We start from the raw sequence: 103,466 nt of genomic DNA on the forward strand, positions 1-103,466 counted from the left end.
GAGCATACAGCTCCTAATAGGTCGAAACCACACACCTGTTTGTAGATATATGTTTTTCCAATGATTGAAATTAAGCCCAAACTGCATGAACATTGATGACCCAAAATGAAGCTTGAGAATGTACAGTAGAAGGGTTTGTGAGGTGCCAATAATTTCAAAACAATCATGTTATCTAGTCAATAACGAAAACAAATACATCCTTAATAATCAATATGTACATTCAGAAATGGTATACACTATAGAAATCAGTGAATTACAATACATACTGTATTTGGATACTGTTTTAAATCAAAAGTCCTTTTGAGTGTATTTGTACAATGAAAATCCGAAACAATTCTCACTATATAAAGTCATTACCTGAACTAAAACCTGACAACTGTAGTTAAGAAGTCAGAGAAAAGTTTCAGTCCTGAACTTCCTGTGTGATTGTTTCTTAGGTCCAGCTCTCTCAGATGTGAGAGATTTAACCTCAGAGCTGAAGCGAGAGCACCACAACCAATCTCTGTGACACTACAGTATGATAGAAAACACTATTGTTGCCATAGACACAAATCTAATGTAACAGCAAGCTAACTAACTTCATGTTTTGACAAAGAGGGGCTCTGTACAGGTGCATTTATGTTGTGATGACTTGAAAACCTACAATTCTACATAACTACATATTCGGTTTTAACACCACAAACCTACTGTATGTACGCAACTCAAAGTCAAATGACATTTTATTTGTCACATGCACCGATTACAACTGTGTAGACTTAACCAACATTTTTGCTTTACGAGCCATTCCCAACAATGCAGAGTTTCAAATAAAATAGAATCACTAGAGGAATAAAATAATACACAAGAATGGAGCTACAGTGCCTTCGGAAAGTATTCAGACCCCTTGACCTTTTTCCACAGTTTGTTACGTTACAGCCTTATTCTAAAATGGATCAAATACATTTTTATCCTCATCATATCTACACACAATACCTCATAATGACAAAGCGAAAACAGGTTTTTAGACTTTTTTGCAAATGTATTTATAATCGAAAACAGAAATACCATATTTACAGTGCCTTGCGAAAGTATTCGGCCCCCTTGAACTTTGCGAACTTTTGCCACATTTCAGGCTTCAAACATAAAGATATAAAACTGTATTTTTTTGTGAAGAATCAACAACAAGTGGGACACAATCATGAAGTGGAACGACATTTATTGGATATTTCAAACTTTTTTAACAAATCAAAAACTGAAAAATTGGGCGTGCAAAATTATTCAGCCCCCTTAAGTTAATACTTTGTAGCGCCACCTTTTGCTGCGATTACAGCTGTAAGTCACTTGGGGTATGTCTCTATCAGTTTTGCACATCGAGAGACTGAATTTTTTTCCCATTCCTCCTTGCAAAACAGCTCAAGCTCAGTGAGGTTGGATGGAGAGCATTTGTGAACAGCAGTTTTCAGTTCTTTCCACATATTCTCGATTGGATTCAGGTCTGGACTTTGACTTGGCCATTCTAACACCTGGATATGTTTATTTTTGAACCATTCCATTGTAGATTTTGCTTTATGTTTTGGATCATTGTCTTGTTGGAAGACAAATCTCCGTCCCAGTCTCAGGTCTTTTGCAGACTCCATCAGGTTTTCTTCCAGAATGGTCCTGTATTTGGCTCCATCCATCCTCCCATCAATTTTAACCATCTTCCCTGTCCCTGCTGAAGAAAAGCAGGCCCAAACCATGATGCTGCCACCACCATGTTTGACAGTGGGGATGGTGTGTTCAGCTGTGTTGCTTTTACGCCAAACATAACGTTTTGCATTGTTGCCAAAAAGTTAAATTTTGGTTTCATCTGACCAGAGCACCTTCTTCCACATGTTTGGTGTGTCTCCCAGGTGGCTTGTGGCAAACTTTAAACGACACTTTTTATGGATATCTTTAAGAAATGGCTTTCTTCTTGCCACTCTTCCATAAAGGCCGGATTTGTGCAATATACGACTGATTGTTGACCTATGGACAGAGTCTCCCACCTCAGCTGTAGATCTCTGCAGTTCATCCAGAGTGATCATGGGCCTCTTGGCTGCATCTCTGATCAGTCTTCTCCTTGTATGAGCTGAAAGTTTAGAGGGACGGCCAGGTCTTGTTAGATTTGCAGTGGTCTGATACTCCTTCCATTTCAATATTATCGCTTGCACAGTGCTCCTTGGGATGTTTAAAGCTTGGGAAATCGTTTTGTATCCAAATCCGGCTTTAAACTTCTTCACAACAGTATCTCGGACCTGCCTGGTGTGTTCCTTGTTCTTCATGATGCTCTCTGCGCTTTTAACGGAACTCTGAGACTATCACAGTGCAGGTGCATTTATACGGAGACTTGATTACACACAGGTGGATTGTATTTATCATCATTAGTATTTAGGTCAACATTGGATCATTCAGAGATCCTCACTGAACTTCTGGAGAGAGTTTGCTGCACTGAAAGTAAAGGGGCTGAATAATTTTGCACGCCTAATATTTCAGTTTTTGATTTGTTAAAAAAGTTTGAAATATCCAATAAATGTTGTTCCACTTCATGATTGTGTCCCACTTGTTGTTGATTCTTCACAAAAAATACAGTTTTATATCTTTATGTTTGAAGCCTGAAATGTGGCAAAAGGTCGCAAAGTTCAAGGGGGCCAAATAATTTCGCAAGGCACTGTACATATGTATTCAGAACCTTTGCTGTGAGACACTAAATTGAGCTCAGGTAAATCCTGTTCCAATTGATCATCCTTGAGATGTTTCTAAAAATTGATTGGAGCACCTGTGGTAAATTCAATTGACTGGACATGATTTGAAAGGCACACACCTGTCTATGTAAGGTTCCACAGTTGACAGTGCATGTCAGAGCAAAAACCAAGCAATGAGGCAGAAGGAATTGTCCGTAGAGCTTCGAGAAAGGATTGTGTCGAGGCACAGACCTGGGGAAAGGTACCAAAACATTTCTGCAGCATTGACGGTCCCCAAGAACACAGTGGCCTCCATCATTCTTAAATGGAGGAAGTTTGGAACAACCAATGCTCTTCCTAGAGCTGGCAGCCCGGCCAAACAGAGCAATCGGGGGAGAAGGGCCTTGGTCAGGGAGGTGACCAAGAACCCGATGGTCACTCTGACAGAGCTCCAGAGTTCCTCTGTGGAGATGGGAGAACCTTCCAGAAGGACAACCATCTCTGCAGCACTCCACCAATCAGGCCTTTATGGTAGAGTGGCCAGACGGAAGCCATTCCTCTGTAAAAGGCACATGACAGCTCTATATAATAATTTTAGCTGAAAAGTACGAAGTCTTGAATCTTGTGTCGTTTTATATATCAACTCACACACACTATACCATGGAATCGGTACATCAAAAATCTCTTCCCAACTATTTTGCAATCTGTATGGCACAGCTGTCAACATCCAGGTCCTCAAATGAAACTGGTATACCTTCCTATTTATGCTATTTTTATTCATCCAGTTTTGATCCTTTATATTGGGCAGACAGAGCAGTTCCCTACAGTACCTCCTCCCGCTGCCACCTGCAGCAAAATACCCAAACATCTTAACCATAAATACAGGTATTTTATCAACCAGCACATTTGAGTTCAGCCATAATATTTATTCTATATTTTCAGGGGTGTGAAATTATAGCCAGCTCTGCAATGCTTGTTTGAAAAAAATAGATACTTTGAAAAAAGTATAATTTTGTGGGAACAGCAGACTGGGATAAGGATTGATTGAATATGTCCGTAAACACACCAGCCAGCTGGTCTGCGCATGCTCTGAGGACACGGCTGGGGATGCCGTCTGGGCCTGCAGCCTTGCGAGGGTTAACACGTTTAAATGTTTTACTCAAGTCGGCTGCAGTGAAAGAGAGTCAGCAGGTTTTGGTTGCGGGCCATGTCAGTGGTACTGTATTGTCCTCAAAGCAGGCAAAAAAGTTATTTAGTCTGTCTGGGAGCAAGACATCCTGGTCCGTGACAGGGATGGTTTTCTTTTTTTAATCCGTAATTGGCTGTAGACCCTGCCACATACTTGTGTCTGAGCCGTTGAATTGTGATTCTACTTTGTCTCTATACTGACGCTTAGCTTGTTTGATTGCCTTGCGGAGGGAATAGCTACACTGTTTGTATTCGGTCAGGTTTCCGGTCACCTTGCCCTGGATAAAAGCAGTGGTTCCCGCTTTCAGTTTCATGCTAATCCACGGTTTCTGGTTTGGGAATGTTTTAATCGTTGCTATGGGAACGACATTGTCAATGCACTTTCTAATGAACTCGCTCACCGAATCAGCGTATTCGTCAATGTTGTTGTTGGAAGCAATGCGGAACATATCCCAATCCACGTGATGGAAGCAGTCTTGAAGCGTGGGAGCTTCTTGTTTTAGTTTCTGTCTGTAGGCAGGGAGCAACAAAATGGAGTCGTGGTCAGCTTTTCCGAAAGGAGGGCGGGGGAGGGCCTTATATGCTTCGCGGAAGTCAGAATAACAAATGATCCAGGGTTTTACCAGCCCTGGTTGCGCAATCGATATACTGATACAATTAATGGAGTCTTCAGTTTTCAGATTAGCCTTGTTAAAATCCCCAGCTACAATGAATGCAGCCTCAGGATATGTGGTTTCCAGTTTGCAAAGTCAAATAAAGTTAGTTCAGGGCCATCGACATGTCTGCTTGGGGGGGAATATATACGGCTGTGATTATAATCGAAGAGAATTCCCTTGGTAGATAATGCGGTCGACATTTGATTGTGAGGAATTCTAAGTCAGGTGAACAGAAGGACTTGAGTTCCTGTATGTTGTTATGATCACACCACGTCTCGTTAATCATAAGGCATACCCCCCCGCCCCTCTTCTTACCAGAAAGATGTTTGTTTCTGTCGGCGCGATGCGTGAAGAAACCAGCTGGCTGCACCGACTCCGTTAGTGTCTCTCGAGTGAGCCATGTTTCCGTGAAGCAAAGAACATTACAGTCTCTGTCTCTCTGGAATGCTACCCTTGCTCGAATTTCATCAACCTTGTTGTCAAGAGACTGGACATTGGCGAGTAGTATGCTAGGGAGTGGTGCGCGATGTGCCCGTCTCCGGAGCCTGACCAGAAGACTGCTTCGTTTGCCTCTATTACAACGTTGATGTTTTGGGTCGCCGGCTGGGATACATTCCGTTGTCCTGGGTGGAAGGCAGAACACAGGATCTGCTTCGCGAAAGTCATATTCCTGGTCGTAAGTTGACGTTGGTGAGGTGACGTTGCTCTTATATTCAGTAGTTCTTCCCGTCTGTATGTAATGAAACCTAAGATTACCTGGGGTACCAATGTAAGAAATAACACGTAAAAAAAACAAAATACTGCATAGTTTCCTAGGAACGCGAAGCGAGGCGGCCATCTCTGTCGGCGCCGGAAGTACCTGCAAGTTCCCGGACATTTCTGGGGGGAATGGCCCTAACCCTCACCCTCTGATCCAACAGGTCCCAGACGTGCTCAATGGGATTGAGATCTGGGTTCTTCGCTGGCCATGGCAGAACACTGACAGTCCTGTCTTGCAGGAAATCATGCACAGAACGAGCAGTATGGCTGGTTGCATTGTCATGCTGGAGGGTCATGTCAGGATGAGCCTGCAGGAAAGGTACCACATGAGGGAGGAGGATGTCTTCCTTGTAACGCAGAGCATTGAGATTGCCTGCGATGACAACAAGCTCAGTCCGATGATGCTGTGACACATTGCCCCAGACCATGACGGACCCTCCACGACCAAATCGATCCCGCTCCAGAGTACTGGCTACGGTGTAACGCTCATTCCTTCGACGATAAACGTGAATCCAACCATCACCCCTGGTGAGACAAAACAGTGACTCATCAGTGAAAAGTACTTTTTGCCAGTCCTGTCTGGTCCAGCAACGGTGGGTTTGTGCCCATAGGCGATGTTGTTGCCAGTGATGTCTGCTGAGGACCTGCCTTACAACAAGCCTACACGCCCACTGTCCAGCCTCTCTCAGCCTATTGGGGACAGTCTGAGCACTGATGGAGGGATTGTGTGTTCCTGGTGTAACTCGGGCAGTTGTTGTTGCCATCCTGTACCTGTCCCGCAGGTTTAATGTTCGGATGTACTGATCCTGTGCAGGTGTTACACATGGTCTGCCACTGCGAGGACGATCAGCTGTCCGTCCTGTCTCCCTGTAGCGCTGATTCCATATGTGTATTTCATATTTTTAATGTCTTCACTATTATTCTACAATGTAGAAAATAGTAAAAATTAAGAAACCATTGAATGAGTAGGTGTGTCCAAACTTTTGACTGGAACACATACATGTACAGTGGGGCAAAAAAGTATTTAGTCAGCCACCAATTGTGCAAGTTCTCCCACTTAAAAAGATGAGAGGCCTGTAATTTATCATAGGTAAACTTCAACTATGACAGACAAAATGAGAAAAAAAAATCCAGAAAATCACATTGTAGGATTTTTAATGAATTTATTTGCAAATTATGGTGGAAAATAAGTATTTGGTCCATAACAAAAGTTTATCTCAATACTTTGTTATATACCCTTTGTTGGCAATGACAGAGACCAAACCGTTTCTGTAAATCTTCACAAGGTTTTCACACACTGTTGCTGGTATTTTGGCCCATTCCTCCATGCAGATCTCCTCTAGAGCAGTGATGTTTTGGGGCTGTTGCTGGGCAACACTGACTTTCAACTCCCTCCAAAGATTTACTATGGGGTTGAGATCTGGAGACTGGCTAGGCCACTCCAAGACCTTGAAATGCTTCTTACGAAGCCACTCCTTCGTTGCCCGGGCGGTGTGTTAGGGATCATTGTCATGCTGAAAGACCCAGCCACATTTCATCTTCAATGCCCTTGCTGATGGAAGGAGGTTTTCACTCAAAATCTCACGATACATGGCCCCATTCATTCTTTCCTTTACACGGATCAGTCGTCCTGGTCCCTTTGCAGAAAAACAGCCCCAAAGCATGATGTTTCCACCCCCATGCTTCACAGTAGGTATGGTGTTCTTTGGATGCAACTCAGCATTCTTTGTCCTCCAAACACGACGAGTTGAGTTTTTACCAAAAAGTTATATTTTGGTTTCATCTGACCATATGGCATTCTCCCAATCTTCTTCTGGATCATCCAAATGTTCTCTAGCAAACTTCAGACGGGCCTGGACATGTACTGGCTTAAGCAGGGGGACACGTCTGGCACTGCAGGATTTGAGTCCCTGGCGGCGTAGTGTGTTACGGATGGTAGGCTTTGTTACTTTGGTCCCAGCTCTCTGCAGGTCATTCACCAGGTCCCCCCGTGTGGCTCTGGGATTTTTGCTCACCGTTCTTGTGATCATTTTGACCCCACAGGGTGAGATCTTGCGTGGAGCCCCAGATCGAGGGAGATTATCAGTGATCTTGTATGTCTTCCATTTCCTAATAATTTCTCCCACAGTTGATTTCTTCAAACCAAGCTGCTTACCTATTGCAGATTCAGTCTTCCCAGCCTGGTGCAGGTCTACAATTTTGTTTCTGGTGTCCTTTGACAGCTCTTTGGTCTTGGCCATAGTGGAGTTTGGAGTGTGACTGTTTGAGGTTGTGGACAGGTGTCTTTTATACTGATAACAAGTTCAAACACAGGTGCCATTAATACAGGTAACGAGTGGAGGACAGAGGAGCCTCTTAAAGAAGTTACAGGTCTGTGAGAGCCAGAAGTCTTGCTTGTTTGTAGGTGACCAAATACTTATTTTCCACCATAATTTGCAAATAAATTCATTACATATCATACAATGTGATTTTTCTGAATTTTTTTCTTCTCATTTTGTCTGTCATAGTTGAAGTGTACCTATGATGAAAATTACAGGCCTCTCATCTTTTTAAGTGGGAGAACTTGCACAATTGGTGGCTGACTAAATACTTTTTTGCCCCACCATGTATAAAATGAATAATTTTATGAGAAAACCCAAGGGTGTGCAACATTTCTCTCCGTGTTAGGAATAATGGAAAATTGAAATGAGGTTGCTAAATCAAGCAGTTGAGGTATTGACATTTTGAATATTGTGATCGGAATGTGTCAAATAAGACCTGTGCAATGTTGCACATCTTTTTTTCCCTTCATAGTCTCTTACCTGAGGTCGTTTGCGAGTTATTGAAGTTTGAAGGTCCGAATGTCTTTTTTATTTTAACATTTGCTGCCGAGTGGCGCAAAGGTCTAACATATTAATTTTGTCCAACCACACCAGATGCGATCAGGACATGCAGGTTGAAATATCAAAACTAACTCTGAACCAATTATATTAATTTGAGGACTGGTCGAAAAGCATTAAACATGTACGGCAATTTAGCTAGCTGTTAGCTAATTTGCCCTGGGATATAAATTTGGGTTGTTATTTTACCTGAAATGCCCAAGGATCTCTACTCCTACAATTAATCCACAGATTAACAGTCAACCAAATTTGTTTCTCGTAATCTCTCCTTCAGGTTTTTTCTTCTTTTGACATTTTATATAGCAGTTGGCAACCAACTTTAAAGGTGCATTACCACAACTGACTGGAGTATGAACCTCAATTCATCTTTCAATCACATGGGTATATGCTCCTAAAAACAAATGATATGGGAGAGGCAGGATTTGCAGTGCATTAAACTTCACAAATAGAACCAAATTCCATTTTAGCGCCTGGCCACGCAGACGTGCACGAACAACATTTGTTAACATGTGTAAATTTATCTGGCAACATTCACAGCAGTGCCTGGTCAGCACGTAAATATATGCAGCAATGCGTTGGTCTGTAGACAGACAAGTGTATAATAAACATTGGCTCTGCTGTTGGCCTCTGGAGTTTATAGATTAATCATTTTACAGCTGTATAGCGAACGCTTCTCATTTAATGATCTTCTTGTGCATTGGGAAATAAAGCTAGGGAACATTTGCAGTTATCTAAAAGTTCCATCAAAATGTATTCTCTAAATAATATTACTTCTCAAAGGAATGAAAATGGACTGACACCAAACACCCCCTGAATTTAGAAATATGTATTGCATTAATAAGAACAGTTTACCATTCACAGAGATGTATACTTTGACAGGTTTCAACTGCTGTTTTCTCATTCTTGAATTTAAAGCTTCTTTTTTCAAAGCTTTGCATAATAAAACTTACACATCATGGCTATTCTTACAAAGATATAGAACTAGCACACTGGAGAAAGACTAATCTTAGAAGGGATATTTACACGGCATGTTCGTTCATTTGAGTAACCTGTACACCCTAAAAAGAAAAAGCCAAAACAGTAAACAGTGGCAAAAATTGAGCCTCCAAATATACATGAACAGCTGGATCTCCATTGACAGGTATGTAGCGATTTCCACAGACGTGTAACCAACCAGTGGATACCAATCCTGATCCTGTAAGACTACAAAGTATACAGGTATGCTTTCCTTCCAACCCAACACTAGCGCACCTGATTCAACGTATTTTATGATCATTAAGACCATAGTCAATTGAATTAGGTGCTGTAGCACTAGGTTGGAACAAAAGCCTGCGCACCCCAGGACTCTAAGACAAGGCTTGGTAACCACAGGTGTAGACAGTCAGTGTACTACAGGGCATTGTACTCCACGCACTTTGAGGGGTCTGTGGAGAAGTGTTTCTGGCAGATAGTCATCAACCTTTTTAGTCCCTGTTGAAGAGAGAGCAGACGTTAAGATATTTTCGCAAGAAGGCTGAGCAGTCAGCTATCTTACTTATGATACTCTATTTGGGTTAACCCAGAGGTTAGGGGTCATCTTTGATCCAAGTTATATTCAGAGGTTAACCCGGAGAACTAACCTGGATGTATTTTCTCTGGGTCTCGTCGTTGAGGACGTGGGCCACGTGTTTGGAGAAGATCTTCTCTCGCCCCGTACGGGCGTGGATGCCCACCATGGTCACCCCGATGGGCCAGGGGGCATTACCAATGGCCATCTGCAGGTATGCATCGTTCGCCTGGGACAAGCACAGTTTAAGGACAACCACCCAATCTTAGTTTAGTTACATGACACACACTATTACCAATCATACTAAACACAAAACACCCAATATAAGTGATAAGTGACAACAGGTAGAAAACAAGTTCAATACCTTTACATATTCTCTCTGCAGCATGAATTTAATGATGTCTGTGATTGATTCTTTGATGTCTGCTGGCAAACTCTAAAAAACATAAAGAATGACAATAAAACAAGACCATATCCACCATACTCATTTCACAGAGGGCAGTTCTGAGGTGAACACACCTTCTTGCGTAGTTTCCGGAATAGAGGTTTGAGGTAGGACTCAGTCTGTTTCTGGGTGGCGCTGGCCAGCTTGCCCTGGACGCTGCGCTTCACGTGGTCCTCTCGACCGTTCAGGTCCTTCGCCCAGACTCCCAGCAGGAACTACAGACCACAACAAACTATATCCACAACTGCCAAGAAACTACTGACCATAACACAACCATGTTAAGCACACAAACATTATATATATATTTTTTATATCTCCATCGCAGCATTACAATAAATAATTACAACACTGGATAGAGATCACATCAGCAACTGTTGAATTAGCAAACAACTCTCCCTGAAATTCGGCTTGTCACCAAAAGCACTCACAAACTTCTACAGATGCACAATCGAGAGCATCCTGTCGGGCTGTATCACCCCCTGATACGGCAACTGCTCCGCCCACAACCGTAAGGCTCTCCAGAGGGTAGTGAGGTCTGCACAACGCATCACCGGGGGCAAACTACCTGTCCTCCAGGACACCTACACCACCCGATGTCACAGCAAGGCCATAAAGATCATCAAGGACAACAACCACCCGAGCCACTGCCTGTTCACCCCGCTATCATCCAGAAGGCGAGGTCAGTACAGGTGCATCAAAGCTGGGACCGAGAGACTGAAAAACAGCTTCTATCTCAAGGCCATCAGACTGTTAAACAGCCACCACTAACATTGAGTGGCTGCTGCCAACACACCGACTCAACTCCAGCCACTTTAATAATGGGAATTGATGGGAAATGATGTAAAATATATCACTAGCCACTTTAAACAATGCTACCTAATATAATGTTTACATACCCTACATTATTCATCTCATATGTATACGTATATACTGTACTCTATATCATCTACTGCATCTTTATGTAATACATGTATCACTAGCCACTTTAACTATGCCACTTTGTTTACATACTCATCTCATATGTATATACTGCACTCAATACCATCTACTGTATCTTGCCTGTGCCGCTCTGTACCATCACTCATTCATATATCTTTATGTACATATTCTTTATCCCCTTACACTTGTGTCTATAAGGTAGTAGTTTTGAATTGTTAGCTAGATTACTTGTTGGTTATTACTGCATTGTCGGAACTAGAAGCACAAGCATTTCGCTACACTCCCATTAACATCTGCTAACCATGTGTATGTGACAAATAAAATTTGATTGATTGAAGCAAAAAGCTGAGCATAACGCTCTCAGTCTCACCCTAAGGACTTTGTCGATGACATCCTGGTCCCCATTGTCATCTCCCGTTCCCAGAGATTTACCCAGGGCCTGTAGGACAACAAATACCAAACAAGAGGACAAAGGGAATACATTGTTCTTATGATGCATTGACACATAGGACTTTGTTTGAACTGTGGTAGAAGAGGGACATTCAGCACTTTTTATTTACAATTGTGGATTTAAATGTGGCCCTTAAACCCTGAGTTAAGAACAAATATAGTGGCTTTAGTGACTCTCCAGTCGCTGTGTACCTCCAGCTCCTCGATGGTTGTGTCTGCCTCGTGTACTCTTAGGTCGAATTGTGTGTCCACCTCACCCGGCTCCCCAGTGCCCCCTACGATCTCATTCAGGTACTGTGCATCAATCTTATCCATGGCTGCCTTCAGGTCGTTCCTCAAACCCTGCCCAGAGAATACACAGTAACACAGGTGATCATCTTTACATCACAGGTTGTCAGTGCCTGAAAAGTCACGTATAATGTTCTGGGCTAGCATGTACACAACACTACCAGGGACAATGAGAGGTGAGTGTTTAAAAGTGTGTCCAACTCTTCTTTAACCTTACAAAAACAATATAAAACCCACCACAAAAACAAAGAGCAAGTTCGCACCACCACCCTGCCTCATAACAGTGACAGGATGTTACCTTGTTGACTTCCGGAGCGAGAATCTCAATCTTCCTGAGCCTCTGGAAGGCCTCGTAGTCTGACTCTGCAAACAGACGCACCGGTTCCCCTCGCTCCCTCAGCCGCCGGATCACCTGGACAAACAAACAAGCACGTCTCCTCCCTGTTCATACCAACTGAACAGAACCCAGGAGGCTTGACACAATAAAAACCATCTCTGATTGGCTGACTCACCTCCTGCCGAGAGAGCGACATTGGCAGCTTCTCCTCAGTCAGCTCCAGCTCTAAAGTGCTATTGGACGAGGTGGAGGGATCTGCTTTCTCCTCTTTCTTCTCCATCTTTGAGATAACACAGAGGTAAAAGGGAGAGAGAGGGGCATGGGTTAGTTTCCTGCTTTCACTGCTATAGTGTACCACAGTATGAGTCATAATAACCAGCGTTCAAACAGGTTCCAATAATTTTTCCCAAAGGGGATTTTAGGAACACTTAAAATAAGGGCTGTTCATATAGGCTTAACCTGGCATGGAGTTTTGATAACCGTGTAAATCTTTTTTTGACAACGTGACTTATCTATTCGCCTGTATTTACCTCCAAAAATGCTAATTAGGCTAGCAAAAAGAGCTACAAATGCCATGATCTGGACGAGACTGCCAAATCAAGGCAAAGGTAAATTAAACCAAAGATTCTAATATTAGCTAAATGTAGTACTGAATAAATTGGCAAAATCTCTTACATTTACAATTTTATGAACTGTCTTGTGCAAGTTTTAAATTGACACAATACCTGTTAGCAAAAGGTGTCAGCTAGAGATGACATGCAGAAGCTTGCAAGGATGTTGTTTTGCATGTCTACTTTGATGCTAATTAACATTTTTAAATGAGTAAAGACTAATATTTTGATAAATAATTACATGGTTCTCAAAATGGATACACAAAACACAGGGTATTTTAGAATAACTTAAAATAAACTCTATGAGAAAAATGAATAGTGGAAAAACGATTGGAACCATTTCCCTGTTTGACCGCTAGGTTTTATAAGTATTATGACACCTCCCCTGTGGGGCTCTAGAGGCTAAACTCAGATGTCTCCATTACAATTGACTCTCACCAGAGATCTGTATATATAATGACATGGCGCTCATGTCGCCGTCCTAACAATAGGAGTTAGCAGGAAGGCATTCGACAAGCTTAGGTCCAAAATAAGCCCATAGAAACGCATTGGGCTTATTTGGGACATATTTTGGCGAGAGTGAAACCTCCCCTCTCTCAGCTGGTGAAGTTTTATCATAATCATCCTCAAACGGCGAAAATGCCAGCAGAAGCAGTAGAGCGTGCTCACTCCGTACTGTCATGCAGAGACATTATCTATTGCTGCTGACTCACCTGGGACCAGCAGTCTCTTCCAAAGCAAACCAATACTGTAAACAGAAAGACTGCTGGTATACAAATCCATCATACAATTTCAAAGCAGCATGAACAAAGGAAAAACACTGTTGCATGTAGACCATCTTCATGGCTGTTAAAAATCCTGTTTTAAATTATTAAACCACTGCATAGCAATTTCATCTTTCAAATATACGTCGGGTTGGGTTGCAAAGGGTCGGAAACTGTCCGGAAATTTTCCATGGGAAATTAAGCCCGGGAATTTTGCTTAGATTCATTAAAAAAAGTTAGCCTATTACAGTGAACCTTTGTGGAATACACAAGGCAATTCTAGGTCTTGTGGCATATTTTGGTTAAACTATCCCCAATTCAATGGAATTGCAACCCTCTGCATGCACAGTGCACTCTTCCATCACATGTTCAGGTGATTCTCAATATCTTGCACCCTAATGAGATGCTATTGAGCCCACACTACTATCGTCCGAGCCAAGGACTACATGCTTTTTGGTAGGTTTTGATTACAATACAGGGAGGAGTGAATATATTTTCTGACATGATTTTTGTTAACTAGTAAATAGTAGCCTACAGCAAAGTGTGTTTAAATCATTTCTAACTTGTTAATTTCTGCTGATTAGTTTTTGTTACCGTGTGGGTTTTAGCTTGCTTGAGCCTGCTAACTGAGGAGTGTTAATTCACATGTTTCCATATATGTTTCATTTTAAGACATCTTTAAAACACCTTACAAAAGGAGTTGTTTAATCTAACTGCTTAACTATTTATCTGTACATGGAATTGTATTTTGATTTTTTTTAAACTCTTTTCTAATCCTTACAGGAAAATGCCACGGGCACTATCTGATGTGGAGACATTTCACTACAGCTAATGTAGAATGAAAAGCTGTGTACATTTGCAAATACTGTGGCAAATATGTGAAGAATGCAACAAAGATGCAGAATCTGACCAAGTGCATAAAGTTCCCTCAGCGTTCACAACAAGCAACCTGACAAAAGTCTCTCTACTTCTATTCGAGGTGAAAATTATGAATCAGGCACCTTATCGGTAGCAACAGCTCATGGTTCTCCTGGAATTTGAAGTGTTTTTGACTCATTGGAGGAGCGTAGTCAGAAATGCTGATGAATGCCTTACATGCAACTAGTTCACCTCTGATGCTCACAGGCAATGTGTATTGGTAGAGATTTCTGAATGTTCTTCACCCAGGATCACTTGGTCTGACATGGAGGAGTCCTACCCCCACATCACACCCATTGGCTGTGCTGCTCATGCACTGAATCTGCTCCTCAAGGACATCATGATACTGAAAACAATGGATACACTACAAGAGAGCCAAGGAAATGGTTAGGTATGTGAAGGGTCATCAAGTTATAGCAGCAATCTACCTCATCAAGCAAAGAGAGAGAATAAGAACACCACATTGAAGTTGCCCAGCAACACCCGTTGGGGTGGTGTTGTCATCATGTTTGACAGTCTCCTGGAGGGGAAGGAGGCTCTCCAAGAAATGGCCATATCACAGTCTGCCGATATGGAGAGCCCCATCAAGAGAATCCTTCTGGATGATGTATTTTGGGAGAGAGTGGTAAGCAGCCCGAAACCTATAGCAGTAGCCATTGCACGGATTGAGGGAGACAATGCCATCATGTCTGATATTTAGACTCTGCTTGCATTTTTAAGAAGAAATCCATACTGCCCTGCCCACTTCACTGTTGCTCCAAGCAGAGGAAACTGCAGTTCTGAAAAATGTGAAGACTTCTGCCCGAAGCCCATACACGCCACAGTGTACATGTTGAACCCCAAGAATGCTGGCAAGAGTATCCTGTCTGGTGTAGAGATCAACAAGACCTATGTTGCCATCATTACAGTGTCGTCTCGCCACCTTGGCCTGGATGAGAGCAAGTTTCTTGGCAGTCTGGCCAAGGGCACTTCCAAGCAAGGGCTTTGGGATGGAGATGCAATATGGCAGCCGTGCCAACATGCAGTTGAAAGTCAGAAGTTTGCATACACCTTAGCCAAATACATTTAAACTCAGTGTTTCACAATTCCTGACATTTAATCCTAGTAACAATTCCCTGTCTTAGGTCAGTTAGGATCACCACTTTATTAAGAATGTGAAATGTCAGAATAGTAGAGAATTATTTATTTCAGCTTTTATTTCTATCATCACATTCCCAGTGGGTCAGAAGTTCACATACTCAATTAGTATTTGGTAACATTGCCTATAAATTGCTTAACTTGGGTCAAACGTTTTGGGTAGCCTTCCACAAGCTTCCCACAATAAGTTGGGTGAATTTTGGCCCATTCCTCCTGACAGAGCTGGTGTAACAGTCAGGTTTGTAGGCCTCCTTGCTCGCACACGCTTTTTCAGTTCTGCCCACAAATTTATATAGGATGGAGTTCAGGGCTTTGTGATGGCCACTCCAATACCGTGACTTTGTTGTCCTTAAGTAATTTTGCAACAATTTTGGAAGTATGCTTGGGGTCATTGTCCATTTGGAAGACCCATTTGCGACCAAGCTTTAACTTCCTGACTGATGTCTTGAAATGTTGCTTCAATATATCTACATAATTCTTCTTCTCATGATGGCATCTATTTTGTGAAGTGCACCTGTCCCTCCTGCAGCAAAGCACCCCCACAACATGATGCTGCCACCCCCGTGCTTCACGGTTGGGATGGTGTTCTTCGGCTTGCAAGCCTCCCCCTTTTTCCTCCAAACATAACGATGGTCATTATGGCCAAACGGTTCTATTTTTGTTTCATCAGACCAGAGGACATTTCTCCAAAAAGTATGATCTTTGTCCCCATGTGCAGTTGCAAACCGTAGTCTGGTTTTCTTATGGCAGTTTTGGAACAGTGTCTTCTTCCTTGTTGAGCGGCCTTTCAGGTTATGTCGATATATGACTCGTTTTACTGTGGATATAGATACTTTTGTACCGGTTTCCTCCAGCATCTTCACTAGGTCTTTTGCTGTTTTTCTGGGATTGATTGGCCCTTTTCGAACCAACGTACGTTCATCTCTAGGAGACAGAACACGTCTCCTTCCTGAGCGGTATGACGGCTGTGTGGTCCCATGGTGTTTATACTTACGTACTTGTTTGTACAGATGAATGTGGTACCTTCAGGCGTTTGGAAATTGCTCGCAAGGATGAACCAGAGTTGTGGAGGGCTAAAATGTTTTATCTGAGGTCTTGGCTGGTTTCTTTTGATTTCCCCATGATGTCAAGCAAAGAGGCACTGTGTTTGAAGGTAGGCCTTGAAATACATCCACAGGTACACCTCCAATTAACTCAAATGATGTCAATTAGTCAGAAGCTTCTAAAGCATGACATCATTTTATGTAATTTTCCAAGTTGTTTAAAAGGCAGTCAACTCAGTTTGTAAACTTCTGACCCACTGGAATTGTGATACAGTGAAATAGTCGGTCTGTTAACAATTATTGGAAAATGTACTTGTGTCATGCACAAAGTAGATGTCCTAACCGACTTGCCAAAACTATAGTTTGTTAACAAGAGTTTTAATGACTCCAAACTAAGTGTATGTAAACTTCCGACTTCAACTGTATCCTGTCAGCCACCTGGCGGAGGGACTGAGGCTCTTTCCCCTGTTGCCTCCATGATCCTCCAAATCCCACCAACTACAGCCGCAACTGGTCCTTGTTTGGGAAAACACACACACACACCAGGCTGACCAATACGAGGGTTGAAAAATTGGTGGCAACCTGGGCAAATTTGAGGCTTTTTTTTTTTGAGCCTGACAACAAGCCATTCCCAAGGTTGGAAAGTGACCGTGAAGATAAGGCCTCAGGGTCTGATGTTCAAGAGGTGGACATGAAGAGGTCCAGGGAGAAGACTGAAGCCTGAGAGGAAGATTATTTACAGTTGTATGTTGAAAATGTTTTTTTGGGTAGGTGCGATGGATCATTGGGGATCATTCAACATTCGCTTTTGTTGTTCAGTGAAATTACCCCATGTGAAGAGTCAACTCAATTAATTAAATTTCATGCGTAACTAATTGTTTTATTTCTATTGTTAGGATTTAATCATGTCTACATGATAAGATAGAAGGTTTATGTTCGTCTCCATATGATATGGTAAATATATTCAATGCATTAATGTTAATTCCCATATATTCCTGTTAATTCCCACGGAAAGTTTCCACCTCTGAATATTCCCCAAAATGTGCAACCCTACTGATGGGTCATGCTTTTAGAAGCACATGCATCTCTTCACCTTAAGATTGTGTTTCTAGGAAGAGCACAATCAAAATAATTTTAAAAAGTACAACACAAAAGCCCCCAAAATGCACAAAGAATTCAAGTCAGGTGCAGGTGCTGCATTTGTAAGCTAAACCCCACTTTATAGGCACATTTAGAGCTGTATTAGTCAGCTGAATTGAAATGCAGTTCTCCCCACACATGAGCAATTCTCAAAAGTAAGGTAAAACCTGCAAACACAAACGGGGGAAAAACAAAGTTGTTTCTGCTACAAAGGCCCATATCAAACTCATTTGAAATATAATAGGCAAAGCCTGATTAACCCAAAACTTAAAAAAGCAAAAGGATAAACTGACAACAGAGCCTAAACTCATGCTCAACATGGCTATGTCCCAACTCTCCATTCCTTGCCCCCTCTCCTTCCAGACAACTGATCAGTGAAGGGACTGAATTACAACCCACACATCCACCACTTAAATTGGACAGGTTTAAGCAACATGACAGAAGCTCTAAGCTTATTGGAAGGATGGGTGGAGCAATCATAATATATTTTTACACTGTGCTTACATTCAGGTAACATTGAAGCAGCCTGGAGGAAAGAACTAGGTAATGGGTTATTTTTGGACTGTATATAGCTAGCTTGCTGCTAGATACATTTCCTCCATATTTTGAACTCCTATCAAGTCCTTGCAGACAGGTACAATTGAAGGGAAGAAGCAGTGGAAAGGGGAGCTTTGCAAGATTTTTGGGACACACCACTGTCAATCATCCTCGAGACATGCTCCCTGCCTTTGCTGTGCCATCATCCCCTACCTGTCTCTCAGGTGCCTCTTTCTGAACCTGCAGGGCAGCGTTCACAAGGTGGGAAGAGAGCACAGTCAACACAGGCTATGCAACATCAGAAAAACACTACCACACAACCATGTAAGGGGGTCTAGTCGTAGGCTGCACTGTAACTCTGAAAACAAGTCACTGAGGGGATAAAACAAAGTGGAGATTGAACAGACAGTGCAGAGATAGGAAGGGAATGGAAGGTGGCGGACAGAGGGGAAAAGAGAATCTCGAAACAAGGAGTAAGATGAAGGGCACAAGGGAGAGAGAATAAGAGAGAACAGACAATGAGCCTTTGATCATAAATCGCAGTTCTATTACATTACACATAAGAGTCATTGGATGAAGGCGTCTTCTGTACAGGGGAGTTTTGTTAAGAGCCTCTGCGCTCGGTCTGAACATTACCACGCATCGCTTGCAGTATGGTTTTAGAATAATAAGGACCTTATCTTTCATATCAGTGAGACATATTCAAAAAACAAAACTGATACTTTTATAGGGTTAGGGTTCCCACACGGTCATATTTCCATGTTACAGCACTTGTTTACGGAAAACAGACAAGACAGAGGGACTACATCGGCGTTTCCGAACACCTGTGTGTAAACAGCAGGCGGCCACAAACGCGTTGTCACTGAAAAATACTGTCGGTTGCAACTGTTAAAACCGTCTCAAAACAGCACAGTAAGTGCATTTTGATGTGATATGAAAGTAGAGGGATTTGTATTCCTAGAACTGTACAAATTCACGTTTAGATTGAGAAAATGAATAACTAAGGAAGAATTTCACTTCTCTCATCGACTTAATCCAGCAGGATATCACCCTGCATACCAATGCTGGCTTTCCTCTGAAGCTAAGCAGGGTTGATCCTGGATGGGAGACCAGATGCTGCTGGAAGTGGTGTTGGGGGGCCAGTAGGAGGCACTCTTTCCTCTGATCTAAAAAAATTATAATGTCCCAACGCCCTAGGGCAGTGATCGGGGACATTGCCCTGTGTAGGGTGCAGTCTTTCGGATGGGACATTTAACAGGTGTCCTGACTCTCTATGGTCACTAAAGTTCCCATAGCATTTATCAGAGTAGGGGTGTTAACCCCGGTGTCCTGGCTAAATTCCCAATCTGGCCCTTACACCATCATGGCCACCTAATTATCCTCAGCTTCCAATCGGCTCATTCATTGATGTAAATGAGAATGTGTTCGCAGTCAACTTACCTGGTAAAGTATTTATTTATTTTACTTCAAATCCCAAACCCCGGAATTATCTACTAAAGGCATGCTTCAGTTCGGCTGGCGGCTAGATGATGTAAACTAGGTGAACCAAACAAGTGTGCTTGCATACTCCTTTAAGACCTTGTGCTTTACCTCCTCATTTTTCAAATACTACTGTTTGTCCATTTTGAGACACCGTAGCCAGTTAATCAGAATTAATTTTTAAAAAGTAAATTATTGACTAATCAAGTTTTTGCCAAAGAAAACCTTAGTCACACAATTGTACTTATAAGACATTTGGTGCACGATTTCTCAATGAAAACAATTGGCATGAAAATGTGTCCCTCATTGAATGACAAAGACATCCCTGAAGAATCCCTACTGTTGACCAATCACCGACGAAGTAGCGTAGACTTCGGGTTGAGTCAACAACAAAAAAAAAGTGTCCAAAGTCTAAAACGTCCCAAACTGTCGTCATAATATACAGTGGGGCAAAAATGTATTTAGTCAGCCACCAATTGTGCATGTTCTCCCACTTAAAAAGATGAGAGAGGCCTGTAATTTTCATCATAGGTACACTTCAACTTTGACAGACAAAATGAGAAAAGAAAATCCAGAAAATCACATTGTAGGATTTTTAATGAATTTATTTGCAAATTATGGTGGAAAATAAGTATTTGGCCACCTACAAACAAGCAAGATTTCTGGCTCTCACAGACCTGTAACTAATTCTTTAAGAGGCTCCTCTGTCCTCCATTCGTTACCTGTATTAATGGCACCTGTTTGAACTTGTTATCAGTATAAAAGACACCTGTCCACAACCTCAAACAGTCACACTCCAAACTCCACTATGGCCAAGACCAAAGAGCTGTCAAAGGACACCAGAAACAAAATTGTAGACCTGCACCAGGCTGGGAAGACTGAATCTGCAATAGGTAAGCTGCTTGGTTTGAAGAAATCAACTGTGGGAGCAATTATTAGGAAATGGAAGACATACAAGATCACTGATAATCTCCCTCGATCTGGGGCAAGATCTCACCCAGTGGGGTCAAAATGATCACAAGAACGGTGAGCAAAAATCCCAGAACCACATGGGGGGGCCTAGTGAATGACCTGCAGAGAGCTGGGACCAAAGTAACAAAGCCTACCATCAGTAACACACTACGCCGCCAGGGACTCAAATCCTGCAGTGCCAGACGTGTCCCCCTGCTTAAGCCAGTACATGTCCAGGCCCGTCTGAAGTTCGCTAGAGAGCAATGGATGATCCAGAAGAAGATTGGGAGAATGCCATATGGTCAGATGAAACCAAAAAATAACTTTTTGGTAAAAACTCAACTCGTCATGTTTGGAGGGCAAAGAATGCTAAGTTGCATCCAAAGAACACCATACCTACTGTGAAGCATGGGGGTGGAAACATCATGCTATGGGGCTGTTTTTCTGCAAAGGGACCAGGACGACTGATCCGTGTAAAGGAAAGAATGAATGGGGCCATGTATCGTGAGATTTTGAGTGAAAACCTCCTTCCATCAGCAAGGGCATTGAAGATGAAACGTGGCTGGGTCTTTCAGCATGACAATGATCCCAAACACACCGCCCGGGCAACGAAGGAGTGGCTTTGTAAGAAGCATTTCAAGGTCCTGGAGTGGCCTAGCCAGTCTCCAGATCTCAACCCCATAGAAAATCTTTGGAGGGAGTTGAAAGTCTGTGTTGCCCAGCAACAGCCCCAAAACATCACTGCTCTAGAGGAGATCTGCATGGAGGAATGGCCAAAATGCCAGCAACAGTGTGTGAAAACCTTGTGAAGACTTACAGAAAACGTTTGACATCTGTCATTGCCAACAAAGGGTATATAAAGTATTGAGAAACTTTTGTTATTGACCAAATACTTATTTTCCACCATAATTTGCAAATAAATTCATTAAAAATCCTACAATGTGATTTTCTGGATTTTTTTTATTCTCATTTTGTCTGTCATAGTTGAATTGTACCTATGATGATAATTACAGGCCTCTCATATTTTTAAGTTGGAGAACTTGCACAATTGGTGACTGACTAAATACTTTTTTGCCTCACTGTATGTACGAACTGTTTCGGCTGGGAAGCATGCATACGCCTTTCTTTAGTCTCCTTCGCAAGTTTTCCCGGAAGTCTCGCCTCTAGGTTTAGAAACGCTGTTAAACAAAATTAAATAAAAAAAAATAGAAACGCTGTGATATTACCTTGTAGCCACATCTTTCGAAATACTCATCTTCTTCTTTTCGGGCAAGATCGGCTCGTTTGAAGTATTTCTTTGAATCCTGTGAATAGATTCATTGACACCGCATGCCAACAATAAGATGCAACATTTTAAAATGTAAAAAATAATACTTAGCTAACTAACGTAGATGAGCTCTTGAAAATAAGCTAAGATAACTAGTTAGCTGGCGCAAGCATGCCGCTAACCTCAGAGCCCTATAGCTCTTAATTTTATCATGACGCAGGCTCACCCAACTTGTACTTTTAAGCTAACGTTGGCTAGCTAGCTACTATTTTGAGTAAAAATGCAATTAAACGTTCATGTACCTGCCCACACCAAGCAACCTAGCTAGTTATCCTAGCCTAGCTAACTTAATGCAACTCAATTTAGCTAGCTGACTAGTAAACATACTAGCTAACAGCTACTCACATCAATAAGATCTTTGTCTTCAATGAGTTTTCTCTTCCTCACGATTTCAGCTCTTAAGAAATCCATATTAATTATCAAATATGTCGTTATTTCATTAGTCTTTACAGTTCAAATATGTAGACCGGATCAGCTGTTTGGGAAAATGCTGGAAACAATCTGACCCGGACGTGAATAAGATTTCCTCCAACGTGAATTCACACGTCATGGCGTAGCAATGTTTACAGACAATTGTATAGCTCTACGTACTGTTAGGAATCCACAGATATGATTTTTGACTCGCTGAATAATGTTCACTCTATCAGTGATATAGCATCTAAACAGTGTGATGAACCCATCAAACTTGAAGAGATTATAGAGTCTATCAAACATCTAAAGAACAATAAATCATCAGGTTTTGATGGAATTACATCATAATTTTACAAATTATTTTCTGAAAAAGTAGTTCCCTTCCTATTTTAAGTATTTTTTAGAGAGTATTAAAAACAATGTTCTCCCTCCTACAATGAGTCAGGGGTTAATAACACTGATACCTAAGCCCAAGAAATAAGTGCTGCTCATCGATAACTGGCGTCCAATTTGTCTTCTTAATGACTATAAGATATGGGCCTTACTACTTGCAAAAAGTATTAAAGAAGTCCTGGATGCAATCATTGATGAAACACAGTCTGGCTTCATGAGGAACAGACATATTTTTAACAATGTCAGATTAGTATTAGACATACTTGACTACTCAGACCTAATAACCGAGGATAGCCTCATATTATTTTTTTGAGTTTTATAAAGCATTTGACACAGTAGAGCATCAGTTCCTCTTCCACTCACTTGAGAGACTTGGCTTTGGGGATTTTTTCTGTAAGGCTGTTAAGACCCTCTATACAAATGGTAACAGCTCTATCAAATGGAAATATGGCACCTCACCTAGATTTGAGTTAAAGAGAGGAATTAGGCAAGGCTGTCCTATCTCTCCATACCTGTTTTTATTAATCACCCAACTTCTTACAAATTCTTTAAATAATAGTCCTGTACAAGGTATTTCCATAGCTGGTAAAGAAATTATTATAAGCCTGACAATACTACACTTTTTCTGAAAGATGCTAACCAAATTCCCATATCGATCAATGTGATACAATCCTTTTCCAAAGGGTCTGGTCTATATCTTAACATTAGTAAATGTGAACTCATGGCTGTCAAAGATTGTGACACCTTCATATTATGGTATTCCAGTAAAATAAGTACTTACATATTTATGCATAACCATTACAAAGGATCAGAAGTATAGAGGCTTACTAAATTTTAACCCTCTTATTTAAAAAAAACAGAAGAAGCTAAATCAATGGCTACAGAGGGACTTATCTTTTAAAGGAAGCGTCCTAATAACCAAGGCTGAAGGTATCTCTAGACTAACATATGACACATTTGACAGTAAAATAAGCAAGGAGATAGACCAGATGCTTTTCAACTTTCTGTGGAGAAACCGTACCCATTACATTAGGACAACTGTTGTAATGAACACTTATGAGAATGGTGGGCTGAATTTTCTGGACTCTACCTTCTGGACTCTACCTCAAATAATACTTTTAAGATCAATTGGATAAAACAATTCCTAAGAAGACCCACTTCTATGTGGAATTTTATTCATCATCATGTCTTCTCTACTTTTGGTGGCCTTAACTTCATATTGGTTTGCAATTATAATATTGAAGTTCCAGTGAAACTTTTTACTTTTCATCGGCAGGTTTTCTGGTCATGGTCCTTCATCATTTTTCTCCACACAGATATTATATATGGAATAATCGGGATATATTGTCTAAAAATACTTCTTTGTTTTTAGAATATTGGTTCCGAAATAATATCCTATTGGTTAGCCAACTGGCAAATGCAGAGGGTAATTTACTCAGTTATAAGGAATTCTTATCACATTACAAGGTCCCTGTAACACCTAAATATTTTGCAATTGTTTTAGATGCCATTCCCTCAGGTGTTGCTTTATTATTCAGGAACGTGTCAAGACCTGACCCTCAGAGCCTACCTTCTGTTGACCCTGTTGACTCATCAGTAGGAAAGATTTGTTTCTCTTTTGGTCCATTCAACAACAGAGCGATACTGTCACGACTTCCGTCAAAGTTGGTGCCTCTCCTTGTTTGGGCGGCGTTCGGCAATCGACGTTACCAGCTTTCTAGCCTCCACCGATCTACATTTCTTTTTCCATTTGTTTTGTCTGTATTGTACACACCTGGTTCCCATTACGTTATTATTTATTTTGTTTAATTATTTAATTCATTATATTATATTAATTAATATATTATATTAATTAATATATTATATTAATCAATTATATTATATTAATTATATTTCGTTTAATTATTTGTTTTGTTTAATTATTTGCCTATTTAACCCTCTGGAGCCATCATCGTTTTGTGCGTGTTTATTGTTGTCAGTTGTCTCGTTTATGTGATTCTAGATTTTCGTTCTCCTTGTTGGAAGATTATTTTTGAGTAAAGTTATTATTATTACTCATCTCTGTGTCCTGCGCCTGACTCCGCCTTACCCACATCACCTAGACTCTGACAGAAACACGCACCATCAATGGAGTCAGCAGGTGCAAACGGCCCTCCTCTACCTATGGAGGAGCGCATCCAGCTGCACGCGTCTATTTTGCAAAGTCTCGGCACAGCCATGGATCGTGTGCTGCAAACCATGGAGCGATGGGAGAGAGGGGGTTTTCCAGCAACCCCATCATCATCACCCCAGCTCCCACAACAACCCACACCGCTGTCCACCCTTCACCTGGATCCAGTGGGATTCAGCTCACACTCCTGAGGGTATACGATGGAACGGCTGTCAGGTGCCAGGGGTTCCTACTCCAGCTGGGGCTCTACCTGGCAACCGTTCACCCAGCTCCTTCGGGACGCGAGAGTGTAAACGCCCTCATCTCCTGTCTAACTGGTAGAGCACTCGAATGGGCCAACGCAGTCTGGGGAAGGGTTGGACAATTATGAGGATTTTAACCGCCGCTTTCGGGCGGTTTTTGATCATCCACCTGAAGGGAGAGCGGCGGGGGGAACACTTATATAATCTCAGACAGGGGATGAGGAGCGCACAAGACTTCGCTCAGGACTTTTGAACTCTGGCCGCCGGAGCGGGCCCTGATCGACCCCTACAGGTGTGGTCTACGCGAGGACATTCATAGGGAGCTAGCCTGCAGGGACACCACCCTTACCTTTGACCAGCTGGTGGACCTATCCATCAGGCTGGATAACCTGTTGGCCTCCCGCAGACTTCCGGATCGAGGTCCGTCAGTTCCATCCCCCAGCACCTCAGATCCGATGCCGATGGAGCTAGGAGGTGCTGCTATGAGGGGGACCGTAGGGGGGGCCATTCCCTGCACCACCTGTGGCCGCAGAGGGCACACTGCTGGTCGGTGCTCTGGGAGGTTCTCCAGGGAGTTGAGGCAGCAGGCAGGGCACTGGTGGATCATCCCAGGTGAGTAGGCACCCAACTCACCCAGAGCTTCCTGTTTCGCAGGAAGCTAGCTAGCAAGCTAATTTCCTGAGTTTTTCCCGCATTCCCAGCATAAGGCACTAGTAGATTCAGGTGCAGCTGGGAACTTTATTGATCGTTCATTTGCAATTAGATTAGAGATCCCTATTGTTCCTGTTGATGTGCCCTTCCCTGTACATGCCTTAGATAGTCATCCTTTAGGGTAGGGACTGATCCACTATGTATGATAAGGCAGGGGGAACATAAGGAGAGAATTAGTCTCTTTCTGATTGATTCACCTGCGTTTCCTGTGGTGTTGGGGTGTCCCTGGTTGGCCGGTCATGACCCCACTATTTCGTGGAAACAGGGAGCCCTCAAGGTATGGTCACATCAGTGCTCAGGGAGGTGTGTAGGGGTTTCCATAGGTGCAACTACGGTGGAGAATCAAAACCAGGTCTCCACCATGCACATCCCCCCTGAATATGCTGATTTGGCTCTTGCCTTCTGTAAAAAGAAGGCGACTCAATTACCACACCATCGACGGGGGGATTGTGCGATAAATCTCATGGTAGATGCAGCACTTCCCAGGAGTCACGTGTATCCTTTGTCACAGGGGGAGACTGCGGCTATGGAAACATATGTCTCCGAATCTCTGGGACAGGGATACATTCGGCCTTCCACTTCACCTGCCTCCTCGAGATTCTTTTTTGTGAAGAAGGATGGAGGTTTACGACTGTTTATTGACTATCGAGGTATAAATCCGATCACAGTGAAGTACATTTACACGCTGCCTCTCATAGCCAGTGTGACAGAGTCATTGCACGGGGTGAGCTTCTTCACAAAATTGGATCTCAGGAGAGCTTACAACCTGGTGCGTATCCGGGAGAGGGATGAGTGGAAGACGGCATTTAGTACCACCTCTGGGCACTGAGTACCTTGTCATGCCGTACGGGTTGATGAATGCTCCATCAGTCTTTCAATCCTTTGTAGAAAAACATGCACGGGCAGGGTGTAGTGGTGTATATACAGTGCCTTGCGAAAGTATTCGGCCCCCTTGAACTTTGCGAACTTTTGCCACATTTCAGGCTTCAAACATAAAGATATAAAACTGTATTTTTTTGTGAAGAATCAACAACAAGTGGGACACAATCATGAAGTGGAACGACATTTATTGGATATTTCAAACTGTTTTAACAAATCAAAAACTGAAAAATTGGGCGTGCAAAATTATTCAGCCCCCTTAAGTTAATACTTTGTAGCGCCACCTTTTGCTGCGATTACAGCTGTAAGTCGCTTGGGGTATGTCTCTATCAGTTTTGCACATCGAGAGACTGACATTTTTTCCCATTCCTCCTTGCAAAACAGCTCGAGCTCAGTGAGGTTGGATGGAGAGCATTTGTGAACAGCAGTTTTCAGTTCTTTCCACAGATTCTCGATTGGATTCAGGTCTGGACTTTGACTTGGCCATTCTAACACCTGGATATGTTTATTTTTGAACCATTCCATTGTAGATTTTGCTTTATGTTTTGGATCATTGTCTTGTTGGAAGACAAATCTCCGTCCCAGTCTCAGGTCTTTTGCAGACTCCATCAGGTTTTCTTCCAGAATGGTCCTGTATTTGGCTCCATCCATCCTCCCATCAACCATCTTCCCTGTCCCTGCTGAAGAAAAGCAGGCCCAAACCATGATGCTGCCACCACCATGTTTGACAGTGGGGATGGTGTGTTCAGCTGTGTTGCTTTTACGCCAAACATAACGTTTTGCATTGTTGCCAAAAAGTTCAATTTTGGTTTCATCTGACCAGAGCACCTTCTTCCACATGTTTGGTGTGTCTCCCAGGTGGCTTGTGGCAAACTTTAAACAACACTTTTTATGGATATCTTTAAGAAATGGCTTTCTTCTTGCCACTCTTCCATAAAGGCCAGATTTGTGCAATATACGACTGATTGTTGACCTATGGACAGAGTCTCCCACCTCAGCTGTAGATCTCTGCAGTTCATCCAGAGTGATCATGGGCCTCTTGGCTGCACCTCTGATCAGTCTTCTCCTTGTATGAGCTGAAAGTTTAGAGGGACGGCCAGGTCTTGTTAGATTTGCAGTGGTCTGATACTCCTTCCATTTCAATATTATCGCTTGCACAGTGCTCCTTGGGATGTTTAAAGCTTGGGAAATCGTTTTGTATCCAAATCCGGCTTTAAACTTCTTCACAACAGTATCTCGGACCTGCCTGGTGTGTTCCTTGTTCTTCATGATGCTCTCTGCGCTTTTAACGGAACTCTGAGACTATCACAGTGCAGGTGCATTTATACGGAGACTTGATTACACACAGGTGGATTGTATTTATCATCATTAGTCATTTAGGTCAACATTGGATCATTCAGAGATCCTCACTGAACTTCTGGAGAGAGTTTGCTGCACTGAAAGTAAAGGGGCTGAATAATTTTGCACGCCCAATATTTCAGTTTTTGATTTGTTAAAAAAGTTTGAAATATCCAATAAATGTCGTTCCACTTCATGATTGTGTCCCACTTGTTGTTGATTCTTCACAAAAAAATACAGTTTTATATCTTTATGTTTGAAGCCTGAAATGTGGCAAAAGGTCGCAAAGTTCAAGGGGGCCGAATACTTTCGCAAGGCACTGTAGATGACTTTCTAATATACTCCGCTACACGCGCCGAGCATGTGTCCCTGGTGCGCAAGGTGCTTGGTCTACTGTTGGAGCTTGACCTGTACGTCAAGGCTGAGAAATGTCTGTTCTTCCAACAGTCCGTCTCCTTCCTAGGGTACCACCTGTCCGAGTCAGGGGTGGAGAAGGAGAATGATCGCATTTCAGCCGTGTGTAATTGGTCGACTCCAACCACGGTAAAGGAGGTGCAGCGGTTTTTAGGGTTTGCCAACTACTACTGGAGGTTTATCCGGGCTTTGGTCAGGTAGTGGCTCCCATTACCTATTTGCTAAAGGGGGGACCGGTGTGACTGCAGTGGTCAGCTGGGGCGGACAGGACTTTTGGTCACCTGAAGACTCTGTTTACCTTGGCTCCCGTGCTGGCCCATCCTGATCCCTCTTTGGCATTTATAGTAGAGGTGGACACGTCCGAGGCTGGGATAGGAGCTGTGCTGTCTCAGCGCTCGGGGACGCCACCAAAGCATCACCCCTGTGCTTTTTTTCCGAAGAAGCACAGCCCGGCAGAGCGAAACTATGATGTGGGTGATCGGGAGTTGTTGGCTGTTAAGGCTCTGAAGGCGTGGAGGCATTGGCTTGAGGGGGCTTAACACCCTTTCCTCATTTGGACTGACCACCGCAATCTGGAGTACATCCGGGCGGTGAGGAGACTGAACCCTCGCCAGGCAAGGTGGGCCATGTTTTTCACCCGTTTTGTTTTCACCCTTTACTACAGACCAGGTTCCCAGAACGTTAAGGCAGACGCACTGTCCCGGATGTATGACACAGAGGAGCGGTCCACGGATCCCACTCCCATACTCCCGGCCTCTTGCCTGGTGGCACTGGTGGTATGGGAGGTGGGCGCGGACATCGAGTTGGGCGTCTGTACTTTCCGTCTGATGTCCGCAATCGTTTGATCTGTTGGGCTCACACGTCACCCTCCTCTGGTCATCCTGGCATTGGTCGGACAGTGCGCTGTCTTAGTGGGAAGTACTGGTAGCCCACTTTAGCTAAGGACGTGAGGGTTTATGTTTCCTCCTGCTCGGTGTGCGCCCAGTGCAAGGCACCTAGACACCTGCCCAGAGGGAAATTACATCCCCTACCCGTTCCACAACGGCCGTGGTCACACCTATCGGTGGATTTCGTGATGGATCATCCTCCGGCACAGAGAAACACCACTATCCTGGTTGTTGTGGATCGGTTTTCTAAGTCCTGCCGTCTCCTTCCTTTGCTCAGTCTCCCTACGGCTCTACAGACGGCGGAGGCCCTGTTCACCCACGTCTTACGGCACTACGGGGTGCCTGAGGATATAGTTTCTGATCGGGGTCCCCAGTTCATGTCTAGGGTCTGGAGGGCGTTTAGCTCCCTCCTGATTACCGTATTAACCCCTCATTCCATGTGTCTCTCCTCAGGCTGATGGTGGCTGGTCCGCTCCAGCAGTCTGAGGTGCGGGAGGTTCCTCCACCCCCTCTGGACATCGAGGGGGCCCCGGCGTATACTGTGCGAGTCATTATGGACTCAAGGTGTCGGGCGAGGGGCCTTCAGTACCTCGTGGAGTGGGAGGGGTACGGTCCGGAGGAGAGATGCTGGGTGCCGGTGGAGGACATCCTTGACCCTTCCTTACTGCAGGAATTTCACCGCCTCCACCCGGATCGTCCTGCGCCTCGTCCTCCGGGTCGTCCCCTGCGTCAAGGGGAGGGGGGGGGGGGGGGGTGTACTGTCACGACTTCCTTCGACGTCACTGGCTTTCTAGCCTCCACCGATCTAGTTATGTCTGTATTGTACACACCTGGTTCCCATTACGTTTAATTATTTCCCTATTTAACCCTCTGGAGCCATTATGGTTTTGTGCGTGTTTATTGTTGTCAGTTGTCTCGTTTATGTGATTCTGGATTTTCGTTCTCCTTGTTGGAAGATTATTTTTGAGTAAAGTTACTATTATTACTCATCTCTGTGTCCTGCGCCTGACTCCGCCTTACCCACATCACCTAGACTGACAGATACAAACCTCGTTTCAGCAGGATGTTGTATCTATCAATCCTTATTGGAATGGATTTATTGATAATATCTGTTGGAAAAAAGTTTGGATGTTGCCACACACATACCTACTTGTTAAAAAATTAAGGAAGTTTCCTTTCAAATTATTCATAAATATTATCCTGCCAACCACTATATGAAGAAGTTTAAGGAAAACATCAACTCAAATGGCTCCTTTTGTAATGACCACCCAGAAACAGTGTTGCATCTTTTTTGGCATTGTATTAATTTTTGGCATTGTAATAAGTGTATTTATGTCCCTTAAGGTCCTTGTGTAATGTGATATTGTACCCCTTAGCCCAATTGTCCATTGTATATTATTCATATATACTTGTGTTCCCACATGTACTTCCTGCATTGATTTGTTGTTAATAAAAATAAAATAGAAAAATAAATACATTTTAAAAAAGGACTACGGGTGGGAAATTAGAAGTAATGGCTGTCTTTGGAAGACATAGGCTACACTAGATTGTTATTCTTATATGTGAACGATGAAGTAGCTACATTGTAAAAAATAATAAAAACTATTTACATTTGTATTCAGACTCTTTGCTATGAGACTTGAAATTGAGCTCAGGTGCATCCTGTTTCCATTGATCATCCTTGAGATGTTTCTAAAACTTAATTGGAGTCCACCTGTGGTAAATTCAATTGATTGTACATGATTTGTAAAGACACACACCTGTCTATATAAGGTCCCACAGTTGACAGTGCATGTCAGAGAACAAAATGAAGCCATGGGGCCGAAGGAATTTAATCAAATGTATTTTTTTTTAATACATCAGCCGATGTCACAAAGTGCTGTACAGAAACCCAGCCTAAAACCCCCAAACAATGCAGATGTGGAAGCACAGTGGCTAGGAAAAACTCTGTAGAAAGGCCAGAACCTAGGAATAAATCTAAAGAGGAACCAAGCCAGTCCTCTTCTGGCTGTTCCGGGTGGAGATTATAACAGAACATGGCCAAGATGTTCAAACATTCATAGATGACCAGCAGGATCAGATAATAATAATCACAGTGGTTGTAGAGGGTGCAACAGGTCAGCACCTCAGGAGAAAATGTCAGGTGGCTTTTCATAGCCAATTATTCAGAGTTAGAGACAGCAGGTGCGGTAGAGAGAGAGTCCAAAACAGCAGGTCCGGGACAAGGTAGTACGTCCAGTAAACAGGTCAGGGTTCCATAGCCGCTATCAGAACATTTGAAACTGGAGCAGCAGCATGCCCAGGTGGACTGGGGACAGCAAGGAGTCATCGGTCCATTATCCGTAGAGCTCCAAGACAGGATTGTATCGAGGCACAGATCTGGGGAAGGGTACCAAAACATTTCTGCAGCATTGAAGTTCCCTAAGTACACAGTGGCCTCCATCATTCTTAAATGGAAGAAGTTTGTAACCACCAAGACTCTTCCGAGAGCTGCTCACCCGGCCAAACTGAGCAATCGGGGGAGAAGGGCCTTGGTCAGGAAGGTGACCTAGAACCCAATGGTCACTCTGACAGAGCTCCAGAGTTCCTCTGTGGAGATGGGAGAACCTTCCAGAAGGACAACCATCTCTGCACCACTCCACCAATCAGAGTAGCTAGACGGAAGCCACTCCTCAGTAAAAGTCACATAACACTTAGAGTTTGCCAAAAGGCACCTAAAGAACTCTCAGACCATAAGAAACAAGATTATCTGGTTTTATGAAACCAAGATTGAACTCATTGGCTTGAATTCCAAGCTTCACGTCTGGAGGAAACCTGGCACCATCCTTACGGTGAAGCATGGTGGTGGCAGCATCATGCTGTGGGGATATTTTTCAGCGGCAGGGACTGGGAGACTAGTCAGTATCAAGGGAAAGATGAACGGAGCAAAGTACAGGAAGATCCTTGATGAAAACCTGCTGCCGAGCGCTCAGGACCTCAAACTGGGGCAAAGGTTCACCTTCAAACAGGACAACGACCTTAAGCCCACAGCCAAGACAATGCAGGAGAGACCTCGAAATAGCTGTGCAGTGACACTCCCCATACAATCTGTCAGAGCTTGAGAGGATCTGCAGAGAAGAATGGGAGAAACTCCACAAAAACTGGTGTGCCAAGGTTGTAGTGTCATACCCAAGAATACTTAAGGCTGTAATCACTGCAAAAGGTGCTTCAACAAAGTACTGAGTAAAGAGTCTGAATACTGTGATATTTCTGTTTTTTATTTATTTTTAATAAATTAGCTAAAAAATGTAAAACCTGTTTTGGATTCGTCATTATGGGGTATTGTGTGTAGATTGATGAGGGGGACAAAACTATTTAATCAATTTTAGAATAAGGCTGCAACGTGACAAAATGTGGAAAAAGTCAAGGGGTCTTGAATGCACTTACATTTTAATTAGGTTTTAGAGTCATAAAGCAACAAATGCTATTTTTTGTAAACTCTGTAAAACATCAACTCTTGTCAGATTTTTGTCTAACATCAGCTCCGTCAGAGTGTTCTATCTGATACCATGGTTATGGTTTTATTGGGGATTATCAAATGAATAATTTTCTGTATTTTACAAATGTTTGTATTGAACTTTTATTTTTAGAAGCAAAAATATGTCTGTTTTGAGTTTTGTTGTCAACTGATTGCTAACTCCCTATTTTTTATAATAATCACAGTGATTGTAGAGGGTGCAACAGGTCAGCACCTCAGGAGTAAATGTCAGTTGGCTTTTCATAACTGAGGATTCTGAGTTCGAGATAGCAGGTGCGGTAGAGAGAGAGAGACAGAGAAAGTCGAAAAAGCAGCACATATTCTTCCCATCACTCTCTTGATCTCTGCCTACTCACAGGAATCCTCTCAGGATCCCTCACCCTGTACCCATCTTCCTCTACCACTCTCTTCACTGCTTCGGCATACAACACTTTCTGTACTACTGTACTCTAACCCTGGCAACCTCAACCTGCCTTTCTTTCACCGGACACCTCCGATCTCCAGCCCCATGATCACCCCCCACAACTAACACACACAACTTTATCCACCGATACCACACTCCGGAGAGTAAAGCAGGTTACAATTCTTGTCCCTAATCTTGTAATCTGGAGCGCCCGCACCCTCTGGGTGGAGGAAACGCAACAAATAATCACAAATCCAATTTACCTTCACCAACTCAACAGTCCCCAACCTTTCCTTTACCCAAACTGACACCACATATGGATCAACCAAAAAGCAAGGATCCATTCTCTCTACAAATCTCACTCCCACTGTGGTAAAATCATCATTATCATTCTTGGGAAAAGTCCCGAATTTGGTGGTCCTCGCCGCAGGTGCTTCACCCTCACTCTCAACAAGTTCCATCTCCGAACTACTGGAGCAGGTATTGCTGTTTTTACACTTGACACCCACCTTCCTCACATGACTACTTCCCTCTACCCTCAACTTCTTCTCAGCAGTCACCACTGCACCTGCCACCACATTTAATTCATCTTCACTCTCATCAGGTTCCATTTCCTCCTCAAGCTCTTCCAAAAGTTCTGAGCGATCCAGCGTTCCATATTCACTCAAAGCATAATCCATGTCTCTCCTTTTTTCTTGTCCATCATATTCTTCACCAGATCTTTCAGAAGGCCTCTGTAATCCCCCACTCCGTGTTTATTCAGAATATCCTCCTCTTTCTTCCTTATTTCCTTTTCCGCCATCTCCCCACTCTTGACAGCAGTGTCACGACCGGTAATAAATATTACCATCATGAGATTTTTAAACCCAGCCCTCTACTACTCTCAGCCCATCTCACCTACCTCCATAGATCACCCCATTTTGATTTCCAAACGCCATATATTTCTTTACTGTGCTGTGATGTCTCACATGAATCATGAACTTCTCTAATCGCATAGTACCACAGATTGTACGTTAAAGATTAACATTTTTAAATTATTACCCCAAACATTTGCTACAGTGGCGTCAAAAGTGGGATGGCGGCCGTGGGGCCATTGGAAAGGCGTGTCCATGTGAGGGACTTAGTATATAGAAGCATGGGGACACACTCTCCCAGAAGAAGGGGATTATGTAGTGACCTTACACAACACCTAGTGACTTCATCAAGAGGTTTGGGACTCTTGGCATAACGGATAAGGCGTTGGTTTGACAATCACTGGACCCGGGTTTGAGTTCCGGTTGGAGCTACCCACCCAAATTTGCTACAATATATGTTACATTTCGTATGGTATGTATTAATTTGTGGATGCCCATCATCCATTTCACATGATATGTTACGAATGTAAGTCGAACAATATTGTAACGACCCTGGGTTTCATTATATTGGTGTCAGAAGTGACCTTGCATCCACGAACGTGCTTGTGCTTGGCCATTGAGCATGTTCCTATGAGACGTTGAGTTGTAAGTGTGGGAGCAAGATGTACATATAGGGAGAAACATAATACTGTACCACAAGAGAAGGATACACTTAGAGTGCATTTGCCATTCTGGTAAAATGCATTGTCTATTGTATAGGACAGGAAACCAAAGTAAGGCCATGAGAGCATAGGACAGCTGGACATACCAAGGTCAGAGGGATACACAAAAGAGGGGGTCAGCCAAATGACCAACGGATGGACTATAGACATAGGGCATATATTTTTAGGACATGAAGAGAAGAGAAACATAGTCTACTAGTCCTAATAAGGACAGACAAACCAAAGAACGAACCAAGCTAAACTTAAGGGGCCCATAGGATAAGATGGGCATGTATTATTTTTGGGACATGAAGAGGTCCTGTCACCATTATAACTTGACTGAAAGCAGATATGGGCGCTATTGAGCGTGAACAAGCAGGATGCACAGATTGGGATATAATGGTGGCAGATGGACTGAGGGAAGTAACTTCATTTGCATGTGGGGTGGACTCATATGTTGTATGTGTATAAAAACAGAGCCAGTACTCTGGAAAAGTGTGTGTTCCGCGGACCATCTAGGCTTCTGATATGTGTGTATTAAAAGCCTATATTGAATTCACAAGTTCTTGTAAGTATTATATTTTGTAACGATCCTCCACGACATAAGCTAGCACGAAGACGCGCACTTTGAAAGGAGGGAGTTGTGTAACGACCCTGGGTTTATATACGACCCTGGGATATCGACTCTGCCACTCGAGCATGCTTTTGGGGCACAGACGATGGCGCACTGGATTTTGTGCCAGAAGGTTGAGGGTTCGAGACCTGCTCCCTGCCTGTTTCATTACAAAATGTTATGAATTACATTTGTACGATATGTAACAAATTTGCAATTCGAACGACATGTTACGAATTTGCAAATGTAGGAAGTTACAAATTTGCTAAACGTACAATATGTTACGAATTCCAATTTGTTATGGCTAACGTTAGCTAGAGGTGGCTAAAACTAAAGTTAGCTAACTGGCTAATGTTAGCTAGGCTTAGGAGTTCAGTTAAAGGGTTAGGGTTAGCTAACATGGTAAGTAGTTGCAAAGTTGCTAATTAGCTCAAATGCTAAAGTTTTCTGTGATGAGATTCGAACACAACCTTTGGGTTGGCTAGACGTTCACATTATATGCCTACCCATCCAACCCTGCCAACCACTGTCCTTTTGTTTGTACCTCATTAAGTAACATGCTTCCTTATGTAACCACACCAAACGTAACATATACCAATTTGAACGTCCCAGATTTACGTTTACTATGTTACGTCTAGTCTATGAGACCAGTCTGTCATATCAGGTCTATCCAGTTATTATCAGATGCATCAATGCTATGGTACCCCCTCATTTTATCAGTGTCTTAGTCCTGACATATAAGGTGTATAATTGTATGAGCTGATTAGAATTACATTTAGCAAGTCGGCTAATGCAAACCTTTAATTCAGGCATTAATTTAAAAGGAAAATGATCAGTCTCTTTCCACATGGTTAAAACCACACATTTTATAAAAACAGATACTGTACATATAACCTGGAATTCAGAGTTAATTTCACAATGAATGTACAATCATATAACATTATGCATGCACTGTTTCTATTGTAAACGCTATAAACTTGATTAGAACATTTGTGATTGCATACTGATCTCTATCATATTGGAGGGAAGACTAAATTAAAGGTACAATCCATTGTTGACTTTTTATTGCCAGACTCTGCGGTTCTTTAAAGGGGAGTTAAAGGCGCCAGTCTCCATGCGAAGGACCCTTTGTGATCTCGTGCTTTTACCTCAAGATTTCCCCCGTTGTGATGACGGTCCTCGCCTTGTGATATTATCTGATGCATGTACATCTATTTATTTTATGCATTTCCCAACGCGATAAAATGAAATACATTCTGTTGTAAAACAAAAAATAAAAGTTAATAGATTTTTCGTCAGGCTATCTTCAAGGACACCCGATTTACTCCAAATGCATTCTGGTACTGTCCCTTCCCTTGTTTCTGGAGACCCGCCGCTAAAGCAAAACCGGTAAGGATAAACTGGTGAGAGCAATTAAAGGGGAAATGTTATACGAATCTAACTCTGGTTCAGCCCTGTAAATGCAAAGGGGGGGTATTTTACATATATGTAATGCAGCATATGATTACAAACTGTGTGCAAATTGCATGTATGGCGTTATTTTATTGTTACAAAGTCTGTTGTAGCACGTCTCGCATGGCGCTGTACAGGAAGGGGTTAATTTTTTCCACCGCCGACATTTTTATGCACTGCTTTCCCGGTTACTTCGAAACAAAAACTGCTATTTTTCGTTCTGTTTTCGCTAATTTTAATTATTAATAATACCGTTTTTTGTTTTATCCGCATTTTAACTATTGTATGAAGCTCGATTAGTCACACAAACGATGTCCGACTTGATTCATAGTTAGCACATCAGCTAGCTAAACTCATTGATTAGCAAACAGGCTATTACTTAGCCAATGTTAGCTCCCTGGCTGGCTACAAGCATGCAGCTGAAAGACAGGAAAAACTCTCACAATTATTGATAACAGATTATTTTAATGTCTGTAGTTAGCTAATTGATTAATATTGGTAACTTTTGACTGCCGAAATTGATTTGGCTGAAAATGTCTGGTGCATGATTTAATTTGAGCCGGCGCACACCAGCCCAACTTCACATCCTCCTCGCACTGTTTCAGAAGCCAAACTCTGACTAGGACCCCAAGCGCAACAATTTATCCGGAGCCATGATAAAATACAGGATCACACAGTGACGCCTGGGATTGTGTTTAATATTTAATGTATTCTATTTTTGTTTTATTTAGCCATCAAATTGCCCGAGACCAGATCGACTAGTTAGGTCTGATTCTATGTCCAACGTCCACGCTTCTCATCAATGGTATATTCTAGATGACTGACAGGAGGCGCTGTTTTGAATCCACCATCTTGGCACTCCCCCAAAGTTAAAAAATAAATATATATTTTGGAAGCTATAGAAATGCATTTATGAATGTCTAGATTTGTTTATTCTATTTAGACACCTTCATGCATAGTTTAATGTGTGCTAAACATAAAATAAACAAATATATACAAAAACATTTGTCATTTACAGCTACCTTTTTTGAAAGTTTCAATGTTACTGTCTGCACTACAACAACAAAATACTTAAATACATGTAATTTTGTCCCTGAAACATTTAATTGAAATACTGTAGAATTCCATTCATTCCTATGGAGGGACTGCTTCTTCTGGTGAGTGCCATTATGGCTAACTTGTGGCTTCAAAGCCTCTTATTGGCTAATACATAGAATCAGCAAATCAAGGTTAATATATAAATCATTGCTTTTAATATGTCACAGCAAAGTGAAACAGATATGTGAATAAATAAATGGAAACTGGTCTCTGGTTGTTATGTCAGTGAGTGGTCAACAAAAGCAGTTTTTATACTCTGCAGAACTAGAGGAAAACATAACTCAATGTGAAACCATGTTTAGTCTAGGTTTTTTCTCGGCTGTACTTGTCACTGTAAACAGGTGTTTATGTTAAAGGGTATAAATGGAAGACTTGTGAATTTGGCCAAAACTACAGGTAACTGCCAAAATAAAGAAAACACCAACATAGTGTCTTAAAGGGTGTTGGGCCACCTCGAGCCACTAGAACGGCTTCAATGTGCCTTGGCATAGATTCTACAAGTGTCTGAAACTCTGTTGGGATGCGACACCTTTCTTCCTAGAAAAATTCCATAATTTTGTGTCTTGTTGATGATGGCGTAAAACGCTGTCTCTGGTACCACTCTAGAATCTCCCATAAGTGTTCAATTGTGTTTAGGTAGATCTGGTGACTGAGACACACAACCTTTAAACCCCCTATGCTACTTTGAGACCTCTCTTTCAAAGTGACTGAGACCTTTTCTTGCTGTGGTAGCCAAAATAATGGGCAACTGGGCATTTTTACACATGGCCCAAAGCATGATGGGATGTTAATTGATTATCTCAGAAAACCACACCTGTGCTCACTAGAACAATCAAATACTAGCTCTCGTTTCTTAGATGATCTTTGGAACAATCTGTGTGGATGGACTTATCCCGCATATAAAAAAATCTAACGCACACATTATCACATATGTACACGCATACGCTGCTGCTAATTTCAATCTATCCGATGCCTATTCACTTTACCCCTGTCTACATGTACATATCTACCTTAATTACCATGTATCCCTGCACATTGATATGGTATTGGTAATCCTTGTATATGGCTTCATTCTTGTTTTATTTCTTGTTCTTTTTTCTTATTTAACTGCATCGTTGATAAAGAGCTTGTAAGTAAGCATTTCACTGTAATGTCTACAACTTCAATTTGGCGCATTTGACAAATACAATTTAATTTGATCAAAGAAATTCACTTTTCCCTTTTTTTGAGTGATTCATTTATGATTTATTGGATTTTGCAACAAGTTCAAGCCATTGATCAACTGATTCAGCTTTAAAGATAGTGGCTTGCGAAAGTATTCATCCCCCATGGCATTTTTCCTATTTTGTTGCCATACAACCTGGAATTAAAATGGATTTTTGGGGGGGTTGTATCATTTGATTTACACAACATGTCTAACACTTTGAAGATGCAAAATATTTTTTGTTAAACAAACAACGAATAAGACAAAAAAAAAACGGAAAACTTGAGCATGCATAACTATTCACACCTCCAAAGTCAATACTTTGTAGAGCCACCTTTAGCAGCAAACTACATCTGCAAGTCTCTTGGGGTATGTCTCTATAAGCTTGGCACATCTAGCAACTGGGATTTTTGCCCATTCTTCAAATTGGATGGGTTCTGCTGGTGTACAGCAATCTTTAAGTCACACCACAGATTCTCAATTGGATTGAAGTCTGGGCTTTGACTAGGCCATTCCAAGACATTTAAATGTTTCCCTTTAAACCACTTGAGTGTTGCTTTAGCAGTATGCTTAGGGTCATTGTCCTTCTGGAAGGTGAACCTCCGTCCCAGTCTAAAATCTCTGGAAGACAAACAGGTTTCCTTCAAGAATTTCCTTGTATTTAGTGCCATCCATCATTCTGGCCAGATTCCCAGTCCCTGCCGACGAAAAAAATGATGCTGCCACCACCATGCTTCACTGTGGGGATGATTTTCTCGGGGTGATGAGAGGTGTTGGGTTTGCGCCAGACATGGTGTTTTCCTTGATGGCCAAAAAGCTACATTTTAGTCTCATCTGACCAGAGGACCTTCTTCCATATGTTTGGGGAGTCTCCGCTGTGGAGCTTTGCAGCTCCGTCAGGGTTATCTTTGGTCTCTTTGTTGCCTCTCTGATTAATGCCCTCCTTGCCTGGTCTGTGAGTTTTGGTGGGTGGCCCTCTCTTGGCAGGTTTGTTGTGGTGCCATTTTCCTTCAATTTTTGAACAATGGATTTAATGCTGCTTATATTTTTTTTAGAACTCAACCCTGATCTGTACTTCTCCACAACTTTGTCCCTGACCTGTTTGGAGAGCTCCTTGGTCTTCATAGTGGTGCTTGCTTGGTGTTGCAGACTCTGGGGCCTTTCAGAACATATAGTGAGATCATGTGAGACTTAGATTGCACACAGGTGGACTTTATTTAACCAGTTATGTGACTTCTGAAGGTAATTGGTTGCAGCAGGTCTTATTTAGGGGCTTCATAACAAAGGGGGTGAATAAATATGCACGCACCACTTTTCTGTTTTCTTTTTTAAATGTTTTTTGAAACAAGTTATTTGTTTCATTTCACTTCACCAATTTGGACTATTTTGTGTATGTCCATTACATGAAATCCAAATAAAAATCCGTTTAAATGACAGGTTGTAATGCAACAAAATAGGAAAAAACGCCAAGGGGGGTGAATATTTTTGCAAGGCACTGTACATACATGCACAGGTATTTTTAGTTAGATTCGTTTTTTGTAAGTTTACTTACTTTGGACATTTTTGAGATATAACCTAATCTTCATTAATAGCACTTTGAGGTACACAATTATTCTTCAACACTATTGATACCCGAGGGTAAATTGTTCTCATCAAATGTCTGCATAAGCATCCACTATGCCTTTACCTTTTCAGTTTAGTAGTAGTTACAACAAAACAGAATATTTCAAGTTTCACAACCTCTTTCCTTTACTCATCCCTCGGTCCTTCTCTCCTTATTTGCTGTATCCTGATCCTGGATGCTAATTGGTTGAACAGAGAAGAGATGTAGTCAGGGGTGACTGTCCAGTGTTACTCCAGCCATGTTTCTCATCCCTGTCTCCCATTCTCCCTATCTTCTGTCCTCAGGTTATTGACTGAGGTCCCAAAGTGTCTCCAGCCATGTCTGTCAGAGAGTCGTTTAACCCAGAGAGCTATGAGCTAGACAAGAGCTTCAGACTCACACGCTTCACTGAGCTCAAAGGAACGGGCTGCAAGGTGGGTTTTTCTACACCCCTGGCACTGTGAACAGAGTTATTAGGGTACATCGAAGATCGGCTACTGGTATAATGGCAGTGAATAGAATGTTATTGGCCACTTAGTCTTTGCTGCTTTCAAAAGTTTCCTTGCTGTGTCTCTAGCGTTAACAGTAAGTCATGTTTGGGAGCAATGAGCAGACATTTACTTTATTTTCATAACTATACAATGTAAAGTTTGGTGAGTTTGAGAAAAGCACTACAAATGCAACACATTAGGATGATGATTAAGCTTGACTTGTAGTTCTGAGGTAATCTGCTTTATCCCCTTACACTGTGTACAAGACAGTAGTTTTGGAATTGTTAGATTACTTGTTATTACTGCATTGTCGGAACTAGAAGCACAAGCATTTCGCTACACTCGCATTAACATCTGCTAACCATGTGTATGTGACAAATAAAATTTGATTTGATTTGTTATTCCTTAGGTACCCCAGGATGTGCTACAGAAGCTTCTAGAAGCCCTGCAGGAGAACCACTATCAGGAGGATGAACAGTTCCTTGGAGCTGTCATGCCCAGACTTGGTATGAACACACACATACTTTATTCACATCCATTCTTCAGATAACTTTTACAGTTTTAATAATAACTGTTCTTTGCAGGCATTGGTATGGACACCTGTGTAATCCCCCTCAGGCACGGGGGCCTTTCTCTAGTCCAGACGACAGACTACATCTACCCCATAGTGGACGACCCCTATATGATGGTAGGTTATCATTCTCTACCCCTCTTTGTGTTAATGTTTTCAGGCATACCTTACATGCTTTAGGTCCTGTGAGTATCGTATAGATTGAGTAGTTACTGAGAGCTTTGGACTGGAGTCGTTTCTTTCACCTTGAGCAGAGTATGTGTTATCTTCATTCATATCTACAGTAAATCATGTCAATAATGCCTTCTTTATTCCTGTCTGTGTCTATAGGGGCGAATTGCGTGTGCCAATGTTCTAAGTGACCTGTACGCAATGGGAGTGACGGAATGTGACAACATGTTGATGCTGCTGGGGATCAGTAACAAACTGTCAGAAAAGGTGCATGGCCACACACACATACACACGTGTGTGTGTGTATATATATATATATATATATATATACACCAATGTGTAGCACCCAGCCACTAAATAGTCCCTCCCCTGTCTCTGATTCCCTGTCAGGAGCGGGACAAGGTGATGCCTCTGATCATCCAGGGGTTCAAAGATGCGTCGGAGGAAGCAGGCACGTCTGTTACGGGGGGACAGACGGTTCTTAACCCCTGGGTGGTCCTGGGTGGGGTGGCCACCACGGTCTGTCAACCCAATGAGTTCATCATGTAAGAACCCTCTCCTCACAGACAGCTGCCCTCCTGTCTTTCACTCTTTTGGGGATTTCACTATTGTTCAGATCTCTCTCTGAGCCTATAAACTCTAATTGCTTTGATCATTTGAGCTGTGTTCTGTGTTGTGATAGTAATGATAGTTATGGTGATGATGTGATGTCTTCTGTCTTCCAGGCCAGACAACGCAGTGCCAGGAGATGTGTTGATTCTCACCAAACCTCTTGGGACTCAGGTGGCTGTGGCGGTACACCAGTGGCTGGACATTGTAAGTCTCAACACACGAACCTCTCCTTTGATTTACTGTATTGTAACTTAAACACTAAAATGTAAATGTAATGAACGGAATGTGTCTGTATCCCTCAAAAAATATCAATGGCAGGGACAGCTGGACCCAATCAGCGATTTATCAGTCATTGCCGTGCCTCAAAAGTGGTCTAAAATCGTGTGTATATATGTCTGTCCCTCAGCCTGACAAGTGGAATAAGATCAAGCTGGTGGTGACTCAGGAGGATGTAGAGCTGGCCTATCAGGAAGCTATGATGAACATGGCCCGGCTCAACAGGACAGGTACACACCGCCCAACTCAACAGAACAAGTTCCTGTCCTCAAGTTGTTCTCCCCCTTCTCTCCTGTCTAACTTCTACCATTGTTTGGATGAATGTAATGTGAATATTGATGTAGTTGTTGTTGTTATCTCTCCAGCTGCAGGTCTGATGCACACCTTCAACGCTCACGCCGCCACTGACATCACTGGCTTCGGGATTCTGGGCCACGCCCAGACATTGGCACGGCAACAGCGTAGCGAGGTCTCATTCGTCATTCACAACCTCCCTGTGCTCGCCAAGATGGCCGCTGTGTCCAAGGCCTGCGGGAACATGTTCGGACTCATGCACGGCACCTGCCCTGAGACATCAGGTATGTGTGAATGTTTGTGTCTCTGGCCGTGCATGTGTTTTTGTCGACCTGTTGTCTGTCTAGGTTCTCTCACCTCTTTCACACACATACTCATCAGCCATCTCTGTCTCTATCTATAGGGGGTCTGTTGATCTGTCTTCCCAGGGAGCAGGCAGCTCGTTTCTGTGCTGAGATCAAATCTCCTAAATACGGCGAGGGCCACCAGGCCTGGATCATCGGCATTGTGGAGAAGGGCAACCGCACCGCCCGCATCATCGACAAACCACGAATCATCGAGGTCGCTCCTCAGCTCTCCACACAGAATGTCAACCCCACACCCGGCGCAACCTCATAATACCTTTCCTCTCCCCTGCAATGCAGACCGGAACCACAGAGCTCGGCCGAGTTTTTTTTAGACTCATAGAAAACCATCCTAGAGTGTGTCAAATGTATACACGTATATATATATATATATACAATTAACTGGGTTGAGGTGTATGTACACCTGCCTCAGACCGACAGAAGCCTTAGGGGCAGGTCATCACACAATGGACTGGTCACAACAAAAAACAACAACATCTCTAAAAAGAAAACAAGTAAAAATCCATTTGCCTTTTGTCTGTTGTAATCTGTTATGTTTGACTGAAGAGGCAGGCAGCTTTTGGGTTTAAGAATAGATTTTGATTATCCGATTCTGTTGATTCATTTAGAATCTTTAGGAGACTCGGGTGTCCGTTGCCTCCAGGGCTCTTTTTAAAGGGTGCTTGTTCTCGACAAGTATGTGTAAGAGTTTTTTTTTAAGCGATGGGTAGTGATATAGCGTTTTTGTTTGTCCGTTCACTTTGTGTACAGTTGAAAAACTTAGTTGTAGTTTAAAGCTGTAACAGATGCCTGGAAAGATTGAAACATGACTTTCAAGAGAAAAGAGTGAACATAAGGGTTACTTTTTTATTTTCACTTTTTGTATCCCCCAAAAAACAAATAAATCAAATAGATTTTTATTTTCTTGCCAGTTTTACAAGAGCACTATCAAATTGATTGATCTAAAGGAATGCATTATCAAATTGGACTCCCTCTGTTCATATTGCTGTTTTATACTTCTAATCAGTGATAGAATCAGTTACAAGGACATTAAATCCATTCTGTCATCTTACAGGCAATAAACAGAACGTCCTGGTATAGTTTGGCATACTTGCCTATGGAGATGTGATCATACTGAGTAGGATTTGGGAAGAAGTCTGAGCATGGTGTCTCAACTCTGTTGCATTGCACACACCTACCTTTTTAAGGAAGCCGGTATCGTAAGAGGCAGATGAAATAGTGAGTGTTCAAGTCTTGGTTGACACTTTGCTCCATGAAAATAGTACCAGTGCATCCATCTGCAGCAGAGCTTACACTAGCTGGTTTTCTATAGAATCTTCCAGTACCTAGAGGTTCCATACAATTTGTATACCGGTAAAGTACTTTGCTCAGATTTGCCAACACTAGATTTGCCACACTATCCCAATAAATGTACAATCTGCGTCTAATCATCCTGGTTGGGATAAGTGTAGTCTTAGATTCAAATCAGATGGAGCATTAACCAGCATTGACCGACATCCGCATAGCAGATGTTTTAGAGTTGTAACTGCGGTATGAGATATTCTATCGGTGAGTGGCTGCTTCTGTATGCCACAAACCACTCCCTTAATCCTACCGGGTTAGAAGTTCAAAACGGCTCTAGAAAATGTAGGCTATCGGTGTTAAGAAATAATTAATCAAATGTCAAACCATTGATGTTAGGCTAAAGCATGTTTTCATGTTAATTTGAATGGGGAATTTATAGCGTATCAGTCTAATTCAAGTGTTTGAACTTCTAACGTGGCTGCATGGGATGTTGCATTATAGTCGGGTGTGGTTTCAGTGTATCCAACGGCAGTGTCCACAATAAGGTAACACAATGAGACGCTTGTGGATTTGACAGCTCTATGCAGTTCCAACATCTAGCCCTTAGTACTCTCCGGTTATCTGATGTAAGGCCTTTTCTCATGTCTGGTACCATAAAGGGTTGTATGGCACTCTGCTTACAAACTGAAATAACACTGGATCCTCTCTTACACTGAAGGACTGTGTTTGTTCTCTCCTATTGTTTCTTAAAGCAGGATGTTGTCATTATGCCATGTAGTAGCTAAGCACTTTGCACACCAGAATGTAATTCCTCTGCTATACATGACAACTGGAAATGTATGTGGTGTAGTTGGCCAAACAGTTCAGGTTTGAGAGTATACATTTTTATGTGTCCAAGTCCAAAGAAGAGGTAAAACAAACAATCAACATATCCTTTATTATAATACTCTAAACACATACAGTTGAATTCTTAAGTTTACATACACCTTAGCCAAATACTTTTAAACTCAGTTTTTCACAATTCCTGACATTTAATCCTAATAAAAATTCCCTGTCTTAGGTCAGTTAGGATCACCACTTTATTTTAAGAATGTGAAATGTCAGAATAATAGTAGATAATTATTATTTCAGCTTTTATTTCTTTCATCACATTCCCAGTGGGTCAAAAGTTTACACTCAATTAGTATTTGGTAGCATTGCCTTTAAATTGTTTAACTTGGGTCAAAAGTTTCAGGTAGCCTTCCACAAGCTTCCCACAATAAGTTGGGTGGCTTAAGGACTTTGTTGTCCTTAAGCCATTTTACCACAACTTTGGAAGTATGCTTGGGGTCATTGTCCATTTGTAAGACCCATTTGTGACTAAGCTTTAACTTCCTGACTGATGTCTTGAGATGTTGCATCAATATATACACATAATTTTCTACCTCATGATGCCATCTATTTTGTTAAGTGCACCAGTCCCTCCTGCAGCAAAGCACCCCCACAACATGATGCTGCCACCCCTGTGCTTCACGGTTGAGATGGTGTTCTTCGGTTTGCAAGCCTCCCCCTTTTTCCTCCAAGCATAACGATGGTCATTATGGCCAAACAGTTCTATTTTTGTTTCATCAGACCAGAGGACATTTCTGCAAAAAATACAATCTTTGTCCCCATGTGCAGTTGCAAACCATAGTCTGGCTCTTTTTATGGCGGTTTTGGAGCAGTAGCTTCTTCCTTGCTGAGCGGCCTTTCAGGTTATGTTGATATAGATAATTTTGTACCTGTTTCCTCCAGAATTTTCACAAGGTCCTTTGCTGTTGTTTTGGGATTGATTTGCACTTTTCGCACCAACAAATGTTCATCTCTAGGAGACAGAATGCGTCTCCTTCCTGAGCGGGTATGATGGCTGTGTGGTCCCATGGTGTTTATACTTGCTTACTATGGTTTGTACAGATGAACGTGGTACCTTCAGGCGTTTGGACATTTTTTGTCTTGGCTGATTTAATTTGATTTTCCCATGATGTCAAGCAAAGAGGCACTGAGTTTGAAGGTAGGCCTTGAAATACATCCACAAGTACACCTCCAATTGACTCAAATGATGTAAATTATCCTATCACAAGCTTCTAAAGCCATGACATAATTTTCTGGAATTTTCCAAGCTGTTTAAAGGCACATTCAACATAGTGTATGTAAACTTCTGACCCACTGGAATTGTGATACAGTGAGTTATAAGTGAAATAATCTGTAAACAATTGTTGGAAAAATTACTTGCCAAAACTATAGTTTGTTAACAAGAAATTTGTGGAGTGGGTAAAAAAACAAGTTTTAATGACTCCAACAGAAGTGTATGTAAACTTTCGACTTCAACTGTACATACGATTCAGATAACAGATTCAGATATACTACCTTATATATTACAACACTTAAATACTCAAAACAGTGCTATTTACAAGTGTACACATATTACAATCAGATGCAAATTCAACTGCCTTTGAACTAAACAGATGCCTTGCCTATCCTTAACCTACATTACTATATCATATGAATCAATGTTCTTTAAGGCTACACCAAGGCATTTTGTGCTTCATTGCTCTTGCCAAAATTGGTTCAATACTATGCTAAAAATTCACTGCCATTTTATAGAAGGGATAGTGCGAAATAAAGTCATAATGCTTTAGTAAATATTTATTTCTACAAAACAATTCCCTCCTGCTAACTGAGTAAATATCCAAAAGATCTATAACTTGACCCATTCTAAAGGCGTTACCCAGAAGAGACTAGCCCTTTTGGAAATAATGTAATGTCACAGAGCATGAAAATGTGGTATGAAGTCTATAAAGACCTTTCAGTCTGTCTACTCATCACATCTCTTTCTTGTCGTTTTGGTCGAATAGCGCACGAATGTCCAGCATGGCCTGTCGAATGTTCTGTCCAAAGCGATAAGAGTCCTACAGAGAAAGAGACAGTTGTTTGACCTGATAAAGATCCAGCTAGATTGTCATTAAGGTAGTATGTAAGTGCTATATACTCTATGGTTCATCATGTAGTGTGACACAATGGTCTCACCGTCTCAGGGCTGGAGAACTTGCTGGAGATGTGGAATGTGATGAGGTTCTCTCCTACAATGATGTAAGAGACGCCATAGCCGTCATCAGCCACCTGGGGGCGCAGGAGAGACAGTACCAATCACCCCTAACACTGACTACTTCATAGAAGTAAGAAGCAGACATAGAAGAAGTAACAGAGTACACAATGGCAGTAGGACTTGAGAATCTGGTCCCAGCTAATTTCTTAATGTGTGTGTTGTGTGCGTGCGGTAGACTCACAGGGCCAAACCCCCCTCCTGCACCCACGTATCTTGGGAACTTGTTGATGTCGACCATGTTGAGCTGCTGTTGAGGAGTCTGACTAGTGGACAACCTCCAGGGCTCTGACAAGACCTACACAGGGGGGGGGTCAATTGAAAAGATGGGTAAGTGTAAATCTCTGATATCATATCACTTGGCTGCCAAAGTATAATTTAAGACATATAATGGTGTTGACTACACAAACACTCAGAAGCGAGCTGACCTGTTTGAGGAATGGTGAGTCGATGTTGAGGTACTTGGACATGATGTAAAGACAGAAGAGGTGTCTGTCGATACCAGAGCCTGTCATGGCCAGACGATACATATTCTGGTGTTTGTCTGCAGCCTTCCGGAAGAGGTCCAACCTCTGGGCACTCTGCTCATAGAGACAACAACAGATGATATTCAATCAAAACCTAAAAAACACAACAGATAGTGCAGTGGTGGCCAGTCCTCCACCTGCAGAGCTACTGGGTTTGCAGGGTTTTGCTCCAGCCCTACTCAGACACACATGATTGTACTAATCAACTGTTTATCAGCACTTTGAATAGCTAAATCAGGTATGTTAGTGCAGGGCTGGAACAAAAGCAAAACGTGCATAGCCAGTAGCTCTCCAGAAGGAGGGTTGGTCATGCTTGCTCTAGAGGACACCCACCTCTGGCTAGATAGGTACAAGATACAGACATTTGGGTCCTGGTCACCTAGTTCTCAGTCAGAATGACCTGAGCCTCACTGGCAGAGTTACATCATGTCACTGTCTATCAGTAACTCCCACAGACAAGGCTACTCACCTGCAGTGCTGCACCCACACTGTGTTTAACCACAGATATAGTCAAACATCTGATGATCTATATCTAGCATGCATAGTATGTATGTGGAAGGGGACTGTTACTGCTCCTGTGCTGTCATTAGTGCATTCTATATTGCCTCAGGTACACAGTAAGAGAGGTGTGTGTTTAAGGTGTGTGTCCTCACCTTAGTGTTCTTGTCTTGCATGGCTCTGACGAAGGCTGTGGACTCTATGGTGCAGGAGCGAACCGTCTCTGTCCTACCCTCACGGAACATCCGGGTCATCGAGGCCTCATACGTCAGACAGAACTCCCCCTTATCCTACAATACATAGACAACAAATACATTCAGTTTATTTGAGACATGATATTGTTTGTCTGTTGTCTATTCATCACACACACACACACACACACACACCCTGAATTGAGCCAGCTGCAGTGCTAGCTGTATGAAGGCATCAGGACTGGTCCTACTCTTCTTGATCAGGCCTTTCCCAAACTCATCAAACAGACAGCCATGGAAGTCCACGTCATCAGCTATCTCCTTGGCAACCATGTAGGAATCCTCAATGACCTCCTGGCACTGAGGGATGAGGAGAGACCAGAGAACAGAAAGGCTCAGACAAGACACAAGACAGCCTGTAGAAACTACTGACTGGTCTACTGAAAACACTAAACTAGCTTTTCCTCTTTACTAAAGCTACAACTTTTGATCCCAAACACATTAGAAGCCATACCTCCAATGGAATGTCCCATTGTAGTTTGGCGGTGGGAGGCAGGCCCTTGTTGATGTCTCCTTTGCAGTGTCCCTCCTCTGTGTAACCCAGATGGAAGCAGTCTGTTGCTAGGACGTACTACACAGAGACAGCAGCACAGCAACCATTAGATTCACACAACACACTTCCCAATGAATCACACCATGTCATATATTGTGTTTTAGAATAACATGTTTGTAATACATCATTAATACACCATCAACAGGGCCGGCTCCAGACATAAGCGGTAGCTAGGGGGCCCCCGACCCCAAAAAAAGGAACTCAGTCAGGGTCTCAACTAACTGTAAGAATAGTAGAAAACACCAGGTGCAATTAGCTGACACAGCCATGCGCATTTTTTTATTTGTAGTTAGTCTAGCCATCTTGTAGTAATCATGGCCGAATACCGACCGGGCATGTGCCCAGGGGCCCTGACCTCCTGGGGGCCCACATAGATTATGTTAGTCATTCTCACTCAGATGTCATATTAATATGGGGCCGCGGCTTTTGTGGAGCGATGGGTAATGATGCTTCGTGGGTGACTGTTGTTGATGTGTGCAGAGGGTCCCTGGTTCGCGCCGGGTATGGGCGAGGGGACGGTCTAAAGTTATACTGTTACAATAAGTCATGGCAAATTATGTAGAATTTGTGGAAATTAGCTTTAAAACTGCAGAAATGTCTCTCCACCACATGCAAAATGGGTAGAATTGCAGGAAATTAGATATAAATTGTACATTTTTCACCTTTTTCTCCACATTTACCACAATAACATTACCTCCCACATGTGTCCTACAATGGGAGCGTCTGCCCACGAGTGTTCTGCATTGACTCCTAGTTTACCATTCTTATAAGCGATCAGGGTGAAGGATTTGTCAAACCACCTGAGAGAGAGAGAAGGCATATCAGGTTAAACACTGAAACACACATCATAAAGGCAGTGCACAGAAAAGCAAGATAGCACTAAACTATCCTCACTGAAATAGGCCTACTTTACAACGCATCTTTTTTTATTTTCTGTCCCGTCTCACCTGTCATAACACTTCCCATTTGTCTCACCTGTCATAACACTTCCCATTTGTCTCACCTGTCATAACACTTCCCATTTGTCTCACCTGTCATAACACTTCCCATTTGTCTCACCTGTCATAACACTTCCCATTTGTCTCACCTGTCATAGAACGCCCCATTTGTCTCACCTGTCATAGAACTTCCCATTTGTCTCACCTGTCATAGAACTTCCCATTTGTCTCACCTGTCATAGAACGCCCCATTTGTCTCACCTGTCATAGAACTTCCCATTTGTCTCACCTGTCATAACACTTCCCATTTGTCTCACCTGTCATTACACTTCCCATTTGTCTCACCTGTCATAGAACTTCCCATTTGTCTCACCTGTCATAGAACTTCCCATTTGTCTCACCTGTCATAACACCTCCCATTTGTCTCACTTGTCATAGAACTTCCCATTTGTCTCACCTGTCATAGAACTTCCCATTTGTCTCACCTGTCATAACACCTCCCATTTGTCTCACTTGTCATAGAACTTCCCATTTGTCTCACTTGTCATAGAACTTCCCATTTGTCTCACTTGTCATAGAACTTCTCATTTGTCTCACCTGTCATAACACTTCCCATGCAGCAGGGACTTGGCGTACAGGTCCAATGATCTCAGCTTGTCAGGGTCGTAACCGTGTGCCTCGTCGTCAAGGGTGAGGAAGAAGGCTGACGTCTCGATGGCCTCCAGAGAGGCTTTGTTAACACCCTGGCTGAAGTACTTCAGACGAGACCGCGCCCAAGGAACTCTGGGAGAGGATAAGAGGTGGACATTTTATTTCTGATGTGTGTGTGTGAGGAAGGAGGGGAGGTTGCGCTTTCGTGCCTATATGTGTGTATACCTGTTGCCGGCTGTGAGGGCAGCCAGTTTGAGTTCCCCAGGCTGTGGCTCCGTGGTGTCGTCGAGGATCCTCTGGAACTGAGTCTCCAGCTCAGAGGGCCAGAGGTGACGCCCCCCGTAGTACAGCCACACCTTAAAGAAACGTCCCTTATGGTACACCACCAGGTGCTTCCGGTCACTCAGGTGCTGAACAAAGTCTGGACCAAGGAGTAGGAGAGGGGGTGAGGACATAGAACATTATAAGGGGTTGGGGAATGCACACTTCTCTTGAACTCATGTTCATATTGATTCTACCCAGCGATAGTTTGATAGTGTTATGCCCCCAGAAGGCAGCAGTGTGCTCACCTGTCTCTATGCCAGGGATACGTGTGGTGTTGAACATCCTCTCCATCTGATAGGAACACATGGGCACCACCCCCAGAGCCCTCAACTAGAGAGAGAGTATGCCAAACAAAAAGCATTGACTGCAAAGATAAACAAACCATACAACTCTATGCACAAGGACTACATTTAAAAGTCCAAAGCAGCCATTTTTATCACCACAACAAATAATTTCTGGGTAACAATTAAGTACCTTAATCTAACCACTAGGTGGGGGGTAGTCTAGTGGTTAGAGCATTGGGCCAGTAATTGAAAGGTTGCTGGATCGAATCCCCGAGCTGACAAGGTAAAAATCTGTTGGCAGTTAACCCACTGTTCCCCGGTAGGCTGTCATTGTAAACAAGAATTTGTTCTTAACTGACTTGACTAGTTAAATAAAAATACAAAATGTACAAACCTTACTACTATGCAAGGTCAAAAATGCACAGAAAAAGCTTCTTAGCAAAGAGCAATTTCTCAAGCAGGAATTTCACTAGGACTGTCTTGGAGTGGTCTGAGTGGGGAGGGGAAAACTGAAAACTAGCTGTTAATGGAATCCCACCAAAATATGCTGATAAAAACTCTTAAATATCTACTCCGAATTATGATTCAAAGATCTTTGCAGAAATAATCGGGTGACAGCTATGATATGACCACTTGATTTTGTAAAACATGTATTTTGGTTAGTGAAGTGGAATAACAGCCGGTGGGTCCATTTCATGACACGTTTTAATCACTTAATATATCATCAACAAAATTGTTATCAGTAAAAACACTATAACTATTTGGTAGGTCTACCTTTACTTTTTACCTCTGTGAACTTTCATTATCCTCCCTCCTCATAAGATATATATTTATTTTTATCTCAAAGATATGTGGGTATTTGGTCACAGAAATACAATATATATGAATTAACCTCTTGAAACTAGGGGGCACTATTTTCATTTTTGGAAAAATAAAGTTCCCAAAGTAAACCGCCTTTTTCTCAGGACCAAATGCTAGAATATGCATATAATTGACAGCTTAGGATAGAAAACACTCTAAAGTTTCCAAAACTGTCAAAATATTGTCTGTGAGTATAACAGAACTGATATTGCAGGTGAAAGCCTAAGAAAAATCCAATCAGGAAGTGACTCATGTTTTGAAACCGTTGTCTTCCTATGCACCCCCATTGGCCACTGAAAGGGATATCAACCAGATTCCTTTTTCTACGTATTCCCTAAAGTGTCTACAGCACTGTGACGTAGTTTCAGGCCTTTATGTTGAAGAATGAGCGTAAACGACTACATTGCTTAAGTGGCCAGCTGAGGGCTCTCAGAGTGATTCTTGCGTAAAAGACAGAGGTAGTCATTCTTCTCGCTCCTACTGAAAAGCCAATTGTACCGGTTGATATATTATGGAATAGATGTTTGAAAAACACCTTGAGGATGGATTTGCCAACGTTTGCCATGTTTCTGTCGATATTATGGATATAATTAGATTTTTTTTCCGGTGTTGTCGTGACCGCTATTTCCGGTGGATTACTCAACATAAAGTGACAAACAAACGAAGGAATTTTGGGTATAAAAATAATCTTTATGGAACAAAAGGAACATTTGCTGTCTAACTGGGAGTCTCGTCAGTGAAAACATCCGAAGATCATCAAAGGTAAACGGTTAATTTGATTGCTTTTCTGATTTTCGTGACCAAGCTTCCTGCTGCTAGCTGGACATAATGCTATGCTAGGCTATCGATAAACTTACACAAACGCTTGTCTTGCTTTGGCTGTAAAGCATAATTTCAAAATCTGAGATGACAGGGTGATTAACAAAAGGCTAAGCTGTGTTTCACTATATTTCACTTGTGATTTCATGAATATGAATATGTTCTAGTAATATTTTTTGACCGTTGCGCTATGCTAATTAGTGTAGTTGATGACAATTTTCCCGGATCCGGGATGGGTAGTTCTAAGAGTTAAACTTGCAGAAGGCAAATCATTTCTGCAAAACAAAATATAAGTGTTGATATTTGTTATTGTGTTTTTATGTATTTCTAATACCTTAAATACTTTTTCTGCTAGATGTTTTCTAGGACCTCTTTTCCATGAGTTTGACCAAAGATCTAAGCCTTTGCTTATTCCTCATTTTTAGCAGGGAAAATGTATATATGCCTTAATTTTTCAAAAAATAGACTCTTGGCTTTCATTTGACACCAAATTTGATGTGTTCCTATGGACTTCATATGTTAGTGCTCATGGGGCATTTGAAATGGAAATGCCCTAGACCAGAAACAAGTCGAAGGCAGTGGGAGGAGGATTTAGGTTAACAGAGAAGGAGGGAGATGACCTGGGTTATTTAAGTGGTAGAGAGAGGGCTGAGGGCCAAAGGGGAAATGGGGGAGGGACCTGAATACTCTCAAGGGTACAAAGAGGGAGAGAGAGGGGGTGAGAGAGACAGAGAGAGGGGTACTCGTTACCGGTGCATGTTCTCCTCTCTCTAGTTTGCGTCGGTACTGCAGCATAGCGTGAACCACATTCCCTGCCCGAGCTGCCTGTCTGTGTGTGGGAATCACGTACAGCAGATCCTAAAGCAGATCATCAAATACATCATTAGGTAAAGGTTACTGGATACATCTCAAGCAATGCCATGTTCCCTGTATGAGTACTCATATAGACATGTCTTACCATGGCGTAGAAGTTACTGTTGACCATGATGGGACTCCTGCCTCTCAGGTAGATGTACTCCTCCCACCAATCACTCACCTGTAAAAACATAATCTATTACAATCATTTGTTCTAAAGAGCACTTTGAGCACTCACCAAAACAACTTAATAAATAAAGTTACCACATTATCGTTTCATGTAACCTGACATCACACTTCAGAATACGTACGTAGTTAGTAGCCCACCAGGATTTGAGGATGAGGTATTTCTGGAGTTTGGGTGCCTCATCTCTCTTGAAGTCATTGGCCACCACCTCCATCTGGTTGTACTGCTCATCATCCAGTAGGGGGCGCACTGACTCCAGGTACTGCAAGGTCACAAAGCGATTATATGATATAATACTGATATGTAGTGTACATATATGGTTCTACACTGGTCCTGGTCCATCACTTTCCTGAAAAAATTGATCAGTTTCATATTGTATTTAATCTAAGCATATGAGACACATAACCACCTCTCTCTCACCCTGGTTATGGTGTCGTCCACGCTAGGCACAGGTAGTCTGGGTAGGGAGGCCTGGAAGCTGTAGAGGAGAGGTCTGCGCCCAGAGAACATCTTGACCAGACTCTGAAGAGAAACAACACAACACAATGACTGGGTTAATTGTCAGAATAATCAAATACTCATAGATGACAATAAGAGCTCAGAAAATATATTGTCTTGATTCTGAACTATAAGTGAGCTGCTCTTTTGGTCATGTTTCTATTGAAATAGAGACATTTGACAGACGTACCAGCCAGAGTTTGGTGCAGAAGCTCATTTTGCCGTGGGACTCAAAGATCCAGGCGTGGTAGGAGAGAAGGGCCTTGAGAATGTACCTCAGCATGAGGATGAGAGAGAGCCACAGGCCTGTGGCAAACAGGATGGCACTCAGCACTGTCTGGGTCTGCACTGTCATGTAGTCACTGGAGAGAGGAGAGAACCTCACATCTAAATGATGTTTATTGTCCTTTAACAGAAAATTCTATCAACGGATACCCAGTTACATACTTAATCTGAAAAAATATGCATCGCTCTTCCCCAATGCCTCTTCATCATTATGTTATTTGCTCACTGACCTGACAGGCAGGGTCCTCTTGATGGTATCTATCATTCCCAGTGATGGGTCTATCCTGGCATACATGGTGCTCATGATGGCTATCACAGCGATCAGCCAACTGGATGGGCTGGCAGGGTAGACCCCTGTCAATATCCCATTCTGAAATAAAATCATTTAATGTTAATTTAGATAGTTAGCCTACAAACAGACGAACAAGGCTATTCCTGGATGTACTAGCCTATGTCCCAGCCAAGCACTAGGCTACACACACCTGATTCAATCAAGGCCATAATAATAACTTGAATCAGTTTTTTTAGTGCTGGACTGCAACAAAAACCAAACTAGCTATCAGGTTCAGGTTTGGTAATGACTGTAGGGCTACTTAATCATTCGAAAACAAACCTTAAATCTTATGGCGCGCTTTATCCATGATGTCACTCCCGACAGGTAGATGTGTTTGAGTACCTCGCGGCTCAGGTGGAGGTCGATGCCATCTGGGGTGACGGTGAACTGGAAGCCAACCGCCTGATGTGCCTCCGCCATTCCGGTGACGTTGAAGACCCTGTTAAGAGAGATAGATAGACAGAGACGTTGAACTTCAATTGTTTACACACGTGAATGTATTTTAAAATGTTTGCTCTTGCACAATTATTCAACCAAAACAACTTTAGGCTAATGGATGGATGTGGGAATCAAAGTCAACCCTTAATCAATTTCTGGTGAGAGAAACAGGGCTGCATTACCACATTTGCTACCTCCTTTTTTGTTGTTGTTGCAGTTTTAAAGCTAATTTCCTGGAATTCTACACATTTTGCCATTGCTTATGAGGTGTTCATATGCCTTCTCAGGGGCCCCGTGGCACATGCCCTGCGTGCGCGTTCGGTAATCTGGCCCTCTTGTAATTTCAGGGATTTAACTGTATGTGGAGGTCATAAGTCTGTTTATGTTGTGGCCCGGTTGACTGAAAAGTGGGCTTGAATTTCTTTTTCCATGTCATATGACGGGCCAGCAGCTAAGTGGGGCAAAGTTGAAATGCCAGATATAGCCTAGGCTACTGGCATGCCTCAGATGTAGGACTGGTTTAAAAATATAAACACTGCAGACTAGGAAGAGCATGTGAGGTCTACTACACCACAAACCACATAATGAAACATTTTGCAAGGTGAATTCATCAAAAAATATTCCAATAAATAGGCTTTGTGCCACACAAATATTGTGTGGCACAAGGAGCCTACACAATTACTAACTTTTGGCTTGCTTTGTTTGTCAAACATCTGAAATGCACAATAGCCAGCACCAACAACAAATCCATATGGTATCTAACTATACTAGGCTACAGTATTACATACATTAGTGTGTCATGGACAGCTACAATAGCCTAAGAAATGACACATTATAGCAATCTAAAAACCAAACATTCAGTAATTCCATACCTTTTTGCTTAGGGATTCAATTCAAGCTTGCTGAAGTGAAACAAAAGAAGACCTTGACTGTGGTTTCTCTCAGTGGAATTCCTCTGGACCGGGGCTGAACCTCTGTGTTCTGTGTGTGATTCCTATGCCCTTGAAGTGGCTTTCCTCAGGTACTGAGAGCAATGCTATCCCCTATGCTTTCTCCCTCCCTCCCTCCATCTCTCTCTCTCTCTCTCTCTCTCTGTACTTCCCCTATGCCCCCCTCCTCAGACTTTTCTATCTGTAACTGGACACTATCTAGAGCTAGACTGTAACCTCACGTGTCTGCTGACCACATAGTGTTCAAACCCCTACAGAGTACACCTATAAATACATTATGTTGATTCATCAATCTATTTACATATATATTAAGTGTTATTCAGGGAAACCAGTGACAAATGGTTAATTAATAATGAATAGTTATAAGGCATGTTTTGAGGCAAGTTTCATCTCGCTGTCTCGATGTCTCTCGGTAAGCAGTGTGTCTATAGTGGCTATGTCATGTAATAAATAACCCACCATGTTCCCTTTTAATGTCACTACACTTGTGGATATCTCACTCACTGTTTTTCTCATGGTCTGACAGGCTTTAAGCTTTAGTCTGACACCCAAGAGTCCTGGGATTAGTTAAGATCAATGGCTTTATGTTTCAAATATGTTTAATTGCTCTTTAACCTCTATTTCACAAATACATTTGTCACAAAGTGCTTATTAGTAAGTAAACCCCCCAAAAAGAGTAAACAAAGGCAACGATGGGAAAGGCAAACTCCATAGGAATTCTTTAAAAGGACGGAAACGAGATTGGGAGCCCACCCTCCTCTGGATAGAGATTTAAGGCACGTACAGATCGGTAGTATTGTCGATTGTCTGCCAGCTGAGAGTACTTAGCACCTCTGAACAGAGTTCCGAACGTAATTTGCAAATCGAGCCAAACCGATTCGATATGTAGAAACGGGAGAAAATTATTTTTTATATACGCATGATATTACAAAACGCGCCGTCACCAAGTGAACGAATGGCAAACAAATTACCCCCTATTGTACCGATAATTGTCTGGTGAGTTTTCTCCTTTAGACTACTTTAGTTCAAGTTGTCATTAAAGGCAGAGCGAAAGCATGGCAAGGCTTATTGTTGCTGACACAGAACGGATACCGTCCTCATATAGCAAAGACCCACGTTGCTTTTTTCCAGATACGCTCAAAAAATATCTGGGCCTGAACCCCAAACAGAGCAAACCAAGGCAAATCAGATTGATTGATGAACGTTTGTGTCAGAAGGAGAGTTGAAGTAGGGCTTCATAGCGGGTGCTTCATAGCGGGTGCAGATGGGTAGAGGAGGGAGGACAGTGAGAGAGAGGGAGTGACGATCCAGCATTACAGCAGTGCTGTGTTCTATACCTGGCATGTATACCTGGTCACCCAACACTGTCCCCTGTCCAGTTTGGAAGGACCACCAGAGGGCAGGCTGGGCTCACGGATAGTAGCCCAACAAGGCATGGGAGACAAGGTAGTCAGAGGCAATTAAGCACAGCTGACGGTACTAATGACATATTCTCCTTCCCCTATAAGAGAGAGTATGGAACCAGCAGAGAAGGGGTGAAAACTATCTCTGGAAGATGGCCACCGAAACAGGAGCTATCCATGAAGAGCCATTAAGACGGTGACAATCCCGTGACTTTTGTTGTAGTTTAAAGATAGTCGTATTGTGTTCCTGTTAAATCTGGAGAAGAAGATGTATGTTTTGTCCTTGGGAGATTTTCATTGTTTGTGTTGCCCAAATGCCCTCAATAGAAAACTGTGTTCAATCAAGAAAACTGACTCGTTTATTCCTCCTTTCCGCTGTAGAGTGACGCCCAATTACTTGGTCCGCTCACACCAGCTAACGCCACCTTCTCAGCCCCTTTCACCTAGGACCAGATACGGGAGGATTAGATAGATAGGCCTATGGCATTTAAAACAACTTAATCTCATTCAAGATAACACTCAGGTGGTTGTCTCACCTGCCCCCACTGCCCAGACACCACACAGAATGATGCCACCACATTCTCTGAGTTATTTCCTCCAATCACAAACAGCTGGTGCCCAGGAAGTAGAGACTGGGAAGGTCAACAGTGGCTTTGGTTAGGGTAGGGAGCAGCTCAGACCACAATTCTGGGAAAGAGAGAGAGAACAAGTGTGTGTGTGTTAGGTGGTTCAATGCTGTTATTCATTAGACTGCAGCTTGCAATTGACCAACATGTAAGGTTGAAATTAACAACTCCACTCACTACCTGAGACAAGACTGTTTGACCTTGCCTGGAGTCATACTGTAGTAGCAGCTTTTCTCCAGTCCTCTGGATGTTCCCCAGGACATAGAGACAGGGGCCCAGGCTTGTGGCCAGAGGGAGGTCATGGGACAGGAACAGGGTGAACTGAAAGTCAGTCAGTCAGGCAGAAAGGAGACAACAAACCTGCAGCGGAGCACACACACACCTATGGTTGGACAGAGTTAGTTCAACTCGAGTTCACCATTTGTAATTTTAGTGCACACATTTTTTTGTTATCGTGATTAAATGCATTCTGAAAGTGTTGAAAATAGACTGAAAACATCATGCATACAGCTAAAAACCACAATGCGATGTCCAAACAAGTTAACATTGAGGTTAATGAACGTGTGTTTTATCAATTTACCTGATTGCTGTTGCTTTGGACAAAATCAAGACATCAATATTCTTGTAATGCTTTTTTGTATAAAAAATGTACTTGTGTGTAGGCAAAAGGTAGACATTTGTAGAGCCACAAGTTTGATGTGGCCATTGCATGCTATGAAGGGGTTGTACCTAAAGGAGGCCATTTTAAACTCCCAGACCCTCTTGGCCCATTGCCTGTAGCCCCCAATGAGGTAGAGGTAGTTGAATAGAATCACTGCAGTGAAGCACCACTTATCAGCCATGAAGGGGAGCTCTGTTATTGGATGCCAGTCACCGGTGACCTCTGACCCATCCAGGGTGAAGAGGTGGCGGCCGGCTTCTGGGTCGTTCCAGGAGGTCAGGTTCTCCTTCCTCATGCTGCAGAGCCAGAGCTCACCCTGCTACCTCAGAGAGGTCAATTCAGCCCTGCCTTCAGCCGGCAGACACCTGGCAATGCATTCACAATATGAATAAACAGTTTTCAATTGAAAGGAGAGTTCACTCCTTGCAATTTAAGATTATTTGGTGTGGAACTTGAAACCCATCAAGTAGGCTGATTGAGGTCAGGTATGGGGGGAATGGGGGTACAGTATGTCATGCTGCACCTGGTGAGGTGAGGCAGCTCCAGCAGGTGCCTGCAGAGGTAGAAGAACAGTTGTCTCCAGCTCAGTACAGCAGATGTCCCGGGCTAGAGCCAGGTAGGACAGGCAGGTGTCTGGGGTTAGAACACCTGACAGGGCCAAAAGGCACTGCGACACCAAGGTCTCAGCCAGCAGGTAGCTGCCCACCTCCAGAGTCAGACAGAGAGCATTGCCACATTAGAAACATTACAACCTTACAAACAATACATTGCTGGTGCTGTGTGTGATGTGCCAGCCTGGGCCAGATGAATTTCCATGAATGGAAAATGAAGTATGATATATGAGGAATAATACCCACTTAGATGTGTTCTCCCATTTCCTCCTGAGGAACGCTGAAGTCATTCCAGAAGCTGAATTCTAGAAGGGAGTGGAAGACTGAGAAGGGAATGTGGTCCAGGAGAATCAGGCTCTCTGAGGTCTCTCTCATACTGGACTGGGACATGGCTCTGAAGTACTCATTACAGTCAGACAGACGACCCAGGCTTACCTTATACACAGAGATGGAAGGTTAGCGTTGTGATTATGTCAAGCTATGGAAAAATGCTGCAAAGTCTGATGGGACACTCTACATAATGGAGAAGTGAGCGCTACCATTTCTAAAGGTAATGCAGGGATGATGTGATGACATACAGTAGCTGTTAACTTACGTGGTAGGTATGTGTGCTGGTCTGCACTGTAACCATGGTTCCGCTTCCATCTCCATGGTCATAGGTATGATATGCCTCATTGGTCTGCCACTCCTCTGACACCCTGTCCTTCACCTGAGTCACCTGATGATGTCAGCCAGGTGTGTGGCACCGAGAAGGGCGTTCGCCACACCCTCTCTAAAGCATACTTCAACCACCCGCTGATCCACAGCAGCACAACTGTTACATACTGTCTGAGAAGACTCATACTGAGGAGACGAGATTCCTTACTAAGGGTGCGGTCGTAAATTGCCTACAGTGTGTCAGAGTGCTCTCTGGGTCGTTGGTAAATTCAGAGGGTTGTCAGATTGTCTGTTCGTAAATTGAGCGTTTCGGAGCACAAACTGGGCGCTCTGGCCGAGGAATAGGGTTGATCCAAGCATTGACCTCACGACAGTCAAGTGCCCAAGGTAACTAGCTAAAGTTGGCTAGCTCGCTAGCTACTTCCAGACACTAATGAGAGAACACCGCACTCTATTTTATTCTCCTTAGTAGATCTGGTTAGGCTATTTTCATGTTATCTAGATTATTAGTGACGAACTGTGCTGCTGGGAACAATTGAATTGCATTTTTACTGACACCAGTCATATTCAACAGGTGTTGAGCGTTCATAAATTAATCAGATATTCTGCACTCTGGCACACTCAGACGAGAGTGCGCAGAAATCAGAGTAGCTAGCCAGAGTTGAATTTACAAATGCACCCTAATATTAAAAGATCATCAATCTATCTTGTACAGAACTTTCTCTTAAAACAGTGTTGGGACTTGTCAAAAATCTGTATAATTTTTAAAAGAATGATGTAATAAATTTGAACAATTATGCTAATATTGTAGTCATATTTGTCACAGGAAGAGAAACGGGCCTACACTAGACACCAACTGTGAGAAACAGATATTTAACCTTAGATCCTGGAAACATTGAACAACATCCTGCTAGAGAGAACAAGGAGAAGCACTAACATTATACAGAAACAATCCAGAGCACGATGGAAAATGAACAGACACTCCAGGGTCCTAACAAACATTTATCTCCTTGATCCGTAGCAGCTCAGAGTAACTTGTCTGATAAGTTACAGACCAGCAGCTATAAGACTGGCCTGACCACCACACACCAGTGGATACGCAACAGAACAAATGGCAAGAAATACAATTGGCCTACAGCAACTGTTGCTTGGACCCCTAAAAATGACATCCCAAACTTGCATAAATCCAGCTTTGATCCCCATGTGAGAGCAGAGTGAGCAGACAGTCAGTTATATACCCGCATTGGAACTCGGTGCAGGAAAACAGCTCTACAGGACTGATTTTAGGCCTCATGGGGGACTTGTGCTTATTCTAAATGATGCCCTAGCTACTCCCCATATCCCCTACCTTCTATGCACTGGAAATGAGGAACAGATAAGTGATACAGTGAAACTCCCAGCTCGTAAGAGGTGCAGCTATTGGCATATTGAATATCTATCCAATTCTTGCAGACTGACATGAAGTGCCATGAAGCCAGGGATCGATTTGAAATGGACCAAGTCTGCAAGTTAGAAATAGGACTTCCCAAAATCTGCTATGAATTGTCCCATTAGGGGGAGCTCCCGTTCCTGAAAATGTATTTTCTACAGTATAGATTTGAGATTAAAATAACTGTTGCCATAACATTCAATTTAATTTCTAATCATCAATAAATGAAGACCTATTCAATCAGGTATCAAGCATGTTTATTTGCAGTTGAGTTATACTTACACAGCAGCTGCATTGCAGGGAGAATATCAATAACACCAAAGGGTTTTGGACAGGATTGATGTGCAATGAAAGAAAGTTACTTAATTTAGCTAGTTGACGAGACACTGGCTTCTAGACTAGGCAGTTTCATATTCTCGGAAATCGAACATTGGCCTACATCCACAACATATATTCTAACATTATACAAAAGGGTAACCTCACAGGTCCACCTTTATTAGAACTCACATCAAAACAAAGAGCACTTCACTGGGCAAACAAATATAACAAATAAATAACAAATTATACTGAAAAACATTTCCATGTGTTCAAATGATTGCCATTGGAGAAAAAAAACAACCATGATCCCATTTTCAAAATCTTTGGATCTGAATTCCAAAAGCATGCAGATATTCCATTTGGTTTTAATAATGTTAGGCAGGCAGACACGCACAGGAGCCAAATGCACATTTAAATAAGATACAACATCTGTTGTTGAAAGTCATGGACAGCTTTCTTTAACCATTGTGGTTCTTGGTCAGAAATGGAAAAGGACAAAACATCCAAACCTTGGGCAGAGTCAAACCGTGACAGACAGTTCTATACCAGTTTACTAGTAATGGAACAGCTTTAGAATGAATGGTAAACCTAGTCAGAATGCAATGACATCAAAGCCAGACAAAAGCTATATATATATATTTTCATAAACTGCTCTCTTCTGAGAGGTTGTGCAATAAGCTGTTATTGTCTATAACCAAAAAATGTTCCTTTTTTAATCATTTAGTTTCAGGTCTACATTTGCTCATTTATCATTCAAAGTGTAAAATGACCCTCATTGTTGTGAAGAGGTAGAATGACACAAAACACTTGTGCCAGGAGGTGAAATGTGACACCTCCTGGCAGCCATGTTGGAAGACCACCGCATCTATTCTTCTGACAACTGAGTGGCAACCCCACGCTGAATGATAACAGTGCCTAAACCCACTTGGTTCATCACCATGGTCAATTTCTGTGCCGTAATTGGGAGCCAAGACATTGTAGCTGAGAAAACGAATTGCCTTGCTAAGAAACAATTGGCAGTGCAATGCAGTGTGCATGCTCACAAACAGCCAGCATGCTGCACTATTCTTCCACCACAGTGACTGGTCTTCAAACATGGCGCCTGGCATGATTGCTAAGTGATTTCTGACAACTGCAACCCCTCTATATATAGTTTGACTAGAGAAAATGCTAAAACAGACAGGTCATACATGGGTTAAGCCCAATTCAATCAGAACCAGTCATGGAGAAAGGTCAAAAACAACATCCTGTTTAAGAACATATTTGACTTACTATGCAATGGAGCATGTTCTTTTCTTACTAGTTCTGAATGAATAGGGCCAAGAGTCCAGATTTCCCTACTGCACTACAAAGAAACAGAACTACAGTATGAACAGAGTTGTGCTATGCAGCTTGATTCTCTGCCATGCTGTACTGTGTCCATGCATAGAACAGGCATTTAACAAACAAGTCAAGGAAAAAGAAAAAAGACGGCACAAAATGAGCATATTTCGACCCTGAAATCAAGGGTGTTCTGAAGTTCAACAATTACATTACGAGGTGGGGTAAAGAAAGAAGCAGAGTTGAATGACTAAAATAAAGCACATGACTACAGGGTTTGAAACATAAAATGTATGGAACCAGTAGATCATAACTAATGTAAACAAATAACATGCTTTTTTTGCTGTGCATTTTCACAGAATTTCACATTTCATAGTAGGGGAAGATAAGTGCATTTTGTTGGAGTGCAGCCGAGTCCCTGCTTCACTGTTACTTGTCTCAGTCAGAGCAACGTATTGGATGCTACTAGATGGATGGGGTCCTGGTATATTACAAACATCAAGTTCAAACAATAGATCATTTTGTAAAAATCCACCCAAGACTCTTCAGTGGGCGTTTACCCCTCATATTTGGTTTGGTTTCAACACTTAACAGATATGCCTAGCTAACTACGTTTCTGCATCAGGACAGTTGCGTACAGGAAGAATCAGCAGATATAAAAATGACAGTACATTCAATTGAAGTCAATCTGTTCTTTTAGCGATTTAGGAAAATAACTTTTTCTGCTTGAAGTAGGCATCAAATCGTGACTGGGCATAGTCCTGAAACGACAGAGATCAAATGAACAGGTGTAAACTTCGAGGGATCGTGTGTTTTAGAAGCACTATTTAGCCAGGTCATAGAACAAATCGCTCGGCAAATAAACAAGAGCGACAGGGAAGCGTGACCACTAAACACCTGCAATGTCACGTGAATGACAATCAATGTTCCAGTACGCTGAAGCTCTACTGGATCCTTTCATTCTAGTGAGGTGAAGTCTATCTCACCAGGTGAAGTAAAGTCTACTAATGTACTTACCATGTAGCCAAACTCGATCTTGGATATCCTGGCTTGAATGATAGACCACAGGCCCCAGAGGAAGTGAGATGCCATGGCGAATCTGTGGAAAAATCATTCATCCCTAGATTAACTGCCAACGGACTGGCTACTTACTGTACATGTGAATACAGTAGCATTGAATAGTTCATACCAAAATCAACACTGATTAGACATTTTCAAAAGTAAGTACCACATTGGTAGTGGTAAAGGTGACTTTTCCCTCTTATTATGTAAAGCTCTAGGTGGAAAAGCAATATAAATCCAATCATTTATGATTATTGTTACAAAACAGAGCACATAGTAGACTCCTTTTAAGATATATATATATATATTTGATTTATGAGTGAACTGTCCTTTTTGGATTCATCTGTGGTAGAAGTCTGTGTCCTACCGATTGGCTTCGACCAGCAAGTCTTGCTCTATACGAGCTTGGTCCTCGTGCATGGTGCTCTCTGAATAGCCTCCCGTCTCCACCAGGTAGTTACGGATGAAATGCAGCTGTAGAGAAACACACTTGCTCAGAGATGAGGGACACCACATAGACTTAATCTATAAATGGAATTCCCTGGCTTGTATCATTAACTTAAAAATAATGCATTTGCAATTGCGTCATTGTATTAGAAATGTGCATGCATAGTTTTGGTTCAACTAGACAATGTGGTCAGAAAAAGAGTTATCTACAAGACTGGACAGACATACATTATGTCCCACACTGAGGTAAAATAGATACACACTGCACTGAGGCTACTGGTAGTGTGGTTGGTAAAGAAAGTTACACTAGCGATAATGTGTTTATTAGAATAATGATGTAAGATTGGGATACCAACAGTGAACGTGACATGTGCTCACTGGAAGGATTTCTGTGGTGGACTCATGAACATGTTATAGTGACTGATGACAGATAATGGGTGTGTTTGACTGTAGACAGTTAACGATTGAAGTCGGGGGAGGTGCATCTGCGACAGATGAAAGTCAGACACTGTAGTGGTTTTCCAATAGCAAGGCTCATAACATGGCAGTGTTAATATAGCTGCTATTGTTTCAAGGTTTTTCTTTATTAATATTGTAATACATGTTTCTATATCACACACTCACAAAGTGAAAACGTATGTGTACAATTAATTGGTTAGAGAGAGATCTTGAATATCACTTTCATTTGTATCCCCTGTAGCTTTAGAATCGCGGCAAAAGTTGGTTCCTGTTTTAGTCAGGTCATGGTTGCGTTGGTCAACCAAAAACAACCTAATTATCCATTGACAAATAGTGCCTCTCACTAGCCAGTCGATAGCTGCATGGTGAAGTTGGTGAGAAGCAACTGCAGCAACTTCATCAAAAACTACATGACCTTTGATCACGATTTTTTAAACAAAGAAAACATGCAGTCAGACCATTTTTATCCCCATAATACAACACACTTTTAAAAGTGGTGACTAATGATGGTAACCGACTAGACAAAATGGATCCACTCGAACACGCCCATTGATCTAGAAATGATCACTTATTAACTGTATTCCCTTGTATGGATGCTAACCTTTGCATCACACTCCTACCAGAAGAAAAGTCAAGAGACAGAAACTTCATACTGATAGTTCATAGGGAGAAAAGGGAGTGTGATAATGGGGAGAAGTATGCACGAGAGAAAGTTTCTGAGTCCAAATACCCACACTTGCATCCTAAATAGTAGGCCGTTTTTTTTAGTATGCAAAAAAATAACATTTAATAGTATTCCACATTTAAAAATCGAGCATACTTTAAATGCCCGGATGTCATAGTCATTTTGGCTTTGACAACAGCTGATCAGTTAGATGTGGGGAAATCAACAAATAGCGGGAAACAACGCAATTACACATGACGTATTCTCAGTATGCGAAAACAGAATTTTATAGTACGTGAATTTTCTAAAATCGAGTATGGTTTAAATGCCAGGATGATATACTAATTTTGGCTCTTCATCTGGTAAAATTTGATGCAGACTTTTCCACAATGCATTGGAAGAGGTGGGCTGCGAGTGATAGACCTTAGTTATCTTTATTTAGCCAAACAAAACTATGCTACTTAATTGGGAAGATGACGAATAGCAAAGCTTCAGCGGTTGTGTTCAAATTAAGTTGTTTTTGTTCTCCTTAAAATGATCAGATTTTTCATCGTAGGCTACATCTTTGAAAAAACTTCTTTTTTTTTTAACCCAAAGTGGATTTCTGTTTTCTCATTAAAAAAGTGTTTCTTGTTCTCTTTACCTTTGTCAGAGCTTTTAAACTAAATGCAAAACCATATTTTGATTTGTGAATGTGTTGGCACGGGGACTCAGGATTTGGCTGCGTTGTTGATGTCATGTTAAATCAGGCCTTTTGATTTGAACCCATTTAATTAATGGATCAAGCCTTGGCAATCATTCTGATCCAATAATCAGTGCTTTAGTTTATTATGTTGATGTCCAGTGGTTCTGAATTAGCGAATCACCTGACCGTCCACATTTTTCTGTGCAGTAGCCTTTTGATTTGAACATTGAAAAAGTGTGTGTGTGTACAAAGCAATTATATTTATATATGTCACAGCACTTTGGTTTCACTAATAAATCATGTTGAAATGGAACCAAATTATCGGTTTATGTCTTCAGTTATTGGATAGATGGGCTATGGTAGAGGTTGACTGTGATGCCAATAACCAGCCTGGGTAGGAAGATAACTCTTCCTATTCTATTCAGAGAATAGAGAAATGTAGTGAATTTGGAAATTAGCTATTATCAGACTGGTTAATGTGATGCATGTCTGTCAAATTTGGAAAAATCCACCCATGCCCTACCGCACCCACTCAACCAGTCACCAACCAATATTACGTTACGACCATGGCATACTGCATACTTTTTACTAAACAGTATGTGCTAAATAGTATGCAACGACAAGTACATAGTATTATTTTTTTTTATTTTTTTTATTTTACCTTTATTTAACTAGGCAAGTCAGTTAAGAACACATTCTTATTTTCAATGACGGCCTAGGAACAGTGGGTTAACTGCCTGTTCAGGGGCAGAACGACAGAACCTTGTCAGCTCGGGGGTTTGAACTTGCAACCTTTCGGTTACTAGTCCAACGCTCTAACCACTAGGCTACCCTGCAGTTTAAGTATGTAGTACGCCAGCATGGGTATTCGGACACAACCACTGTGTTTGCATAGATATGTTAGAGGGCATTTTGATAGGTGTGGTAGAGGTAGTAGTCACCTGTTGTTCTCTGCTGGGGTAGTTGTCAGGTGTACACTTGTAGAAGGGCCACTGGCTGTATGTGTAGTCATAGCACCACTCACAGAAGTGGTTCCCAAAGTCAAAACCCCTAAACAAACAAACAAACACATTGCAGCACAATCTAAGACGACAATCAAAGAAAGAGACAATCGCCACTACATATGGATAATATAATACTTAGATCTGTCCCTTTTACTTGTAGAGACATACAGTTGAATTCAGAAGTTTACATACACCTTAGCCAAATACATTGAAACTCAGTTTCACAATTCCTGACATTTAATCCAAGTAAAAATCCCCTGTCTCAGTTAGGAACACCACTTTATTTTAAGAATGTGAAATGTCAGAATAATAGGAGAGAGAATTACTTATTTCAGCTTTTATTTATTTCATCACATTCCCAGTGGGTCAGAAGTTTACATACAGTAAATTAGTATTTGGTATCATTGGCTTTTAAATTGTTTAACTTGGGTCAAACATGTCGAGTAATCTTCCACAAGCTTCCCACAATAAGTTGGGTGAATTTTGTCCCATTCTTCCTGACAGAGCTGGTGTAACTGAGTCAAGTTTGTAGGCCTCCTCGCTCGCTCACACATGCTTTTTCAGTTCGGCCCACAAATTTTCTATAGAATTGAGGTCAGGGCTTTGTAATGGCCACTCCAATACCCTGACTTTGTTGTCCTTAAGCCATTTTGACACACCTTTGGAAGTATGCTTGGGGTTATTGTTCATTTGGAAGACCCATTTGCGACCAAGCTTTAACTTCCTGACTGATGTCTTGAGATGTTGCTTCAATATATACACATCATTTCCCTCCCTCATGATGGCACCTATTTTGTGAAGTGCACCAGTCCCTCCTGCAACAAAGCACCCCCACAACATCATGCTGCCACCCCCGGGCTTTACGGTCGGGATGGTGTACTTCGGCTTGCAAGCCTCCCCCTTTCTCCTCTAAACATAACGATGGTCATTATAGCCAAACAGTTCTATTTTTGTTTCATCAGACCAGAGGACATTTCTCCAAAAAATACGATCTTTGTCCCCATGTGCAGTTGCAAACCGTAGTCTGGTTTTCTTATGGTGGTTTTGGAGCAGTGGCTTCTTCCTTGCTGAGCGGCCTTTCAGGTTGTCGATCTAGGACTCGTTTTACTGTGGATATAGATACTTTTGTACCGGTTTCCTCCAGCACCTTCACAAGGTCCTTTACTGTTGTTCTGGGATTGATTTGCACTTTTCGCATCAAAGTACGTACATCTCTAGGAGACAGAACGCGTCTCCTTCCTGAGCGGTATGACGGCTGTGTGGTCCCATGGTGTTTATACTTACGTACTTTTGTTTGTACAGATAAACGTGGTACCTTCAGGCGTTTGGAAATTGCTCCCAAGGATGAACCAGACTTGTGGAGGTTTACAATTTTTTTTCTGAGGTCTTGGCTGATTTCTTTTGATTTTCCCATGATGTCAAGCAAAGAGGTCCTGAGTTTGAAGGTAGGCCTTGAAATACATCCACAGGTACACCTCCAATTGACTCAAATTATGTCAATTAGCCTATCAGAAGCTTCTAAAGCTAATTTTCTGGAATTTTCCAAGCTGTTTAAAAGACACAGTCAACTTAGTGTATGTAAACTTCTGACCCCCTAGAATTGTGATACAGTGAATTATAAGTGAAATAATCTGTCTGTAAACAATTGTTGGAAAAATGACTTGTGTCATGCGCCCTAACCGACTTGCTAAAACTAGTTTGTTAACAAGAAATTTGTGGAGTGGTTGAAAAACGAGTTTAAATGACACCAACCTAAGTGTATGTCATCTTCCGACTTCAACTGTACCTTAATCAATGCTGTTACCGTTAAGCTGTGTGTGCCTTTGATTGATGGCAGGTAGCCTAGTGGTTAATAGCATTGGGCAAGTAACCGAAAGGTCGCTGGTTTGAATCCTAGAGCCGACTAGGTGAAAAATCTGTTGATGTGCCCTTGAGCAAGGCACTTAACCCAAATTGCTCCTGTAAGTTTCATTGGATAAGCGCGTTGGATAAGTACATTATATGGGGCTATAAGCATTCCTGTGTAGTTGTAGCTGAGAGTGTGTGTGGTCACAACTAAAACTACAGGTGTAAGAGTTGAGTGTGTATGTACACAAAAGGCCTTTACCTGTAGTTGTAGCTGCTGTACTCAAAGTCTATGAGCATGAGTTTCCCAGTGGAGGTGTGGTCTCTGTCCTCCAGCATCAAAATGTTACCTGAGGACAAGAGACAGGAGGTTACAACACTAAAATATGACTGTACATTCACAGTGGGTCCTGATGTGCACTTCAGGAGTCAACTGCATGTATACATAGGCAATCTACAGCCACCACCTGTACCATGTATTCTATTGGTTTGCACCTGCCTGAGGGTGTTGCATATGAATGTGTTCAGTCTCTAAAAATAGATACCCTCCACCCCTTCTTTCTCCAACTTCGTTAATATCCTGTCCTTTCAGGAAGTGACGGACATCCACTGTTGAGCCAGGGGGAGGGTCAAGCAGCCCAAATTAGAGGTAAATATGGTTAGAGGGGAGCGAGGGTGATGGGTAGAGAGAGTGAAGGGAAGAGAGAACAAAGATAGACCTTTACCTTCTTGCACATCATTATGACAGAACACCACTGGAGATGGGGTCGCTGACAACAACACTCTGTCAGAGAGGGAGAGAGAACATGACATTAATGTATTATGTACACACTTCAACTTTAAGTGGCAGAGGTTATGGTACATGTCAACAGCTCATAGGTTATCACTCTGTACAATATCAAAAAAGATATGTTTTATTGTAGACAAAGACAGACTACGCAATTACACAACACACATTCCCTTTACTATTTGGTAGACCCGATTACTCCCTTCACGATTTCAAGTGCATGATCATGACGGTAGAGTAGTTATGGAAGCAATGAGTACTGGACACCATGGCATAGCAGAGGAGTAACTATTTAGTTGGATTGTGCAATAATGGCATGTCATGCATGCCTGACTCTCCAAGGGTAGCTCAATAGGAAATTAACTGAGCAAAAGTGAAATACGCGATTGTGATAGATTGAGCAGCCATATTCAGAAGCAGGTTCTGTAAGATATGTTGATCTATGCTCCTGATAGTCACAGGTAGATGATATACAGAAGAGTCTCAACCACACTAACATTAGCCAACTGTGGCAGTGGCTGTAGGTGTAGATGCAGTGCCAGCCAGTGACATATTTGTTGCCGTTTTGGCTCTGTTCTCCAGCACTTTAGTTTGAAATGATACAATGACTATGAGGTTATAGTACAGACAGATTTAATTTTAGAGAGTTTAATCCATTTAGATATTACAGCACTTTTTGTACATAGGCCCTCCCCCATTTTAGGGGACCAAAAGTATTAGAAGATTTTCACTTATGTAGGTATTAAAGTAGGCAAAAGTTCAGTATTTAGTCCCATATTCCTAGCACACAAAGACTTCATCAAGTTTGTGACACTAAACTTGTTGGATCCATTTGCTGTTTTTTTTGGTTGCTTTTGAGATTATTTTGTGCCCAATAGAAATGAATGGTAAATAATGTATTGTGCCATTTTGGAATCACTTTTATTGTAAATAACAATAGAATATGTTTCTAAACACTTCTACATTAATGTGGATGCTACCATGATTACAGATAGTCCTGAATGACTGATGAGTGAGGATGCTGGAGGGGTATGATATCTGTAAATAATGTATCATTTCAAATCAAGTGCTGGAGTACAGAGCCAAAACAACAACAAATTGTCACTGACTCAATAATTACTGAGGGCACTGTATGTGTTAACACTTTCAGTAACTCTACAACTATTACAAAGCAATTCGTAGCTAGTACATTGACATGTAGATACACCACTAATGATATAACAAAGCTGTACAGACACGCATAATATTGGTCCAGGTTGCTGTTAAGCATGTGATAAAATGTGACTGATCGCTTGAATGCACCTTGACGTAGTAGAAAACTATATGAATGTGAGCTATCATTATCATTAGAGCAGGCGACCTTGAGGTGTGTAGGGGACTGGCTGCCAGACAGTAAGGGCACACCATAGACTTAGCTAGACACCCCTAGTGCCCAAAAGCACATTTGAGCATGGGCAGCGCCGAAACACCATTGAGTTTCAACATTTTGAAGTAGTTAACTCAGTGGGACTTCTTATGGGTTACAGAAGGTTCAAATAATTCCATCTAAGTCATTGGGAAGGATCAGCCATTGAATTACACTTGAGAGCAAACATTCCATAAACAGCAAGTGCCAATAATCGCCAATCTTTGCCTTATACCTGTTCAAACAACACACTCTGGAGAGGTATACTACAGAGCAATCTACTCAGAATTTTATAAAGCTATCCAGCTTCAGTTAGCTTCACATTCCAGGTCAAGCTTGATCCGTACTACGACGGTGAATATTGCTCGTCCAGTTGCCGCTAACTCTAGCAGGCTTGTAACTGTGCATCTCGCACATGGCCTGTGAAAGGCCCAACTTGTCATTGAGACAATGCTGAAACGTGAATCCTTGGGCGCTCAGTGCCACATTTTCATTTGTGCCGATATCAAAATGAAAGAGACATTATCTTGTAAAATCAGCAGGCTATGGTGTGAAATAGGCCTTTATATGCCGTCTTTATTTATTGTTAATGCCGTCTTTGGTGTGCTTATTAATGCACAAGCACCATTTTCCCACTCCTATTGTACCATCTATCTGTGGAACAGCTTGACGTGTTGTGGTCATAGACATCATCCATAGAAGGGTTTTGGAACCTTAATTTGACTGTTAAACTCATGGGTACACTAGCAAAGGCTACAATCACGAGAAAAACATAGCCTTTGTATTACAAACTATCATACTAAATGTGTGATGTGATTTTTAAAATTATATTAGTAAAATATTTGATCAGTTGTCTTCCTCAAATGAAGGGGATGATGACAATCTTTGCCAGAGGGAGGGCATCTGATTTCATTAGTCCTCAACTTGTGGCTCATTCAGGATAAAATGGAGTTAGCCTGCCCATAGCAGGTTAGTTCTGAAGGATTTGTTGCCATAGAAATGTACCTGGCTAAAAGGTGAGCCATTTCGTATGACCGGTTATCTTGAGTTGAACTCAGAGTTGACCAATGTTACCTCACTAACTCCTCAAACCTGGTACATGGTACACCCCTCAGGTGGCAGTATGCACCCTTTCAGTTTGTTACCAACTCATAGAAGTAGTAGAAGAAAATGTACTACTTCAAAATGGAGATGGCCTCAATGGTACTGCCCATGCTCTCACAGACGCATAATAGGCCAAATACAAAGTTGCGTCCTTCTCTAACTATCTCTATGGGGCACACACTGCTGGTCTGGGTGTGTGTGGTGTCACAGGAAGCTAAGAGTCCAACAGTCTCCTGATAGGGCAGTGTCAGAGAAAGGCACTGGGGGAGAGGTCAACTTTCTAATGGCTGCAGAGAGAGAACTACATATTTATTAGAGAGTAACATGTTTGTGGATGTGAGAGATTGCTCATGTGTGTGTGTGTCTTTGTGTGCAGTTGAGTGAGGTCTATTGTGACATGGATCTACCAACGCTCCCGCCTTCCCTAAACATTCCTGTTTTTCCCCTTTTAGCTCCCCCGCCATAGCATTACTTTCCCCGGCCACTCCCACCTCCTCCCATAGCCTCGCCATTCCCAGACATCAACATCTCCCTTGCCAGATCATTGTCCTTTCCAGCCATTCCCTTCCCCAGCATCTCCTGACTCACCGGAGACTCTCCAGCTCTGCCGGGAGGTCATACTTAATCAGCTTGTTGTATTTCTTGACGTGAGCCTCCCGGGCAAACTTTAAGTTCATCACCTGATCCATGTACCTGAGACAACACCAGACAGAGCATTATTGAGTATTGTGGAAAACAGCTGATGAAAAGTACTACCTGCAAACAGTTACCTCAAATTCAAATCAATACATCATTTTACAGTACTCCTCAGGCAATACTTGATGTAGGCTTTGACTTGGAGAGAGCAGTTCCATCCTATCCTCACCTGCCAATGGTCCCGAACAGCCACTTGGGTTCCTTGTTAAAGGGCATGACCATCCTATGGAAGCGGGCCATCTTTGAGGCAATCTCAGCGGACAGTTCCGGAACAAAGAGCTGCTCTGTACGCAGGCGGTTGCTCTGGGAGATAAGCACAAAGATACAGGACTTTACACTCATATTCACTTAATGTATGGGACATTTCTACAACATCTGCCCAAAAGTCTGGACCTTTATGGAAAAGAAGGTGCACTCGTCAGTCATAAATCCCAGCGCCGGTTGTCACCCCTCAATCAGTACAAAGATGCTAACTTAAAACTATTAATTGAGATATCTGTTATTGTCAACCTGTATGTTGAGTTCGATATTTGAGTTTGAGAGACATTTTTATGAACAGACATGACAAGTGCGTATGTCTGTTTGTAAGCGCGCATGGCAAAATAAACACAGGACAAAAAAAGATATGCAGACATTTCTCTACACACATGGAATGTGAATCTGTATACATTTAGCTCACAGTGAAAAACACAAAGGCAGAGAGATACTTTCAAACACATGGTTGAAACGGACAGTTTGCGAATGTCAAATCTATTCGAGGCTTTGTCAGAAAGTGTAAATAAGAAATGACAAGTAATGTGATGGTCAGAGAGAAGACCCGTCAACATCATGCATTCTGGAAGCACTTGTGAATGGATTCCATTCACAAGTAGCGATGCATAGGTACTGCACATTGTTAAACTGATACTGTTTTTAAAGGGGCATTCTGCTGTTCAAACAATAACAAAGGGATATTCCCACCACTAATCTGGTAAACAGCAAAGAGATGGGGCTGAAGCAAGAACTGACCATTCATGAGATTATAGTTAATCATGTTGAGGGTATACGTCTGTTTACAATGATGTAAAAAAAAAAAAAAAGCTTTTATTTGGGATTCTGATCGGGTACTACAGTTAAACTAAGCTCATGAGGCATTCATAAGTTATATTCAAGTAATTATAAATAAAATAAATATATATTATTATGGTGGGAGATCAGCTTTAATATTGCAGATAGATTGCAGCTTCCAATGTATGCATCATTTCCAACCCCCCATATACACACACACACACACATATACACACACACACACAGTGCTTACAGAAAGTATTCAGATCCCTTCTCTTTTTCCAAATGTTGATACATTACAGCATTATTCGAAAATGGATCAAATAAAATACACCTTATGGAACAGCGGGGACTGTGAAGCAACAAACATAAGCATGTGTCTGTGCCTACACACAGTAACATATGCACTATACACACGTACACGTGGATTTTGTATTGTAGATATGTGGTAGTGGTGGAGTAGGGCCCCGAGGGCACAGTGTTTGTGAAATCTGAATGTATTGTAATGTTTTTCAAATAAATGTTGCTGCCCTGGCAGCAGCAAATGGGGATCCATAATAAATGCATAACTTTAAACCATTGTATGAGATTCTCCAAAATTTAAATATTCTAGGCATTTATATAAAATTCCAGTTGTACTTAATTAAAAGCCTTTTCAAAGTTTCACAGTCAGTTATGAATGTGTGCCTACCTAACACACAGCAAAAGTTGCAAGGTCTGGATATTACAATATTTATAGATTTTATTATTCTCGTGTGTGTGTGATATATATATATACACATACACACACACACACACACACACACATACCGGCAGGTACTGTTCCAGGCGTCCCTCAGGGAAGATTCCATAGAGCCGTGGCCCCAGTGCTCTCTCCGCCAGGATGGCAAACATCACACTCTCCAAGACCAGAGAATCCACTCCCTGTTCACACACACGAGATGAGTCAGAGACCATTGAAGCAATTCATAGGTTGCTGATGAGGACTGAAGATGTTCTGCTCAGGGACTGTGTAATATTGAGTACATAACAGTAATCTGTATGTTTGATGTAAGGTCTAGCCTATGCCATGTCTTTCTGTCATGAATCCTTCTCTATCGCAGTGCATTTTTTGTACATAAAGCAAATATGAGAAAAACAGACAATAGGCTTATCTATCCATCTGTCAGTTCTACATGACTAATCTCAACACAGGAATTCTCATCCGGTGTAGATCTACAATGTACATATTGTATATGGAATGTGGCAATGCTTAGCTCATGTGGTGTAGCAATGCTTAGCCCATGTAGCTCAATTGGTAGAGCATTGCACTTGCAACGCCAGAATATTCCGTTTGATTCCCAGGATTACTCAAAAGTCAAATGTAAGCACACATCATGACTAAGTTGCTTTGAATAAACACAAAGGCATTGTTTAATTATAATACGATGTGCAAGCGACACGTCATTTTATTTCTGTATTACTTATTTTGTAGGTTAAGAATGAGCCTCAAAGTTGCACCGTCAAAGTCATGAAAATGCGACGAATTAAGATATATATTTTTTAAAACATGTTTCCAAGTGAATTAACTTGCCGTACTTCACGGCCAAGAAGTAGCACGACCCAAAAAGTTTCATCCGTTTCATTAAATCTAAAGACATGAACTATGAACTACAAATCTTGACAGCTTGCTGGTCTATAATTAAACATTTGAAAAAAAGTATTGGCTGGCAAAGATTATACAATTTTTAAAAAACTGCTTATTCTAATATAATACACAAATGGCCTGTAACTAATGGGTTCTTACCATCCTCTAAATCCTCAGCTTGAGCAGGAACACTGACTATCAAAGCAGCAGGAGACATGGTCCTAATAAGCCTATTGGCAATGGGTCTTACTTCTTGAGCATCAAATATTTTGATGAAAGGAAATCAGGTATGGCTAAATCAATAAACAATGGTATATATACACACACACAGTGCTGTGAAAAAGTATTTGCCCCTTTCTATTTTTGCATATTTTTGATACTGAATAACAATGGTCAAGCATGGTGGTGGTAATGTGATAGTTTGGGGATGCTTTGCTGCCTCAGGACCTGGACGACTTGCCTTAATAGAAGGAACAATTATTTTCTGTATCAGAGAATTCTACATGAGAATGTCAGGCCATCCGTCTGTGAGCTGAAGCACAGCCGAGTCATGCAGCAAGACAATGATCCAAAACACACAATCAAGTCAAGATGAAAATGCTTAAAAAGCAAAACATTTTAAGTTTTGGAATGGCCTAGTCAAAAGTCCAAACCTAATCCCAATTGAGATATTGGTGGCAGCACTTGAAACGAGTAGTTCATGCTTGAAAACCTACAAATGTCGCTGAGTGGGCCAAAATTCCTCCACAGCAATGTGAGACTGATCAACAACTACAGGAAGCATTTGGTTGCAGTCATTGCAGCTAAAAGTGGCACAACCAGTAATGAGTGTAAGGGGGCAATTACTTTATCACACAGGGAAATTGAGTGTTGCATAACTTTATTTGTTAAGGTCCCCTTGATCTAATATTAGGTTTTTGGTCAGATCTGATAACATTCAGCATCAAAAATCAGCAACAGGGAAAATACTTTTTCACTGCAATGTATGTGTGTGTATATATATATATATATATATATATATATACAGTGCCTTGCGAAAGTATTCGGCCCCCTTGATCTTTGCGACCTTTTGCCACATTTCAGGCTTCAAACATAAAGATATAAAACTGTATTTTTTTGTGAAGAATCAACAACAAGTGGGACACAATCATGAAGTGGAACGACATTTATTGGATATTTCAAACTGTTTTAACAAATCCAAAACTGAAAAATTGCGATTACAGCTGTAAGTTGCTTGGGGTATGTCTCTATCAGTTTTGCACATTGAGAGACTGACATTTTTTTCCCATTCCTCCTTGCAAAACAGCTCGAGCTCAGTGAGGCTGGACGGAGAGCATTTGTGAACAGCAGTTTTCAGTTCTTTCCACAGATTCTCGATTGGATTCAGGTCTGGACTTTGACTTGGCCATTCTAACACCTGGATATGTTTATTTTTGAACCATTCCATTGTAGATTTTGCTTTATGTTTTGGATCATTGTATGGTTGGAAGACAATTCTCCGTCCCAGTCTCAGGTCTTTTGCAGACTCCATCAGGTTTTCTTCCAGAATGGTCCTGTATTTGGCTCCATCCATCTTCCCATCAATTTTAACCATCTTCCCTGTCCCTGCTGAAGAAAAGCAGGCCCAAACCATGATGCTGCTGCCACCACCATGTTTGACAGTGGGGATGGTGTGTTCAGGGTGATGAGCTGTGTTGCTTTTACGCCAAACATAACGTTTTGCATTGTTGCCAAAAAGTTCAATTTTGGTTTCATCTGACCAGAGCACCTTCTTCCACATGTTTGGTGTGTCTCCCAGGTGGCTTGTGGCAAACTTTAAACAACACTTTTTATGGATATCTTTAAGAAATGGCTCTCTTCTTGCCACTCTTCCATAAAGGCCAGATTTGTGCAATATACGACTGATTGTTGTCCTATGGACAGAGTCTCCCACCTCAGCTGTAGATCTCTGCAGTTCATCCAGAGTGATCATGGGCCTCTTGGCTGCATCTCTGATCAGTCTTCTCCTTGTATGAGCTGAAAGTTTAGAGGGACGGCCAGGTCTTGGTAGATTTGCAGTGGTCTGATACTCCTTCCATTTCAATATTATCGCTTGCACAGTGCTCCTTGGGATGTTTAAAGCTTGGGAAATCTTTTTGTATCCAAATCCGGCTTTAAACTTCTTCACAACAGTATCTCGGACCTGCCTGGTGTGTTCCTTGTTCTTCATGATGCTCTCTGCGCTTTTAACGGACCTCTGAGACTATCACAGTGCAGGTGCATTTATACGGAGACTTTTTACACACAGGTGGATTGTATTTATCATCATTAGTCATTTAGGTCAACATTGGATCATTCAGAGATCCTCACTGAACTTCTGGAGAGAGTTTGCTGCACTGAAAGTAAAGGGGCTGAATAATTTTGCACGCCCAATTTTTCAGTTTTTGATTTGTTAAAAAAAAGTTTGAAATATCCAATAAATGTCGTTCCACTTCATGATTGTGTCCCACTTGTTGTTGATTCTTCACAAAAAAATACAGTTTTATATCTTTATGTTTGAAGCCTGAAATGTGGCAAAAGGTCTCAAAGTTCAAGGGGGCCGAATACTTTCACAAGGCACTGTATATACACACACACACACCCCCCCCCCCCCCCTTAAATGACCACATTTTCATGAATATGATGACAATATTGAAACACATTCAAAAGAGCCAGGACATGACCCCAGAAGTATGATTTAGGATTATGTCACTTGCACATCGTATATTCTTCTCATCTATATATTCTAGGGTAAATAAATGCCAGGGACCTCACGATACTATTGTATTGCGATTCTATATGTATTGCGATGCGATACTATTGAAAATTGATGTTCCAATACAGTGAGCTCCAAAAGTATTGGGACAGTGACACATTTCATTGTTTTGGCTCTAAGTGCAGACTGTCAGCTTGCTTTGAGGGTGTTTTTTTTACACATATCAGGTGAATCATTTAGAAATTGCAGCACTTTCTGTACATAGTCATTCCTTCTTTAACCCATCTCCTTTACACTGATTTAACAGGTGACATCAATAAGGGATCATAGACTGAACATGTGAAAGCTATATCGTAATGTTTTGTATAATCAGTGTGTATGTACAGTAGAAGTTGGAAGTTTACATACACTTAGGTTGGAGTCATTAAAACTAATTTTTCAACCACTCCACAAATGTCTTGTTAACAAACTATAGTTTTGGCAAGTCGGTTAGGACATCTACTTTGTGCATGACAAGTAATTTTCCCACCAATTGTTTACAGACTGATTATTTCACTGTATTCCAGTGGGTCAGAAGTTTACAAACACTAAGTTGACTGTGCCTTTAAACAGCTTGAAAATTCCAGAAAATGATGTTATGGCTTTAGAAGTTTCTAATAGGATAATTGACACCATTTGAGTCAATTGGAGGTGTACCTGTGGATGTATTTCAAGGCCTACCTTCAAATTCAGTGCCTCTTTGCTTGACATCATGAGAAAATCAAAAGAAATCAGCCAAGACCTCGGGAAAAAATTGTGGACCTCCACAAGTCAGTACAAACAATAGTACACAAGTATAAACACCATAGGACCATGCAGCCGTCATACCGCTCAGGAAGGAGACGCGTTCTGTCTCCTAGAAATGAACGTACGTTGGTGCGAAAAGGGCCAATCAATCCCAGAACAACAGCAAAAGACCCTGTGAAGATGCTGGAGGAAACGGGTACAAATGTATCTATATCCACAGTAAAACGAGTCCTATATCGACATAACCTGAAAGGCCGCTCAGCAAGGAAGAAGCTACTGCTCCAAAACTGACATAAAAAAGCCAGACTACGGTTTGCAACTACACATGGGGACAAAGATCATACTTTTTGGAGAAATGTCCTCTGGTCTGATGAAACAAAAATAGAACTGTTTAGCCAATATGACCATCGTTATGCTTGGAGGAAAAAGGGGGAGGCTTGCAAGCCGAAGAACACCATCCCAACCGTGAAGCACAGGGTTGCAGCATCATGTTGTGGGGTGCTTTGCTGCAGGAGGGACTGGTGCACTTCACAAAATAGATGGCATCGTGAGTAAGGAAAATTATGTGGCTAGATTGAAGCAACATCTCAAGACATCAGTCAGGAAGTTAAAGCTTGGTCACAAATGGGACAATGACCCCAAGCATACTTCCAAAGTTGTGGCAAAATGGCTTAAGGACAACAAAGTCAAGGTATTGGAGTGGCCATCACAAAGCCCTGACCTCAATCCTATAGAAATTTGTGGGCAGAACTGAAAAAGCATGTGTGAGCAAGGAGGCCTACAAACTTGACTCAGTTACACCAGCTCTGTCAGGAGGAATGGGACAAAATTCACCCAGATTATTTTGGGAAGCTTGTGGAAGGCTATGTAAACTGTATGTAAACTTCTGACCCGGGAAAGTGATGAAAGAAATAAAAGCTTGAATTAAATCATTTTTTCGACTATTATTCTGACATTTCAAATTCTTAAAATAAAAGTGGTGGTCCTAACTGACCGAAGACAGGGAATTTTTACTAGGATTAAATGTCAGGAATTGTGAAAAACTGAGTTTCATTGTATTTGGCTAAGGTGCATGTAAACTTCCGACTTCAATTGTAATTGTATTCAACATTTTGGCTTGTACAGAAACTTGACAAGTTTTTGCAAAGCTTTAATTCAGACTGTGTTCCAGAAAGCCAGTATCAGCAAGATGTATTTATTTACTTGATGAATCAAGGCCATTCTAATTCTGATTATAAATTCCCAGTCACTTCAATGTGAACAGGAAGAGTTAAACTAAATCTAGGCTGTAGCTAGATAAACTCCATTAGCCATCTGGGACAATTATCGGCTTGATTTAAGGTGGCTGACCTGTAGGATGGCCCCATAAACTCGCAACAAGACCCTGCGAGGTTCATCTCCAATAGTGTGGGCATGGTCTGGCAGACTGCACATGAACAGCAGGTTGCTGAGTCCACCACTGTAGACAAACAAAGAGAGAAAGAGAAATTGGACATTGGATTGTCACGTTCATGTGTGCTAACGTGGACGGTGTGGAGCACAGTACAATACCATATAGGATACTCAAAGTTATGTCAGATAGTGTGGCATTATTTTAAGTGTGTGTTTCAGAGAGAGAGAGATTATGATTTGCCTGTGTGAGGAAAAAGTCCCAGATCTTTCAAACCTCATCCCAGATTACCTGACAATGCTGATCTGAAAATCTGCCTCGGGAATGCTTTTCCATGACCCGGAAAGGAAGTCTCGGCACCAGGCGAACGCTCTGCCTTTCATATCCATGTCCACCACCTCTGTCCGCCCATCCCGGTACGACTCTGCTTCAGAGTCGTCATCACCATTTGCTCCACGGGGACTCGGCGCCCTGAGGTTGCTCTCATTGATGACCAGGGTGTCCCCAACATTTTTATTATCCACGGTTGGACCAGTGTCCCCCGTCTTCAGAGTGGGAATGTATCTCAAAGTCGCCGTCTTGTCAGATTTGCCAAGCGCCCCTTCGCTGTGACACTCCATCACATTTTGGCCCGACTGCATCGCTGTTTGACTTGGCTGGTTGTAGTTCAGAATGAATTGAGTCCCAACTCGCTGTCAGATTCAGTTAGTTGGCTAAATTAACTTGAATGATCAGACATAGCTAGCTAGTTAACTTGCTACCAATAGCATTGCATAAAAACTGTCAATTAGGCAGTAACAGTTAGCTAACCTAACTAGCTAGTTAGTTTTCTAACTTCAACAAAAATAACAAACGTTACAGTAGCTAGCTACAAAAATAAAACGGGGATGAAAGGATACTGTATTACGTTACCAGTGGTGAGATGTCCACCTTGAAGGCTGGAGAGTAATGTCAAAGATATTTGTAACTAACCTTGTTCGTTTCTAGCTCTTTCTTATAATTGTGGTAATGTCGCCTCGGTAGATTACTGTATGCCACCCGTTAGATACTTTCTCCAGAGATACAGTACTTCATATCTCCGCTTCCTCGTTTTCTGCTGAATTTGACCAGCGTTAGTGTGTCGTCAGCAACACTCAAAAAGTACTTCCGGGTCACGGAATAAAAGTCTCTCGTGTAATAGTAGAATAGTTCCATTATTAATCTGTATTTATTCATGATATATGAAAAATGGTCTAAATGTTAAACATAAAAAAATATTAAATATTGTTGAGTGATATTTTCATTACATTTGGGGTTTAAAACATGTTCCAAGGTCAAATAAATGCCCCCAATGCATACACTGTATATTATACATTGGTTTTTAGAGAGAAAACTTGTTTAGGTGTTGGGATTATTCACTAGGGTCTGTAGAATCTATATATAATGTTATTTCATGGGGCACTTTCTACCCCTCTCTATGACATATGACCAGGTGAAAGCTATAATCCCTTCTTGATGTCACCTGTTAAATTCACTTCAATCAGTGTAGATGAAGGAAGGGGAGGAGACAGGTTAAAGAAGGATTTCGAAGCCTTTCGACATGGGTTGTTTATGTGTGCCATTCAGAGGGTGAATGGGCAAGACTAAAAATTGAAGTGCCTTTGAACAGGGTATGGTAGTAGGTGTCCCGTGCACTAGATTGCAACGCTAATGGGTTTTTCACGCTCAACATTTTCCGGTGTGTATCAATAGTCCACCACCCAAAGGACATCTGGCCAACCCGCAGGCCGGTGGTTGAACACGGGTGATTGATGAAAGAGGACAACGGAGGCAAATTGTGCAGAGCAACAGACGGGCTACAATTAGTCAACTGACAGCCCAGTACAACATTTGTGTGGGCTAAAGAACGAAACAACTGGACATTTGGAAAAACATTGCCTGGTCTGATGAATCCCGGTTCCCGCTGTTTTTCTCCGATCAGAGGACTAGGTTATGGAAAAAGCATGAGTAAATGCATCCATCATGCCACTTAACATCAATATACTGATTAATTAAAACATTTTCTGGATAAAAAATGCATAAAAATGGTATTATATTATGAATAGAAGCGGTGGAATTATCAAACAACATTTTATTGGTCACATACATGGTTAGCAGATGTTATTGCGAGTGTAGCGAAATGCTTATGCTTCTATATCCAACAGTAATATCTAACAAATTCCACAACATAACCTAATACACAATCTAGTAAAGGAATAAGAATAAATAAGTAGAAAATATATGGATGAGCAATGACAGCGGCTAAGATGTAAGATGCAATAGATAAAGTAAAGAATAGATAGGATACAGTATATACATGAAATGTGTAATGCAAGATATGTAAACATTCTTAAAGTGGAATTATTAAAGTGACTAGTGTTCCATTTATTAAAGTGGCCAATGCTGTTTCCTGAAGTCCACGATCATCTCTTTTTTGTTTTGCTGACATTGAGTGAGAGGCTATTTACCTGACACCACACTCCAAGGGCCCTCACCTCCTACCTGTAGGCTGTCTCATTGTTGGTAATCATGCCTACTAAGCTATATGGAATTGTTTTAAGGTCATACCAAGAATACTTTTGCTGTTTTAATTCTAAGACAGCTTGAAGTATCCCCCAACAATATTTAATAAGTATTTGATGAACATTGTATTTGGACATACTGCTATTAGCCCATACAAACACATTGAATAACATATTCACTACATGGAACAGATAAATCGAAATAAAGTTTTTCTGAAGTGTATGTCCTATATCTGAGCGATATAAGAAGGATCAGAACTTTATTTGTTTTATGTATTTAACCCTTTATTTTTGGCACTATAAATAATTGGTGTTCACATTACTCTTACAGAATTTACGAGAGGGCAAGTATATTGAAAATATAATCAAATGCCTATGACAACTTGTTTTTAACCAAGACAGAATCATTTATAACTGACTTTTTCCTACATAACATACAGTGCCAGTCAAGTTTGGACACACCTTTTCAAGTTTTTTTTCCCGTTTTTTAAACTATTTTCTACATTTTAGAATAATAGTGAAGACATCAAACCATGAAATAACAGATATGGAATCATGTAGTAACCAAAAAAGTGCTAAACAAAAATATATTTTATATTCTTCAAAGTAACCCTTTGCCTTGACAGCTTTGCACACTCTTGGCCTTCTCTCAACCAGCATCAAGAAGGCATTTAATTTAACAGGTGTGCCTTGTTAAAAGTATGCATTTCAGCCGATCAGTTGTGTTACAAGGTAGGGGTGGTATACAGAAGATATCCCTATTTGGTCAAATATAAAGTCCATATTATGGCAAGAACAGCTCAAATAAGCAAAGAGAAACAACGGTCCATCATTACCTAAAGACATGAAGGTCAGTCTATTCCGGAACTTTTAAAGTTTCTTCAAGTGCAGTCGCAAAAAACATCAAGCGCTATGATGAAACTGGCTCTCCTGAGGACCGCCACAGGAAAGGAAGACCCAGAGTTACCTCTTCTGCAGAAGAGTTAACTGCACCTCAGAATGCAGCCCAAATAAATGCTTCAGACTTCAAGTAACAGACACATCTCAACGCCAGCTGTTCAGAGGAGACTGTGCGAATCAGGCCATCATGGTTGAATTGCTGCAAAGAAACCGCTACTAAAGGACACCAATAAGAAGAGACTTGATTGGGCCAAGAAACACAAGCAATGGACATTAGACTGGTGGAAATCTGTCCTTTGGTGTGATGAGTCCAAATTTTAGATTTTTGGATCCAATCACCGTGTCTTTGTGAGACTCAGAGGATGTGAACAGATGATCTCCGCATGTGTGATTTCCAGCGTGAACCATGGAGGAGGTGTTATGGTTTCTGGTGATTTATTTAGAATTCAAGGCACACTTTTATTTTTTATTTATTTTTTATTTCACCTTTATTTAACCAGGTAGGCTAGTTGAGAACAAGTTCTCATTTGCAACTGCGACCTGGCCAAGATAAAGCATAGCAGTGTGAACAGACAACACAGAGTTACACATGGAGTAAACAATTAACAAGTCAGTAACACAGTAGAAAAAAAGGGGAGTCTATATACATTGTGTGCAAAAGGCATGAGGAGGTAGGCGAATAATTAAAATTTTGCAGATTAACAACACTGGAGTGATAAATGATCAGATGGTTATGTACAGGTAGAGATATTGGTGTGCAAAAGAGCAGAAAAGTAAATAAATAAAAACAGTATGGGGATGAGGTAGGTAAAAATGGGTGGGCTGTTTACCGATAGACTATTTACAGCTGCAGCGCTCGGTTAGCTGCTCAGATAGCAGATGTTTGAAGTTGGTGAGGGAGATAAAAGTCTCCAACTTCAGCGATTTTTGCAATTCGTTCCAGTCACAGGCAGCAGAGAACTGGAACGAAAGGCGGCCAAATGAGGTGTTGGCTTTAGGGATGATCAGTGAGATACACCTGCTGGAGCGCGTGCTGGAGCGCGTGCTACTCTGAGATAAGGCGGAGCTTTACCTAGCATGGACTTGTAGATGACCTGGAGCCAGTGGGTCTGGCGACGAATATGTAGCGAGGGCCAGCCGACTAGAGCATACAAGTCACAGTGGTGGGTTGTATAAGGTGCTTTAGTGACAAAACGGATGGCACTGTGATAAACTGCATCCAGTTTGCTGAGTAGAGTGTTGGAAGCAATTTTGTAGATGACATCGCCGAAGTCGAGGATCGGTAGGATAGTCAGTTTTACTAGGGTAAGTTTGGCGGCGTGAGTGAAGGAGGCTTTGTTGCGGAATAGAAAGCCGACTCTTGATTTGATTTTCGATTGGAGATGTTTGATATGAGTCTGGAAGGAGAGTTTGCAGTTTAGCCAGACACCTAGGTACTTATAGATGTCCACATATTCAAGGTCAGAACCATCCAGGGTGGTGATGCTGGTCAGGCGTGCGGGTGCAGGCAGCGAACGGTTGAAAAGCATGCATTTGGTTTTACTAGCGTTTAAGAGCAGTTGGAGGCCACGGAAGGAGTGTTGTATGGCACTTCCGGCCCGTCCAAGGACGGCCGATTAGAATATGGTGATTGACAGAGTCGAAAGCCTTGGCAAGGTCGATGAAGACGGCTGCACAGTACTGTCTTTTATCGATGGCGTTTATGATATCGTTTAGTACCTTGAGCGTGGCTGAGGTGCACCCGTGACCGGCTCGGAAACCAGATTGCACAGCGGAGAAGGTACGGTGGGATTCGAGATGGTCAGTGACCTGTTTGTTGACTTGGCTTTCGAAGACCTTAGATAGGCAGGGCAAGATGGATATAGGTCTGTAACAGTTTGGGTCCAGGGTGTCTCCCCCTTTGAAGAGGGGGATGACTGCGGCAGCTTTCCAATCCTTGGGGATCTCAGACGATATGAAAGAGAGGTTGAACAGGCTGGTAATAGGGGTTGCGCAAATGGCGGCAGATAGTTTCAGAAATAGAGGGTCCAGATTGTCAAGCCCAGCTGATTTGTACGGGTCCAGGTTTTGCAACTCTTTCAGAACATCTGCTATCTGGATTTGGGTAAAGGAGAACCTGGAGAGGCTTGAGCGAGTAGCTGCGGGGGGGGCGGAGCTGTTGGCCGAGGTTGGAGTAGCCAGGCGGAAGGCATGGCCAGCCGTTGAGAAATGCTTGTTGAAGTTTTCGATAATCATGGATTTATCGGTGGTGACCGTGTTACCTAGCCTCAGTGCAGTGGGCAGCTGGGAGGAGGTGCTCTTGTTCTCCATGGACTTCACAGTGTCCCAGAACGTTTTGGAGTTGGAGCTACAGGATGCAAACTTCTGCCTGAAGAAGCTGGCCTTAGCTTTCCTGACTGACTGCGTGTATTGGTTCCTGACTTCCCTGAACAGTTGCATATCGCGGGGACTATTCGATGCTATTGCAGTCCGCCACAGGATGTTTTTGTGCTTGTCCAGGGCAGTCAGGTCTGGAGTGAACCAAGGGCTATATCTGTTCTTAGTTCTGCATTTTTTGAATGGAGCATGCTTATCTAAAATGGTGAGGAAGTTACTTTTAAAGAATGACCAGGCATCCTCAACTGGCGGGATGAGGTCAATGTCCTTCCAGGATACCCGGGCCAGGTCGATTAGAAAGGCCTGCTCACAGAAGTGTTTTAGGGAGCGTTTGACAGTGATGAGGGGTGGTCGTTTGACTGCGGCTCCGTAGCGGATACAGGCAATGAGGCAGTGATCGCTGAGATCCTGGTTGAAGACAGCGGAGGTGTATTTGGAGGGCCAGTTGGTCAGGATGACGTCTATGAGGGTGCCCTTGTTTACAGATTTAGGGTTGTACCTGGTGGGTTCCTTGATGATTTGTGTGAGATTGAGGGCATCTAGCTTAGATTGTAGGACTGCCGGGGTGTTAAGCATATCCCAGTTTAGGTCACCTAACAGAACAAACTCTGAAGCTAGATGGGGGGCGATCAATTCACAAATGGTGTCCAGGGCACAGCTGGGAGCTGAGGGGGGTCGGTAGCAGGCGGCAACAGTGAGAGACTTATTTCTGGAGAGAGTAATTTTCAAAATTAGTAGTTCGAACTGTTTGGGTATGGACCTGGAAAGTATGACATTACTTTGCAGGCTATCTCTGCAGTAGACTGCAACTCCTCCCCCTTTGGCGGTTCTATCTTGACGGAAAATGTTATAGTTGGGTATGGAAATCTCAGAATTTTTGGTGGCCTTCCTGAGCCAGGATTCAGACACGGCAAGGACATCAGGGTTAGCAGAGTGTGCTAAAGCAGTGAGTAAAACAAACTTAGGGAGGAGGCTTCTGATGTTGACATGCATGAAACCAAGGCTTTTTCGATCACAGAAGTCAACAAATGAGGGTGCCTGGGGACATGCAGGGCCTGGGTTTACCTCCACATCACCCGCGGAACAGAGGAGGAGTAGAATGAGGGTGCGGCTAAAGGCTATCAAAACTGGTTGCCTAGAGCGTTGGGGACAGAGAATAAAAGGAGCAGATTTCTGGGCATGGTAGAATATATTCAGGGCATAATGCGCAGACAGGGGTATGGTGGGGTGCGGGTACAGCGGAGGTAAGCCCAGGCACTGGGTGATGATGAGAGAGGTTGTATCACTGGACATGCTGGTTGTAATGGGTGAGGTCACCGCATGTGTGGGAGGTGGGACAAAGGAGGTATCAGGGGTATGAAGAGTGGAACTAGGGGCTCCATTGTAAACTAAAACAATGATAACTAACCTGAACAACAGTATACAAGGCATATTGACATTTGAGAGAGACATACAGCGAGGCATACAGTAATCACAGGTGTTGAATTGGGAGAGCTAGCTAAAACAGTAGCTAAAACAGTAGGTGAGACAACAACAGCTAATCAGCTAGCACAACAACAGCAGGTAAAATGGCGTTGACTAGGCAGGGAGGGTCGGATTAACTACACACTTAACCAACATGGCTACCACAGCATTCTGCAGCGATACGCCATCCCATCTGGTTTGCACTTAGTGGAACTATCCTTTTTTTCTCAACATGACAATGACCCAAAACACACCTCTAGGCTGTGTAAGGGCTATTTGACCAAGGAGTGTGATGGAGTGCTGCATCAGATGACCTGGCCTCCACAATCAACTGACCGCAACCCAATTGAGATGGGTTGGGATTAATTGGACCGCAGAGTGAAGGAAAAGCAGCCAACAAGTTCTCTTGGCATACAGTGGGGCAAAAAAGTATTTAGTCAGCCACCAATTGTGCAAGTTCTCCCACTTAAAAAGATGAGAGAGGCCTGTAATGTTCATCATAGGTACACTTCAACTATGACAGACAAAATGAGAGAAGAAAATCAAGAAAATCACATTGTAGGATTTTTAATGAATTTATTTGCAAATTATGGTGGAAAATAAGTATTTGGTCAATAACAAAAGTTTATCTCAAAACTTTGTTATATAACCTTTGTTGGCAATGACAGACGTCAAACGTTTTCTGTAAGTCTTCACAAGGTTTTCACACACTCTTGCTGGTATTTTGGCCCATTCCTCCATGCAGATCTCCTCTAGAGCAGTGATGTTTTGGGGCTGTTGCGGGGCAACACTGACTTTCAACCTCCTCCAAAGATTTTCTATGGGGTTGAGATCTGGAGACTGGCTAGGCCACTCCAGGACATTGAAATACTTCTTACGAAGCCACTCCTTCGTTGCCCGGGCGGTGTGTTAGGGATCATTGTCATGCTGAAAGACCCAGCCACGTTTCATCTTCAATGCCCTTGCTGATGGAAGGAGGTTTTCACTCAAAATCTCACGATACATAGCCCCATTCATTCTTTCGTTTACACGGATCAGTCGTCGTGGTCCCTTTGCAGAAAAACAGTCCCAAAGCATGATGTTTCCACCCCCATTGGATGCAACTCAGCTTTCTTTGTCCTCCAAACATGACGAGTTGAGTTTTTACCAAAAAGTTATATTTTTGTTTCATCTGACCATATGACATTCTCCCAATCTTCTTCTGGATCATCCAAATGCTCTCTAGCAAACTTCAGACGGGCCTGGACATGTACTGGCTTAAGCAGGGGGACACGTCTGGCACTGCAGGATTTGAGTCCCTGGCGGCGTAGTGTGTTACTGATGGTAGGCTTTGTTACTTTGGTCCCAGCTCTCTGCAGGTCATTCACTAGGTGTGGTTCTGGGATTTTTGCTCACCGTTCTTGTGATCATTTTGACCCCACGGGTGAGATCTTGCCCCAGATCGAGGGAGATTATCAGTGGTCTTGTATGTCTTCCATTTCCTAATAATTGCTCCCACAGTTGATTTCTTCAAACCAAGCAGCTTACCTATTGCAGATTCAGTCTTCCCAGCCTGGTGCAGGTCTACAATTTTGTTTCTGGTGTCCTTTGACAGCTCTTTGGTCTTGGCCATAGTGGAGTTTGGAGTGTGACTGTTTGAGGTTGTGGACAGGTGTCTTTTATACTGATAACAAGTTCAAACAGGTGCCATTAATACAGGTAACGAATGGAGGACAGAGGAGCCTCTTAAAGAATTAGTTACAGGTCTGTGAGAGCCAGAAATCTTGCTTGTTTGTAGGTGGCCAAATACTTATTTTCCACCATAATTTGCAAATAAATTCATTAAAAATCCTACAATGTGATTCTCTGGATTTTTTCCCTCATTTTGTGTGTCATAGTTGAAGTGTACCTATGATGAAAATTACAGGCCTCTCTCATCTTTTTAAGTGGGATAACTTGCACAATTGGTGGCTGACTAAATACTTTTTTGCCGCACTGTATGTGGGAACTCCTTCAAGACTGTTTTGAAAAGCATTCCTCGTGAAGCTGGTTGAGTGAATGCCAAGAGTGTGTACAGCTGTCAAGGTAAAGGGTGGCTACTTTGAAGAATTTCAAATATATTTTGATTTGTTTAACACTTTTTTTTCCGGTTATTACATGATTACACTTAACTCTAATGAACTGAGTTGTTGACAAGCTGAAGGTATACCCATGCATACCCCACAAGTCTCTTCACAGTCCAAGTCCAGAACAGACTATGGGAGGTGCACAGTACTACATAGTCATGACTACATGGAACTCTATCACATATCAGGTAACTGATGCAAGCAGTAGAATCAGATTTAAAAAGCAGGTAAAAATACATCTTATGGAACAGCGAGGACTGTGAAGTAACACAAACAGGCACAGAACATGCAGAACATGCATACACACACATACACATGGATTTTGTGTTGTTGATATGTGGTAGTGGAGTATGGGCCTGAGAGCACACACTTAGTGTGTTGTGAATTCTGTAATGTATTGTAATGTTTTTAAAATTGTATAGCTGCCTAAATTTTGCTGGACCCCAGGAAGAATAGTTTCTGCCTTGGCTCCATAATAAATACACAACTTTTCCTCTGCAGCAGAGGTAACTCTGGGTCTTCCTTTCCTGTGGCAATCCTCATGAGAGCGACTTTCATCATAGCGCTTGATGGTTTTTGCAACTGCACTTGAAGAAACTGACCAATCAACATTGTAGTTACTCCACAATACTATTCTAAATGAAAGGAAGCCTGCACAGAATAAAACACATTCCAAAACATACATCCTGTTTTCAATAAGGCACTAAAGTAATGTGGCAAAGAAATATAAACTCAGCAAAAAAAGAAATGTCCCTTTTTAAGGACCCTGTCTTTCATAGATGATTCATAAAAATCCAAATATCTTCATTGTAAAAGGATTTAAGCACTGTTTCCCATGCTTGTTTAATGAACCATAAACGATTAATGAACATACACCTGTGGAACGGTCGTTAAGACACTAACAGCTTACAGACGGCAGGCAATTAAGGTCACAGTGATAAACTTAGCACACCAAAGAGGCCTTTACTGACACCGGAAAACACCAAAAGAAAAATGACCAGGGTCCCTGCTCATCTCTGCGTGAACGTGCCTTAGGCATGTTGCAAGGAGGCATGAGGACTGCAGATGTGGCAAGGGCAAGAAATTGCAATGTCTGTTAGGGCTGGGCAATAAATCAATATCAATAATTATTGAGGTAATTATTCCCTCTAACGATATAAAAATGTTGAGATTCATTTTTGATAATGTCGATATAGAATAATTAGGTACAGCAGTCCATTTCACCTCTGACGCAGCAAGAACGTGCAGAGAAGTGACAATATGCACGTGGAGAGGTATACGCCCACTAAAAACCACTTAGCACCTCGAGTGATGAAGTAGCCACTATTTAACCACGAACAATTAGTAATATAGGCGAAAACAGTGGCAGTGATAGCCATGGAGAAGGAGCAGCTTCCAACAAATAAATTATTGATAAAAAGGGTTAAACTGTTTCAGTGGTTTGGCTTTTGAAGTCCGACAAAGAGCAGACCAATGTTCGGTGCAAATTGTGCCGTAGAAAGGTGGCTACGAAGTCTGGTAATATGACAAATCTTTTTCAACATCTAAAGCAAAATTCCTCTTTGGAACATGCAGGAAGTATGAGTTTGCGCCACGGTATTGATAAACGCCCCTCAAGCACCAGCCAACCTAGGGATGTTTGCCAGAAGCAGTCAACACTGACAGTGTTTATGCCCTACAAGAAAACATCAAAGACAGACATCACAAATGCTATTATGCATTGCATTGCTAAGGACATGCTACCAATTAGCACAGTCGTAAAGGAAGGTTTCAAGAGGCTCATCAATTTAATTGACCCCAGGTACGTGTTCCATGTTCGCAGCCAGGGAGCAATTTTCCTTAAAGTATAATTTTATGTGTAGCTCAAAAAATAAAAAATGTAACCTTTCTTTAACTAAGTCAGTTAAGAACAACTTCTTATTTACAATGATGGCCTATCGGGGAACAGTGGGTTAACTGCCTTGTTCAGGGGTAGAATGACAGATTTTTACATTGAATCCCCGAGCTGACAATCTAGCAACCTTTCGGTTACTGGCCCAACGCTGTAACCACTAGGCTACCTGCCTAGTGGTTTGTTCAGGCATGAGCATTCTTGAGTCTGAAGCAGATATGCACCTTTTTAAATATTATTTGATTCATATCGTGATAAATATCGTTATCGAATGAAAAAAAAAACATATATCGTGATAATTGATTTGCCATATCGCCTAGCCCTAATGTCTGTAATGTGAGACGTCTAAGACAGCGCAACAGGGAGACAGGACGGACAGCTGATCGTCCTCGCAGTGGCAGGCCACGTGTATCAACACCTGCACAGGATTGGTACATCCAAACATCACACCTGCGGAACAGGTACAGGATGGCAACAACAACTGCACGAGTTACACAAGGAACACACAATCCCTGCATCAGTGCTCCGACTGTCCGCAATAGGCTGAGAGAGGCTGGACTGAGGGCTTGCAGGTCCTGACCAGACATCACCGGCAACAATGTCGCCTATAGGCACAAACCCACTGTCACTGGACCAGACAGGACTGGCAAAAAGTACTCTTCACTGACGAGTCTCGGTTTTGTCTCACCAAGGGGGATGGTCGGATTCATGTTTATCGTCAAAGGAATGAGCGTTACACCGACGTCTGTACTCTGGAGGGGGATTGATTTGGAGGTGGAGGGTCCGTCATGGTCTCGGGCGGTGTCACAGCATCATCGGACTGAGCTTGTTGTCATTGCCGGCAATCTCAACGCTGTGATTTACAGGGAAGACATCCTCCTCCCTCATGTGGTACCCTTCTTGCAGGCTCATCTTGACAAGACCCTCCAGCATGACAATGCCACCAGCATACTGCTTGTTCTGTGCATGATTTCCTGCAAGACAGAAATGTCAGTGTTCTGCCATGGCCAGCGAAGAGCCCGGATCTCAATCTCATTGATCACGTCTGGGACCCGTTGTATCAGAGGGTGAGGGCTATGGCCATTCCCCAAAGAAATGTCCGGGAACATGCAGGTGCCTTGGCAAATATGGTGCAGTCCATGAGGAGGAGATGCACAGCAGTACTTCATGCAGCTGGTGGCCACACCAGATACTGACTGTTACTTTTGATTTTGAACCCCTCCTTTGTTCAGGGACACATTATTCAATTTCTGTTAGTCACATGTCTGTGGAACTTGTTCAGTTTTTCTGTTGAATCTTGTTATGTTCATATAAATATTTACACACGTTAAGTTTGCTGAAAATAAACGCAGTTGATAGTGAGAGGACTTTTCTTTTTTTTACTGAGTTTACTTTGTCCTGAGTACAAAACGTTTGGGGCAAATCCAGCACATCACGGAGTACCACTCTCCATATTTTCAAGAATGGTTGGGGCTGCATCATGTTGTGGGTGTGCTTGTCATGGACTATAGAGTTTTGTAGGATAAAAGGAATGGAGCTAAGCACAGGCAAATGCCTGTAGGGGTGCGAAAGGAATAGACCAGAGGTGGCTCAATGGGGTACTCGGGTTGGGGTGTAGGGTTTGAGCATTATCTAAAGGTAAGGAGGGGCAGTTCCTCTTGCTGCTCCGTAGGCAAGCACCATGGTCTTGTAGTCGACGCAAGCTTTGACTGGAAGCCAGTGGAGTGTGTGGAGGAGCAGGGTGACATGGGAGAACTTGAGAAAGTTAAAAGTCAGGCGTGCTGCATCATTCTGGATAAATTGCAGGGGTTTGATGGCACACGCGGGGAGCCCAGACAACAGTGAGTTGCAGTAGGCCAGACAGGAGATGACAAGTGCCTGGATTAGGACATGCTCCATTTCCTGTGTGAGGTAGGGTCATACTCTACAGATCTTGTAGAGCATGAACCTGCAGGAGCGAGTCACTGCTTTGATGTTTGCAGAGTACGACAGTGTTGTCCAGGGTCATGCCAAGGTTCTTTGCACACAGAGAGGGTGACACTGTTGATGTCAACTGTGATGGAGAGGTTTTTGAGAGGGCAGGCCTTCCCTGGGAGGATGAGAAGCTCCGTCTTGGTTGAGATGGTGGGCCGACATCCAAGCAGAGTTGTCTGCCAGGCATACAGAGAAATCCCACAAAGTCAATGGCCAGGACAGAGAATAAACACTTTTCTCCATTGAGAGTGACATAGTGTTTTGGCAGTGCAGTCAACACGCTGTGTAGGTGCTCATCATGGACCATGGTGGTGGGCCAATGAACAATTCCTGGGATTTCCTCCCATGCATTTGGATTAAGCTCTGCCCCCAGCTGCTGCCAAAAGAACATGACACCTGTAGCGGAAAACCCCTAAGTTGGTTGCGGCTGCTGGGGTGTAGCGGCACCTGTAGGTTTCACTGATGTAGTCCAGCTTGGTGAACACAGTGAAGCCGTAGAACAGGTCAGTGGGCTCTTTTGCAGGGGGTATTTGTCTGGGATGATGGCCTTGTTTGTCTACACAGGTACGCAGGCCCACTGATGGTATTTTTTTTTTTACCACATCCAGGTTTGAGATCCAGGGGGATGCATCGATATGCTCGATGATGTCTTCCTCTATCTGGCGCCAGAGCTCGGCATCAACGTCTGCGCGAAGGGCCAGTGGGATGTGGCGTACAGGTTGTATGACGGGGGTCTAGTGTGCAAAGGAGGTGAGGCAGTCCAAGCCATCGAACAGTTTAGGGTGCTGCCATGGGGTGGTGACAGTGAGGATCTCTGAACCACTGGTGTCCAAGAGGGAGAAGCCTAGGCTGCTTAACAGGTAGAGGCCCAGGAGGTTGGCACCATGGCAAGACATGTGGAACTGAACAGCAGGCAAAACTTTATTACTGTATTTAACAGAAAGCTGGTGGGTCCACACAATGTCAATGTTGGAGTTGCCCTAACCACATAGGGAAGTTGAGCGGGTGCCCAGTGGTTGATGGGAGAATAAGTTTGAGGAGGAGGGGCAGGATGACCTCATCAATCATCAGAGTGCATGTTTTAAATGCATCTTGTCCAGAGCTGACATTGTGAATGATGGTGGTTGGAACATACCGTTGTTGAGTGTCAGCTGGTGCAGACCTGCAGACTTTAGCAAAGTGGTTGAATTTGCCACAATTCCAGCATGATTGGTCGCATATGGGACAGTTTTGATCTCTGGAATTGTGGGCAGAGGAGCTGCAGTTTCCACAGGGATGACGTGGTTTTGAAGCGAGTAACACGCTCTCATAGCTTTTGAATTACCTTCTCTCTCGTTGGGGTGAAGCGCCTGTGTGTATTAGTGTCTGGGCTGAGCTGTCCGTGTCAGTGAAAGCAAGTGACTGGAGAGAGGGCATTCTATTGCTGACTCCACTTGAAAAGCCAGCTGGAGTGCCTTTGCCAATGACAAATAATCAGGTTTAAGTAACGGTCTTTCACGCACTTTCTTGTTGTTTGTATGCTCTAAGTTGGTCAGGCAGCATTTCATCCTGCATTGCCCCAAATTTGCATGCGATAGCTAAGCTCCGTAGATTTGCCACATACTGGTTTGTAGACGCACAAGGCACCTGGTGGCTCCGTCAGAACAGAAACCGAGGGAGGAGGGCACTTTGGGGGGTGTAGAAAAGAGTGTCTCTAAGATAGTCACAGTATTGCCATATTTTTCAGCATAACAGAGTGTCCCGAACATGCGCTGTCCCTATGCGCCTAGGCAGTGTAGCAGCAATGCATTTAGCCTAGCTTCACTTATGTATTGTAAGCCCAGGGCAGCAATGTACATTTCAAAATATTTAATCCATCCAATCCGTGGAACCGGGGGCTCACCAGGCAGAACGACAAAGGGAGAGGGTGGTGCTAGGGAAAATTCAGCCATCCTAGTCGCCAAATGTTAAGTTTAAAGGATAGAAGCAACCATAATGTCAACTGAACAATACAGAATGTGGGGTGTAACATAACACCAGGGTCAACAACTGTAACAATAACCTGTTGAGTGACTATCCTACTGTACAGACATAACAGGAGCAACTCAGGCCATTTTGAAATCAGAGGGGACACAGCCAGTGGTCAGGGATGAGTTGAGGGAAGTGAGGAATGGGAGACGGTAGGAGGGGAGGGGTTGAGTGGGCAGATTGTCGGGTGCCCAGACATCACTAGTCACAGGATTCTGTCTGGAGAGAGAGGTGAGAAAGAGATCAAGGAGTAAGGTAGTTCCGTATGAGTGGGACCAGTGGACTCAATAGGCTGACTGAATGAGGAGAAAATGTCATCAACCTTCTTTTCAAAGTGGTTGACAAAGTTGTCGGCGGAGTGGGAGTGGGTGGAGGATTAAGGAGGGAGAAGGTGGAGGAAAATAATTTCCTAGGGTGAGCGGCAGAAGCTTGACATTTAGAGTGATAGAAAGTGGCTTAAGCAGCAGATGCAGAGAAAAGGTAGAGAGGAGGTAGTGAAAGGATGATAGGTCCCCTGGAAGTTTGCCCGCAGCCCTGTTGTGTAAATTTGCAATGAGTCCCTCAGCCACGGAGCAGGAGGGGAGGCCCGACCGGGACGAAAGGGGACCATGTGAGTCATAGGATGAGGAAAGGGAGGAGACTAGGGTCAAATAAGCAGAATCAGGAGACTGGAGGGAGAAGAATTTAGCAGAAGGGAAAGATGATAGGATAGAAGAGGAGAGAGTAGTGGGAGCGAGAAGGTTAAGATTGCGATGGCACATGACTATCTGGGTAGGGCATGAGTGGATAGGGTTGGAGGAAAGGGAGACAGAAAAGGAAACAAAGTAGTGATCAGAGACCTGGAGGGGGGATGCTATTAGAATAGTAGGCGAACAGCCTCTAGTAAAGATGAGGTCAATGTATTGCCTTCCTTGTGAGTGGGAAGGGATTGAGAAAAGGTGAGGTCAAAAGAGCCAAGGAGGGGAAAGAGAGAGTTGGAAAGTAATTAACTGAAGGCAGACGTCAAGAGGTTGAAGTTGCCAAGTATGAAGAGCGGTGAGCCATCGTCAGGAAATAAGCTTATTAAGGTGTCAAGCTCATTGAGGAACTCTCCAAGGGCGCATGGTGGGCAATAGATGACGACAATGTTAAGCTTGAGTGGACATCTGACAGAATGGAATTCAAATGAGCAGATGGACAGGTGAGAGAGGTAGAGGCTGAGATGAACTTAACGTTCTTGACCGAGGATCGGCAATTTCAAACACTGCCAGAGACCCGGCATTCCACATGGGTTGAACACCCATGGGTACCAGGGTACACTAAATTGGAAGGGTTGTAGCCAAGAAGTGGAGAGTGTCTGTAAAGCCGTCAAGGAGAGGAGTGAACAGGTATACATGGTGAAGCCCCAAAATTGCCCTCGATAGAAGCCTGTGTTTCAGACACAAGGAAGTGGATGGCTGCAAACTTTCTACTTTTAAACTCGGACAAAACAGAGGTGCTTGTTCTAGGTCCCAAGAAACAAAGAGATCTTCTTTTGAATCTGACAATTAATCTTGATGGTTGTACAGTCGTCTCAAATATAACTGTGAAGGAGCTCGGCGTTACTCTGGACCCTGATCTCTCTTTTGACAAACATATCAAGACTGTTTCAAGGACAGTTTTTTTCCATCTACGTAACATTGCAAAAATCAGAAACTTTATGTCCAAAAATGATGCAGAAAAATTAATCCATGCTTTTGTTACTTCTAGGTTAGACTACTGCAATGCTCTACTTTCCGGCTACCCGGATAAGCACTAAATACACTTCAGTTAGTGCTAAATACGGCTGCTAGAATCCTGACTAGTACCCAAAAATGTGATCATATTACTCCAGTGCTAGCCTCCCTACACTGGCTTCCTGTTAAGGCATGGGCTGATTTCAAGGTTTTACTGTTAACCTACAAAGCATTACATGGGCTTGCTTTTACCTATCTTTCCAATTTGGTCTTGCCGTACATACCTACACGTACGCTACGGTCACAAGACGCAGGCCTCCTAATTGTCCCTAGAATTTCTAAGCAAACAGCTGGAGGCAGGGCTTTCTCCTATAGAGCTCCATTTTTATGGAATGGTCTGCCTACCCATGTGAGAGACGCAGACTCGGTCTCAACCTTTAAGTATTTACTGAAGACTCATCTCTTCAGTAGGTCATATGATTGAGTGTAGTCTGGCCCAGGAGTGTGAAGGTGAACGGAAAGGCTCTGGAGCAATGAACCGCCCTTGCTGTCTCTGCCTGGCCGGTTCCCCTCTCTCCACTGGGATTCTCTGCCTCTAACCCTATTACAGAGGCAGAGTCACTGGCTTAATGACTCAGGGGTGTGAATACCTATGTAAATGGGATCTGTATTTAATTTTGAATACATTCTATAAATACCTGTTTTCACTTTGTCATCATGGGATATTGTGTGTAGATGGGTGAGAAAAAAAATTGAATTTAATATTTGGAATTCAGGCTGTAACACAAAATGTTGAATAGGTCAAGGGGTATGAATACTTTGAAGGCACAGTGAGTAAACAACAGTATATAAACAGAATATGAGGTGACCAGCGTTCATGGGATAGAAGCTGTTTCTCAGTCTCTCGGTCCCGGCTCTGATGCTTCATAGCTAGAGGAGTCCAGGAGTGATAAGTACAGTATAATTTCTGTCTATATCTGTTGTTGTCTGGTACTGTCTTTTTGCTAGAGTCAATACTTTGTAGAAGCACCTTTGGCGGTGATTACAGCTGTGAGTCTTTCTGGATAAGTCTAAGTGCTTTCCACGCCTGAATTGTGCAACATTTCCCCATTATTCTTTTTAAATTCTTCAAGTTCTGTCAAATTGGTTGTTGATCATTGCTTGAAAACCATTTTCAGGTCTTGCCATAGATTTTCAAGTAGATTTACGTCAAAACTATAACTCGGCCACTCAGGAACATTCACTGTATTATTGGTAAGAAACTCCAGTATAGATTTGGCCTTGTGTTTTTAGGATTTGCCTGTGCTTAGCTCCATTCTGTTTATTTTTTATCCTGAAAAACTCCCCAGTCCTTAAAACCTCTTAAGGATCGGCCCTTTTTTTCAATTTTCGCCTAAAATGACATACCAAAATCTAACTGCCTGTAGCTCAGGCCCTGAAGCAAGGACATGCATATTCTTGGTATCATTTGAAAGGAAACACTCAGCAGTGTGTGGAAATGTGAAAGGAATGTAGGAGAATATAACACATTAGATCTGGTAAAAGACAATACAAAGAAAAAAACAACCCTTTTTTTGTATTTGTTTTTTGTACCATCTATAAAATGCAAGAGAAAGGCCACGATGTATTATTCCAACCCATTTGCGATTTGGATTCTTTCCACTAGATGGCAGCAGTGTATGTGCAAAATTTGACTGATCCAATGAACCATTGTATTTCTGTTGAAAATGTTGCATCAAGACTGCCGAAATGTGCCTAATTTGTTTATTAATAACTTTTCATGTTCAAAACTGTGCACTCTCTTCAAACAATAGAATGCCATTATTTCAATGTAATAGCTACTGTAAATTGGACAGTGCAGTTAGATTAACAAGAATTTAAGCTTTCTGCCAATATCCGATAGGGAAATGTTCTTGTTACTTACAACCTCATGCTAATTGCATTAGCCTAGTTAACGATTACAAGCATACCCATAACATGATGCAGCCACCACTATGCTTTAAAATATGGAGATCGGTACTCAGTAATGTGTTGTATTGGATTTGCCCCAAACATACAGTATCACTCTGTATTCAGGAAAAAAATTGAATTGCTGTGTCACATTTTTTGCATTATTACTTTAGTGCCTTGTTGCAAACATGTTTAGGAATATGTTTTATTCTGTACAGGTTTCCTTCTTTTCAGTCTCTTTATTCGGTTTGTATTGTAGACTAACTACAATGTTGTTGATCTATCCTCAGTTTTTTCCCATCACAGCCATTAAACTAAGTAGTCATTTAAAAAACATGTTAAACACTGTGGCACACATAGTGAGTCCATGCAACTTATTACATGACTTAAGCACATTTTTACTCCTGAACTTATTTAGGCTTGCTATAACAAAGTGGTTGAATTCTTATTGACACAAGCCATTTCAGCTTTACATTTTTTAGCTTTGAACATTTCAGCTTTTAAAGGGTTAAATAAAGATGGCGCATCAGTTGAACAGTGACTAGAATAGGTGAAAGGAGCCTGCTGCTAGAAAGTTGCCTTGTGATAGTTTTCAACCATATTCTATTGTTTCATTTGAGCATTTATACTTTTGGATTTACCTTTTTGATTTCAAGCTATTCATCTACTTTACCTTACATTTTTGTTTTTTTTTGCCATCAATATCAATTACAATCTGTCTACCAGAATACGTAGCTGGCAATCATGTTTGCTTTACCATTCATCATCAAATGGAACTATGTGACCACTCTGGACATTTTTGTGAGTAATACATGTGATTTTTGTTGTGACAAGAAACATTATCTCTCTTGAAACGCATTGGAACCGTCTTAGTAAACATGTCTGAAAGGAAGTGCCTGAATGTTGGGACATTATTTGAAGCCACTACAGGTATTAAAAGCTTTGAATTGTTACCTTATTTATTATTTTACTTCAAATATGGAGCGCCTGATGCCGTTTTACAGTTGAAATCACAGATGGATCTTTGTGGTTTGTTCTGATTATAATGATGTAAAATAAAATGCCATATTTAAGCATTAAGCCCCGAGGAGGTGTGGTATATGGCCAAAATACCATGGCTAATGGCTGTTCTTACGCACGGTGCAACGCGGAGTGTCTGGATACAGCCCTTAATTGTGGTATATTGGCCATATACCACAAACTCCCGAAGTGCCTTATTGCTATTATAAACTGTTTACAAATGAAATTAGAATATTACAAATAAATGTTGTCATACCCGTGGTATATGTTCTCATATACTACGGCTTTCAGCACCTCAGCATTCAGAGCTCGAATGACCTAGTTTAGAGTGTTAAAGTCTTGAATCCTGTCATATACACTACATTGCAACATCACACTCTAAAGCCTAGTTCACACTACAGACCTTAATGCTCAGTTTTGTTTTTCAAATCCGTTTTGGAATACTGACTGTCCAAACATCAAGTTACAAGTGACCAAATTGGATTTGTGTGTGTTCAGACAGCAGTCATTTGCAGACATGGCTAGTTTTCATAGTAACGACAGGTGTGTTCACAGTGGTGTAGGCTGATTGGTGGTGCTCGTGCTTCCAATCACACAGAAGTTATGTAGCAAGCTAAGGTGACAACAAGATGGCAGACGTTTTATGTGCCCCCAACCGATTGTGTTTTTTGTATGTTTTTCTGCGTTTTTCAACTTATTTTTGAAAACTTATTTTGTACATATTGTTGCCGATACCGTCACTTATGACCGAAAATAACTTCTAGACATCAGCACTGCGATTACTCACCACAGACTAGCAGAATCATTTTTCTTCTTTCACGACTTTGACGAGCCTGAGGCGACGGATATACGCCTCCCTCGGGAACAGGCCCCGACCCCGTGATCTGCGTGAAGAGGAGGCGGAGAAACAGGGGCCGAAGAGCGGGCTGCCTTCTGTGAATTCTAAGGCGATCGAATAACCCCCCACTTCCTTTAATTCTGCTAGCAAACGTGCTATCTTTGGACAATAAAATCGACGAGTTACAAAGAAGTTGAAACTACCAACGGGACATTAAAAACTGTAACATCTTATGCTTCACGGAGTTGTGGCTGAAAGACGACAATATCATCATACAGCTGGCTGGTTATACAATGTACCTGCAGGATAGAACAGCAGCGTCTGGTAAGACAAGGAGCGGCGGACTATGTATTTTTGAGAGAAAAAAACAGCTGGTGCACTATATCTAAGGAAGTCTCGAGCACACTACCTACCGAGAGAGTTCTCATCTGTATTCTTCATAGCTGTTTACATACCACCTCAGTCAGAGGTTGGCAGTAAGATAGCATTGAATGTGTTATATTCTGCCATAAGCAAACAAGAAAACGCTCACCAAGA

General features: G+C 42.3%; 4 protein-coding genes across 16 annotated transcripts; 1 reads left to right on the forward strand and 3 right to left on the reverse strand.

Moving 5' to 3' along the window:
* Positions 1-8,974: 8,974 nt before the first annotated feature.
* On the reverse strand, positions 8,975-22,605 carry LOC139372958 (PRP18 pre-mRNA processing factor 18 homolog (yeast)). 2 transcript variants are annotated; one of them, XM_071112864.1, is made up of 11 exons: positions 22,421-22,596; positions 21,975-22,052; positions 18,532-18,558; positions 12,344-12,448; positions 12,130-12,243; positions 11,736-11,885; positions 11,464-11,532; positions 10,229-10,369; positions 10,074-10,145; positions 9,783-9,938; positions 8,975-9,633 (listed from the first exon to the last, which is right to left on the reverse strand). In XM_071112864.1, exons 1-11 carry the CDS (start codon positions 22,484-22,486, stop codon positions 9,553-9,555), a joined length of 1,059 nt encoding a protein of 352 aa, XP_070968965.1. In that variant the 5' UTR covers positions 22,487-22,596; the 3' UTR covers positions 8,975-9,552. The 2 variants fall into 2 exon arrangements, with proteins under 2 accessions (XP_070968965.1, XP_070968973.1); XM_071112872.1 differs by lacking the exon at positions 18,532-18,558 and having other exon boundaries at positions 22,421-22,605.
* Positions 22,606-36,853: 14,248 nt separating this feature from the next.
* On the forward strand, positions 36,854-44,820 carry LOC139372982 (selenide, water dikinase 1-like). Of its 2 annotated transcripts, none has more exons than XM_071112894.1 (10): positions 36,854-36,997; positions 41,271-41,399; positions 41,866-41,962; positions 42,041-42,144; positions 42,358-42,465; positions 42,589-42,743; positions 42,924-43,014; positions 43,217-43,316; positions 43,452-43,664; positions 43,784-44,820. In XM_071112894.1, the coding sequence occupies exons 2-10, from the start codon at positions 41,304-41,306 to the stop codon at positions 43,996-43,998; spliced, it is 1,179 nt and encodes a 392-aa protein (XP_070968995.1). In that variant the 5' UTR covers positions 36,854-36,997; positions 41,271-41,303; the 3' UTR covers positions 43,999-44,820. The 2 variants fall into 2 exon arrangements, with proteins under 2 accessions (XP_070968995.1, XP_070969003.1); XM_071112902.1 differs by having other exon boundaries at positions 36,970-37,011.
* A 1,127-nt stretch (positions 44,821-45,947) lies between these two features.
* On the reverse strand, positions 45,948-57,614 carry LOC139372973 (carnitine O-palmitoyltransferase 1, liver isoform-like). Its single transcript, XM_071112882.1, has 19 exons — positions 57,326-57,614; positions 56,295-56,454; positions 55,912-56,051; positions 55,587-55,758; positions 55,319-55,420; positions 55,023-55,160; positions 54,815-54,892; positions 54,607-54,714; positions 52,138-52,222; positions 51,794-51,989; positions 51,515-51,700; positions 50,674-50,779; positions 49,881-49,997; positions 49,562-49,726; positions 49,331-49,465; positions 48,579-48,731; positions 48,335-48,448; positions 48,075-48,167; positions 45,948-47,956 (listed from the first exon to the last, which is right to left on the reverse strand). Exons 2-19 carry the CDS (start codon positions 56,433-56,435, stop codon positions 47,870-47,872), a joined length of 2,316 nt encoding a protein of 771 aa, XP_070968983.1. The 5' UTR covers positions 56,436-56,454; positions 57,326-57,614; the 3' UTR covers positions 45,948-47,869.
* Positions 57,615-63,030: 5,416 nt separating this feature from the next.
* LOC139372994 (choline kinase beta) lies at positions 63,031-83,305 on the reverse strand. 11 transcript variants are annotated; one of them, XR_011627520.1, is made up of 13 exons: positions 83,070-83,289; positions 82,462-82,826; positions 82,131-82,239; positions 76,444-76,557; positions 74,756-74,889; positions 74,479-74,583; positions 71,320-71,378; positions 70,857-70,944; positions 68,687-68,795; positions 65,858-65,964; positions 65,446-65,527; positions 64,218-65,189; positions 63,031-63,955 (listed from the first exon to the last, which is right to left on the reverse strand). XR_011627520.1 is itself a non-coding variant. In XM_071112945.1 (12 exons), the coding sequence occupies exons 2-12, from the start codon at positions 82,809-82,811 to the stop codon at positions 65,133-65,135; spliced, it is 1,314 nt and encodes a 437-aa protein (XP_070969046.1). In that variant the 5' UTR covers positions 82,812-82,826; positions 83,083-83,305; the 3' UTR covers positions 63,031-65,132. The 11 variants fall into 11 exon arrangements, 6 of the variants coding, with proteins under 6 accessions (XP_070969046.1, XP_070969016.1, XP_070969054.1 ...); XR_011627522.1 differs by having other exon boundaries at positions 82,462-82,862; positions 83,143-83,274; XR_011627523.1 differs by having other exon boundaries at positions 83,083-83,247.
* Between the last annotated feature and the right edge of the window lie 20,161 nt (positions 83,306-103,466).

This window comes from Oncorhynchus clarkii, chromosome 2 (genome assembly GCF_045791955.1).
Source record: "Oncorhynchus clarkii lewisi isolate Uvic-CL-2024 chromosome 2, UVic_Ocla_1.0, whole genome shotgun sequence".
Lineage (NCBI taxonomy): Eukaryota > Metazoa > Chordata > Actinopteri > Salmoniformes > Salmonidae > Oncorhynchus > Oncorhynchus clarkii.

What these genes read in the sequence shown, in the direction of transcription:
- LOC139372958 (XM_071112864.1), bottom strand. Translation starts at nt 22,486, where the DNA reads ATGGATTTCTTAAGAGCTGAAATCGTGAGGAAGAGAAAACTCATTGAA. An exon ending in CAACCATCGAGGAGCTGGAG is followed by an intron (nt 11,533 to 11,735) that starts GTACACAGCGAC and finishes GTTGTCCTACAG; the next exon opens with GCCCTGGGTAAATCTCTGGG. An exon ending in TCATCGACAAAGTCCTTAGG is followed by an intron (nt 10,370 to 11,463) that starts GTGAGACTGAGA and finishes TGTGGTCTGTAG; the next exon opens with TTCCTGCTGGGAGTCTGGGC.
- LOC139372982 (XM_071112894.1), top strand. Translation starts at nt 41,304, where the DNA reads ATGTCTGTCAGAGAGTCGTTTAACCCAGAGAGCTATGAGCTAGACAAG. An exon ending in TACACCAGTGGCTGGACATT is followed by an intron (nt 43,015 to 43,216) that starts GTAAGTCTCAAC and finishes TCTGTCCCTCAG; the next exon opens with CCTGACAAGTGGAATAAGAT. An exon ending in CACCTGCCCTGAGACATCAG is followed by an intron (nt 43,665 to 43,783) that starts GTATGTGTGAAT and finishes CTCTATCTATAG; the next exon opens with GGGGTCTGTTGATCTGTCTT.
- LOC139372973 (XM_071112882.1), bottom strand. Translation starts at nt 56,435, where the DNA reads ATGGCGGAGGCACATCAGGCGGTTGGCTTCCAGTTCACCGTCACCCCA. An exon ending in GCCCTCACAGCCGGCAACAG is followed by an intron (nt 51,701 to 51,793) that starts GTATACACACAT and finishes ATCCTCTCCCAG; the next exon opens with AGTTCCTTGGGCGCGGTCTC. An exon ending in ACTCACCATTCCTCAAACAG is followed by an intron (nt 48,449 to 48,578) that starts GTCAGCTCGCTT and finishes CCCCCTGTGTAG; the next exon opens with GTCTTGTCAGAGCCCTGGAG.
- LOC139372994 (XM_071112945.1), bottom strand. Translation starts at nt 82,811, where the DNA reads ATGCAGTCGGGCCAAAATGTGATGGAGTGTCACAGCGAAGGGGCGCTT. An exon ending in TTTATGGGGCCATCCTACAG is followed by an intron (nt 76,558 to 82,130) that starts GTCAGCCACCTT and finishes GTGTGTGAACAG; the next exon opens with GGAGTGGATTCTCTGGTCTT. An exon ending in AGATCGAGTTTGGCTACATG is followed by an intron (nt 65,190 to 65,445) that starts GTAAGTACATTA and finishes CTGTCGTTTCAG; the next exon opens with GACTATGCCCAGTCACGATT.